The sequence below is a fragment of the Abrus precatorius genome, unplaced genomic scaffold (assembly GCF_003935025.1).
Source record: "Abrus precatorius isolate BTA unplaced genomic scaffold, Abrus_2018 Scaffold9, whole genome shotgun sequence".
In the NCBI taxonomy this organism is placed as follows: domain Eukaryota; kingdom Viridiplantae; phylum Streptophyta; class Magnoliopsida; order Fabales; family Fabaceae; genus Abrus; species Abrus precatorius.
Window position 1 is genome coordinate 14873156 of NW_020874439.1, and position 108430 is coordinate 14981585.

Sequence of the window (108430 nt, forward strand, 5' to 3'; positions counted from 1 at the left end):
CTTTCAAATTTATTTTTTCAAAGTTTGTTCTCATCATTTGTTCATGTAGTCCATAGGTCCAAATATGTCCATAAGTCTAGGAGTCTTCATCATGGTCACTTTCCATTCTTAATCCATCTCCTTTTACAAGTTTCTTTCATAAATATTTAAAAATACTTTAGAAATTTATTTTGATTTCCAAAATAATTTCAATCCAAAAGAAGATCATGAATCCAACTCAAATATCATAAAAATAAGTCAAAAAATGAAACATGCAAGATTTTCATACAACTAATCACATAACAAGCAAAGTCATCATCAAATACAATACACTTTGTGGTTCTTACTGATTTTCATGCATTTACTTATTTCAATCAAAATTTTAATCATTGATTCATCAACACACACAATTTCAATTTCAATCACAACCAAAAGGGTTAAGGCTCCCCTTGACTCAAAATCATTTAAACAAGGTATTCCCCTTGATTATGAAAAGTACCCTCCCCCTTACTTGGTGTTTTTAGGTTGATCTTGCCTTGATCTTTGGGTGATCCTTCACCTCTTCTTTTTTTGTTTTATTTCATCTCTTGAAAGTAAGTATCTCCTTCCTTGGCCTCCTACTTCCTCAAGTGCCAAATTGTATATAAAAAAGAAAGTTGGAGGCTTGGTGGATTATGTGGAGTATCTTGGTGTTTTTGGTGGGGTTAAAGGTTTGATTCAAGATCTTTATGGTGGAGAATTGGATGATCTAACTTGTGAGGTTCAAGTAAAGTGTTTGAGATAAACTTGGATATGTATAGAGAGAATTGAGATGAAGAAGAAGTAAAGAGCTTCTAGGTTGCATGAGAATTAGTATGAAAGGTCTTTTTCTCTTTCATGCATGGCTTTATATAGAAAATCTCTTGATGTTGGCCCAACCCCATGCATCTCACGGTTCCACCCTCTCTCTCACAATTCTTGGTTTTCAATTGTGGTTCCTTTTTGGCTTTTTCTACAAGCCTACCCATGTGCACATTTGTAAATGTCCAAAATTGCCCTTTCATGATAGTTTTGTAATTCTAGTTACATTTTAACCTTCCTAGTTCCATTTCAACCATTCCAATTTCTTTTTGAAATCTATTTAGTTCGAATCCAATGGCCATATTTATGGTCCAATTAGATCCATTGGATAGGGATTAGTGCACAAATCATTCATCATTAGCCTTATCTTCTAAGAATGTTCACCTTGTTGTTTTCGCTTGATTTCATTGGTTCTTATGGAATATACTCATCCAACTAGGGTTAAACCATAAATAACCTCATCCCTTAATCATGTTAGTCTCACATGGCTCTAATGGGTCACATGGCTCCTTACTACTATTCCTAGCCCACTTTCTTTCATATACACTTGGTTTTTGGGCCTCTTCTTGGGTAATTTCTATACTTGCTATTTTGGCTCCATACTTGCACATCTATAATGTCTACATATGGGCCATCTATCATAAAAATTTCATAATTTATCTCCTTCATTTGCTTGTCCAAAATAGGCCTCCATTCTAGGTGTTTCTAGGGGTATTTTGGTCATTTTAGTTATATTTTTTACAATTTTATTTATTTTCTATTTTTGGATCTTTTTAAATTTCTTATAATGCATAAAAAAATATTTTAGATATTCTAAAATATTAAATAAATTTTTTTAAGTTTTTATTTCTTTTTTATATTACTCGATTATTTACTGATTGGATTTGTTTCGGTAAATTTTATTAAGAAAAATTCTAGTTCTCAAGTCTCTTTGTACTACTTACTTTTAATTAAATGAGGTTAACGTAATGCAAAATCATTCATGAAATGAGAAAAATTTGGGGTGTTACATAATTGGAATGAACTGCCACATTAATTTTGCGGCATGCATAGGCTAGGTGGAGATGGAAGGTTCTTATCATAATTTGCAGTCCTACACGTACAATTAAGGTAAGGGATTAATTCAAAAAATTTTAAGTTTAACTAGAAAACCTGTGGGAGAAGAATGGACGTGGAGTTACTGACCATGATTGTGAAAAAGAGTGTAATGGAGTGGCCATCACATGGTTAAGATTGGAACTCTATGTGGCAGATTGCAAGTACAAAGGGAGGATATGCGTTTCACGATGTTATGGAGGGAGTTTTGGGCAGGAATCATGTTCATTTCCTAATGTGTTTTAACACTAATATAGGTTTCGATAATTTAACTAAACCAAGGAGAACAGATAATGGAGTATATGTGTGGTGTGAGGAAATGATCATTTAAAATCATGTCATGCGAAAGCAAAATAAGAACTTGAGATTCTATTGTTATGCCACATGCTCAGGTACAATTAAAAAAAGTATCTTGTGATAATTTGTTAAATAACTCAAGGATGATTTTATTTTTTTTTCATTCATAACCTCTCAAACGAGAAATTGAGGGTTGTCCTCTAGGACTGCACTACATTCTCTTTTTCCTTCTTATGTCATAGTTGTTCATCCAAATCATAATATAATGTGGGAAGAACAAGGACTAATTGCATATTAACCCAAATGTAAATACACATAGTCATCATCAAAATTTCAAAGCAACTATTTCATGTAATATCAACATGGTGAATTTTCATAAGAAAAGGGCTCCAATCACAGCAAGGTTTTGACAACTACTAAGGAGCATGAAAACAAATAAGAAAAGAAGGTCTCTAAATATAGATGCATGCACACGTGAAAGGAGCAAAATTTTGAGGCGTTACAACATATTTGGCTTTGTTCGAGTGCTTGCTCTAGAATTAAGTCTTTGTACCACACTAATACTTTCGCTCTTTTGTGGAGCAGACCAACAGATACTTGCAGAGTGTCCCATTTTCCCACAAATGTCAAATGTTGGTGAAAGTTGAGGACAATTTCTTTTAATATGAGGTCCACCACACTTGAAACATTTTAATGGCCTTCTGAAAGAACCAAAACCACCACTACTATCTTCTTGAGATACAGTCCCCTTCACATTACATTATTAAATCACCAATTAATGGCATTTCACAATACACAATTACCCACAACAGGTTCAACCATCTCATCACACAACAATTTCCATCAACACATATTTCCTACCCTCTATCTCAACCACATTACAATATTTAGCAAAATAAACGATAAATCATACACAATGAGATAGGGTAGAATCCTTCCTTATCTTGGATTGAAGACCCACACACGAAATCAGCCCAAGAAAGTGATTCCCACTCAAATTTTGTCTTAAACACACAGAAGAATATCATGAGAATAGGGAGGGATGAAAAATCGAAACCCTGACCATTGAAACTCACCTCCAAGCGTTCCTAGCACGAATCCAGCCTTCGATCTAGCTCACGGATGACTTTGAAGACAATTTAATCAGTAAAATAGGGTTTTGGGCCTAGGGAATCGAAGAGATTTTGAAGATAGGAATAGGAAATAAATTTTTCCAACCCTAACCCCTTCAAATACCACTCTGGTCGCGACACTCTCACTACAGCGACACTCTCACTGTAGCGAGGCATCTCTCGCTACAGCGACGCCCCTTGTCACTAAAGCGAAAACATCAAAGAAAACTGAATTCTAGTTTCTGCAGAATCTTACTACAGCGAGACTCTCTCGTTGCAGCGAGACCATACCTAGAAATGCACCCCAAACTGTCGCTTTGTCGCTACAGCGAGAAGGCGACAATTTCACGCATTCCTCCCAAGGCGCTCTCGCTACAGCGAGAACATCTGAGTATTACACACTTAACCCATTTCTCAGCCCAATCAATCCAGTCCAATCATATACAAACACATTTATACATATTAACGTCATCATCATGCACTTAAGTGCAAATTCCAACATCTATTCACATTTATACACACACATACACATACACACAGATATATATATATATATATATATATATATATATATCAAATACACAAACACATGAAAATCTACATAAACACTTATATTAATAATTAAACAATATTACAAAATTTAGAGTGTTATACTTACCTTAAGATAAGGATTTTTCAAAGATTTTAACCAAAGTTTTAATCTAAAATCAAAGTTTATCCTAAAAACCATAAGATACCTATAAGAAATTTGAGATGAAGAGAAATGAATGGTAAATCTAGATTCAAACTTAAATAAACTTACTTTGAATCGCTTAGAATGAACGTATGATCTCAGATCTGAAGAGAAATTTAAGTTTAGGAGGTTTATAATGAGAGAAAATGGTAGTATATGGCTTTGGGTCTCTCTATAACCTTTGAAAAGTGTGAAGAATGAAGATTTCATGTAAGGCTTCCTATTTATAGGAAAAATCTCAAAAAAAAAAATTTGGGTACTGTTTATACCGCCTTACTATTCACACTGGATTCATTATTCATCGTCAAAAATACTGTTCATGACCAACTTACTGTTTACTTTTTTTTTTTTAATAAATTTTAAACTCCATCTAAATCTATTCTAATCACACTTACTCTCACATAATTTTTTAAGTAATACTTAAAAATACTAGGTGTTACAAATAACGTATCAAACTTTTCAAGATAATCGACCAAGGTACCCTCTTGTTTGAGTTTGGAAAGTTTTACAACTGGATCATCAAAAGTGTTATCATCAAATTTGTACCCTACGTCTTGAAGAATCTGTTGCCACGTCTTGTCTTTGAAATTGGGGTTTTGCATATAGTAACATTGCCATGCAAAGGATTTATTGTCCATAGACAACAGCGACAGTCTTCCATGTTGGTCCTCCGGCATGTTCTCCAATTCGAAGAACTATTCTGATTTGGCGTGCCATTCACGAAAATTGCTACCGTTAAAAGAGGGAAATTGAATTTGTGCACAATTGATGACAGATTGTATCGAACCTGCCACTTCGCTTGCGGAATCTTCTTCTAAGGTGATCTTCTTGCCGAAATTCAATGCAGTAATAGATGAAATGAGACTTTCAATCTATTTCTGCAATGATGCCAATGTCTGTTTTGTTGATTCTTTGTGTATCAGCGAACTTGTTTTAAAAGAGTCCATACGGGTCTTTAATTCTTTATTTGTCACCATCGTCCCTAGACACAAGTGATACCAATTGTAAGATCTGAATATGAATTTGAGATCAAACCCTCACTCACTCTCAATGTAATACTGAAGAGGAAACTGAAAACTTTATTTCATTGTATGAAAAACTCAATTGAATACAGAAGGGTGTATATATAACCTTTGTTTCTAATGACTATAACCAATTCCCTGCCAATTTTCTAATTGCTTATGACTTAAGCAAATAACAAGCACCCCACAACTACATTAACCAACTATTAATTTTGCTAATAAAACTCCTTTTTCTACTTATTACAATAACCCTTTAGTTTGACTGTTCTAAAGAGCTGACTTTTGGTGATATTGACTTCTGGCATTGAGGCTAAAATGCATGCATGTTGGTAAGGTTTGTAATGCATTATTGATAATTGTACCATCTTGTAGTATAAAAAGTTACGGTCCTCAAGAATTTATTTTGTTAAGTATTAATTTACAAATTAACACTAATGTTTGAGCAAACACAAAGGTAGTTGAACGAATAAAAGTAAAAACTGGTAAATTAAATTACTTAAAGCAATAAAAATTCAATTATGAAATATGAAAATACAAGGAACACACAAATTCTACAAATTTTAGTTAGGGAGAAAATATATGTCATACTACAAGCTTTTATGTAAACAAGTCTTATTCAATTATTTAAAATTAATAAATAAATATAAAATTTTAACTATATATTGTAAATAATAATGGTCGGAGCATTATGCTCCCACTTTCTTTAAATCATTTTATATATTAATTTTTAAATAAATAATTTTATCATTATAATTATGTTTTCTTATTACTTGTTTCATTAAATTTATGTTATAATAAAATACATTTTTTTAATTTTTAAAAATATTTGTATTTCTAACAATTTTTTTATTTCATTATACTAGTAACACATAAAAGAATTAGATAAATTAATACAATTTTATTTTGGTTTTTTATTTTATAAATTTGGTCACTTTAAAAAAGTTAATTTTTTTTAAAAAAATGGATTATTTTATATTAACATTTCACGTGAGAAAGTTATGTAAAAATTATGTGTATCCATGAATACAAAATCTTAGCTTAATCTATTATGTCACCTTAGAAAGTATTTTCCCAATGTTTATACCTTAAATGCGGTATTAAAGGGGGACAATTACTAAATTAAATATCCAATCCAAAATTATTTGTGTTTTTAAGCGTATGTATCAGGCATCTAGACACATTACCTTATTGACAAAATTTAGGTACAAATTAATTTAAAGTATTTTTGTTGTCATTTTTAAATTAAAATTAAATTTTTATCACAAATTAAGATTTTCATTTAATATTTCTCAAATTATAAGAAAATTGTTTAATCTTAATTAAAAGATATTTGAAAACTATACTTAAAATTTGTTATTATCTACCAACAGAAATTAATCTGAGTGACAAACAATTCAGTATCGTTTAAACAAGATCTCAAGTTTAAGTTCTTGTGTATGCAAAAAAAATTTAGTGATAGACTTATCCACTAAATTCATGTGCATAACTTAGGTCATATCTGGATTAAACTAGATGAGAAATAAAAAAATAATTTATTATTATCTTATTTAGGTAAGTTGTTAATTTTATCAACTTTAAATTTATTACTCAAAGATTTTTTTTTCCTTTCTTTTCTTACATTTTTTTATTTTTTTTAGTATATATAAATTTTTAGAAATTTAATTTTAAAATTTATTGAACAACTCTTTAAAAATTAAACTTCACAATAGTATTTATACAAGAAAAAGAAAGTGATATGATTAAAAAAAGTAAATAAATAAAAATTCTCATCATTATTACGAATATTCTAGTTATTTTTGTTAAGAGATAAATATATATTCTTTTAAATACACTTTTAATTATTAACTAAAATTTATTAAAAATTATAAAAATTACATAACTTTTACTTTTTCTAACTCATAATTTTATATTTTAAAATTTTTTAATAAATTTTAATCAACAATTAATCATGTATTTCTTTCGCATTCCAGTTAAAGACAGAGAAAAACAAGACCCACGAATGGATAAAATCTTACAAACGCAGGAGCAACTAAGTTATTCTGAATCTCAAACGGAAACTAAAGAAATAGAAAAGTTGCAGTGACTCAACGACAGAAGCTTTTATGGGCCAAAAAAAGAAATAAAAAGATTTGAAACGTGCACTCCAACCAAATTGGACAAAAACTTGAGCTCTCAATTGCTCTATCTTATCAGCTAGTAATAGCTTCACCCACAGCCAGAATAAATAAATAAATTACTTTTATTCATTTCAATAAATAAAAGTTTTTAAACCTTTTAGCTATCACAGATGAAGTTTCTAGATATAGATATTTTTGTAACAGTGACGCAGAGGACTCTTAATTTGATTGGTTAGTTCATTTATTTAACAATTATGTGCTAAAAATATAGTATAAGAAAATAAAATATTTTTTAAGTTTTTTATTCAAAAATTATACTTTTAATTATTTTGAGATGCGGTTTTGAATAAATTTTAAGAAATTAAAATTATAACTAATTTTCAAAATAAAAGTACTTTTTATAAATATAAATAAACAAAATACAACGTTTGCTTTTCACGAATTATAAAGCTGTTTGGGTTCAATATCAAACATTTTGCAAATATATGTCTGCACGTTTTTGCTTCTAGACAATTTTAGAGTCTCCCGATAATTTTATTTTATTTTTTTTTCTAAAATGCCTATTATTTTTTAACTTCTAAAAAGTAGTAAAGCAATTTTTAAAATGTTTTTCGACTGAAAAATTTAATATTTTTCGACCAACTTTTAGTTAAAAACAAAACAAAACAAAACATTCTTTTTTCTGAAGTGACACAAGCCTATTTACCTCCATACGGAACTGTTTTGATTTCTCAATTTTGTAGAAATAAAATTAACAAATATGAGTGGCAGAGAGAGAAGGTTGAACTCAAACCTCAAATTAGCGCAGTTCCGAGAAGCCTCCACATTTTGTTTGTAAGGAAAGTCCTATAAAACCAAGGTCCATCTCACCAAAAGCCACGTATTAATAAATACTATAATACAACCAATACCATTTGTGTGGCTGTTGATAAATTCTTAAGCCAATCCACAGGTTTTTTCTCATTCTCCTTATTACTTTTGAGTCACTCAATTTCATCTACCCCATCACACTATAAAGTCTTCCTCTCACATCTCTCTTTCCCTCAAATCCAAACACTTAAAACTCAGTTTCACATTGTTTTCTACATTCCTCCAGAACTTATTTTGGTTTCCAATTACAATGGCAACTTCAGTGCCAACCGTTGGAGCAGTTAACATGCCACCGGTACTATGTTTTTCCCGCCCTTGTTATGTCATGTTAAACTGTTCAAACCTTGGTCTCATCGTTACATAGAACATGTGACATGTTTTGTTTCACTTATGATTATAATTCATGTTTTAAATGTTTCTCTTAAGTTCATTCTAGACGGGCAGGCCTACATAAACACAATGATACACTCGTATGTATCCATTTGTATGAGTAGAAGTAAATTGTAAACTTATTAGTTAGTACTATATATAATCATGGGGTACTTCTGAATTTTGGTTATTTTGTTTTTCCTATCTGGGTCTGTTCCAATTTGTCTAGAGCATAAATTTTGCAATGCAAGTTGGTACAAAGGGTCATTGGGGGCTAAAGAGGGACTATATTTGGTGCAGTTGAAATTAAATGGCTCTAGCAATGGAGTGATAAGCTCAGTATTCTTTGGAACCAGTTTGAAGAAAGGAAGTTCTGTGAGTTCCAAACAGAGGAGTTTGTGTGGGAATTTCAAGGTTGCTGCACAGATTGAATATGATGAGGAGAAGCAGACCTCAAAGGATAGATGGGGTGGACTTGCCTATGACACTTCAGATGATCAGCAAGATATCACCAGAGGGAAGGGAATGGTGGACACTCTCTTCCAAGCTTCCATGGATACTGGGACTCACTATGCTATCATGAATTCCTATGATTATATCAGTGCTGGTCTTCGCCAGTAAGTTGGTTTTTTTAACTTAATTTAGTTTGCATATAATTTGAATCTTAAGTTTTGGTGTTTTTGTTTAGCGAAGTAGTTGAATGCTAATGGGGGCTTATTTTCAGGTGCAACTTGGATAACACTATGGATGGCTTCTATATTGCTCCAGCATTTATGGACAAGATTGTTGTTCACATCACCAAGAACTTTTTGAACTTGCCAAATATTAAGGTTCCTCTTATTTTGGGCATTTGGGGAGGCAAAGGTCAGGGGAAATCGTTTCAATGTGAGCTTGTGTTTGCCAAAATGGGAATCAAGTAAGTTTAATTCCACTCCACTATATATTTTCAGCCCAGTAAGTTTAATTGAACAGGAAACAAAAATGCTGATGTTGGTTTAGAGTTAGGCGCATCCTAGATATTTGGTTTATGGTTTGCAATAAGATGATTTGGCCTAATGAAAAGGCAATTTTTTTCTAGTTCTGTTCATCCATAATTTTGCTAAACATGTTATGTGTGGATGAAAGTCAGTGTACATTCTCCATACTATGGTTTTGGTGTATTCAAATTACAATTAAAAAATGCACTAACTCTTTGGTTGCCTTCAAATTCAGCCCCATAATGATGAGTGCTGGAGAATTGGAAAGTGGAAATGCTGGTGAGCCTGCAAAGTTGATTAGGCAAAGGTACCGTGAGGCGGCAGACATCATCAGAAAAGGAAAGATGTGTTGTCTCTTCATAAATGATCTTGATGCAGGAGCTGGTAGGCTTGGTGGAACCACTCAATACACAGTCAATAACCAGATGGTGAATGCAACCCTTATGAACATTGCTGATAACCCAACCAATGTCCAACTTCCTGGTATGTACAATAAGGAGGAGAATCCTCGTGTCCCCATCATAGTCACTGGTAATGACTTCTCAACATTGTATGCTCCACTCATTCGTGATGGACGTATGGAAAAGTTCTATTGGGCACCAACTCGGGACGACAGGATTGGTGTCTGCCAAGGTATTTTCAGAACAGATGGTATTCCAAAGGAGGACATTGTCAAGCTTGTTGACACCTTCCCTGGACAATCTATTGGTAAGCCATACCTCAATTCAAGTTTCAAGCTTAAATTTATATAAGCTTAAATATGTTTTTGATCCACGAGAATGTGACGTTTTTGTTTTAGTTCTTATTCTAGTTTTATTAGATTTTAGTCCCTACATTTGACAAAACCTGTGTATTTTAAGTCTCTCACTAAGGACCGAAAACAAATGGTTTTTGGATCTGTTTCAAAACACAACTTAATTATACCCTTATTTAATAAACTTTTATCACACAACAGTTTATATCATATGTTTGACCATAAAACTTCTTGGAATAAGCTAAAAGAAGTTTATTTTGGTGTTATACAGAATAACTTATTGAAATAAGTTGATAGAGTTTATGAGAGCTCTAGGGTATATTTGTGAGCTCTCCCTAAGCTATTTCAAACAAAAGTTTAAATAGGGACTAATTTCGTAAAACGTCATACTTACCAAAAACATATTTTAGCCAAATTTCTATTGCTAATTCATTAACTTCATTAGCCTTTGAAGTTTGAGACATTGTTATCAGATTGTATGGTTGAATTGTGAATAATCAAATGTTTGATACATCTGTGTGTAGACTTCTTTGGTGCCTTGAGGGCCAGAGTGTATGATGATGAAGTAAGGAAGTGGATTGCTGGTGTGGGGGTGGAGAATGTTGGGAAAAAGCTTGTGAATTCAAAGGAAGGACCTCCAACTTTTGAGCAACCCAAGATGAGTCTGGATAAGCTCCTTCAGTATGGAAACATGCTTGTTCAAGAGCAAGAGAATGTTAAGAGGGTTCAATTGGCTGATAAATACCTGAACGAGGCAGCTCTTGGAGAGGCAAATGAAGATGCCATCAAGACTGGAAATTTCTATGGTTAAACCTTTGTTCTTAATGCTCTTGATGTGAAAATTGCCCATGGCTTTAGGACTATGGTGGAATGATAATTTAGGATACTAATAATTATTTCTTATTGATGCAGGACAAGGGGCTCAGCAAGTTCATATTCCTGTCCCTGAAGGTTGCACTGATCCTACTGCTGAAAACTATGATCCAACTGCCAGAAGTGACGATGGAAGCTGCACATACAACTTTTAGGTAATTTTGAGCAAATAAATAAAGGGATTTGAAACAGAAGTCCAGGAGAATGTTAGTCACTATGAATCTCAGCTTAGAATACACTTTTTTTTTCTTTATGTTAGGTGCATTAATTTGAACTTTGAAGATGTACATTTTGTGTTGTTGCTGGTGTAACCCTTAGTTGCGTTTTATGGGTGACATCTTATAGCTAGCAATATTGAAAATATCCTTCTCTTTCAGTTTGCATAATTATCTTGTCAAATTGGTGCTCTTCCCTAGAGCCAGCTGATTTACACGAAAAAATACTAGCTTATAAAACAACAAAAACAACAAAACTTTATCTCGCAAAGATTAGTTAATAGTTACACGGATCATACAATACTATTTAGCTACTATGAGTAAAAGAATTGAAAGAAAAATAATGCATGTATTGATTCTGAATGAATTACAAAGGAAAGCTATCTAGTAATATAGCTGAGAATTACAAAGAGAGAGAATTGAGAAGCTAACAGACTCAAGGTCAAAACAAAAAAGCGTAAGATGGATTCTGTTATTTACAACAGCCATCTTAAATGATGTGGGACCTTGCAAGTTGTCAAGGTGCACACTATTGTCACCTGATCTGATGTGGCACTTGGCAATTCTAACATTTCTAATAGTCTCCCTCAAGATGGAGGATGGAAGATGTCCAATACTCCAACTTGCAAAGTAATGCGTTGAAATTTTTGGGTAGTAAGGCTTTGGGGAAGAAGTCAGCCACCTGATTGTTGGAAGAAATGGGCAGAGTCTCATAAGCCCAAATTGCACTTTCTCACGGATAATATGACAATCAATCTTGAGGTATTTTGTTCTCTCATGAAACACTAGATTGTTTGCAATGTGGATTGTACTTTGATTGTCACAGAACAACACTGGAGTTTTTGAACATTTGATCTGAAGGTCCTGAAGAAGAAAATGCAACCATTGAAGTTCGCAAGTTGCAGAAGCTAGAGCCTTGTACTCTGCCTCTGCTGAGGATCTAGCAACTGTGAGTTGCTTCTTTGCATGCCAGGAAATGAGTGAATCCCCAAGAAAGAAACAGTGACCAGAAATAGATCTCTTGGAATCTATGCACCCTCCCCAGTCTGCATCAGAATATCCTTGCAACTGAAGACTGGACTTTCGTGGGAAGAACAACCCAAGACTAGGGTTCTTTTTGAGGTATCTTAGTATACGGAGAGCAGCCTTATGATGTGAGATAGTGGGTGAGCTCATAAATTAACTCACTTGTTGCGTAGCAAAACTGATATCAGGCCTTGTTGAAGTAAGATATAATAGCCTCCCAACCAACCTTCTATAAGAAGAAACATCATGAAAGCTTGGACCAAAGTCTTGATGGAGTTTGAGAGCAGGATCAATTGGAGTGGAGGCTGGTTTGCAATCTGCATGAAAACTATCTTCTAGCAAATCAATACAATACTTTCTCTAACAAAGGGAAATACCAAGTGAGGATTGTGCCACTTCCAAGCCCAGAAAATACTTGAGTACTCCCAAATCCTTGATTCCAAATGCACCATGTAGTCTTGCTTCGATAGAGGCAAATTCTGTGAGACTATCCCCAAATAAAAGCACATCATCCACATAAATGAGTAAACTACTAAAAGGGTACTAGTAAATCTCAAAAATAATGAGTGATCAGCAGAAGCTTGGTGATAACCAATATCAATGAGAAAATGTGACAACTTGTCATACCACTGCCTGCTAGTCTGTTTAAGGCCATACAAGGATTTAGAAAGCTTGCAAACCTTGGAATGAGAAGAGACAAACATGCCTTGGGGAATACACATATAAATGTCGTCCTTTAGATCACCATGCAAGAAGGTATTATTAATATCTAATTGATGTAAATTCCAATTATAATGAGCAGCTAAAGCAAGTATTGTTCTGATTGTGGTGATCTTAGCAATAGGAGAAAATGTATCAAGAAAGTTCAAACCTTCAATTTGGTTATAGCCTTTGGCTACCAACCGAGCTTTGTACCTTTCAATAGTACCGTCTGCCCTCCTTTTAATCTTGTAAACCCATTTGCTACCTATTGGAATGACACCAATAGGAAGGTCAACAAGGGACCAAGTTCCATTGAGTTCAAGAGCATTAATCTCTGCATCCATGGCCTTTCTCTAACATTCAAGTTGACTAGCTTCATTGTATGTAGTTGGTTTCTGTTCTTGGCTAAGGAGAAAGCTGTAGGAAGCATGTGAAGGAGATAGATTGGCAAATGAAACAAAAGAAGAAAGAGAAAAACAAATACTTGATTGGTTCTGCTGAGAAATAGATAAATTGCAATGGTAATCTTGCAAATAAATAGGTCTCTTTATGTCTGACAGATTTTCTTTACAAAGGGGGTGGGGAAGGTGATGGTGAGGTATGATGGAAAAGAGGTAAAGGAGAAGGAAGTGAAGAAGGAGGTGCAAGTGAAGTGGGATATGAAATACACATAGGTGTGGATAGCAGCACAATTGATTTGGTAAATGTAGACCAAGGAAAAATGTATTATTCAAAAACAACATTTCTGGAAAGTACCAATTGATTTGTATGCAAATCATAAACTAAATACCCCTTAGTGCCTGACTTAAAACCAACAAATATTGACTTGTGATTTTGCAGGTCAAACTTGGATCTATGATTGCCAAGAGTAGAAATATAGCATAAGTACCCAAAAACCTTTAAATGTGACAAGTTTGGTTGTACCTGATATAGTAAAGCATAAGGAGAATTGCCTTTGAGAAAAGGGGTATGAATTCTGTTAATTAAATGTACTGCATGAGTAGCTGCTAAGCCCCAAAATGTTTTAGGTAAATAAGATTGAAAAAGAAGTGCCCTAGCAACATTCAAAATATGTTGGTGTCTTCTTTCTACCCTACTATTTTGCTGAGGGGTTTCAACACATGACTTTTGATGTAAAATGTCCTTATCTTGGTAAAAAGAATGTAAAGAGAATTCTGGGCCTTTATTTGTCCTTATGGTTTTGATGGTTACACTAAAATGATTTTCTATCATTTTGACAAAATTTTTAATATGTGAGCCAACTTCATATTTTTGTTGGAGAAAAATAATCCACAGAAATCTACTGTAATCATCCAAAATAGTCAAGAAGTATCTATGTTTTCCAATGGTAGCAGTTTTATATGGCCCCAAATATTCATGTGAATTAATTCAAAAGGCTTTGAAGCATTATGAGTGCTGGTGGAAAATGGCAATTTCTTTTGTTTAGCATAGTAGCAAACATCACAAATGTGTTTCTTATTAAAAGGAAGTAACTGTAGATACAAACCAATAAGCAAATCCATTCTAGAGGAAGACAAATGTCCTAGCCTAAAATGCCAAATAGTTGTGTCAGGAAAAAAGTAAAGACTGGTTGTAAAATTGTGAGCTTGATGTTGTTTTGCTGGGAGGAAACAATCATTTGTATGCAAGTAGTACAATCCATCTATTAGCTTAGTTGAACCAATCGTCTTCAAGGTATTCAGTTCCTGGATGGCACAAGTGGTTTTTGAAAAAGTCAAAACACAATTGAGGGAAGCAAGTAGTTTAGAAACAGATACTAAGTTGATTGAAAAATTCAGCAAATATAAAACATTTGGAAGAGTTAGTGTGTTGTTTATCTGAACAATTCCTATATGAGTGGCAAAAGTGAGATTCCCATTTGGCAACTTAACAGTGATAGAATTTTTGCTGAGAGGTTGTAATGAAGAGAAGATGAACTTATCTGAACATATATCATCTATTGCTCCTGAGTCTAGAATCCATGAATTTTTTGTGGAGTGATTAATGGTTAAAGTGTAACAAATACCTGTGTAAATGGAACTTTCAAGATTGAGATGAGTTGTGCTAGTGGAAACTGCAGCAACTTGTCCAGGAGAATTGCTAGTCAAACCAGAAGGTTGGATCAATGACATGGCTTTGAAGTGCTCCGAAGTCAAAGAAACCTGGTGTGGAGCCTCACTTCCAGTAGTGACTGTGAGTTTATCATCTTCACAAGTTTCAAATTGCTCACCAATAGCATTGTTAGCTGAGATAGTATTCTTCCCACTTAAATCTAGATGGATACCCATGCTTTTTGTAGCAAATATCCACAATATGACCATTTCTACCACAATAACTGCAGACCTTGGGGTTGCCTCTTCCAAAGTTATTTGTGCCTCTACCAAAGGTGTTATGGTAGCCTCCTTTGCCTCTACCAAAGGATTTAAGACCTTCAGTTGCATTGACAAAAACCTGTGAATCTTCTATTACAGTGGAAGCATCAAGTGAGGAAGAGGAAGAAATAATTCTCCTTTCATGTTGAACAACCAGATTAAAAACTTTGTTAACATCAGGAAACGGATCCATCATCAAGATCTGTGTGGTAACTACTTCATAATCATCATTTAAGCCACTTAAAAACTTCATAATGAGATCTTCTGCTCTATAATCTTTTCCTAAATGTCTAGTCACACAAACACAGCTGATAGAGCAAGAATAATCTGGAAATGGCCTGAAATTTTCCAGTTCTTCCCACAGAGTTGTGAGTTCAGTAAAGAAATGAGTCATCAAATTTGTACCTTGTTTGAGATTAGAAATCTCTTGTTGTAAATCAAAGATTCTTACACGAACAACTTGTGAAAATCTGTCGTTCAAAAGTTTCCAAGCTACTGCAGCAACTTCTAAATAAACAATCCCTGGAGCAATTGTTGTTTCCACCGAACTAAAGATCCAAGACAGCACTAAATTATTGCATCGTTCCTAAGCATCAAAACTGGGATCAAAGGTTGATGGTATTGGGAGAGAACCATTCACAAACTTGAACTTATTCTTTGATATTAATGATCTTTTCATAGCTCGAGCCCAGCTATGGTAATTCTTAAGGTTGAGCAAAGGAAAAACTAGAGGAGTAACTGGACTTTCACCTGGGTGAATGTAGAAGACGCTGAGAGGATTGAGTGCTAGATCTAAGAGAAGAGGAGAAGGAGTATTATGAGAACCACCACCTCTTGCCATGGTTGCAATACTTCACGAAGCTCTTAAAATCGAAGAGCTCTTGATACCATATGAGTAAAAGAATTGAAAGAAAAATAACACATGTATTGATTCTGAATGAATTACAAAGGAAAGCTCTCTAGTTATATAGCTGAGAATTACAAAGAGGAGAGAATTGAGAAGCTAACAGACTCAAGGTCAAAACAAAAGAGCATAAAACGGATTCTGTTATTTACAGCAGCTTCAGTATCTTAATTGATGTGGGACCTTGCAAGTTGTCAAGGTGGACACTATTGTCACGTGATCTGATGTGGCACTTGACAATTCTAATATTTCTAATAGCTACTATCTTGATTGATCCGTGTCTGAGTTTTGACAAGTTTTATGCTAACATGATCCTCCTCTCTTACTTGGGTTTGGGACCAGCTACGAGATCATAGGCAGAGTTTAACTTACAATAAACACGTTGAAAGGTAAAACGGAAGGAAATATCACAACCTGTTTGGGGTTTAAAAAATTTCATTAACTAGCAAATGTGTAAAAATTACCAGCACGCAATAATGCACAATATGATAGTATTGAAACTATTAAGAAGTGTTGAACACAGATGACAGAATTGAACTGACTCAATAGTACTACTACCTATGTGTCGATAAGCAGTAATGTTGAAGTTAAGTCTCATTCTCACAAATGGGCCAATTCGAAAAGAAACTAGAGTCATCGAGTTTCGCTTCCACTTCACTTCTGTGCTTTGCATTTGCGTTGCGCCCCCTACGGTGCGCCCCCTACGGTGCGCCCCCTACGGTGCACATAATCTTTTTCAGCTAGGATACATTAGATTTGTCCCAGTTCAATTAATAATTTAGATCTTGATATTTTATTTATTTATTTAAAATGGTATATATCTTTAAAAATTATTCTATTAAAATTGAATAAGATTATTATGAGTAACAAAATTTTATATATTTTTTAATATTAAATATAGCTATGCTTTCAAGACTTAAATTTGAGAGTAATATTTACATTTGTCTTATAAAAATATTTTAATTTAAAAATAAATACTCAAATTGAGTATATAGATGTCATATATTATAATTTTATCACTATTGGTGTATAACATTGTAAGGGTAGTACCATATGAATTGATTATAATATATCTTTTATTTCTATGTTTTGTTTATGATTTTAAACTTCTAAATTTTTGTGATTTCGGTCCCTACTAACAGCAACATATCAAAATATGTATCCTGCAAAGTTCATAAATAAAATAAATTTATAACGACTAAAACTTAATTCTATAAAATTATATGCACCAAAAGCAAAATTTTAAAAGAATAAAGATCAAAATAGAAAAAAAAATACAGAAAAAAAATATGTTTACTCCATATAAATGTATGACTAAAATCTTTATTTATTAAAATAATAAATAACGTAATTAAGTCTATTACTTTCTTCCTCTTGCAATCCCTCATCTAACCAAATTATCAGCCTTGTTTTAGGTCCCTTTTTGTATTTTTTTTAATTAAAAATAATACAAGACAAAAATATCATAATAATTAAAGACAAATATATTAATATTTTAATTTATATATATATATAATAATTTTTACAGTATCTTATAAATTAAGAAGATATAGTACATAAAATAATTATTATTGTTAATTTTATTTTAAAATATGTATAATAAATAGCAGAAATTAATAACCAGTTTAAAAAATATATAAATATTTAATTTTTAAAGTATTAAAAGATCGAATTATAACTATTAATTTGTAAAATATATTTTCAAATTTATAAATATCAAAGTAATCACCTTTTTTAAATTAAAGCAGGAAAAGTAAGATTGTTATATTAAAAAAAATTCTTTTAATTATAAGCTTATCATTTTTTTTATTGTCATTAATTTTATAAAAAAAAAAGGTTAAAATGCTTTTTTTGTCCCTGTACTTATGAATTTGTAATTTAATCTCTATATATTAAAAAATTATAAATAATTTCCCGTACAAAACTTAAATCTTAATTTAGTTTCTGCCGTTACTTTCAATCTTAACGTCATTTGCAAAAATTGTTAACGTGTAGAGTAGATGCAACATGTAAACAACTAAATAGCCAACGTGTAGAATAGATGCAATTTATAAAGAACTAAATAGCCAAAATAATATGCTAATAGAGAAACTCTAAATTGAATTGTGCAACTCTCATTATTACTTCCTTCAATCCCACTGTAAAATTCTTCACTATTGTAAACAAAATCTATATCTTTAGCAACTTCAATCATTTGCACAAAATCTTTACTTGGTAAGTCTTCTCTTAAGTAGTGTAACCAGCACCCATCATCTTCAACATCTTCACTATCACTAAAAGTTTTTCCATGCATGCTCTCTCTATCAAAATCCTCTTCTTGTTGCTCTTTCCACGTAATTATCTTTTTCTCTTTAACATCAACATCACGTTCCCTTTCCCACACCATATCTTCCTTCTTTATAACATCATTATTGCTTTCTTCATATTCTTCTTCATCAAGAGTTAGTTGAACACCATGAACCTTGTCTCCTGAATGCACAACATAAACTTTCAACTCCTGAGCAATAATCACTATACCAGAAATTGGCTTTTGGAGTGCCAACTTAGAAAGCGGTTAGTAAAAATTGCTTTGTGTAAACCATTAAGAGAGCAGTTCTGCCCTAACCGCTCTCCAAATTTAACTTCTTAGAGCAGTTCATGTGCAATCGCTCTCTAATATATACTTCTAAGAGTGGTTTGTGTGGAACTGCTCTCAAAGATGTACTTCTGAGAGCGGTTAATTGTATTTTGCAGAGCAGTTGTTAAATAACCGCTCTGAAATATATGGAATAGAGTGTGGTTATTTCTTAACCGCTCTCAGATGTTGTATTTCTCAATTAAACCCTAAGCCCTAATCTGGTTATCCCTATCGCCCCGCCAAGTCTTTATACTTCAAATTTGTCTATGTTCAGTATTTTGTGAGAAATTTTTACAGAAGAACAAGCACAGTTGATATTGCATTCGCAAATTTTAGGTATATTCATAATCGTTTCTTGGTTTTCTGGCAATGTTTGGACATTTGCACTCTCTCATTCTCTCTGTTCATTGAAACACACTTGTATTATTGACATTGAACAGTTACAAAGGTCCGTCCTCTATACTTGCTTCAAATTAGTGGAACTTTGTTCATTCTAGCAGGTTAGTGCTGTTGTGTTTGTTTGAACATGAAATTAGTTTTTATTTTGTAAAAGTTGACCATTGCTGCATGAGAAAGAGCATGAAATTAGGACACTGGAATGATATAATGCAAGTTATAATTTGCAAATGTAGTAAAAACCAAATAGGAAAAAAAAACAACATTTATTTGATCACAGTATATTAAAATTTTTTCAGAAAATATAATTTGAAATAAAAACAATGGAGATTGATCCTTACAAATAGAAAGGATTGAACATGTTGTTATATATGTTGTTCTGGGAACTGAAATAAGTTAATGTATTGAACAAGATATTGTTGTTTGTTTTGCCCCCGTAATGTATATTTCCTCTGTGTATGAATGAAATTGATGTTGTCTTATAGAATATTATGAATGCATGATTATTGTTATTGATTAAACTTTGTAGGTATGATTTGAAATCTAAAATTGATTGAAACCATAGTTTCCCATTTGAGATTGAAAATAATGATTTATTAAATCATTATTTTCAATCTCAAATGGGAAACTATGGTTATCATTATTGTCAATCTCAAATTGTCGAAGTTGGACAGTTTGTGAACAAACTTATTCATTCATTGGTTAGCTTAATGTTGTATTTAATACTTAACTTCCTTTGGTTTATGCATGAATCCAGTCCAAAATTTATAATTTCCCACTGTAAAAATTTGAGAATATACAGAAAATCATGTCAATTAACAAGCATAGTGCAGAAAGAAAAGCTTTAGCAGCAGAATTATGCAGGAATGCAGTAATTATTACAGCTCAAACATAAGACTTTTATTGAATGCAAAAGAAACTAGAAATTCCTATGAATTTGTGAGTTGCCTCTCACACAGCACTTCTTTAACGTCACTAGCTTGACGTATGAAGTGAATTACTCAGGCCAAGGGCTGTAGTTGAGATTTGTGCATGGTGAGTGCAAGTCAATCTCTTAACTTCCTCCAAAGTGGCTGAATTTTGCAAGAATGGCTTCAAACAATGCCCATTTACCATAAAGTTTTTGCTTGTGGAGTCACTTTGGATTTCTACTACACCATGAAGGAATACCTTTGTGACTATGAAGGGTCCAATCCACCTTGATTTGAGCTTCCAGAGCATGAGTTTGAGGCAAGAATTGAACAAGAAGACTTTTAACCAACGTAGAATTCTTTTCTTGCGATCATCTTGTCATGGTACCTCTTGGTCTTTTCTCTATAAATTCTTGAGTTCTCATAAGCCTCAAGACGCAAATCCTCTAGCTCTTGCAATTGCAACTTCCTCTGCTCCCTAGCTAAGTCATAATGGACATTACAAGTCTTCACTGCCCAGTATGCTTTGTGTTCCACCTAAACTGGCAAATGGCAAGCTTTTCCATAGACCACCCTATATGGTGACAATCTCAAGGGCATCTTAAATGCAGTTTTGTGTGCCCACAAGGTATCATCAAGCCTTCGGCTCTAGTCCTTTCTATGGGGCTACACTACTCTTTCAAGTATTTTCTTGATTATATTTCTCTGTTAGAGAGTTCAACTTGCCCATTTGTCTGTGGGTGATAGGCAGTGGAAACATTATATACAACTCCATATTTCTTCAACAAGACTTCCATTGTCCTATTGCAGAAGTGACTCCCTTGGTCACTACTGATCGCTCTAGAGATTCCAAACCTGCAAAACAAGTTGCTACGGACAAAATTTGCAACAACCCTTGCATTATTAGTCCTGGTGACCTTAGCTTCCACCCATTTTGAGACATAATCAATAGCAAGAAGTATATACCATAAAGTCAATATCCCAGACATCAAAGAGGTCACAATATAGGATAGGTCGTTGGGGCATCTCTTCTCTCCAAGTAATTACTCCTCCCGCTCTTTGGCATCTCTCACAAATGGAATATTTTTGCCATGAGTCTTTGAAAATTGAGGGCCAATATAGTCCTGTATCTAACACTTTTCTTACTGTCCTTCAGGGTCCTTGATGACCTTCTACAGCTGAGGCATGACAGAACTGTAGTATGAATGGAATCTCTTCATCAGGTATGCAACTTCTAATGACTTAGTCATTACAGAATTTCCATAAATAAGGGTCATCCCAAACGTAATGTTTAGTATCACTCCTTATCTTTTCCTTTTTATCTCTTGGTGCATCTGCTAGAAAGGCCATTGCAACAAGAAAGTTAACAATGTTAGTATACTAGGGTGACTGTGAAGCGTACAACTCTAAGAGTTGTTCATCATGAAAATCATCCAAAAGTGAAATAAGGTCAAGAACTTCCTCTATTCTGCTTAGGTGGTCTGCTACTAGATTCTGAGTTTCACTTCTATCCTTGATCTCTAAATCAAACTCTTGAAGTAAAAGTATCCATCTTATCAACCTGGGCTTAGAATCTGTCTTTTTCAACAAATACTTCAAGGCAAAATGATCAGTAAAAATCATAACTTTTGACCCTAAAAGGTATGGCCTAAACTTATCTAATGCAAAGAGTATGACCAACAATTCTTTTTCAGTTATGGTGTAATTACATTGTGCTGGATCCAAGGTTCTAGAAGCATAATAAATGATGTGAGGAAACTTACCAACCCGTTGTGTCATGGCAACTCCTACTGCAAAATTGGATGCATCACACATCAATTCAAATGACTTGGTTCAATTTGGATGTTGGATGATGGGCGTGGTGGTCAGGGCTTCCTTAAGCATATTAAATGCTTCTTTGCACTTTTCATCAAAATTGAACTCAACTTCCTTTTGCAAAAGCTTGGAAAGGGGAATGGCAATTTTGGAGAAGTTTTTGATGAATCTCCTATAGAACCCTCCATGGCCAAGAAAAGCACTAACCTCTCTGACACAAGAGAGGTAAGGCAATTGTGCAATAACATCTAATTTTGCAGGATCTACCTCAATGCCTTTTTCAAATATGATATGACCAAACACTACACCTTACTCTACCATGAAATGGCATTTTTCAAAGTTTAGCAAAAGATTAGTGTCGATGCATCTTTTCAAAACTTTCTCTAAATTAAATAAGCATGCAGAAAAAGATAGGTCATACACAGTAAAATCATCCATAAAGACTTGTATACAATGCTCCACTAAGTCAGAAAAAATGTTTAACATACATCTTTGAAATGTTCCTTGAGCATTGCACAAGCCAAAAGGCATTCTTCTATAGGCAAAAGTGCCAAAAAGACATGTAAAAGTGGTTTTTTCCTAGTCTTCAGGTGCTATGCAAATTTGAAAATAACCGAAAAAACTATCAAGGAAACAGCAATGAGACTTGCTAGCAAACCTCTCTAGCATCTGGTCAATGAAGGGCAATGAAAAATTATCCTTTCGGATTGCTTGGTTTAGTCTCCGGTAATCGATACAGACTCTCCAACTATTCGAAACTCTGGTGGGTATTAATTCATCTTTCTCAATCCTCAGCACAGTGAGTCCAAATTTCTTTGGAACCACTTAGACTGAGTTGACCCAAGTGTTGTCTGAGATAGGGTAGATGATCCAAGCCTGCAATAACTTGGTAACTTCCTTCTTCACCATGTCTAAAATGATGGGATTTATCCTCCTTTGAGGCTGCCTCACTTGTAACATCCCAAAATTTGTTAACTAAGCTAGTGACTCTTAGATCTAGTTTGGTTACTATTTATGGTTTGCTAGTATCGAAATAATTAGCTAGATGCTAAAATTTTTATTTTAATTCTCTGAGGGGAATATTAACTTGACCTCTAGGTTTTGCATTTTAGAGTAACTACATGCAATACACTTGACTTCGATATCATCCAAAATTATCCTGATTATTTTTAGCTGTACTGCCTAAAAATACTCCTGAGAATCTTGTTCAAAAAGCCATACTTTGTCTTATTTAAATTATTGAAAAATCATAATAATATATCTCAAAAATGTAAGATTTTGTAATCATTGAACTAGATTCTTAATGATTACTTAGCCGTCATAATCATTATGCGAAATCTCACAAAATCTAGTAATCATTACTTTAGAGATTTTCAAATCTAGTATCGGCCACTAGATTTTCGTGCAAAATGATCTTGTCCCCTAAATTACAAACATTATAATTACCCGAATCTTCGGAAATCTAGTATCGGCCACTAGAATTACATGCAAGAAATTCTTATCTCCCGATTTGCAGACATCATCATTTTAGAACATTCTTTTCTTCTCTTCCAAAATGCCAACACCATGTTTACCTTAATTAATTGCACTTCTTAAAATTAGCACCATGTCAAATGTCTTGTCCACATGTCAACCTAGTCATATCACATTCCTTTCCGGCCAATTAAATTTCATGCAAATGCTGTCCAAAATCTTCTCTTTGGAATTTTGTGCAAATTTTGGGATTTGTATCACCCAAAACCGTGTGCATGCAATCCATAAACATTCCATGCATTTTTCTTGCTAAAAATGTGTATGTTTTGCTTGCAAGTTTCCCTAAAATCTACTATTCCAATATGAAAACCGTGACCACCTTTTCTTGTATAATTTTTACCCTTTCCACCATATTCCTCCATCTTTTCTTCAAATTTTCGCTTTGGAGGAGCTTGCCTTGGTGGAAGGATTCAAGATTTTTGGTGCTGTTTTCTCGGTCCAAAAAAGCCCTTTGAAGATCTATAAGTTCCACCCCTTTCTACCTCAGTTCACGCTTCAAACTCAAAGGCAAGGGGGAGTTTTTACTTACTTGTTCTTACTTTTCTTTCCCTTGGCTGCACTTATGATAAACTCTTGAAAAGATTATGTTTTTATCTTCAATGACTTTGAACAAGTTGAAATTATTCTTTGCATGTCAAATTTTCCTCTTGAACTTCATTCTCCTTACTTCCAAATTTTTGGTTTTGCTTTGGATGAAGTAACCTCTTTAAAAGCTTGAGTTTTTTAGGATTGCATGTTGATTTATCCTTGTGCATGTCACGGTTTGCAATTGACTTGTTGATTTTCTTGTTCAAATGATAATTTACCTTTGGAACCATGGAACCGTGAGCTTGCTTAATGAATCTCTCCACTTGCATGTTGATTTCATGCCTTGTATGTTTTAGTTTTTCATCTTTTAAACTTAATCTTCATTTCAAACCAAAAAATCCTGCACTTAGATGATAAGATAAGGTGTCGCATGTTAAGTTCTTACCTTGCATGTCTCAAATTTCCTAATCTCTAACCTTAATTCCTTCTTGAAACAAGTTTACCCTTTTTGGATCATGAAAGTCAAGTGTTTAAGTGCTAACAATATTTGTGAATGCCTCGGTCTTACCTTTCTAAGCATGAATCCTTCTAAGAAATAATGTCCTGCACTTGGATGATGAAACTATGTGCTTGCATGTTGTTTTCTTCTATTTTGCATGTCTCAATTTTTTTTAAAAAAAGAAAAGAAAAACTTTAGTGTTGGACAGATTTGGGTTTTGCAAAAATGGATAGTATTTCCACACTTTGATGCTTTGAAACACTTGGAAAAATTTATGGAAGTTATGAAAAGAAATTATATGAAGTAATGAGCAAATTTCACTTGACCTATCTCAGTTTTGACCATTTTGAAAGCATGTCCAAATCTGAATTTTACCTTGTATGCTTTGTTTTGTGTAAGGAAGCTAAAATGAAAGTGTAAGTGTTTTACCTTGGCTGGATTTGATTGAACTCGTGATGGGCTATGCTTGTGTGAATAGATATTTGTTGCTTGTAAACTTGGATGATTGACTTGGACAAGAATAAATGAGTGGCTCAATTTTACCTTGCCATGGTATTAGAAATTGATGAAAGTTACTTGTGTGAATGTGCTGGAAAAATGTGAATGATGTGAAATTGAACACTATTCATCCTTGGTAATTGCTCTTAAAAAACCATGAAGGAGCACGGTGTGATGCATGGCTGAAAATCTAAGTTACTTGCTATTTGCTATGAACTATGCTGTGAAACTACTATCTTGCTAGCATCACATGCATCATTCTCATTTCATTATGAAAGACTTGATGAATTATACTAATGTGCAGCTAAAATGATTCTATAATATTATGATCTTGATGATCTAGTGCCCTTGAGGGCTGTTTGATTGAAATGGACCATGAATATGATTGGACTTATTGGAAATTCTATGATCTATCTATGTTGTGAATAATTGAGTATGAGGAATGAAAAATCAGCAAGTGTTCTATGAGGAAAAGTGTGAAAAACTGAGAGAAAAGAACTTTGAGTGCTTGAAAAATTATTCGATTACTTGATAGTTTAAAAAGGAGACTAAGATTGCTTAAAATTCTCTAATGGAGAGTGAAAAACTAAGAGGAAAGAATCAAGTGAGTTGGAATTAAATTTAATTACTTGACGGTTTAGAAGGCGCTAGAGATTGATGAAAATGAATAGAATGACTATGATGAACTTGAATGGCGAGATTACTTGGATTTGAGAAATGAAATTGGACTATACTAAAAGAGCTAGACTTGAAATATGAAAGGAATAGAGTGAACCAAAAAAGATGATGTGAACTATGGAGGAATGAATCATTTGACTAAGCTACGGTCCAAACTACTAAATGTTGCACTAAAAACTATCCATGAGTATGAATCTATAAAACCATGAGACTATGAATCTATGATGAAAGATCTATTCTATGCTATGAGTTCTTGAAACTATATTGCTTGAAACTATTATGAAACTTATGGAAACTATTATAAAACCCTAAACTATCTTTCCATGCTACGACATGAGACTCTTGGGTTTTATCTTTCCATGCCACAGCATGAGGCCTATGGAAACTATCTATCTATGCTACTACATGTGACTCATGGAATCTATCTATCTATGATGCTAAGCCCATGATGGCTTCTATTCTCATTATGCAATAAGCCTCCAAGCAGCTAAATGAAATGAGAAAACTATTAAAAGAAAATTGAAAATGCTACTTCATGCATCATACTATCTTTTGAACAACTTGATGGCATTACGGAGGCACAGCTGTGGATATTAGAGGTTCGGTCCCGAGTAGACCTTCGGGGTGTGGTGAAAGGGGGAAAATCCGACCTAAGTGGAATAGTCAGCTGAGCTCCCTATAGCTAGGTCGTGACCCAACTTGTAAGACCTTAGCCAAACCCGACAAGAACTCCACATCCTAGGGTCGTTGAGGTCCATTCCTGAACGTGCCGAATGGCACTGCATATCGAACTGATGTGCTACTATTTCTATCTATAATCTTACTGTACAGAGTAGGGAATGAAGTCCTCTGATCACCATTCAACTTGAATTTATCTATCTCTATGCTAAAGCTGGGCAGGTCGCCAGTCATAGAGGAATGGGATCCCCATGCATCATTGCATGCTATTGAAACATGAGAGACTATATGGGTGAGATTGAAACTTGCATTCATGCATCATATGCATTATTACTAGGAATGATTGATTGATTATGAATTTGGCAATGAATATGATTATTGTTTATCACCCTACTATCCTATTGATTATTTGATGATGATGGATGCTAAATTATTGGACTGGTTTGTGTCTGTGACGCCGCCTTCCTTGGGGTATGGCAATTTGACTGATGTTTGTGTATGGAGAACTCACCCCTTTGATTTTGTTGTGGTGCTGTTCTTTCTTTTATTTATAGAGATAGATAGGAACAAGGTGAAGGTATGGATCCTTCCTTCTGAGAAGGACATGTGGGTGTTTGATTTCACAGCTCAACAGAGTATCTTTTGCGGAATTGCTCGAGTGATTCATGGATTGGAGAGTGGAGGCTCATGGATCATCCAATATGCTGCTAATACCCTCATTAAGATTGTCTTTTCTGTTCCTCCTGGTGATACTCAGTTACCTTACACTGCCTTGTCTGCTAGCCCATCTCTTATGTCAATTGATCTCCGTACTCCTATTTCTAGGCCAGTTCCCACACCTGTGCCTTTTCTTTCTCTGAACCCTGTTTCTCCCCTTGTGCCACCTGAGAGAGATGTCCATGTGGTAAAATCCTCTATTAGGTACACTACTTTGCCGTCCTATATGCATCCTGCTTACCCATCTACCTTGTTACCCACTGTTGATACCCGTTCACATCCTCACACTGCTGGACGGATGGAGGAGAACAGTGGAGACTCTGTTGCTGCTGCTTCTTCTAGTTCTGCTTCCCCTACTTCTTCTGAGGAGTTTGATCTCATTGAGGATTACTCTCCTTATGACTGATGTTTATATTTGCTTATGTTTAGGGGAACTGCTCTTAGGAAGTCTAGTCTTATTATGTTATGTTTTGTATTTGGATAATGCTAATCATCTTTAATTATGATTAAGTACTTGACTATTTCGCCAAACTGATGCTTAATATATCGAGGTATTATCATATTATGAGTTGTGTCTATTCTTACTCTATTATGCTGTTAGGATTGAAATGTGGAATGATAATTAGCTATGGAATGATGAGATATTGAATTCATATGCACATTAACTCTCTCTCCGAGAAAGGAAATTATACTTGTACTTGTTTGAAGAAAAAAAATTACCAGATTTTGATGTTTTCTAAACTATTATGTTACAAAAGTTGGTATCAGAGTTTTAGTAATTTAGGATGCTACATCACTAGCTTAGCACCCTCCTCCAACAGTATTCTGTGCATGCATAGAGAAGGGCTGATTCCAGGAATATTAGCGAGGATCCAGCCTATAACTTTCTTGTGCCTCTTTATCACTTCAAGGAGTTTCTCCTCTTGATCAATGTTGTTGGCAATCTACACTAGCAAGTGCACTAGGATTGCAGCAAGTAATGAGTAATTTTTAAGATCCAAGTATCGTCTCCACAGGGAATTTAGGTTTCAAGTACCACTTCACAGAATTATAACCATTTGAGCCATAGGAATTTTGGAATGAGATTTGTAACATATAACAGCACTAAACCAAAGCAATTAAAGGTAAAGAATTTGCAGAAAAACAGAGTATAAGATTTGTAATGAGATGAGATAGGAATGAAGAATAGTTAGCAATTTACTTTACAAGAATATCAATATTAATTCAATTATGCTTCTAAACATTCAAGAACTTGGTTAATTAACAATCAGTTTCGCATATCAATAGCCAAAGGTTAATTCCTTAACTCATTGACCCTAACAAGCAACTAAACTACCCTAATCCATTAGGTGAAGTTCAATTTCAAGTTGCATTACGACTTAGAACCTTAAGATTGCAGAATTAGGTCTCCTTATCCCTAAGAAATCCTCAAATTTTGATTGCTAACTCAGATCAGAGAAGCAAATCCAACTTACATTGGTAATTGTTCCTCTAAGATGAATCAAACGAATTTCCATTCGTAGATTGCAAGAAAAATAGAATTCACAATTCAATTAATCCAAGAACTCAAAATTCAGAAGCAAGAGTCAAATCAATACATCAATTCGAGTTCCATAAACTCCTAACTACAAAGAAAACTACTCAGACATGGGAGAAGAGAAAGAGAAAGAAGAAGAAGAAGAAGAAAAACTCCAAGAAGCCATGGCTAGAAGCTCCAATCCGTTTCCTCTTTGTGGAAGCTTTAAGACTTGACCCCAATCTTCTCTCTCAAGCTCTCTCAACGAGATCTAACAGAAAAACGGAAAAATAAAATTGAATCCCGAAAAATCTGCACATTTCTGTTATTTATAGCATTTCCTAGATTTATGCGTTATCACTTTTATGAGAAATAGTGGCCACGCAGAAAGTTTATGGTTGTGCGTTAACACTTTTATAAGAAAAAGTGACCACGCGCAGCTTTCCTGATATTGAAGGCTCTCTGGAACTATCACTATTGCTGATAAAAGTGACTACGCAGAGCTCAAGTGGTTGCGCGTGATCACTCTTATGAATAAGAGTGATTACGCGCAACTCGCCAGGTTAAAGGCTCTCTGGAACGTTCACTTTCACTGATAATAATGGTTACGCAGAGCTTTTCCTGATATTTGCCTCTCTAGAACGCTCACTTTTACTGATAAAAGTGATAACGCCCAGGCTTTCTTCTTCTTTGAACTCTAGAGTGATCACTTTTACTGACAATAGTGATCACGTCCAATCTGCACTTTCTTAGTCTTGTGTTTTTGGAGTCCAGACTTGCTTCTTTCTTCTTCATTGTCATCAAGCCTCCATTTCCATGATCCTTGCTCAATTTATTCCTTAAAAAACAAGGTTAAAAACTTAATTTCTAAGCAAAATTTCTACAATTGCTAAGATAACTACATATGTAAACAAACTTCAATTCCTTCTCTTTTTTCTGAGTTTTTCTGCTTTCTTCATATATTTTTCTTATTAATTATGTTAGAATTATGCTAAAATATTAGTAAAAATATGGATTTATCACTACCCCAAACTTGAATTTTTGCTTGTCCTCAAGCAAATCAAACTAAACCAAGGGTAATTCTTCCAATTTTTAAAAACCACTTCACAAACTGTTATATCAAAATTTTCCAATTTGTAATTCTATGTTTTCTGCATAATTTTCATTTAAAATGTTCTTCCAATTACTCAGCATGGCAATCACAATGCATTCCTCAAGTTTTAAGCATGAATTGCTATCTAAGTGAATAATGCATTCCTCAAGTTTTAAGCATGAATTGCTATCTAAGTGAATATATATCAGTCAAGTTCATGTGAGAAACATTAAAAATCATGATCACTTCTCACTGGACAGTGTTTCCCTCATTGCTCAACAGTATTTAGGTACTGTTTTCTCTCTATAATCATCAATTCAGCTACACTCTACCATATGCTTGCCCAATTTCTCCATCTCCTCTGCTTAATACAGTTAATCACACATCCAGAGGGCTTTTTATAGGTTATAGTATGGCTTAGGTTAAGGCAGATACTGAACAAAATAAGAAGCAATTTGCAATTTCAAAAAAAAAATTAGAGGCATTTTGAGTGAATGACTTAAAAACTAATCTGGTTTTGCCTCATTTCTCCTTAACTTCCTCAATATTGCAGCAAACACTTTGTTTTTGTGCAGCAGAATTGTCATGTTAATTTTTCTTTCCTTGCTTTTCTGAGTTCAAAAATTTTTCTGCAGCATTTTACTGTAATTCTTTTTCTCTTGAGCTAATTTTTTTTTTCACTTTTCAAAATTTCTTGCAGCCAGTTTTGCTGCATAATTTCTTTATTTTTCTGCAACACTGTATTTTTATTTTCTGACTTTAGATAGCTTGTTATTCCCCTACCCCAAACTTATAAATTTGCTTGTCCTCAAGCAACACAAATGGATGCTACCGCAAACTTAGTTTTAAAACTGATTCTTGATTAAACTCACAATGCCTCTAATTAATTGAATGGTAAAATTGGTTTTTCAGCAGGGCTTGTAATGAAGTTAATTCAAGAAAAAAGAATATTTAAGTTCAAAGGGGTGAACTAGGGCAATTAAGCATAAGGGAAGGCATTTTAGGCTAACTAAGTATATCAATCATAGCCTCTATCATGTGGGTGAAAACTGTAACATGCATATTCAATTAAGAACAAGGGCAAGTTCTAAAGAATGCAACCAAATATGATTAATCACACAAGAAAAAGAATTAGACAGCTCAAATCTCACTAGGTATTTATAAGTGATCATGTGGATTAATGAAAACACAATGCACTTTTTAGAAATATATGCACCTAGTGGCAATTGCCTCATTTTTGAAAATACAAGTGTGATCTCATTTTGAGAATGGGAAAAACAACTTAAAAAGAAATTCACACAAAATTCACAGCCAGCAGTTTATTATTCTAGTATTTTGGTGTTTTTCAAACACAATTCAGTGTAATGTGAAGCTAACACATGAATAAGGGGTAAAGAATGAAACCCCCCTTTCATGGTAGCTTGTGCAAGTGTCACCATCCAATGTGTGTGAGTGTTGTGTGTGTGACATTCTCTGCACAAAAACACCAGAATTCCATCAATTCACAGCAAGAGAAAAATGTAATTAGTTAGGAAGCTAATATAATTGCAGAACAGCTAAGTAAAAATTAAACCAAATTGTACCAAATAGTGATTACAACCCAAAAAGTTAAAAACTACCAGAAATTTACAAACTCCTAATAACAGAAATTAAATTCCTAAACTAGTCTTCTGCTGAATCTTCTTCCTCTGAGCTTTCCTCTTCAGAACCTTCTTCTTCTTCTTCTTCCACTACCTCTTCAAATGTTGGCTGAGGAAAGTGGGTTTTGTAGATTTGCATATTCTTGAAAACAGAAGAACGAAGGCATTGGGCATTCTCTGCCAAGTCTGGAGTATGATACATTTCATCTTTGGTCATTCCCAATTTCTGACCAATATTCAGCATAATACATTCCATTAACATAACTCCAGCTTTGAGGCTATTGTGCAGCTCAGTCTGCCTTTGAGCCAATTGATTCTGCCCTTCAGCTAGCTGTTTCAGAGTGTCCTTCATCATCATCAGCTTCTCTTTCTTGTATTGTGAAGGAATTGGAACTGCAGAGGTGCAGGAGACAGTTGCATAAATCTCTTTGATCAGAGCTGCAGAAATGGATGGTGCAGCTCTGATTTTCTGTTGATAATCGCAAAACTCTACTCCTGCGTCTTCACAAAGTAATGTAATTACTGAAAGGGAAGGCTAATAAATCCCTTTTTGTCTTCAGTATTCCCAAAATGCATTCACTTATTACTTCTCCCACATCTATGTAGATGTCGGAGACTATGGCAAAAAGCAAAGCAGCCCTCTTGACAGCTAGTGTGGAGCTATATTTGACATGCATGAAAGAATTTAAGATAAACATGCTCCATACTTTGGAAAAGGGCAGAAGATTCTTGGTCACAATGTGCTTTGGCTTCTTAGACTGGTTGAGCTCCCATGTGGTGCCTGGTTTCCCAATCCTTTCCAGAATCTGCACAAAATCAATATCTGGACTTTCCTTAAATGTTTTGAAGTCCAGTTGTGCAGCATGTTGTGCAGAATTAATTTCTAACACCCTGTTGATGTTTGCTGGAGAGAAGTCAATCCTCATGCCCTTGACCATTGAGCTGAACTTAGGGATTCAGTTTCCCTTAAACCTCATGGCATTGGCGTAAAATTCCTGAGTGATTTCCCTCTAACCTAGGCCAGTTGTTGCACAAAAGAATTGCCAGCCTCTTTTCTGGATTTCCTCTTTAAATTCTGGATAATTGTTCCCAGCTATTTGGAAAGCTCTATCGGGAACAATTTTTCTTCTTAGAATATTGGCTCTGAAAAAGTTTTCATGAGCCAAACTTCTGAATCTGGGATCATGTGTGGCAGGTGGTGAAGATCTTGAGGGTGCAGCTGTTCTTGGTGGAGGTGATGGTGAAGGAGATCTTGTTTGAAGTGGTGGAGATGGTGAAGGTTCAGGTGATCTTGGGTGAGGTGGGTCAGAGATTTGAATAGGTGAAGCACTTGAGGCACCATCAGTTCTGGCCTTCTTTGCTGCTGAAGTGTTCCTAGCTTGAAGATTTCTGCTAGATCTTCTTGTTGGAGTTGTGGAAGATGCAGCTCTCTTCTTCTTAGGAGTGGTAGAAGATGCAACTTGCTTCTACTTAGCAGTGCCTATAGGTGTGTTGAATGAAGTCTTGACCGTTTTTCAGTTTCTGCAAGAAAGAAAAGTTTGAAATTTAACACAGAAAGTTCAATAAGATAATTTGCAGAATTTCAAGTTTTCTAACACTATAACCATGCAGGTTGCTATTAAGATAATTCACCATACACATACTCATACACAACTGCACAAGTTTAAGCATTAACAGTCAAATCATGTTAACTTCCAATTTCTGAGTTCAGAGTGCACACTCTCAGACAGTATCATGTTAACGCAAAAGAAGTATTTCATATTATCAATCAATCTTTCAACAAACTCTGTAATTTCAGTAGGAAACTATGTTAACAATTGATGTCATATCAATCTGCAGATAGGAAAGCACAAATGCACAGATTTGAACAATCATATTCAAAAAATTCTAAACTGATCTCCCTAGTTTTGTAAGTTTGAGTGCACATGTTCTCAGAAAAATATGGTAATGCAGAGAGCTAAGTTTAGATTTAAACTAACTTTCCACCTATTTATGCAACTACTCATTATTAGCAAGGAGTTATTGTATCACATTCATCCAAAACTGGTTTCAGAATTACAATTAATTTCAGAAAAGCATATTCAGACCTTTTCAATGCAACACTTTCACAAAAGTCTGTTTATACATATTGGATTCTGCAGAAATTTGATTCAAATTTTATGCAATGTAGGTTCGACTTTCTTAAAAATATCACGACTGATAGTAACTACTTATTCAGCATTTTTTTTTTCATTGAATCAAAAATTATCAGAACAGTGGCTCATTACTCATCTGAGATTTTCTTCTAACTTTAAAATCAAAACATACAAATACATAATCTTGAGCAATCATATTCAGAGAAATTCTAATTTGGCAGTTCACAATGTATTTACTTTTGCAACGAAACAGGGTAGCAAAGAAATATATTTCCAATTTTCAACTAATTCCTCGACATGGTTCTTCAACTCAATCATTTTCAGCAAAAACAATTCAATCAAAGCAAAGCAGGTTCAAATGTTCTTGTAAAAAAATTTAAATGACAGAGAGACTCATTCAGTGTATTGTTCATGCTATTATTGAGTTAAATAACCTCAAAATAATTTTCTATTACTCCCTTTTTTCATTTTTCTTAGAGTATAAACACTGAAAACTCTAACCTGCAATTTCAGAGAGAAGAGGGTCGCGTACCTGATGAAGATGATAAGGGAATATGGGGGAAATGCTTGTTATGGCTAAGTCGAGACACAAGGGGCTTGCAATCGCACATAACTTTCAGAGAGAAGAAGAATTTTTTAGTGTAGAGGTAAGGGCGTGTTCACTTTGATTTATATTTATAATCACGCTTGGGCACGTGACAACTTTACTTAGAAAAAGTGAACGTTATACATTTAATACACTCAGCGTTATCACTATTTTTTAGCAGAGTGAGTGTTCCAGAGAGTGGATTTTTCAGAGTGAGGCACGCGTTATCACTATTGCTGAGCAAAGTGATAAAGCGCAGCAAAGTGATAACTTTTTTCAATAAAAGTACTAACGCGGAAATATTGGAGGTTTACTTACCTGTGCGTAGTCACTTTTACCAATAAAAGGGAACGATCCAGAGAGCTAGTTTTCCCATCTGTCTCTGTGTGATCACTTTTATCAGGAAAAGTGATTGTTCCAGCAGGGATTCTCCAAACTTAACTCTCTGCATAGCTCCTTTTCTGCAAAATAGTGACTCCTCTCATTAATCAAATACCTCTAAAACCTCAATTAATTCAGTTTTCATTCTTGACTCCATCAAATACACACTCTAAACATTGAATTTCAATTCAAGTATCCCAAATGTACCTCAGAAAATCTGATACAGTAGAATATTCACATACATTGTGCAGAAACTTCCAGAAATCTATCAAATCTAATTATGCAGAATTTCAAACTTTTAACTACACATTCACCTCATTAATTCCCAATTTAAACATCCAATTGTACCTTAGAAAGCCAGATTCAGCAGAGCTTGCAGAAAATTATAGAAAAAATGAATATGCAGAATCACAAATTGCAGAAACTACAGACTATGAAATGCAAACTCCTAAAACACTACAAAAAGCTTAAAATGAGTTAGAAATGTGAGTTGCCTCTCACAAAGCGCTTCTTTAATGTCACTAGCTCGACATTAGTTGTTCCTCACTCAAGAGGAACAAATTTTAAACATGATATGTTCCTTGCAAACTCCTCTCCATGATAGATTTTCAATCTTTGGGCATTGACCTTGAATTCTCTCCCTGTTTTCTAATCTTCTATAAGAATTGCCCCAAAGGGAGAAGTCTCCTTAATTAAAAATGGTCCAGACCATCTAGATTTCAGTTTTCCTAGAAACAATTTTAATCTTGAATTGAATAGCAGTACTTGCTAGCCAGGTCTGAAATCTTTTTGCAAAATGAACTTGTCATGGATTCTCTTGGTTTTTTCTTTGTACAACTTTGCATTCTCATTGTCTGAATTCCTCCAATTCATGCAGCTACAGAACTCTCTTCCTTCCAGCATTTGACAGATCAAAGTTAAGCCATTTTGTAGTCCAATATGCTCTATGTTCCAGCTCTAGAGGTTGGTGACAGGCCTTTCCAATTTCTAACTAATATGGAGACATACCAATTGGAGTTTTAAAAGCAGTTCTATATGCCCACAATGAATCATCCAGCCTCTTTGACCAATCCTTCCTTGAGCTGTTCACAACTTTCTCCAGAATTTGCTTGATTTCTCTATTTGAAACCTCTACTTGTCCACTTGTTTGTGGATGGTATGGAGTAGCAGCAACCTTGTGCTTCACACCATATTTCATTAATACAGCTTCAAGCTACTTGTTGCAGAAATGAGTACCTCCATCACTTATCAGCACTCTAGGCACACCAAATCTTGAAAAAATGTTCTTTCTTATAAAAGAAATCACTACCTTTGCATCATTTGATCTGGTGGGAATTGCTTCTACCAATTTAGACACATAATCCACAGCAACTAGAATGTATTCATGTGAGAATGATGGGGGAAATGGTCCCATGAAATCAATCCCCCATACATCAAATAGTTCCACTTCTAGGATGTTGGTTAATGGCAGCTCATGTCTTCTTGAGGTATTTCCAGTTCTTTGACATTTATCACAATTTTCCACATACTTCTTGGCATCTTTGAAGAGTGTAGGCCAAAAGAAACCTGCTTGCAAAACATTTACAGCAGTCCTTGAACTTGCATGGCGGCCTCCATATTCTAAATTGTGACAATGCCATAGTATCTCAGCTTGCTCACTTTGTGGAATGCACCTTCTAAGTAACCCATCTACTCCAATTTTGAATAGGTATGGGTCTTCCCACACATAGAATTTGCTGTCATGTAGGAACTTCTTCTTTTGCTGCCAAGTAAACCTCTTTGGAATGAATTGAGTGGCTTTAAAATTTGCAATGTCAACAAACCAAGGCATGTTTTCCACTGCAAACAGCTTTTCATCTGGAAATTCTTCATTTATTTCCAATGATTCAGTGGTTAAACTCTCTAAAGGTAATATGGATAGGTAGTCAGCAACACTATTTTCTTTCCCTTTCTTTCTTTAATTTCTAGCTCAAATTCTTGGAGAAGCAGAATCCATCTTAATAATCTGGGCTTTGTATCCTGTTTTGTCAAAAGATATTTAAGAGCAGCATGATCAGTGTATACAATCACTTTCGAACCCATTAAATATGATCTGAACTTATCAAAAGCATATACAACAGCTAAAAGTTCTTTTTCTGTTGTTGTGTAATTTACTTGTGCAGGATTTAACACTTTGCTTGAATAATAAATAACATGCAATTTCCTATCTTTTCTCTGTCCTAACACAGCACCCACTGCACTATCACTTGCATCACACATGAATTCAAAAGGTAATTTCCAAACTGGTTTTGCAAGGATAGGTGCAGAAATCAGTTTCTCTTTTAAAACAGAAAATGCATGCAAATAATTATCATCAAATATGAAATCTGCATCCTTTATAAGTAAATTACTCAAGGGTTTAGCAATCTTGGAAAAATCTTTTATGAATCTTCTATAAAAACCAGCATGTCCTAAAAAACTTCTAACTCCCTTAACATTGATAGGTGGGGGCAATTTACTAATGACTTCTATCTTAGCTTGGTCCACCTCCATTCCTTTCTCTGAAATTTTGTGACCAAGGACAATGCCTTCTTGTACCATAAAATGGCACTTCTCCCAATTCAACACAAGGTTAGTGTCTTGACATCTACAAACCAAATGGCATTCTCCTATATGCAAAGACTCCAAATGGACATGTAAATGCAGCTTTCTCTTGATCCAAAGGATCCACAGCTATTTGGTTGTAACCTTTCAAATTTGTAATACTCCATCCAATTGCAGATTTGTGTTCTCTCAAAATTCTTAGCAGTTTTCCCTCTTGTTCTTCCTTAAGTTCATTATTGATGATGACTGGATTTTCATGTTTCTCATCCAAAAATGCATATCGCAGGTGGGAAGGAAACTGTTTCAGCTCTAGCTTTTGCTTTTCCTTTTCTTTATCACCCTTCTTCAGCTCTTCCTTTACTGAATTTTCTGCAAATTTTTGAATTGGCAGAGCTTCCAATTGCTGCTGCACTTCCATGATATATTTTTCATGCAGAAGTTCAGATTTGTTATTCCCTGCAGATATTATTTCTTCTAACACAGTAAGTTCATCAATTTCATTAATATGGTGTTGTGTAATAAAAGCATCCAGTATATCTACCTTCATACATGTACTATCTTCAATTGGATATTTTAAAGCTTCAAACACATTAAACACTACCTTCTCATCTTGAACTTGAAGCATAAGTTCACCTTTCTGCACATCTATTAAAGCTCTCCTGGTTGCAAGAAATGGCCTCCCTAGGATCAAAGGAATGTTAGAATCCACCTCCATGTCTAGAATTACAAAATATGCAGGAAAAATAAACTTATCAACTTTAACTAATAAATCTTCAACAACTCCATATAGGTAAGTGTATGATCTATTAGCTAGCTGCAGTGTAATGTTGGTGGGCTTCACTTCCTTTATGCCAAGTTTCTGCAGAACACCCAATGGCATCAGATTTATGCTTGCTCCCAAGTCACACAATGCTCTTTCCACAGTGTAGTTTCCTATTTCACAAGGAATGCTAAATAATCCAGGATCTTTCAGCTTTTGAGGAAGTTTTCTCTTAAGAATGACATTGCACTCCTCTGTCAAAGGTACTGTTTTATCATGCTCTAGCTTCCTTTTTCTGGAAAGTAGTTCTTTCATAAACTTTGCATATGAAGGCATTTGCTCCAAAGTTTCTGCAAAAGGAATGTTAATTTGTAATTTCTTAAAGACATTCATAAACCTTTCAAATTGTTCCTCTTGTTTAGGATTTTGGACTCTTTGAGGATAGGGCAGTCTCTTGTATTTTTCTGGATCTATTGGCTTACAAGCTTCCTCAAAGAGTTGTTTTTTGGTTTTCCTCTCAGAATTCATAGAAACATCTACTTTTTCTTCTGAATGGTCTTTCTTCAATAGCTTAAAATTTCCTTGCTACAGATCTTGTTCAATTTTCCTCTCTGCTGCATCATTCACTTTCTTTTCTGCAGGTTTAGGACTTGCAACTACAGCTCCACTCCTTGTAGTTATGGCTTGACATTGCTCTTTAGGATTGATTACTGTATTGCTTGGAAATCTTCCCTCATCCCTGCTGGATAGTTGTTCAGCTAATTGTCTGATTTGTGTTTCCAATTTCTTCATAGAAGCTTCTTGGTTCTTGAAGCTTGTTTGAGTTACTTTCATGAATTGCAACATGGTTTCTTCCATCTCAGTCAACCTGTCATTCATAGGCTTGGAAAATTTCTGATTTCCTTGAGGTTGAGTGGATGAATTCCTCTGAAAATAAGGCTGTTGTGTTGCTGGACCTGCATTAGAAAAAGGCAAATTTGAGTTAGAATTCTTTGCAGTAGAATATTGATTATTCCAATTAGAATACTGCTGAGTTCTATTATTCGAAAATTGAAATCCAGGGGGATATGATTGTTGTTGTCTCTGAAAATTATTCATATAATTCACTTGTTCTTGTGGTTCACTTGTAGATGCCTCACATGCGCCATTTACATGGTTTCCTCCACAAAAATCACAACTTAGTTGACTGGTAGGTATACTTCCTATTTGCATATTGCTAATTTGTTGAGTTAAGGCAGCTAATTGTTCTGAAAACATTTGATTTTGTAGCTGATTCTGTGCAAGAAAAGTTTCCAGAACCTTAGCTTCATGACCTGAGTTTCTTCCTTGATTTCTTGAGTTTGAATTCTGATACATTGAAGATGCCATCATCTCAATAATTCTCTGAGCTTCTTCCAAGGACTTTGTATTTAATGAACCTCCAACAGCAGCATCATCCATTGTTCTTGTTGCTGCATTCATCCCATTATAAAAAGTTTCTAATTGCATCCAATCTGGGATACAATGATGTGGACACCTTCTAAGCAATTCTTTGTATCTTTCCCAAGCTTCATACAATGATTCTCCTTCTTGCTGCACAAAGGATGTAATTTCTCCTCTCAGCTTAGCAGCTTTGGATGGAGGGAAGTACTTAGTTAGAAACTTATTCACAAGTTCTGTCCAGGTTGTGATGCTTCCTTATGGTTGAGCTTGTAACCAGCATTTTGCTATATCTCTCAAGGAAAAAGGAAGTAATCTCAATCTGATAGCTTCTTCACTAACTCCATTCATTCTTATGGTGTCACATAGCTGCAGAAAATTTGAAATATGTAGGTTAGGATCATCAGAATTTCCACCAGAAAACTGATCCTGTTGGACTAAGTGTAATAAGGTAGGTTTAATCTCAAAATGGTTGTCTTGAATAGTTGGCCTAATTATAGAAGAGTTAAAACCTTGCATGTTAGGAATAGCATAGTCCCCTAATGTTCTAATTCTATTTTGTTCAGCCATCTCTCTTGCTGGATTTGGTTGTCTCAAAGGTGTAGGTGTTCTTTTCACTCTAGGATTACTCTGAAATTCTGGAGAATGGACAGCTTCTAATTCACTATCACTTCCTATGACTTTTTCTGCTCTAGACACTTTTCTCAATCTTCTCAAAGTTATGTCTATGTCAGGATCAAAGACTAGAATTGATTTATTCTTGTTTTTACCACGCATATACAAATTACAATGAAACAAAAATAGACTACAACCAGTATTCAGAAATAGACAACAGAAATCATGCAAAATCTATCAGTAAAAGCATATAGAAACTTAAATCTAGCAGTTGCAGAATTGTAAAATCATGTAAAAATATGCAGAATGGAAATTACAAATATGAAGACAATGAAAATCGAAATTATGCAGATAAAAAGGATGTAAAAACTCTGAAGCAAACAGTAATATTATGCAGAATGCTACACAAGGTGCAGAAAAATTATGCAGAAAGAAATTTGAAAGTAAAACAACAAAATAAATGCTCAATCTAGCTACTTTTCTACTACTAATGATATTGAAATGCAAATTCCCCAGCAACGGTTGTCACGACCCCTTTTATAAGGAACCGAGAACATTGTTTCTACATCACAAACTTATTTAAAATAAATAAAGTATAGAGAATATAAATATGAAATTCTCTTCTCATTCAAAATAAAACAGAGTTTCTTACAACGAATATCTAATAAAACAACACAATATTACATTAGTTCATAATATTCAAAATACCCAAAATTATACTACGTAGCTCCCTCTACATGAGGTCTCAAAATATAAGGGAAAAAGAACTTTGATGCAGTATTACTTGACCCCAGCTTCTAACACTTCTTCACTAGCCCCTCAGCCTGTGAAGTAGATGCAACACCTGCTACATCTGCTCACGTACCACCGTACGATCATCGCAGTACACACGCACACAACGACATAGAAAGAAATGCAAGGGTGAGCTTACCAAACTTAAAATAAAATCATATATATAGAGCAAAATATTTCTCACAGCAATAATCCCATGCATTTCCAGCCCATCTAATGCACAGCATGAAAACGGTTTCCAACTGGTTTCACAGCCTAAGTAATCCAGAAGGAACCGAGCCGGTCCGGGAGCGACCCATTCCGGTATCTGGATCCAGACAGCACATCACAGCAGCTCAGCATGAACTTACCGTTACACGTCTACCCACCTAAACATGTAACTTGTCTCTATAATGATGCAAAACATATATCTCAACATGATGCACACCGCCAAAATTATTTTAACAGCTCAGCTAAGGCAAGTTTAAGATAGATCAGCCAAAATCTCAGCATTTTAAATCAATTAACAGCAGTTACAGCTTAGAAAATAGCTTTTATTCAATAGATCTAACAAAATCATATCAAAACATCTTAAAATAGCATATTAAACCGTTCAAAACGTAGTTCATAGGTTAAAGTAAACTCCCCTTACCTCAGAAAGATGATTCACACTAGATCTACCGAATATTACTTGTTTTAATGCAAGATTCACCGAAGATTCGACTTTAAAACGAAGTTTCTCCTAAGAACACTATGAACTTCTATGAGAAAGAGAAGGAGAAGAGAAACGAACGATAAATCTAACTTCAAACTTAAAGAAACTTACTTCAAATCCTTCAGAATAAACGTAGGATCTTAGATCTGGCGAGAAATCTAAGTTTAGGAAGGTTTAGTATGAGAGAAATGGTAGTTTTTGGCCTTAGAACCTTTGAGAACCTTGGATAGGGGTGAAGAAATGAAAATTTCGTGTGAAGCCCCCTTTTTATAGAAAATTTTTGAAATTTACTGTTCACCGCCGAATTTACTGTTCATTGCCGGAAACACTGTTCACCGACTTACTGTTCACGCCGAAAACACTGTTCAGGGCACTATTCACGCTGGAAAATATTGTGCACGCGTACTATACACGCACTGTACGCTTATGTGACGTCAGCAGTCACTGTACATACACGGTTTTCACTGTTCATACGCAGTTTGCACTGTTCATAGGCGGTTTTACTGTTCATTCGTCACTGTTCATACGGTACTGTTCACTTCTTTTTCTTTTTTTTTTTAAATAATTTCAAACTCCATCTAAATCTATTCCAATACCAAATAATCCTTCAATTAACATTGAACAAGTATAAAATATTATAGATTACTCAATAATAAATCTCTAGCCTGACAACGGTGCCAAAAACTTGTTGTTGGCAATCTACACTAGCAAGTGCACTAGGATTGCAGCAAGTAATGAGTAATTTTTAAGATCCAAGTATCGTCTCCACAGGGAATTTAGGTTTCAAGTGCCACTTCACAGAATTATAACCATTTGAGCCATACGAATTTTGGAATGAGATTTGTAACATATAACAGCACTAAACCAAAGCAATTAAAGGTAAAGAACTTGCAGAAAAATAGAGTATAAGATTTGTAATGAGATGAGATAGGAATGAAGAATAGTTAGGAATTTACTTTACAAGAATATCAATATTAATTCAATTATGCTTCTGAACATTCAAGAACTTGGTTAATTGACAATCAGTTTCGCATATCAATAGCCAAAGGGTAATTCCTTAACTCATTGACCCTAACAAGTAACTAAACCACCCTAATCCCTTAGGTGAAGTTCAATTTCAAGTTGCATTATGACTTAGAACCTTAAGATTGCAAAATTAGGTCTCCTTATCCCTAAGAAATCCCCAAATTCTGATTGCTAACTCAGATCAGATAAGCAAATCCAACTTCCATTGGTAATTGTTCCTCTAAGATGAATCAAATGAATTTCCATTCATAGATTGCAAGAAAAACAGAATTCACAATTCAATTAATCCAAGAACTCAAAATTCAGAAGCAAGAGTCAAATCAATACATCAATTTGAGTTCCATAAACTCCTAACTACAAAAAAAACTACTCAGACATGGGAGAAAAGAAAGAGAAAGAAGAAGAAGAAGAAGAAAAACTCCAAGAAGCCATGGCTAGAAGCTCCAATCCGATTCCTCTTTGTGGAAGCTTCAAGACTTGACCCCAATCTTCTCTCTCAAGCTCTCTCAACGAGATCTAATAGAAAAATGGAAAAATAAAACTGAATCGCAGAAAATCTGCACGTTTCTGTTATTTATAGAATTTTCTAGATTTGCGCATTATCACTTTTATGAGAAATAGTAGCCACGCAGAAGGTTTATTTATGGTTGCGCGTTAACACTTTTATGAGAAAAAGTGACCACGCGCAACTTTCCTGATATTGAAGGCTCTCTGGAACTATCACTCTTGCTGATAAAAGTGACTACGCAGAGCTCAAGTGGTTGCGCGTGATCACTCTTAAGAATAAAAGTGATTAAGCGCAACTCGCCAAGTTGAAGGCTCTCTGGAACGTTCACTTTCGCTGATAATAGTGGTTACGCAAAGCTTTTCCTGATATTTGCCTCTCTGGAACACTCACTTTTACTGATAAAAGTAATAACGCCCAGGCTTTCTTCTTTTTTGAACTCTACAGTGATCACTTTTACTGACAATAGTGATCACGTCCAGTTTGCACTTTCTTGGTCTTGTGTTTTTGGAGTCCAGACTTGCTTCTTTCTTCTTCCTTGTCATCAAGCCTCCATTTCCATGATCCTTGCTCAATTTATTCCTTCAAAAACAAGATTAAAAACTTAATTTCTAAGCAAAATTTCTACAATTGCTAAGATAACTACATATGTAAACAAACTTCAATTCCTTCTCTTTTTTCTAAGTTTTTCTGCTTTCTTCATATATTTTTTTTATTAATTATGTTGGAATTATGCTAAAATATCAGTAAAAATATGGATTCATCAATCAATATTCAGCTTGGTGGAGATTATCACTAGAAGTTTTTCATTTGCCTCTAGATAGGCATATTTCAGATGTTTTGGCAAAGGATTGAGCTCCAGTATGGGAGGTTGCTCCACAGAGGGAACTAATTTGACACTCTCATTAGAAGAAATCTCTGCAACATTCAAATCAAAGGAGTTAAATTCAATTGTTCTTGCTGAACTCAATAAATCACATTCTACCCTTACTAGTTTTTCAATCTCTCCAATATCATAAGTTACAGAATTCACATTCAAAAGTCAGAAATACAAGTGTCACACATAGAGGAATTATTACAATATTCACAAATGGAAGTGTCTATAAGTTTAGAAAAAGTAAGAGAAAAATCTTCTTCTAAAAGTTCAAAAAATTGTTCATCTATCAAATCATCAAACAAATCAATCTGGAAGACAGAATGTTCTTCAAATGGGTGTTTCATGGCGTCCAAAATGTTGAAGCTCACAATGCTATCTCCAAACTCCATAGTAAGTGTCCTGGCGTGCACATCAATTTTTGTTCTTGTGGTCTTCAAGAACTGTCTTCCTAGGATAATAGGTGCAGCACTCTTCATTGACTCTCCCTCTTGCATATCCAGGATGTAGAATTCAGCTAGGAAGATAAGATCATTTACTCTAACTAGCACATCTTCAACAACCCCAGCTGGATTTGTTATGCTCCTATTAGCTAAGTGGATAACCACACTTATAGGCTGCAGAGGGTCAAGAGATAGTACAGTAAAAATGGAAAATGGCATGACATTTATGGATGCTCTTAAATCTAACATGGCATTCTCAATCCTATTATTACCAATGATGCATGGGATGGTGAATGTTCCTGGGTCCTTACATTTTTCAGGCATTGTGGATCGTTGTTTCTCAAAAAGTGCAGAAACATTCCTACCCATGTTTACTTTTTCATTAACCTTAAGACGCCTCCTGTGAGTACATAAATCCTTCAAGAACTTGGCATACTTAGGTATTTGCTTGATTACATCTAGTAAAGGTATGTTCACCTCTACCTTCCTGAAGGTCTCTATAATCACTTTCTCAGCCTCTTCAATTTTCTTACTTGGCTGGATGACTATATGAGGAAATGGTAGAGGAATTGCTCTTTCAACATTTTCTACTCCCTTGGGTTGGGCAGGTATGGATTCTGGCTGTTCTTGAGTGTTTTCCTCTCTATTTTGACCAACTATAACTTGAGTGCAACTTGAGTCTTCTTTCTCCTTGAGCATTGTGGGCTCTTGCATCACTTTTCCAGATCTCAGGGTGATTGCACTTACATTTTTAGGATTTACCACAGTTTGTGCAGGGAGGTTCCCTGAGCCTTAAGATTACATTTGATTCAAAAAGGAGGCTAGTTGTCCCACTTGATTCTCCAAAGTTTTGATACTAACGTCAGTTCTCTACTAAAAAGTGATGTTGTTCATGGTCAATTGCTTCATGAGCTCTTCCAATGATGGCTCATTTTTCTGGGATGCACTTGGTTGTGAGGAAGATGGTTGGTTATGATGTTGGGCTTGTTGTGGTTGATGTTGGGATTGATGGAACCTATTTCATGAAGAAGATGAAGGTTCTTCAAAATGTTTAGAATTATGCTTATGTGTTCTAATGTTTCTATGAAATGTCCAGAGATTCCACAAGTCTCCAGGATTTGATCTTGTCATTCACTAGAAACTATGAGTAGTGAAAAGAAGTAAACTAAATGAAATAACAAAAAATGCATAAAAATGCAGATAACAATTATGCAGAAAACTAATATCTAGTTGCACTAAAATAAAGCAATAACACTGAGCAACAAAAAAAATAGAAAAAACTGCAAATTATTCCACAAACGTAGCACACAGTCACAAATTATGCAGTAGAAACGAAACAAATGTAACACCTTAATATATATATATATATATATATATATATATATATTCATTTTTTCCTCCTTCCTTATATATACATATACAAACGTGTTTTGATTTCAAAAATTGATTTGCCTTGATAGCTTCTTTTGTTACCTACTTATGTTTCAGTGTAATTATAAGCCAATTCGTGCAAAAAGTCTTACTAAATAACATTAAGTGAAAAACCTTCACAATAACTTCTCTTTCACAAAAAAAAAAAGAAGGAGAACCCCATATTTCTTCAGGACATCCACCACGTTAGAAGTTTTAGACTATTGTCGGAATAACCCCATTCATACATAAAATCCTCAAACATATAATAAAGGACATTCAGTCCCATCTTATTCATGCATGGCGTGATTAAGGTGTTCTTATTTTCAATCCACACGTGTATCCTACTCAACTATTTCCTCGATTTGGTAGATGTTACTCCAGCCATGATGTTCATACACATTAGGAAAGTGAGGCAGAATTTAAAAACCCAAAATCTTGACAACATTACATAGATCCTCCATTAAATTTAAACCTTCCCTGCATGTGAAACATGTCCTTCACTTGTTAAGCTAAGAGCCACCTAAACCCCTCAAATCCAGCTTGAAAAGACCATGGTTCTGCATTCTTCCTCCGAAATGAAGCCCATTAATGATTAAGTGAGTGGCATGGGGAGATCAAAACACAACCACTCGTAGTCTCATCAGATTGATGTTACTGCACTACACGCTTAGAGGATTTTGCCATTGAGAAGAAGGGACAAAAATAAAGAAGAAGAACCGAACTTAACAAATCTGTTGCATGCATTAGAAGACGAAGGGAGAATGTGTCAAGGGTATCCTTCTATTAATTAATTTAAAGACATTTGATTCTTGAGTGTTTTGATTTTTTCCTCTCCTCTCGCAATTCGTCATCTCTCTTTATTTCATTCTTTTGCCCTGCCTCTCCAAGAACTTTGATCAAGGTTTCCACCGAGCTGAACCAAGATCTTTCACATCCATTATCTCTTTACCTTGAGACCTTTGTTGACAAGTAAGGGGGAGTCCATAATGTGTGAAAATCTTGCTGCATGTATTACCAAATTTTTTTGCTGCATTTTAGTTAAACTTTATTGTTTATTTAGCTGAATCTTTGTCGTACATTCAACCAGATTTTATTACATGCGACTTAATAAATAAAATCAAATCCTTTCATTGGATAAGGAAGAGAACGAAGAATAATAAAGAATTGAAATAGAATGTAGGCAATGGAAGTTAAGAATAAATATATTATAATAATTATAATAATAATAATAATAATAATAATAAATATAATAATAATAAAATGAAAATAACAATGATCATTAGTGCCAATTTCGTGTATGACTAACAAATGCTCTTTGAATGAATACAACAAATTCCATGGTTTAAAAAGGGACCTTAGAGTCAAAATGAGTGGTAGGAATAATGAAATAAAAGTTAGCCCATATGGTTTTATGTGAAGATCTAGTTCACTGTGTCAATGGTATTGATCAAGAAATATTTATATAGACAAATGAAAAAAACTAAACAAGGACTTTGAAAATAATCATGCATCACAACCCCTTTTATAAGGAACCGAGAACATTGTTTCTACACCACATACTTATTTAAGATAAATAAATAATAGAGAATATAAGTATAAAATTCACTTTTCATTCAAAGTAAAATAAAGTTCCGTACAACAAATATCCAACAGAACAACATAATATTACATTTATTTTATAATATTCAAAATACCCAAAATTATACTACGTAGCTCCCTCTACATGAGGTCTCAAAATATAAAGAAAAAGAGACTTTAATGCAAGATTACTCAACTTCAGCTTCTAACATTTCCCCACTAGCCCCTCAGCCTGTGAAGTAGATGCAACACCTGCTACATCTGCTCATGTACCACCGTACGATCATCGCAGTACACACACACAACGACATAGAAAGAAATGCAAGGGTGAGCTTACCAAGCATAAAATAAAATCATATATATAGAGCAAAATATTTCTCACAGCAATAACTCCATGCATTTCCAGCCCATCTAATGCACAGCATGAAAATGGTTTCCAACTGGTTTCACAGCCTAAGTAATCCAGAAGGAATCGAGCTGGTCCAGGAGCGACCCATTCCGGTATCTGAATCCAGACAGCACAGCACAACAGCTCAGCATGAACTTATTGTTACACGTCTACCCACCTAAACATGTAACTCGGCTCTATAATGATGCAAACATATATCTCAGCATGATGCACACTGCCAAAATTATTTTAACAGCTCAACTAAGGCAAGTTTATAATAGATCAGCCAAAATCTCGGCATTTTAAATCAATTAACAATAGTTACAGCTTAGAAAATAGCTTTTATTCAATAGATCTAACAAAATCATATCAAAACATCTTGAAATAGCATATTAAACCGTTCAAAACGTAGTTCATAGGTTAAAGTAAACTCTCCTTACCTCAGAACAATGATTTACACTAGATTTACCGAATATTACTTGTTTTATAGCAAGATTCACCGAAGATTTGGCTTTAAAACAAAGTTTCTCCTAAGAACACCATGAACTTCTATGAGAAAGAGAAGGAGAAGAGAAACGAACGGTAAATATAACTTCAAACTTATAGAAACTTACTTCAAATCCTTCAGAATAGACGTAGAATCTCAGATCCGACGAGAAATCTAAGTTTTGGAGGGTTTAATATGAGATAAAATGGCAGTATATGGCCTTAGAACCTTTGAGAACCTTGGATATGAGTAAAGAAATGAAAATTTTGTGTGAAACCCCCTTTTTATACAAAATTTTTTAAATTTACTGTTCACCGTCGAAAATTATTGTTCATCGCCTTACTGTTCACGCCGGAAACACTGTGCACACGTACTATACGCGTATGTGATGTCAGCCATGACGTCAGGATGATGTCACTAATGATGTCAGCGGTCACTGTACATACGCGGTTTGTACGCGGTTTGCACTGTTCATAGGCAGTTTTACTGTTCATCTGACATTGTTCATACGGTACTGTTCACTTTTTCTTTTTTTTAAATAATTTCAAACTCCATCTAAATCTATTCCAATACCAAATAATCCTTCAATTAACATTGAACAAGTATAAAATATTATAGATTACTCAATAATAAATCACTAGCCTGACAGTGTGTGTTTGCTTGTTTGGTACATTGTATGTATCGCATGTAGATGGGATCCGAGATGGTCAAGATGATGGTCCTCCCGACAGCGGACGACCTATGGATATATGATGATGCCACCTAGCAGACCATTTATCAGGGTTTTGCCCGTATGTCTTTTGGATCATTTACTGAGGGGGGTTGGGAGACTCACTACATTACGGACTTACCTATTAAGATTGTTTTTCCCTTACCTCTTTATGCTACCTCCATATCTTTTCCTCTCATTACTCCTAGGACTGTGTAACACCTTATATTTCCTTCCTCAATATATGATAAATTTTCATAAAATTTAAATAGTAAAGTAAATTTTCTTTCAAAAACTCTCAAATAAGAAAGAGATATTGAAATGATATAAAGTTCATAGAGTAAAATTTCATTAATTCATAAGTACTTTTAGAAAAACAAAGATCCTAAAATTTTCATCAGCAACAAAAAAGAAATAGTAGTTTTACAACTATTTCAAAAGAATGTTATAGAACTAAAAATATTCATTACATAACTCAAACTAACTAAGTCCTATAGCAGTTCTCATCCATCCATGCACTGTGAGCCTGGTACTATTCATCCTGGTTTCCTGAAAATGTTGTGTAAGGGTGAGTCTCTACCTTACCACTCATACATAACACATATTCACCATAAAACACATCTTATCACGATTAAAGAAAACATCATGGCATTACATATCATAGTATCATATAAAGCATGTTCTCATCTCAACACATATTATATTCCACACATTCAAAATTTCTTTTTCTTTCTTTTATCCGCGCTTACCGCGCCCTGTGGCCATAGTTATCCGATGCCTCTATCTTGAGGTCTTTTACATCCATGTAAATAGTCGCCGGATGGCCCAATGCAATACAGATACAACGCATGCAATAGACAGTCCCTTAGCAAAGGTAATGATCAGGAGTCAAGTCGAGAAATGAGTGTGTGGCCATGTGGTGCATTCGAACATAATATTCCATGCACAATCCCGAATGTCACTCACCACCCTACATTTCCCCAAGATATCCCATATCGTCTCCATCTTCCACTCCCTAGTGTATCTCTGTAACTATTTACATCATATCATTTTTCCATATCATACTTTTTCAAGTATATTCACATGTTCACATATGTCATTTCTCATGTTCACACATATTTTTCATCATATTTCCACATACTTTTCATCATATACATCAAACCATGGTATATTCACAATACACATCATTTTTACATGAAACACAATATATTCAAACATGAAACATCCATCTCTTTGTATATTTCGTATCACAAAATCATAAAATCATATCAACCATCCTCAATATACCTTATCATGCACTATTTGAACATAATATCACATTTTCACCATGTACTCATCATAAAATCACATAACAATCAATTATTCTCACTTTTCACCAATTATTTCTCATAAAACAAGGATTATTCCACATATAATCACATACATGACAAGATGTATGAGAATACAAGTAATAAACATAACAAAATGATAAAGTAGAGCCCCCTTTACCTCAAAACAGAGCTTTTACAAAGATTTAACTGAAGATTTTAACTCTAGAACGGAGTTTTTCCTAAGAACATCATAAACATGTATAAGAAGAAGAAGAAGAAGAAGAAGAGAAACAAACGATAAATATAACTTCAAACTAAGAGAAACTTACTTGAAATCCTTTAGAACGGACGTAGAATCACAGATCTGAAGAGAAATCTAAGTTTAGGAGGGTTTAGTATGAGAGAAAATAGTGGGATATAACCTTAGAACCTTTGAGAACCTTGGATAGGAGTGAAGAAATGAAAATTTTGTGTGAAACCCCTTTTTTATAGAAAATTTTTGAAATTTACTATTCACTGTCAGAATTACTATTCATCGCCAGAAACATTGTTCACCGCCTTACTGTTCACGCCAGAAACGTTCGCGATCACTGTTCACGCTGGAAACACTGTGCACGCATACTGTACATGGACTGTACGCGGATGTGAGTCAACCATGACGTCATGCATTTGTCACTAATGATGTCATCGGTCACTGTACATAAGCAGTTTCACTGTTCATACGTGGTTTGTACTGTTCATAGGCAGTTTACTATTCATCGACAGTGTTCAAAGGCAGTTTTACTGTTCACATTTTGTTTTTATAATTTTTTTTATATATAAATTCTATCCAAATCTATTCCAATTATACTTTAATAAACCTCATTTTATTTAAATCAAAGTGCAAGATATTACAGACTGGGCCTGCCCCTATGGGCCTTGATGTCCCTGCTCTCCTACATGTTCCTGATGTGGCCCCTGATGCCCATATACCTCAACCATCCTCTCCTCCTCTTGTGGAGCTGATGAATCCACATATTATTAGATTTTTACTTGTCTTTTTAGTGTGCCTTGATAGAAAAATAGACTTAAGAAGTGTAAATAACATAAAAACATCATTTTGGTCAAATATCATAGGTTTCTTAATTTTTAGTTAATTTATATTGATTTACATAGATATAATTTGCAATTTTGATCATTTGAATAATTGTATAGGAATTTCTAGGCTTATTCCATAGATTTCTAGCCTTTGAGAAAATTTTAGTTGAAAGTGACTACTTTAGATTCCATAGTGGACATTACAGCAAGCTAGAACCAGAGGGTAGAACAAAGTGATCACTTTCGGAGCCATAGTAGATACTACAGAGACCCTAGTTTGAAGAGGCGTTGTGCATAGCCACTTTGGTTTCATAGTGGACACTCCAAAGAGGGCTGACAGGATGGGATGTTATGCGTAGCTACTATGACTTTCATAGTAACTACTATAGGCGACGACCACTTCACTATAAATGGATTTTGGAAATTAGGGTTGAGAAGCTTTTTACACTTTTAGATTTTTTCCATATTGGGAACACTTGGAGAGCCTAGGTCGGCCTTGGGTGACAACTAAGGGTCCAACCTAGGGTTTGATTTGTATTTTCTTCTTATTTCTCTTTGATTTTTCATCTTGATGTTATTGATTTCTCTTTACTTTTACTTTGTAATAAACCCATCCTCATGGAGGGCTAAACCTTTTGTAATCCTTATTGAGTTCATATGGATTATTGAATTCCTTGGCTTTTGAATGTTAATATAATTCCTTTTCTTTCATGAATTTCCTTTTCCTAATCTTTTGGATTGAATTAATGGTTGAAAGAGGAGGACATTGCTTAATTAACCCTACTTCGTTTTAATGAGATTCTAAACTTGAATTGCTTAATTCTTAGTTTATTTCTAAGGTTGCATAATCTTGGGATGAGAGATTGGAGTCCATTGAATTACTTAATTCGTATGGAAACATAAGGTTAATTTTTGCTTGTTAAATTAACCTAATTTTGGGAGGAGAGGTAGAGTATTAAATCTTGAGAGGAATAAGGATATAGTCTATATGAATGAACTAGGGGTTACTATATTCTATTAATTGAACTTTGCAATTTAATTTTCTGCTTAAGTAGATTGAACTTGAAATCACAAAATCCCCCTTTTTACTTGCTTTCTGAATACACTGCACACCATATGTTTGATATTTGGTCACTCATCCAATGATTCATAGGAGACGATCCAGGTTAACACCCTAGTATTACATTATTTTGTTTATATTTTGATGAGAATTCGTGACAAATCTTTCATATCATCAGGAGCCCGAGTGCATAGACATCCATGTCATTGAGTCCACCGTTCGACCCTGTCTACCTACTCCATCCCACAGACTTCCCCCATCAACGAGGCTGGCCCCTCACACCGTAGTCCCTCACCCCCTATGCCCTCTCCACTATCCCGTGTACCTCTACCTACGCCTGGTTGGTTGGAAGACGTAGATGAAGACCTGCCTAGTCTGCCTTCTAACCCGGATGCTACACTATCCTGCTCATCAGACTCTGATCCTTCAGAGAAATACATTCCTCTATACTGATGTAGTGTTATATATATATTTATGTGTGTGTGTGTGTGTGTGTGTGTGTGTGTGAATGTCCTTTCTTTTTACAAGATGGGGATGTTAAGGGGAATGACATGGGAATTGGTAGTTACTTTTTGAATATTTTGAATGACGTATAATTATGTTCTCCCTGGGATGTGGCATGTGTTTTGGCCTCTTTTATTTTTCCCCAGTCTCCAAATGAACTATGTTGTGACTATGTATTATGAATTAGTTAATTTCAAATGTCGTTCAACCAGTCGGCTTAGTCTTTAAATTATACTTAGATTAATTACTTGAAAGATTAAATGAATATTGCTGATGATGCACACTTGAAATTCTTACATGAGCAACTAAGCAATATTTGGTTATGCACGTTAACTATCCTATATAAATATATTCAGATGTGTGTGTGACATTACAATCAAGTACCGTGTTCTTAGATATACGTTCACTGTACTTGAGTTTATGATGTTAGAATGTCACAACAAAATGCAGAAAAATTAAAAATAGAATACTAAAACAGAGTAATTAACAAGTTTAATACAAAATTAACACTAAAGTCCCCGCTTTACCATCCTCAAGGTTCATCGTTGATCTAACACAAGCGTCCCATAGCTATGCCAACTATAACCTTAAGCCGTTTTCTCTTTTATGAATATGATACATGATAATAGCGTGGTCTCTAATTAATTCCATCCCTTTGTTCTCATAAGCTTTGATTTCTGAAATTTATTTATTTGTTTATTTATTTGCACACCAAAATAGGTTTTCATACAAGGTGACTTAAGTCAAGTCCTATTTTATTATTTCACATCTTATTGATCCTTCAACTTTAAGTATTTTTGGGTTACATGATTTAGGAATTCCTTGGGAAGAGTCTAGTAGTTGAAAACTTCACATGATTGAATTATTCATTTACTATCCAGCCATTTATTTGTTAATTTAGGTTGAATTTCACCAAGAATTATTTGCTTAGGGACTAGTTCTTCTACGGTTCTTGAACTTAAATTCTTTTCACTCATTTCTCTACTGGACCACTATGGAATTGGATTAAGCAATGTACAAAATAGAATTTCTTGTGATTAGGTTGTTTATTAAATTCTTATTCTCTTCCTCCCCTTTTTATTGCCAATGCTTATATATATATATATATATATATATATATATATATCACCGTCACCTAACTCCCAGAGGTTTATTTGATTTAAGCGCTGCATCATTCTTACTCCATTCTAATCTATTCTTTTTATTTATTCATTACTTCATGAGCCACTCTAACTTTTCCTAATGTCATTATTCATTGTTTTCGGGGTACATCTATCAGTATAGATTTATTTTGTTTCATTATAAATGTTTCTACCTATGACTCTCACTTACGGTCTTTAGAGAATTTAATATATACCATGCCTAATCACTATCTTTTCCTTTCTTTTTATCAATTTTTTATTGTTGGATCATAACTCTCGAATTGTAGTCCTTTAATTCATTGTCGTCATGCGTGCACACCATGTACTAATTATTAAATTGTGTCCTCTGCACTATTTTTTTTGTATGAGTAAATTATCGGTAATTGTCAAATTATCCTCACGGCCACTCTTATAAAATGCTAAGGGTTGAATCCTATCACTATACAATTAAAAACTCAGCCCTCCAGCATATTAATCTCAATCAAATACAATAATAAAATATCAGTTCATTCTTCATACGAACAATCGCAACAAAAAGACAAGTATCCTGTTCACTTAGTCTATCTCTATATACAATATGTGCACAACTTACAAAATAAGTCCTATTCGTATGACTACTAATGAAGATAAGGAAAATTCAAGGTTATTACTTTTGTTACAGAACATCCTTACTTATGCTGTCATGAGATTAATTAATAGGTCCATCTGTTTTCCTCATTCGGTTTCTTGCTCTCTCCCTATATTCTTAAGGAATACATCACACAATACCCTTTTTACATGCAAGAGTTATATGGGGTTCACTCAAGTTCTGGTTTGTTCTAATCCTCATATCCACACTGTAACTCCTATTATTTAGTCTCCTTCCATACCATAATGGGGACAATTTCCATGAGATTGCATGAAATAAAATCTTAACTAATCCTAAGGCAAGAGTCCATCTAAGCACACAGCAAGGCCTCAACTAACATGCAACAAGAAACTCAATTAACATGTAGCGAGGTTTGGCAAAATTTCACACATTTTGAACTCCCCCTTGTTAATAAGAATCACATGATTGGAAAAGGATATGGAGTGTGGAGGGTCGCGGTTCAGCTTGGTGTAGTCCTTGATGAAGTCTCTCAAGAAGCCAAATGAAGAAAGCAAAATATGGAAGGATGGGAAAGTGAAAAGAAAAAAATAAAAGAGAAGATTAAAATATAAGTATTAGATTGTTTGTTTATGATGGATTTCAGGATAAGTCATGGCAAGAAGGTATAGTCTAGCAACGACAATTGTCCTTAACAGATTGGCTGATGGTCTAGAATGTCGTGGTGGCACTCAAGATGAAAATGAGCACGAAGGATTGGATAGGTTTCTAAAGAGAAATCCTTCTCAACTCAAGGGAGGTTATGACCTAGCTGGAGCACAAGCTTGGATTCGAGAGCTTGAAAGGATTTTTGACACTTTGTTATGCACTAAGACACAAAAGGTAACATATGTTGTGTACTTGATGGTTGATGAAGCTGAAAACTAGTGGAAGCATGTTAGGATGACATTTGAGAATGAAGACAGAGATATTGTCTGGAATGCCTTCAAGGAAACATTACTTAACAAATATTTTTCAACTAATGTAAGGAATAGAAAGGAATTAGAATTCTTAGAAATTGAAATAAAGAAGTATGACTATTGGCGAGTTCACCGCCAAGTTTGAAGAGTTGGCATTGTACTACCCTCCGTATCAGATGGCGGACAGTGAAGCGTCAAAGTGTATGAAGTTTGAGAATGGTCTGAGAGCAAAAATCAAGGAGGCAATAGGGCACCAAGAGATCCGTGAATTCTTATGCTAATCAACAAGTGTAGAATCTTTGAAGGGAATCATAAGAGGATAACTCAATCAAAAGCAACCCAATTACACTGCTTGAAGGATTTGATTACACTAAAACAATCAGTCCTATTGTCAAACCTATTACCATTCGAATTATTCTTTCACTTGCTTTATCTAGCAATGGCCAATTCATCAGCTAGATGTAAATAATATTTTCTTGAATTGAGAGCTGCAAGAAGTGGTGTTCATGAGTCAACCACTGAGTTTCAAAGTTAGGAATCAAAAGCTAGTATGCAAACTGACAAAAGTATGGTCTCAAACAAGTACTAAGGGCTTGGTTTGAGAAACTCAATAATACTCATGTTCACTTAGGATTCCATGCTACCAAATATGACAATTCACTCTTCATCAGATTATCTCACACATCATCCTTATATATACTTGTCTATGTTGATGATATATTGATAATAGAAAGTTCTTCATCAGAAATACAAGCAATCACTGAAACTCTTCATTCTAAATTTGTTGTAAAGGATCTTGGTCAACTTTAGTATTTTCTGGGCATTCAGACATTTAGAAGTCTAGAAGGCACTCTTCATCTCTCTCAAACAAAATATATTATTAGTCTCTTAAAGAGAGCTAATATGAAATCATGTAAACTAATGCCTACATATGATTTCTAGTCTCAAACTCTCTGCTCATCAAAGAATTTGCTTTCATGATCCTTAGACCAATAGTAGGAGAACTACAATATATTACTATAACATGACTAGACATCACCTTCTCTATCAATAAGGTCTATAAATTCATGCACAATCCTTTAGACACTTATTAGAAGGCAGTCAAATGTATACTTAAATACCTTTATGGAACTCAACAATTTAGTTTACAATTTAAAATATGCTCAAACTTTCACTTCTTTGCTTATTGTGATTCTGATTGGGAGACTGATCTAGATGTCAACCTCTAGATTATGCATGTATTGATTCCAAAATTAACTGAAAATTACATTTTATCTCAATTTTTTTTAACATGGACTGATACTTAATATTCAAAATATGTTGTGAACAAATTATGTATGTATTTAAAATAAAATTTTGCTTACATATGTTTATAAAAATGTAATTAGAAAGATTTATACATAAAATGCGTTGTTTAGTGTTGATATAAAATAGAACGAAACATATTTTATGTTTAAATTTAAGATGAAGTTATTATGAAAAATTTAAATAATGAAATTTAATCTTCAATTATTTTTTTAATAAGAAAAATATAATATGTTTGGGAGTATTATAATTATAAATTTTAATAAAATAAAGTTGCTTTGGGTTCAAACATTTATTAAGCATCGACGTTTGAAATAAATACTTACATAAGAACATATATAGTATAAAGAAAAAATCAATGTTTAAAACCGTATCACAATACTAATATAAATAAAAAGGGGGAATACCATGTAATCATGCATGTTGGAGTCTTAAACAATCATACCAGAAACTCGATCAGTTGTCCCCATTAGACTAAACAAATTAAATAAAATCATTGAAAGACAACCCACTAATCCTCAATTTCTATCCGTTGCACCCAACCTTAATTATTATTTTGTTGCTGTTATTATTGTTGTTATTTTAGCAGATCTTAACATTCTATTTTTATCCCGTTACAATCGTTGAATATAATTGCTACCTTTCTAATCTAATGTTTTAGATTAGTATTTTTTTAACAAAGGATTGTAGAGTTTGAATGTTACATGTACCACAATTGGTTTATTAATTTATCTTCTTAGATCAAATTAAAGTTGGATAGTTTCATCAATATTTTATATTTTTTTGGCAGTTTTATTAACCCCTGTGGCATTTTTATATTAGCAATCTAAGATTGGATAAAGGAGTAGCGCATGTCTGTTTGAAAACAATGGATGACGTTAATAAAATAATAGTTAAAATAAATGAATAATTAACGAAGAAAACTAGTCCATTGAACCTTTAGCAGATCGACCATATATTTGGAATCTTTCTACAGAAGAATATGACAGAAGGATTAAAGAAACAAATATAAAAGCCAATAAATTCGCCTTTTTCCTATATTATATCGTTAATCAAGAAACTTTACACGTAAAATTAGGAACAATTTTTTAAACATACATTAAAAAATCATCAGATATAGTATATGAATAAATGTTAAATACTTTAATTTTTAATAAAAATTATTTATGCATTAATTTTTTATTATATATTTATAAAAACTTAAAACGTTGAGATTTGCATGTACGAAGAAGTTAATCAGGTAAAAGTCTGTTTAAAATAATAATTTTAAAATTTAAACCTTTGCTGTTGTAAACATAAATTTTTAAAATAACTTAATTTTAAAATTTTTTATTCACGTCATCAATATCTCACGTTAGATTTCATCTGATTTAAAATAAAATGAATTTAACTCAAATATGATGTTTTATGTTTGACAAATTAAATTTTTTTATTATTATTTTTAGACATCGTGTATCATTTGCTTAAAATAACCTTATTCGTTAAGATTTTTATAAACAGTAAAATTTTCTTCTAAATAGTTAATATAATTGTATTCATTCGAAGTTGGATTCAACTTAATGTCACTGACTACGTTAATTTATCTTTATTTATAATTAAATTTCCCTTTCTCTTTTTTTTTTTTTTTTCTCAAAACAAAACTACTAACATCTTTATTCAGGTCTAGAGTAAAGTTCAAGCAATCAACTTAAAAATATGTTTAGTTTTCAAAAATATATTTAATAACAAAACACATTACACATTGACGAGTAGAAGATAATTATCAATATTTTTAGAATTACTTTTGGACTCTTCACAAACAAGTCATGATTCTTATAATCTAAAATTTAATTTAATTGAAAAAAGTATAGATATCCTCTCATTTAAAACATTAAAAAATTACATTCGTTAATCTAAAGAAAATATATAATATTTTCTCAAATTTATAAGTACAAGAAACACCTTATTATAAACTCATCTTTACTTTATCATTCTCAGTTAGAAACTAAATTTTTTACGTTTTCTAGATCATTTTACCATCATCATTTCTACCAAAATAAACGTAAAAGGTATTGAAAACGATCAAATTCAAAATTGTAGAGGTGACAAGTAGAATCCTTTCAGTTTCAGAAAGATAATAATAACAGAGATATGTCTGCTCCACTTTGATGCATCATATTCATATGCTTTTATACTATTCAAATTAAATGTTGGACTTTTGACATCCTCCACTTAGTTATGTAGCAGCCAAACCCACAGCTTTTTCACTTTACCACTGACCCACGTAGACAACAACTAGTTCCTGTCTTTGCTTCATTCCTACATAGCCACCCCATCAATGTCAGCAACATATTCTTCACCAACCTCCTTCAAATTTCAGCAAACTTAAACCCTTAAATACAAAATTTATTGGACAGTTTAGGGCTACCACGTATTCATGATTTTAATCGATTACCATGCGAGATATGATAATATTTTTTAGTTAATAAAAAATTTAATAAAACTCCAACATATGTCATAAAATAACTAGGTGAAACTAAAGATATGAGTAGGCCTCATATCACCAAATAATTTCTTCTTTATAGTGGTTTCTCTTTCCTCCCAACACATCCATTTATACCGATTAATATTTTCAAGCTTTAAGGCCCTTGTGAGTATCTTTCAAAGTCCTTGATTTTCTACATCTTTTCTCATGGGCAACCTGCTCCTCCAACTCTTCTATGTGTTGGTGTTCCTTCTGATCCCAGTTTCATCTCAACCTAACCAGCTTTTCTATGCTGGATTCGAGGGTGTGGGCAGCAACAACATAACCTTGAATGGTGCAGCAGAAATAGAACAAAATGGAATATTGAAGCTCACAAATGAAACCAGTAGATTAATGGGTCATGCTTTTTATCCAACTCCTTTTCAGTTCAAGAACTCTAGTGATGATAAAGCTTTCTCCTTTTCTTCCTCATTTGCTTTGGTTATTGTTCCTGAGTATCCAAAGCTAGGAGGGCATGGCCTTGCTTTTACAATTGCAACTTCTAAGGATCTCAAGGCTCTTCCAAGCCAATATCTTGGTCTTCTTAACTCAAGTGACATTGGAAACTTCTCTAACCACCTCTTTGCTGTTGAGTTTGACACTGTTCAAGACTTTGAGTTTGGGGACATCAATGACAACCACGTTGGAATTGACATCAACAACTTGGCCTCCAATGCTTCTTCTACTGCAGGTTACTACACTGAGGACAATGGTTCAACCAAACAAAATCTCAATCTCAAAAGTGGGAAACCCATTCTAGCTTGGGTTGATTATGATTCTGCTCAGAATGTTATCAATGTCACACTTTCTGCTTCTTCTACCAAACCCAAGAGGCCAATCTTGTCCTATGCTGTGGATCTCTCACCAATCCTTAAGGATTCCATGTATGTCGGGTTCTCTGCATCAACAGGGTTGCTTGCTAGCTCCCATTACATTTTGGGTTGGAGCTTCAAAATCAATGGAGAAGCTCCACCTCTTGATCTCTCTTCTCTTCCACAGCTTCCATTTGCGGGGCCAAAAAAGAGTCACACATCTTTGATAACAGGAGTTTCAGTCTCTGGTTTTGTTCTTGTATTGTCTGCAATTTTACTTGGCATCTACATGTACAGAAGAAACAAGAATGCTGATGTTATAGAAGATTGGGAGCTTGAGATTGGGCCACACAGGTACTCCTACCAAGAGCTCAAGAAAGCAACAAAAGGTTTCAAAGACAAAGAGCTACTTGGGCAAGGTGGATTTGGTAGAGTTTATAAGGGAACACTGCCAAATTCCAATACACAAGTTGCGGTTAAGAGAATTTCACACGAGTCAAAACAAGGCCTGAGAGAATTTGTATCAGAAATAGCCAGCATAGGCAGGCTTCGCCACCGGAATTTGGTTCAGTTGTTGGGGTGGTGTCGCCGCCGCGGCGACCTCCTCCTTGTGTATGATTTCATGGCTAATGGGAGCTTAGACAAGTACTTATTTGATGAGCCAGAAACAATCCTAAGTTGGGAGCAAAGGTTTAAGGTCATAAAGGATGTTGCTTCAGCACTTTTGTATCTTCATGAGGGCTATGAGCAAGTGGTGATACACAGAGATGTGAAGGCTAGCAATGTGCTGTTAGATGGTGAACTCAATGGAAGACTAGGGGATTTTGGATTAGCAAGGTTGTATGAACATGGGGCTAATCCGTGTACCACAAGAGTGGTGGGTACCTTAGGCTATTTGGCACCTGAGTTGCCTAGGACAGGAAAGGCCACTCCTAGCACTGATGTTTTTGCATTTGGTGCACTTTTACTAGAGGTGGCATGTGGGCTCAGACCAGTTGAGCTAAAGGCATTACCAGAAGATTTGGTTTTGGTGGATTGGGTGTGGAGCAGGTACAGACAAGGGAGAATTCTTGATGTGGTGGACCCAAAACTGAATGGTGTTTTTCATGAAAGAGAGGTGCTCTTGGTGTTGAAATTGGGGCTTATGTGTTCAAATGGTGCCCCCACTGCTAGGCCTAGCATGAGGCAAGTGGTGAGGCTTTTGGATGGAGAAGTTGATTTACCAGATGAGTTGACAAAGTCAGGCGAGATAACTTACCAGGAGGGTTTTGATGAATTCTTGCACTCCCTTGAACCTTATTCCTTCGATAAGATGAGCGCAAGTTCCTATAGTAGAAATAGAGACACGGATGCTAGTTTTCCTTCTACTAATACATCTCTTTTTCTCCAAGGTAGAGGAGAAACAAGGTGATTACCTACATTAATTGTAATTAGAGTTACACTTTCTATACTCATCATATTTGTTTATTTTACAATTTTATCATCCCATGATGTCTCGTAATCATGTGCAGAAAGTTATGGTCATGATAAATTATATATAATCAAAACATGAGGCTTCTATTTTAATTCCGTTACCCAGTGGAATCCATTTTATGGATCATAGTATCCCAATTCATGTCATGACATAGTTTGATGTACACTTTTGCTTACTTATGTATTTGGTGGTGCCTAAGATTTGATGAAACAGTAAACTTTCAAAACTCTGCCTAAGGATCAAAGTATTTTCATTCATGCTGAAACAATTTCTCCTTATTAAAAAAGGCAAATTTTGGCTCTCAGATTTGTTGTTAATGTCATCCATTATTGAATTCTATAAACTTTTTAACCTTTCTTTTAGCAAGGTTGGTCTTGAATTGAGTGGTATCAACCTCTTCACAAAAAATAAAGAATAAAAAATGATTACCTACTACACTTGCTCATGTCTAAGGAGGAAATGTTCCCCACTTAAACTTGTTCCCCACAGGTAACACATCAATGGGAACTGACAACTCTTCTAGGCTATATAGTATTACAGCTGCAAATGATGGTAACTTAATTACATCTCAGAAGTCAGAACAAATTTAAATGATGCAGAAAGTCCTGTTTCGTCAAATTTAGTAGGTAAACAGTAACTTCAACTATTTATTCCTTCTGCCTACTCCCCAACAATGAGTATCTTAACTCAAATTCGTTATGTAAGGCTTGTGCCCTATCTTTTCTTTTAGTACATTTTATCATATAGGCCAATTTAAAATTTTAACAACACTTATTTAATTAGTATTTGACTCAACATTTTACAATTGAACCTCTTCCAATTAATTAATATATACATAATTTTATTTTAAAGAACTTTATAAAAATTATATTTGATCTAATTTCTCTTTTTAAAAATATGAGAAATATCACTGAACATGTGGATCAATTGCCAAAAAATCATTTTAGCTTCACATTTAGTCTTGAGTCTGAATTCTACTAAATATGAACAAAATATATATATATATATATATATATATAGTACAAAAAAAATTAATTTAAATGTTACCATAATTAAGTAGACTAATTGAACGTTTTGTTTTGATTCACTGTGTTATTAATAATATATATTTATTTTTTGCACAGTATATGTTTATTACCTCATCATTCAACAAATTTAACAACTTTGAAATTTTATATTAGATGTCAAATAATTTTAACAATATTAAGATTTTGCATTAAATGTCAAACTAATTGAATGATAAAGCAAATTAAAGTTTGTTCAGTGTAAAAGAATTTACAATGTCGAATAATCAAAATACATAATTTTTAAACTATTTGTTACAAAAAACAATAATTTTTACTAATACATAATTAGATAACAATGTAAAAATATTATAAGAATTAACTTTTGCAAAAATAAGCCTGGTTATTTAATCAAAATTTAAGGGGCCGTTTAATTTTAGAAAATGTTTTAGTTTTTAGTTTAATTCTAAAGATAAAAGTGCTACCTTATTTTTGTTTTATTTTTTATTTTCAAATATTTATGTAGATCTCATTAGGCTTTAGTTGCACTTTTAGTCTATGTCATTAGGTTTGTGTATAATTTTAGTCTCTCTACTTTTAATTATTTACATTCAGTTTCAATAATTTTTTAATTGTTGAAATTAAGTTTCTCAGTCTAAAATTGGTGACAGTAATTTGTTTAGATTTTCAAGCAAAAATTATATAAAATAATTAAATGGAAATAAAATGGATTTTATTACAATTTTTATACGTATTATTTGATATTTTTTAAAAGCTAATATATTTTTTTGTTATTAAAATATAGAAATCAATAATATGTAACACTTCTATTATATTTTTGTTAGTTATTTGATTAAATTTTGATGTGAGAGACATAATTTAAACTATTAAAAAATTAAGAATATTAAATGTGAGGATTTAAAATTAGAGGTCAAGATTAAACATAGAATGTATGTTAGACAAAAAATGTAATTAGGTCATTTTTTATTCTTTTTATTATTTTCTAAAAAATAATTAAAAATAAAAATAAAATAAGAAAGTAACATTTTTATAATTAAAAATGTAAACATAAAATATTTCCTAAAATAAAAAAAGAAGCTTATCTTCTTCCATAGAAAAAATTAAAAAATCCGGCCTCCCCCGACCGGAAAACATGTTGCATTTATATATTTTTCTGTTTTATAAAATGAATATATTGTCTATTTATTTATAATATATGAAGTCTGAAACCCAAATTTTATGATTGATTCGTCAACAACATATAAACATTCTTCATTTGCAATGTCTTCATATTGTACTGAACTGTTAGCTTGTCCTTAAATTACTTATTTTTCTTTATTTTTTTTCTGTAAATATGAGTTACATTGCTTTTAAGCCATATTAATTGTTTGAGTTAATTTTTAACATCACTTACCTTCTTTTTAGGTAATCTTAATTATTTCAGTTCCTATTTTAATTGATTTAAATTCCAACCTGACTCCTTAGTTAGCTAAAAATGTTACAGCTATTATCAAAAGAGAAGATCCAAATAAATGGGTGTTTTTAGCCAGTCTGTGTCTATCATCACAGTTAACGTTGCAAGCCTTAACAATAATTTATTAAAAACAAATAAAATTTATATGGATCTCACTCTTAATTTAATAATTTACATTTCTAATTTAATAGTTATTTTTCACTCTTTTATAATTTTTAATAATTTTCCGTAAATAATTAACAGTATGTTAAAGAATGTATTTATATCGTTCCTCTTTACAATATAACCTTTTAGACTAACCTATTTAATATGTAGAAGTTAATCGTATTTTATATTATAAAAATTTTACCAAATCATTTATATTAAAAATGTACACAATTATTTTTAAAAAATAGTATACACAAAATTAGTCATTTTATATAAACTATGCACATAATTCATTTAAAAAATATATATTCAACCCAGTGCACGAGTCAATATCTATAATTTGGTAGGTGGTTTATTTTATATATTTTAGAATATCATATCTAGAAGTCACATTAAATATAAATATAAACCAATATATTCAATCTAGGTCGGATGAACTCATTTAGTAAGACTCTTTCGTGGGAATTCTATTATTTAATAAAAAAAATTTATCTTGAAAAAGAAATTAAATGAAGAAAAAATAATAATAAAGAATTTATATATTTTGCATAAATTAGGAGTACAAGTTATTTTTCAAATCATAGACATCCCAAAATAATGAATGGTTGATTTATTGTTCATACAATCATAATTTCTCGTGGGTCAACTTTGACCTTTGTTAAAGAATCTTTTAAGTCAAACATGTAAGATTTAGAAGTCAAATGTATTAAAATACTCAAAGTTTACTTATGATTCATATTTTATATTCATTTATATAGTCTCATTGCATCTTTCAAAATACCTTTTCTCTTTTTATTTATTTCATTTAGCATGTTTTTTATTTTTTGCATTAAATTAGAATTTTCATGAATACTTATTATTTTTACTTTATATTTTATAATTTTTTTATTCTAACCTTTATCCACTATTTCATCCATAACTTTTTCTGTAAATCTTCTCCTTTTTGGCTGATTCTTTTTGCAATGGATTCCTGACTTCTTGGGCTTTAATTTGGACATGGATCGTGTTGTTTGGAATTCAGAGCTATTTTCTATTAATTTTTAAAGTTCAAACTTAAAACATACCTATTATATTTAGGGTTTTTATTTAAGGCTTTTATTATAATTGCTTGCAGCAACCTTGACCCATTTATTTCTATTTTCATTTAATACCAGTATATGTAGCGGTCAAAAGGAAACCAATGTAAGACTTTTTCATAATTTTGAATTTTGTAAGACTTTTTCTCGCTTTTGAAAGAAAACCTTTTTCGTTCCATTCACTTGCCTCTTTTCAGATTTTGCTACGATTCTTAATTATTCTTTTCTCGCAAATCATCTCGTCTCAAACGTAGATTGCAAGATCGATTGATCGCTCCAAATTTATCTTTTTACTTTCTCGCAAGATTAGTATATGCATAATTCGATTAAATTTGATTTTTATTCTTGAGTATAATAGTGATTAATTGATTTCTTTTGCATTTGAGATTTAGACAAATTCAATATAGTAATCCTAATCTATGTCTGTGATTCGTGATTTTAATTATGTTAGTTCATTTTAATCTACATTTATTTTACTCTCAAATTGTTTTCATTTTCCTATTCATTTTCAATTCATTTATTTGGGTTTTTGCTTCCAATTTATTTTCTGTTTCTTTTTCCATTTGTTTCTTTTTCAATTGCTTTCGTTTCTTTTTTATTTTACATTTTTGGGTTCATTTTTATTTTCGTTTTTGCTTTCATTCTTCCTTCAATTTGTTTTCTAAATTTTATGTTTAAAATTAGAAATAGAATAAATTTATGTTCTTGTAAGATGACCTAGAATTACTCTCTATATTTCAAAATTAATTAAATAATCTAATTTTGTTTGAAAAGTGTTGTCATTTACTTCCATTTTCTAAGGAAAGTTTACGTTAAGTTTTAGGGAGCCAATATTCATGGCGGCTATAACAATTTATGGGTATTATTGTTAATTCTAAATCATAAGCCGTGAAGAAGGGGATATATAGATAGAAGCACATTTGTAAACAAGTTAACAACTCGGAATTAGAGCCTTCGTAAAGCAACCGTTCCCATGTCTCTTCAATGCAATCAGTACACAGTAATGTGAAAGATTATGCAAAATTAATGGACGATAGCCCTTGGTTTGTGTGATCCTTTGCTTACATCTTCAAAGCAGCTCTTGCCATGGCTAAGGCACCGTCGAAGCATTGGTTTCCGCCAATAAATCCACTCATATGCACAAAAACACAGCCAGGAATGGCAGCCTCCTTGGACAGTTCATCATCCCTTAAACCTCTCCACTGTGATGGTAGAGGCTTTCTGCTCTCAAACCTGTCAGGAGATACTGCAACTGCTTGCACCCTCCATTGTTTGCTTCTCTCATCCTGTAAATGAAATTAAGAAAGGTAATGTGGCGAAATCAGTTGATTGTTAAAAGAAGCTAGATGACATATATTCATCAGACAACCTTAAAGAGGTAGTTAAAAGCTTCAGGTGATGGTGCTATGGGGACTTTATTATTTTAAGTGAACAAGACTATGAGGTAGAATAAAAAAATGGAGCACTAGAGCAAGAAAAAATATAGTAACTGAAACAAAAGGAAAAATGGGAGAGTAGGACTAAAAACAATACACTAGAGCCAAAAAAAGTAGTAAAAAAAAAACAGATATAAAGGGTAGAACAAGTTGAAACAAAAAGAAATCAGAAATGGAGATGTGTAGCTGGAGAAGGTAGCCAAAAGATGGAGATCACTGCAAGTGATGGAAGAGGAAAGAAAGACTTGTGAAAATAGGAGTGACCTAGATGGCTGACGAGGTGTCTTTTTGTGCTTTACGGTTTCACACAAACACATGGGTCATGCCAACATGGGTTATACCATTAAAAGTGTGTTGGACCCTTTCTAGCTTTTTGGAGCTTCTTTCCACAATTTCTTGTATGAGCCGCCAAGGCCACCAATATGAATACCACCATGAGCCGTCAAATGTCCATGATGCTATTCTGGCATGCTCCCAACTTTTAACACAGCAAGCATGGCACAATAGCAGCATTGTCCCAACAATTATTTTTGTCATTTTAAATTCATATCTACCTTTCTTAAATGATTTGATAGCTTGCAGTCATACTCTCTACAAAATGTGGGCTTTAAATTTGAAAACCAAGTCTCTTTTTATTTTTCATTCAGGTCTCATCCCCCACTTATTGAAGAATTGGACCATAATTTTGGCCCACTTAAACATTAAAATGGGCCCCCAAAATCCAGCAAGGGATTTGGACTTTGGACATACTAAACAGCCCAATTTCTAGATATTTTGGACCTTTTAATTGAAATTCAGCTGCTAACAGAGTACGTTAATGACAAGTGACAGATTATGATTTCTGAGCTCCAATGAACCAAAACAAAGCCAATAAAGGCATAGCTTACAAGTCACTCATTGTAAAAGTTTTTCCATCACCTGACCTTTTTTGGAGACTCTTTCAGGACTAGAAGTATAAAATACTTGAAAGAAAAGTACATACCTGATACAGAACATACTTAATTGGAGGGTCGATTTTCATCTCTCCCTCTAGCTCAAATAAGTGAAGCTTCCACTGCAAAAATACATTATGCAGTTTAAGCTTAATAGTATTATTGTGCATTTAATACCCAAGGAGAAAGAAAAATGTAGAAATTTAGTGTATAAGGAGAAAAAAATTTCATAAGACATTTCCTATATAATTGAACATTGCCCCAGACACTGATCATTCTAGATTGTAAGCAATAGCAGTAATCTGTTGATGATCTTTATACCACCTATAAAGTTAATTTTAATGGGGGAAGAAAATATTCGGATCAACACACGAACACATCAGTTACATGACAACTAAGACCATACTATATCCAGGAAGTTGTTTTGCTATCCAATTGCCAGTTGTAAGGATAAAAATCAGTGAAATCGCACAAATTAAACTGCAGAACTCAAGAACAACCTACAGGCACTAGTTTAAATAAACTGATTACAAAATCATCTTTCCATTAATTATACCTAGTTTAAATGTTCGCATGAAAACTTGTATAATAATAATATAAGAAATATGTGAGTTCTTTTTATCAAGAAATGACCAAGATGTCAGTCTAGATCCAAGTTCAAGTAATGATTTCAAGGATTAAACAAAATCTTGTTTCTGCATTTTGCAACTTAGTAATGTTTCCATGAAAATTTGTATGAGAAATGCTCTAAATATTTTTCAACACAAACTTTCAAGATGTTAGTTGACATGCAAGTTCAGGCTTTATATCATCATTTCTGAAAATATTACAGTTAAATAGGAATAATTCAAATCAATCAACTTCAAATGTGAACAAAATGATAGAAGAGGGAGGCAAGAATTTTCAACTCACAGGACAAAATTTATTCAATACTATTATTTCTCCACTAGGATCAACAGTCTGTCTAGCCACAAGAGTCTCCATTACAATTGACCTTGCTGGTAACCATGAATTTACATGAAATCGAACACTCTGCAAGGGGGCAGGGTAGTTTAAACAGCAAAGCAAAAGATAAAACAAGCATGAGCATATCTTAAACCCTCAAATTCATGTCAGAGTTCAGAAAGAAAGGGCATGAGGAGTGAAGACTCACATCCATAAACTCATTTCCAGCAAGAGCCATAGCACGTCGAAAAGCCTCATTTTCTTTCTCCAGTGACTGATCAGGATCTGTCCAATCCAAATTTAGCCTTCCTACTCTTGAGGATAAATGAGTATTATTCACATATTTTGGAGGCTGGTCTGTATCATACTGATTGATTCCATTGTCTATAGCATCAATTGCCTGATATAATTAAACAAGAACAATATTTATCATGTCCCCTTATACCATTAGAAACATGTTTTGTTTAACTGATCAGGCTACTTTAGAATGACAAAGAAAACCTAAATGCACCACTAGTCCCATAAGCCCTTCAGCAGGAATTTATCAAATTAAACCCAAAAACTATTGGTTCTTAGTTGTGTGCCCAAAACATAAGTCAACCAAAGTTCTCTTTCAACAAAACCATTCAGCAATAGTTATCAAATAATACACCACTAAGTCATACATAGTCCAACAAAGAAACAAAATCTAGGATCCCAAGAAGCTCACAAAAACATTAAGTATGTCTGCACTCAGACTTAAAACTTTATCACCATTCACCAACGACAATGATGATCATGAAGAAAAAAAAAAGGCTCTATGCCAAACATTGAGTTGTGAAAAGAGACCAGACTCTCAAATGCCTCGGTCTTATGTTGTAAGCAACCTTTACCTTTCTGCACCTTGGATTTCCCTAATCCAGAGAAGGTATCTGTTCAATTAAGAAAGAAAATCTCTTGTGTTAATTCCTATTCGAACCAGTATCTATTAGATGTTTGAGTCCTCTCAGCATACACTATCCTGGTGAAACACCACTAAGTCTCCTCAAATCCAGATTTTACTCAATAAGAATAACATAATAATTGAAAGGGTCTTGCTAACCAGAATCCTAAGAACAATGACTAAGGTATCAAAACGGAAAGTTTTCATTGGAAATCACTTTGTGATGCATTGAAAATCACGGGAGCAAATACATTAATAACAGTTTTTTTAGTAAAAGCTTTTCATTTTTAATTCTTTTGGACACTGATTAGCATTTGTTTAATTAAAATGAATCAATACAAGTGCAAGAATTAAACCAAGCAAGGTTTTACAAAGTATATGTAATTGGAGGCAGAAAGACAATAATGGAATTCAAAATTTATTACCTCCATGAAGCTCTTGTAAACAGCCAAATATATGTAATGAACATCTTGGTGCTCTTCATCTACCTTGAGTTCTTTGGCTATAATCTCCTTTCCAAAATGCTACAGACAGAAAACATAAGTTAAATATAATTATTAAGGTATATTCACATTTAGAAAAACAAAAATATTAAAAAACAATTGGCAATTGTACCAAAGCAAAGGAATTTACCACCATTTAAATGAAGAAAACATGACAAGTGGTAAAACCAAAATAGGTTGTTTAAATGAGAAAAATTACCTTATAAACAAGACCAGCACTACTCAATTTAGTGGAGAAACCATGTCCAAAAACTTCGTCAAATCCCTTTTGATGATGATCATACCGATCTTGGGCAGGGTCATACACTCCCCCAACATCAAGAACAGTATCAAGACCCTCCAACACCTACAGACCAACAATATAATTTACAAAAAAATTTCAAACAGATATTAAGTCACAAACTTCCACTCCATTCATTTGCTTAAGTCTAACCTAGACACATTGGGCGACAACAAAAAACTAACACCTGGAACAAGATAAAAACTTAATGCATCTCTCATAAATTTCCACTGCCCCTCCCACAGTCTCACCTTTCCGTCGACGACTACAATTTAATATTAGACAAACCAATTCGTTGACAACTCGAAAAATCTCACTCTTGTCCAAATTTTCTAGGCAGCCAAACACGGACACACAATCATAAAAAGGTCTACTGACTACAGTCTTTATTTCTTTATTTTGGATCATTGACTACAATTTATCAACAAAAAATATTTCCCAAACAAATCAATACCTCGCTGAAGCGCTCATAAGTCATTAAACTTCCAGAAATTAAAGAAACACATTTGCTTTGCAACCAACAAAGTAAAAGGAAACACTTTCTCAGCAACCAAACAAAAAAAATGCTGATTAACTAAATCCCCAAAATATCAAAATTTATCATTAACAAAATAAAAAACAAGCACGACATTTTCTCAGCAACCAAACAAGAACAAAGGAAAAAGGAAGGAAGATGGAGTGAGAGGGAGACAGGAAGCTGACATGGGGGTCGCGGGTGCGAACGATTTCAGCGTTGTTGAATCTGTCAGTGAGGCGAATCATGAAGCAGCCAAGTGCCTCGTCGCAGTGGAAGCTTCCGTTGTGCGTGCCCACGCGCTTAAGAGGCACGTGAACGGGAGAACCAGGAAACGAGGAAAACAAAGCAGAAAGCCTAGGACTTGTTGCTTGGTTTGCCATTAGAAGAAGTGGAAGTGTTAGATGGCACTGCGTGTTTCTGTGGATTTTGAATTTGATGAATAATCCCTTTGTTGTTGCTGCCCGCATGCCTTTCCTCCTAACCCCTCACTTTCTAACGTTTTAGTATCCTCCCTGCCCCCCCAACAAACCCTCCCCATATTTCCGAACCTTAATTTTCTAGGTTTTAACTATTGCCGTTACACTTCTTTTCTTTTTCTTTGAATCCCCACTTGTTTCTATATGTTAAATCTAAGTTATCTTAATAATTTATACTTAAAAATTTATTAAAATAAATTTACAAGAGTAATAAATTATTTATAAACTCTCTTGAACGAACTCTCTGCCTTAATTCTATACTTAATTTTTTAAAAATATAAAATTTATATGCAAAATTTTAAGTATAATTAATATTAATTTTTAATTTTTTTAATATAAATAATTTTAGAATGAGAGAATAATATCACATTCTGAGAAAGTTAATATATTTAAAAAAAAGTTTATGAAATATTTACATTTACATCATCTTAAGAAAATAAGTAAGAATTTTTACTTGTAACATATGAAATACGATAATATATCTTACTTCACTCAATTTACTCTTTAGAGTTATGTTATATTTAACTTTTGATGTTTTTAAAATTACTTAAATGTATTTTAGTTATTATTATTTTGACTATACTGCTTGTATAATTAAAAAATTGTTAATAATGATTTTATGTTCGTGATACTTAAAAAAGGAGAAGACATCTTTTAAAATTATTACTTTTAAAGTAAATTATAGGTGCAGTTGCTTAGGTGTTGTTGATATTAAAATTATTTAAAGTATTGGTTAAAATTGAAGTGAATTGTGAACTAAACTGAATTGTAATGAATAACATTTTATTAATATTTTATTTATCTTTTTTTTTATAGATTTTTAATAGAAAAATAAAGTTAAAAAATATAAATACCATAAAAATTTTAATTATGTTATTTATTTCAACTTTCCTATTTTTTTTTGTTCAATTTACATTAATTTTATAATTATCTTTTGTAATTTTACTCATTATAATAATTGTGCAAGAATTTTTGGACAAAATCTATGAGATTTAAACTCTTGAGAGAAAATTTAGTGAAAGTACTTAATTTCAATATCTAAAGTAATTACTTTACTAGCTTTTTCAAGATTCAAGTGAAAGTAATTACTCTCAACACTGAAAGTAATCACTTCAGAAACAATTCAGAGAAACGAAAATTGTGCGTATTTACTTTTACTACCCATAGTAGTTACGCACGTTGTGCATAATCACTTTCACTATTGAAAGTGAACACTACAGAGAAAAAAAAAGTGCATAGAGCTGCGCGTAAACACTTTCAGTAGTCAAAGTAATCACTCCAGGAAGTGTTACCCTTACTATAAAAATTGATTTTCACTTTTAGGATAGGAACCTTTCTGTCATTTCTTGTAATTTTTTATTTTTCCACTTTTATAGGATTAAGGTAGGAGTTCTGGGCGGCTGCCTAAGAACTCCGTTTTAGAGTTTCCATTTCTTTGCTTCTTTTACTCTCTTTTTCTTGTTTTCTAAATATTAATTATTTGTAATGTTGGATTCCATCTTTATAGGAGGCTAAGTTTTGAGGATTAATTCCTAATATGGTTCATAATGGTTCTTGAAGTTTGGGTTTGATTGTTAATACGAATTTCCTCTTGCACAAATTTATTTTCCCTAATCTCTTGAAATCTAAGTTAGGATTTGAACAAGAGTTGTTTGCTTAATTCAGTCAATGTTCTTTTCTTAATAAGGGATTTATAATTCAGTTTGCTTAATTTTGTATTAGGTTTTAGGTTTGCTTAATTCCATGGACCAGAGATTGGAGTTCAAGTAATTTGTTTAATCTTGCATGAAAATCTAAGAATTAATTGACACTTGTTCCAATTAATTCAAGTATGTGAAAGAATTAGTATTTAATTCTTGGATAACTAATGATTGAACCGACTGTGGATAAACTAGGAATTAATCTAATTTATTGATTGATTTTCTTAAGTTCGTATTTCTATTTTGAATGATTAAAGACTTTAAACCACTACCAAACACCTATTGTTTTTTTAATACAATGCACACTACATGTTTGATATTTAGTTACTCATCTAATGATTCATAGGAGAAGATCTAAGTTAGTTTAGCCTAGTACTACATTAATTCTGTGTATATTCTGATGGAGATAAACAACCTTTTCATCAAACTGCTAAGTAAAAAACTAAATCTATGTGAGAAAACTAAACTAGAACTTTACCTGAAGTCTAGTTTAAGAACTGAACTATTTTTTAAAGTTTGGTTTACTTCAACGGTATCTTCTATCAGTTCTTATTTTTTTCATTGTCTTTTTCCCTCTTTCTTTGGGTTTGCTAATCTCTCTAACTACTCCTAATTGAACCACAATCTCTCTAGTCCGCAGTAAATTATTTGAACAAACACGTATATTGAATGCCTATTTTGCCTATCGTGTACAAGATTATCTTAAGAATATTTATTTTCCCCTACACTTGCTTTGCAATCTTTGATTTCATAATTGAAATTTCTAGTTTCGCTTATTAGTGTGTTGTGAACACTAGTAGTTTAGTTAAAAAATTGAAATGATGAGGAATGTTGCTCATCCTCGATTGAAAAATATGCTAAATTTAGGTTTTAGATTGAATCGATTTTGTTAGTAAGTATAGTTGAGTCAATATCACATATTCCATGTTGTTGGTACAGAGACAAATTGTTCATTAAGACTTAGAATATTTTGATATTTTAATTATGTAGATGAAGTCTTAATATATTTTGGGTTATGATTTTTACATATCAAATTTCTATAATAGACTGATATTCAATATATGTATATTTTTACTGTTCATAGGTAAATTTGTTTAACAAGTTATAAAGTAGTAGTAAATATCTACTTATACTTAATCATAATCATTTTGAATGACTATACACTTTCATAAATTGAATGGCAAAAATGAATGTTTTTAATTTTTTGTCAAATTTTTACATTAGAACATAAAAAAAGTTACTTATTTTATGTTTTTGCTATGAATTTTTTTATAAATGATTAATGAATTAAGAGCGTCACACATTGCATAACAAGAGATTTTAGAGCAATTCTAAACGTTTTTTAAGTTAAAGTGAAACTACTCACACCTCTCTTTTCTAACATAGTGAGTCCACTTATATAAATAATGAGTAAATGTCTAATACAAATCCCACAATAAATAAGAATATAAAGAGAGTTAAGTTTTGTCAATTTTAACCTTTAAGGCTGATTTTAAATATATATATATATATATATATATATATATATATAAATAAAATGTTTTGATGAAAAAAATATATTTATTATATTAAAATTATTAAGGTATATAATTAATGCTTCTTATTAGGGATAGAAACAGCCCAGGCCGCCTGACAAAAGCCTGCAGCCTGACTTGATTTAAATCTGGCCTTTTTAATAAATAAACAAGGCTTAGGCTTTTTTTAAGACCTATATATATATATATATATATATATATATATATATATATAATTTAAAAATAGATCTGTCAAAATATGTTTAAATATATTTTTAATTTTATTATATTAAATTAATATATTATGTTATAATTCTTTTTATTTATAATTATAATAATAGAAATTATATTATATTAAAAATTAAAAATATTTATACACGATTACACTTTTTAAATAATAAATTATCATATTTTTTTACATTTAAATAAGTTAAAGAATGGTTAAATCGTTGAACAAGAACAAGACACAATCAAAACGGAATGAAATAAAATTAAAAAATGAAATAATAATATTATATTAATATATTTTTTATATTCTTAATTTTATTATTATTACTATTTAATTATTATATTAATATATTATGTTTAATTATTTTTCTTTATAATAAATAAAAATTCTTTAAATATGAATTATATTTTATTCGAAACTAAAATTTTATGAAAGAATGATAGAAAAATAAAATAAAAAATTTCATATACAATATATATATATATATATATATATATATATATAATAGGACCATATAATAAATAATATAAATAGTATAATTTTAAAAAAATTATATATAACAATATATACTTTTTGTAACTTAATATGTATTTTATTTTTATTAGTATAAATTTTTTGAGTAAAGTACCTATAAAAAAATTTTACATACCAGACACACAACACATAACAACACACGTAAATATAAATATGTCAAATTTTAAATAATTATTTTTCACAAATTTGACATAAATGTTATAAATTTTTTCTTAAAAATATAATTATTAATATATATTCAAAATTTAATAATTAATAAATATTACAAAAAAAAGTATAAATAAAAAATTAAATTATTAATTAATTTATCAATTTATAATATATATATATATATATATGTTTTAATGTATTATATTAGTAATATTTTCTATATGATATTACTGTTATAGTATAGTTAATTTTACTTATATTTATTAATTTAAAATAAAAATTAATAAAATAAATAAAATTAAATATTTTATAATTATTTTTTAATTTAATAATTATTAATATTTTCATTATATATATATATATATATATTAAGTTTTTATTATATATTTTTTTATTAAGATAAAAGTTTAGAAATATAAATTATTTTAATTTAAATATAAATTTTATCAATTCTTACTATGCTCATATATTATTTTTTTGTGTTCTTGAACTTTATTATATAAATATTTTTTATTTATAATTTTTACAATGACTATTTATTTACTTTTTTAAATATAATAATTTTTTTAGCTGGTTCAACAAATTTTGTAAGTGTTATTTTTTGTTATAAATTTTATGTATTTACTTTGATTTTATTTATTAGATATAAGATTTTTTTATTATCTTTATATAAACAAAATATAATTATCATAAAAAATAATTAAAATCTTTAATACTTTAATTATAGTTATTAATATACATTTGAAATTCAATAATTTGAAAATATTTATATAAATAAAAAAATTAAATTATTAAATAATTTATCAATTTATATTTTATATATAAGTATATATTTTAATTTATTATATCAGTGATATTTTTCTATATTATATTAATGTTATAGTGTTATTCATTTTATGTGTATTTATTAATTTAAAATAACAAATTAATAAAATAAATAAAATAAAATATTTTTTAAATATTTTATTTTTTTAATTTAATAGTTATTATTATTGTCATTATATATATATATATATATATATATATTACATTTAAATTTAAATTTATTTAATTTTTAAAATATAATAATTTTCTTTCAGCTGGTTCAACAAATTATATGAATGTTATTTTTTGTGATCAATTTTATGTGTTTATTATAACTTTATTTATTAAATATAAGATGCCTTTAAACAAATAAAATATGATCCTAAAGAAACTAAAATCTTTAACACTTTAATAATTTTTAAAAAAATAAGAAAAATAAAAATAAAAATTTATTTAATATGAAACATTTATAATTAATGTTCAAATAATATTTTAAAAATTATTTATAAAATTATATAAAAAAATATTATGATTATTTAATAATTATCAATAACACAAATGAAAAGTAGAAAAATATGTAAACTAATGTGATAATAAAATATTTATATTTTTATTAATATAAAAATATTTTTTTTGTAGCAGACCTTGTTAACAGGTTTCAGGCCAGATCAGACTGAAAATAAAACCTTTAACATGTAATAGGTCAGGCTCAGGTCTAATAATTATGTTACCGACCTGACTTGTTTAAAGTAAAGTTTGGCCTGACCTGTCATATTTCTATCCCTATTTCTCATTTCAATAAAATCTTACTTTTTATTAGTTATTTATAGTTGACCGTTAGGACTGAGAGTTAACCTTTGCAAAAGAATTTAATAATTAATGCATTTAAAATATAGTCTTTATTTTGTATATTTTAAAAAAATAGTGATATTTATTTTCTATAAATAAGACTAAAAATATTATTTTAAATAAAATATTTTTTTAATTTGATTCATATTTTACATTATAATAATTTATAGAAAATATTCTTTTATTGAAAATTATAGAATTTAATAGTATCAATACATTGAATTACATTAAATTATATATTTTTAATAAAAATATATTATATATTAGTTATCATCATATACAATCTTGCACATATTTAAAAAGTTGTTAAATAAATACTTACTCAAAAGTAATAAAAGGCACACACATTCTTTAAATATGAAAGGATTAATTGTAATTTTGATCCCTATAATTTACTATATGTGCAATTTTTGTCCCTGCTAGTTTTAATTCCATATTAAATTTTTTAAATTTTTTAAATGCTTAAATTTAAGTTTTCTATCATAAAATTAAGAATTTTATTATATTTTATTTTATTTTTAAAAATATTTTATATATTTTATTTTTATACAAATTAATAAAATATCATATTTCTATTATTTTTTATTAATTATTGGATGAAATTTTAGCTTCAATAACTTAAATTAAGCATTTAAAAAATTAAAGAGACTAAATGTGAACAATTAATTGATGTGATTAATTGAAATACTGTGAAATATCAATTTTTTGTTGAACTATAGATGATGGGATTATAACCTTTTTTATGCTAAATTGCGCAGTATATATATATATATATATATATATATATGAATTAGTGTAAAATTTAAATAAAATAAAAGTTAAATAATTTTGCTCCCATTAATATTCTTTGTTTTTTATCTTATTTATTAAGTAATATATATTTTAAAACTACAAGGTTCATGTATCTTGCTTTACGACCCATATGTAAGCAAGACCGTTTTACTTAACTTATATATTTGTATTTTTTCTAATTTTTTATTTATAAATTATAGTAACATTAATTATTTTGTTTAATAATGTCATGATTTATTAATATCTCAATTCAATACTTAATTCATGATTAAAAATTTTATGATACCTTTAAATTTAGAAAAAAAATTCTTGGGTAATAAATTTAGAAATGTTTTAATACCTTTTTCACGTGGATTAAGCATAATATTTTATAGTTAGCCATCTGTGATTATTTTCACATAATTATTAAGCTATGTTTGAATGTCACGTGTTACTTCCAAAATTTCACCACTTCTAAATTAATTATGAATTATATCAATCTAAATAAATTAGAATCAGATAATAAATGAAAAGTTAGAAATAAAAATTTATTTAGAAAAATTTACCTGAAAAATAGCATCTAAATTAGGGATTATAAAGATTATATGGATTTGAGAAGAAGCAAAAACAGAAAATAATAAAATTACAAAATTTGGCTAAAATGACCAAAATACCTTTAGAAAGACCTAGAATGTTAGTCTTTTTTTACTAAGGAAATAATCATGAAATATTCTAAAATTTTTATGGTAAATTATTGGACCAAATAGGGTTATATTCATTTAAGAATCAAGCCAAAAATCCAAGTAGATAATTCAAACCAAATTCCTCAAAAATAGTCCATATATGATGTGGAAAATGGCCTATTTGTGCCAAAAACTAGCAAAAAAAATTTTGTAACATATCCAACCCAATTCAATTTACCTGTTTTCTTAGCTTGAAAGAGAATCCAATTGATCATTAATTGAGGTGTAGAAGGAGTTGGAATGAAGTAGCCAATAAGAAAGAGGGTAAGTCAAGTAAGTCAATGTTTCATAATTAAGAGTTTGAATAAGGTGCAAGATTCAATTCCCATCCAATTTTGAGATTAGAAACCGTGACTACCCCAGCAAAATACGACTAGAAGTTACACTCTAAATCAAACATCGATCTAACATATGAATATTCATACACTTTAAGCATACACAATACAATTCAAACAAAATAATATATATGTAAAATACGTCGATCTAATAAAAATAGCCAAAAATATGAAATTAAAGCATTTATGTATAACAAGCTCAATTTATTTCAATTACTAGGAAATGGTAAAAATTCTAAAAATAAAGTATATGTTATAATACAAATATAATAATTCCATATTCATTGCTCTTACGATTCCTTGAGGTCTTCTATAGGTATAGATAGTCGTTGGTTAACCCATACACACAGATACAACATATACAATATAGGCCTCTTAGCAAAAGTATAATCAAGAGTGTTAGTTAGGAAATGATTGTGACCCCATGTGATACATTTTCTCTCAATAGATTGTGCACAAACAAGCGAATGGATTTTAACAATCCTACATTTGCTCTCAAATACTCACCCCATATCCTTTCATCACTTTTCACTAATAATACATTTGCCTCCATCTTTTTCTCATCATTCAGTTAAATAAAATGTGCTTAAGGTCACACATATCCAAACTTAGTCTAAGTCATATATACATAATAAAATTACATTTCACCATTCAAGAACAGTCAAACACTCTTTGTCAATCTTACAAAAACAACCAGAATTCTCATTTAATTATATATATATATATATATATATATATGTATATATAAAAGGCAAAAAACACACCATTATACAAATCAATATAATGCGTCGAAGGTCAGACACCTTCAAACTCAAACCAATCGTACAATTTAAAATACGCTGAAACTAAACCATAGATATATTGCCAAAGATCACACTCTCTCAGTCTTAAAAAAATCATCTATCATAAAGTTTAGCCTTTTTGTAGTGCACATATTGTTCAAAATAATAATTTTTAACATTAATCATACATATATAATAATCAATAGCAAAATCATGGAACTTAAAAGAGAAAAGGTTTATTCATAACTTTTACTATGAAATCTTATTTAAGTAGTTTCAAAAACGAATCATAGGTTTTTCATGCTTAAAAAACCATTTTTAACACTGTAATTTTTAAAAAATATTAGGGTTCTACTATCCAAAACAAGAAAAATTTTAGCATATAAATAGGAGTTAGGGTATGGGATCAACTCCTTTTACTTGGAAATAGGTCTCTCACAACAAAGAGATCATAGACAATGTCTCTAAGGCCAAGTTCTCCTTGAGATCCAAAAGAAAGGTTCAACATTTTTTATGGAAGATATTGTCCAAAGATTAATATCTCCCTAAGAATTATGAAGTGGAGTAACTTTTAGAAGAAAGAAAATGATGAAATGAGAGTGAAATTAGAAGATTAAGCTCCAAATACTTACTTGGAATCAAGAGGAAAAAATATCCAAACTCGGATTTGATAAAAGTTTAGAGAGTAATGAGGTTTTCTAGTTGGAGAAGGAAGTGAGAGAATAGAGAGAAAGATGAGAATGATTACTTGCTTTAAAATCTATGCTTTTAGAATGTCAAAATTACTTAAATACCCCTTTTTCTCAAAGATTTTTTGCTTGAGCAGGGGTATTCTTGCTTGAGCGAGAAAATCAAACAAAATTTGCTACTCTTTTACTGATATTTTTTCTTGAGCAACAAAATTTTTGCTTGAGCGAAAATACAAATGAGAAATTCTTATCCATTTTTGCTTGAGTAGGAAATTTTTGCTTGAGCTAAAAGGAACCTTTTTTTTTTCATGAAACTCTTCCATTTTGAAAATAAGAAAATGCAATTAAAAATTAAGGTGTTACATTTTTCAAAATATGGTTACTTCCAGCTATTCACACTCATACCAATCATGGGATGCTCAAAGGATAGTCTAGTAGGGATACTTTAACCAATCACTTTTTGCTTCATGCCTATGTCTTACCGTATTCAATCACTTTTATTGTAAAATCAATCCACAATCATAATATTAATCATAAATAAGTCATAGCCACCATTTAGTCCATCTAGTACATTTAAAACACATCCCCTCATTCAAGAATAATTAGTTACCATGGACATGGATTTTTCAAATTTTTCATATTTCATGAATCACTTGTAAAATTCATAACTTGTTCAATGCAAGTCCCAAAATCATGAAATCACTAAATTTTTCTTTCTTTAAGTGTCTATGTATACATAAAAATGCAAACATAATTAAAACAATTACAAAGAGTAATAAATCACATAATTTTTCTTTGCTATTCACAAAATTTCATTCTCAAAACACAGTTTATTTGAAAATTCAAAATTAATCCATTATGACTCAAAAAATTAATAAACCAAAGGGGTTGTACTCTCTAAGTGTCTATTATCATGTAAAAATACTAACACAAAACACACTTACAAATTTAATTAGAGTTATACTTTCTGTCTTGCATGTCATAGAGTTTCATCTTTCAGTATTAGTTTCATTTTAATTCTAAATGTTATGAAATTAGTGAGATTGTTCTCCTATGTATATATCTATTTTCAAGTAAAATACATGTTGAGGCCTGAGACTCACATATTACTTTGTAGAGATTAAACTTTCTCTGCAAGTTACAGGAAACCACTTTTCACATAACAATTGTAAGAAGATGCATATCTAACTCATTTCAAATTCAAAAATTATGCAACTAGTGAGAATTATTCACTCTGTGTGTCTATTTTTTTTTTTACAAAAATAAAAGTATAATTTAAATACTTATAGAATTTCACACGAGGCACAAATTGTAACACCCTACTGTATTTAATTTACGCTTAAGTCATAATTACTAAATGCAGTAGTTGCATTACATTAATAAAAATTTTGTTTATTCCATTCCTTCATTTCATATTGATTTAGTAGTAAATTATAGGATGTATAAAGGAGAGAGACGTTATAAAAATAAAAATAAAAGAAAATCAAATATGGAATAACCTGAATAAACATAGTAATTAATTTAACTCATACATTTTACAGAAAGCTAACTAGATATATGTATATAGGACATCGTGTTATTTACATATAGTTAGGAATACATATAAAGACCACTACATACAAAAAGATAAGTGGCCCGTGTCATAAAAGTGTAGTCCTAACGAGACTTCATAGGATAATTTAGAACTAAGATTAGTGTCCTACAACTACTTTTATATCTCAGTAAACTATCCTACCAAAAGAGGGCCATATTGTACAAAGTTAGTTACTCCACCAACTACTCAAACAGAAAGCCATTGGCCATAGCAGGCCCAACAAGAGTATAGTCGTCAGGCCTAGGGGAGGATGATGATGAGTCTATAGCTCCTGATGGGTCACTCTCAGATTCAAGCGGATATCTGGGGATCACCCGCAAAGGCGAAACAGATATAGGTTCTGTATAATCTGCAGGTGTAGAATGTGTCATGGATAGTGAAAATGCAAAATATGGAGTAGCAGGGTCGAATACAGGGTGAAAAAAAGGTACAGAAAAGTCCCTATTACTAAAGAAATAAACCCTAAAATGATACGATCCAACTATATAAAGAGAGTCAAAGGTAGGATCATAGTATAGCTGCATATCTGAGAACTCAATGTAGATCACTGTTGTTGCATATATCATGTAGATTTGAGAATGAAATGGAAACTAAGTAGGATGAGAATTTTGTGTATTTCTATGTGACATCATTTTCATTCTCAATTGCTTCGGTTTTTATTTAAATAAAGGGTTGCTAATCCAATAAGAAAATCTTTCAATTGTAATTATTGAAAATATGGTCCGAAGCAAAGTAAATTTTGTGTCTAACATTTATAATACACAAGATCATAATGATTATAATACACATAAACAAGAAATGAAATAAATAATCAAAAGACTCAACATGAATCATACATGTGACATAATAATACTTAAAGTTATAATTGAAAGCAACATAGAAATGAATTAGTATTAATTAAAATAATTTTAATCACATAATAATATGCTTAATTCTCATATTTGTTCCTATCCTTGGTCCTCTGAGAGTTCTTGGCCATAAGACTCCTAGGTAATATTCTGCTTATCAGGATCCTCGTTCCTATACAGGATTTGTCATGTTTACTTTCTCCAACGCTCCTACCGACTTATTTCCCTTAACTTTTTATCCGAGGCTGGCCCAAGTGATATAGGACTTTCTTATAACTTTCAATCATCTTAAACTTTCATAACTTTCATATTGTATCTCACATATCTCTTTGAAATTTTACAATTTATCCATAATTCTTACAAAATTTGTGCAACATAACAGATCATATTTACTTTCCCATAAATAGTGCCAACTAACAAATAGACATTCACAAATATCATAGCAAATAATTAATTAATTAAATAAATGAAACCTTAAAATTTATGATCCTTTTCTTAAAAGGATAAATTTTGCCTTGTTTTATTTTTACTACGTTTATTGCTATATGACTTTAATAGACCTAAATTTTTTATATGTTGAAGCCCTATTTGTCTATTTTCTAACCTAATTGGTCCCATTCAGTTTTGACAACTACAACTCAAGATTTTTTCTTTCTATGATGACTTGTCCTTTGATTAGTCAGAACAACACTCAAAAATATTAAAATCCACCAAAATTTGAATTCTAAGTGTATGACTACTAAATTCATGTCATTTTAAAGTTAGGGAATCAAACTGTATTATCCAAAAAGTTTCATTTCATTTGGTTAAATAGAACTCAAGTTATAAGGTTCTAAAGTTAGTTGTTATAGGTGATAAATGCTTTCTATACTTGATCCTACAATGTAATTCATGAATGATAATTGAGAGTTTTAAGCTATTCATTGATAAAATTTACTATTATTAATTTAATTTTATTTATATTTCAGGAAAAAGGATCAAAAAGTGAAAGCTTTAAAAGATATTGAGACTTGAAACACATAATGAAGCCAGAGATATACACGAGCAAGTACATGCCTGTATATATGAGTGTGTATCTCACTGGTCGCGTCAATTGAAGTGTATTATCAAAACCAGAGATGTACATGGCCAGATACATGGCCGTGTACATGAGCGTGTACTTTTATGGAAAGCTTTGAAGGGCGTCTATTAGAAAACAGAGATGTACACGGCCAAGTACATGGCCGTGTACTTGGGCGTGTACTTTTACGCGCGTCAGAAATTTAACTTTTGCGAGAAAATTAACCCTAGGATAATTCCTATAAAAGGAGAACTGAACTCAAACCTGGGGAGACAGTTTTTGGAGACGAAAGATTCAGAGACGGCAAGAGGATGGGATTAAGCATTTTATTTCATCTCTTTTGTAATTTTAATTTGAAGATGTTTAGGTTCTAATTTTCCTTTGAGTATCTAGACGTAATGAATCCTAATTGATTAATTTTCTGGAATTCTTCTAATGCTATTTCATGTTCCTTTCTCTTGGGTTTAATTGAGTAGTATCAATTTTCTTCTATCTTATTTTCTTGTTTGAATTTGAGTAAAATTCTTGCATGAATTTAACATTGCTCAATTAAAAAGACTTGAATGTATTTCTAGAGATAGAAAGACGTGAGTTTTCTGTATTAGGATTAACCCTAATTATGGAATTCATAATGAACTTAATGCAACCTAGGGGTATTAATTAAGGAAGAGATTCCGATTAATCAACTGAGGGTTAGGAATCATTATCCTTGAGAAAGGTATTGATTTAAATTAGAATTTCCTGCAGTGATAAGGGTTTGGAACTAAGTAGTTGAAGAAGAATTTCAGTTATTTGGACACTTATGGGGATTTACAGTCTAGATACTTGCCTTTTTACATTGAATACCTTTAGTCATAATTTTCTATAATTTATTTTCACTAGAATATCTGTTCCTTTTAATTTATTATTCTTTTACTTTTAGCAATTTCATCAACAAGGTTTATTTTTCATATTTATTAACAATTACGCAATTAAGGAAAAGTTTCTTAATAACAGTCCCTGTGGATACGACACTTGGTACTTTAATTTTAATTTTAATAATATTACTTCGACAACGAGTACACTTGCCCAGTGATCAGTTTTTACACACCAAGTTTTTGGCACCGTTGCCGGGGACTGTTTAATTAGGATTCCCTTTATTACTTATTTACTAATTTTATTTATTTCTTTAGTCTTGAATTAACTTAACTATTTTGCTTTCATTCTTTTTAGGAGCTGATTTTTCTAGTGTATGATCAAAACCCGTTTTACTGCACTGTCTGAAGAACTATTTGAATTTGACCCAGAGATCGAAAGAACTTTGCGAAAAATTTGGAAAGAGAGACAACTGCTAGTACAGAGGGAAAACGCACAAACACACATGGAAGGAATGGCAAACAACGAAGATCAACCAAGGACCATGTTCGATTATGCTCGTCCATCATTAACTGGGACAGAATCTAGCATTGTTCGTCCGGATGTGCAGGGAAATTTTGAAATAAAGCCCAATGTTATTCAGATGGTTCAGCAGTTTGTTCAATTTGAAGGGTTACAAGATGAAGACCCAAACGCTCACATTGCTAATTTTCTGGAGATCTGTAATACTTTCAAGATTAATGGAGCTATTGATGATGCAATCCGTTTGAGGCTATTCCCATTTTCTCTCAGGAGCAGAGCAAAGCAATGGTTGACCTCTCTCCCGCGAGGATTTATCACTTCATGGGAGGCTATGGCAGAAAAATTCTTGGCGAAATGTTTTCCTCCCGCTAAAACTGCCAAGATGAGGAATGATATCTCTTCCTTCTACCAGTTAGAGACAGAGACGTTATACGATATGTGGGAGAGGTTCAAGGAATTGTTGCGGAAATGCCCACATCATGAGATTCCGGACTGGCTTCAAGTGCAAACCTTCTACAATGGATTGAACCCAGCCACAAGACAAATGATAGATGCTGCAGCTGGGGGCACTTTGAATAGCAAGACACCAAGGGCTGCACAAGAACTGTTTGAAGAAATGGCAATGAACAGCTATCAGTGGAGCTCCACTTGATCCAAACCTGCAAAATCGGCAGGGATCTATAGTCTTGATGCAGTGACATCCTTGGCAATGCAAGTTGAAGCCTTAGGAAAGAAGATTGATGGTTTATCTGTTAACCATCCAGTTGCTCCAGTGATGAGATGTGATATTTATGGAGGAGGCCACCCTAATCATGAGTGTCGAGCTACTCAGGAAGAACATGCCAATGTGATAGGAAACAGACCTCTGTACCAAAATTATAATGGCATGAATAATCCGGGCTGGAGGAACTATACAAACCCACCGTGGAACAACAATTAACAACCAATGCGGAACAACACACCCTCAGGGTTTCAACAAACTCCACATCAACCACCACCCCCAGCCGAAAAGAAGTCAAACCTTGAGGAGCTAATGACCAAATTCATTCAAACCTCAGAATCTCGGTTCCAATCCACTGAGACAGCACTAAGAAATCAACAAGCCTCTATCCATAATCTAGAAATTCAGTTGGGTCAAATTTCTAGACTCCTCTCAGAAAGACCCCAAGGAAGCTTGCCTGGCAATACTGAGACTAATCCTAGGGAGCAGGTCAATGCAGTAACATTAAGGAGTGACAGAATATTACAAGAGAAGGGGAAGCAAGAAACAGAAAAAGATGTAGTTGAAGGGGAGGATAAGTGTCAAGAGGAGCCTGTGAAAAAGCCCCCTGTAGTGAAAGAATTCATACCTCCACTTCCCTACCCAGCAAGATTGAAGAAAGACAAGGATGATGAACAATTTGGTAAATTTCTGTCCTTATTTCGTCAACTTTATATTAATTTACCGTTTGTTGATGCCTTGGCACAGATGCCTAAGTACGCCAAATTTCTGAAGGATCTATTGTCCAACAAGAAGAAATTGGAGGAGTTGGCCACAGTAACACTTAATGAAGAATGTTCAGCAATCCTACAGAACAAGATGCCTGAGAAATTAAAGGATCCAGGGAGTTTTACTCTTCCTTGTCTCATTGGTAGATTGATAGTTGATAGGGCTTTAGCTGATTTAGGTGCTAGCATTAATTTGATGCCATATTCAATTTTTAAGAAATTAGGTTTAGGGGAACCTAAGCCAACTAGGATGAGTATTCAATTAGCTGATAGGTCAATTAAATATCCTAGGGGTATCATTGAGGATGTGCTTGTAAAAGTGGACAAATTTATTTTTCCTGTTGATTTTGTGATTCTTGATATGGACGAGGACACTGATGTCCCCTTGATCTTAGGTCGTCCATTTTTAGCTACTGCAGGGGCTATAATTGATGTGAGGGATGGAGAGTTAATTTTGAGGGTTGGAGATGAAAAAGTCACTTTCAAAATTCCTGATGTAATAAAAAAGTCTTTGAAACAAGATGATTCATGCTACCTTATTAATGTAATTGATGATTATGTTTCTAATTGTGCACAGGAATTCTTGATTTCAAACCCATTGGAAAGAAGCTTAGTTCATGATAGAGGAAAAGATGATATGAGCTTGGTAACTCAAGAACAGTGGTGTCATTTAGAAGCCACTAAGCCATTATGGAGAAAGAGAGACTTCAAAGTTTTGGAGTGGAAATCAGAGAAGCAACCCAACCCATCCATTAATGAACCACCAGATAAAAAATTGAAGGTCTACCATCATAAAAAAATCAAGGGAGGTAAACTATTTCAAAAAGGTGATTTAGTAGTACTGTTGTACAACTCTCGCCTCAAATTATTCCCAGGTAAACTCAAATCCCGTCGGTCTGGACCGTTTACTGTGCATAAGGTATTTCCTTGTGGTATAATTGAATTAACTCATCCAGAAAAAGGAAATTTTAAGGTGAATGAACATAGGCTGAAACTGTACCAAGGGGGTCAAATGCAAACCTTTTGCAAATGAGGAGTTTAAACTCCTCCATGTTAAATTTTGAATGTTGAATTACATTGAATAGTTTAGGTTAGGTAGGTTTAGTTTATTTTAATTTAGTTATTTATTTGCTCATTTATTTATATTTTGAATAAGCATCCTCGCCCCAGCATGAACCCCATCTCCTTCTGACCACTTTCTTAGTATAGATGATGAAGACTTAGATGGTGTGCAGTTTAGTCTGCAATTAGGAGTCTTAGTTGTTGAATTTTTTACTTATGTTATTTTTTAGGATTTAAATTGCTTTTGTCTGTTTATTACTTCTGTTTCTTTATCGCATTATTTTGATCGTTCCACTCCTCTTGTCATTATGAACTGAGTTAAATCTCCTTATAAAAAAATTTTAATCAGGTTTCCTCTCCAATTAAATCCCAGATTAGCTTTACTTCCCACGACTCTTTGCTTACTTATTTACTTTTCAGGGAAGTTTCAGTTGCACTTTAATTCTTATATTTGATTGAGGACAATGCAAATCTTACAATGTGGGGTGGATAATTATAGATGTTTGAACTGAATTGTTGTTTTATTCTTAAGCAATACTGAGTCAATTTTACTGTTGCATAGAAGATGATATTCCTGAAAATAAAAAAATAAAAAAAGATTCATATGCAGTTATTCTAGATATTGGATTTGTGTTTTTGATTGTTTCTCGATTGAAGTATCGGTAGATTTTTCTGATTTGAGGACCTTGAATCTATGCCCTTGAATCTATGCAATTTTTTTTTAAGAATCGTTAATATCTTAAAAATTGGGGCTCTGCTCAGAAATAAAAGAGCATGCCATAGAAGCATATCTAGTTGAATGTGGATTGCAGGCAATGTCCGGATATCACATCCTAGAACCCCGAAATTGTTTGAGGTACCGATGTGAAAAGCAAGGGGTGAAATTTTCCATTAATACCTTGTGCTAATTGGGATGGAGCATAAAATGCACCCTATTAGCCGATCATGGCTCAAAGTAAAGAAAATTAAATAACACCTTGTGGAAGAATTCAAAGTTTTGAATTAAAATTTTAAGAGCTAATGGTAGAGAGGTCCTTATTTCAATTCTGTCTGAAGTTACAGAGGTCGAGAGCAAAAAAAAGCACAATTTGATATTTAAGAATTACTTTCCCTCTAAAAAAAAAATAAAAAAAATAACAATAATAAAAATTTCAGGAATTTGATTCTTTGTTGTTAAGGGTAAAATTGATCCATTCCTTTGCTTGGGGACAAGCAAAAGTTCAAGTTCGGGAGAATTTGATAAATGTTTTCTATACTTGATCCTACATTGTAATTCATGAATGATAATTGAGAGTTTTAAGCTATTCATTGATAAAATTTACTATTATTAATTTCATTTTATTTATATTTCAGGAAAAAGGATCAAGAAGTGAAAGCTTTAAAAGATATTGAGACTTGAAACACATAATGAAGCCAGAGATATACACGAGCAAGTACATGCCTGTGTATATGAGCGTGTATCTCACTAGTCGCGTCAATTGAAGTGTATTATCAAAACCAGAGATGTACACGGCCAGATACATGGCCGTGTACATGAGCGTGTACTTTTATGGAAAGCTTTGAAGGGCGTCTATTAGAAAACAGAGATGTACACGGCCAAGTACATGGCCGTGTACTTGGGCGTGTACTTTTACGCGCGTCAGAAATTTAACTTTTGAGAGAAAATTAACCCTAGGATAATTCCTATAAAAGGAGAACTGAACTCAAACCTGGGGAGGCGGTTTTTGGAGACGAAAGACTCAGAGACGGCAAGAGGATGGGATTAAGCATTTTATTTCAACTCTTTTGTAATTTTAATTTGAAGATGTTTAGGTTCTAATATTCCTTTGAGTATCTAGACGTAATGAATCCTAATTGACTAATTTTCTGGAATTCTTCTAATGCTATTTCATGTTCCTTTCTCTTGGGTTTAATTGAATAGTATCAATTTTCTTCTATCTTATTTTCTTGTTTGAATTTGAGTAAAATTCTTGCATGAATTTAACATTGCTCAATTAAAAAGACTTGAATGTATTTCTAGAGATAGAAAGACGTGAGTTTTATGTATTAGGATTAACCCTAATTATGAAATTCATAATGAACTTAATGCAACCTATGGGTATTAATTAAGGAAGAGATTCTGATTAATCAACTGAGGGTTAGGAATCATTATCCTTGAGAAAGGTATTGATTTAAATTAGAATTTCCTGCAGCGATAAGGGTTTGGAACTAAGTAGTTGAAGAAGAATTTCAGTTATTTGGACACTTATGGGGATTTACAGTCTAGATACTTGCCTTTTTACATTGAATACCTTTAGTCATAATTTTCTATAATTTATTTTCACTAGAATATCTGTTCCTTTTAATTTATTATTCTTTTACTTTTAGCAATTTCATCAACAAGGTTTATTTTTCATATTTATTAACAATTACGCAATTAAGGAAAAGTTTCTTAATAACAGTCCCTGTGGATACGACACTTGGTACTTTAATTTTAATTTTAATAATATTACTTCGACAACGGGTACACTTGCCCAGTAATCAGTTTTTACACACCAATAGGTTGCTCTATTTTTGACTCAACAGCACTAGGGAATACTTCAGAAAAACTTCTAGGAATTGCTCAAAATGAATTGGACTTTGACATTTTTATGGTATAAACTAATATATCTTATCTTTTTAACAAGTTTTGTTTCACCTCAATCCAAGTTATGTGGAATGAGTTATGTCTTACGCAAGCTTACCTGATCAAAATCAAAGTCTGAAACTTAAACCAAACTTCAAAAATTCATAACTAATTTTATGCTAATCTAATTGCTTAATAATTTATATGTATAGACAGATGTGGAGTCTAGTTAAATTTAAAAATATTTTTATAATATTTAAATGGTAAATAATTAATCGACACAGCATATTTGTACGGAAACCCTAGAAAAATCTATTTTCAGACTTGCTGTTTTCTTTCTCTTCTTTGTTTTTCTACTTGATCTACCTTCAAACTAGTATTAAAAGATTTAAAACATAAAATAGATAGGCACACACATCCATATAAGCATATCAACATAGATAGAACCCTACCTCCTTTGACCACCAATTTGATTCCAAAGATGCTTCTAATTTGCAATTATCGGTGAGCTTGAGAGAAAAGTTTATGGAGGTAAGAAAAGGAGAAAGATGGAGAAGAGAATGAGGGAGAGAAGTGATGAATTTATAAAAAGATAAGGGAAAGCAAAATATCCAAGTGGCCATGATGAATGGAGTTGCTTGGTAAATTTTGATTGGTTCATAAATCTTGTGGTCTCAATTGAGTCACGAGGTTGATTCTGAGCCATTGGATCAAGGTGAGGTGGATGGCTTCCTACCGTTGGATCTAAGGCAACTAATATTATTTTATTCTGGTAATTTAAATTACTGAAACTATACTAGTTTCTCTCCTAAGAGAAAATTATACTATAAATTCTTAATTCTATTCTACCTAATCAACATAGATTTGAATTCTAATAAATATTCAATTAATCTATTACTAACCTTATTCATATAAATTAATCAGGAAAATCAATTAATAGCATAAAATAGACACTTAAAAATTTTGGACGTTACACAAATTGCTTCTAAATGTCACAAAGTTTCCTTTTCTAATAACATTTTATTAAAAAAATCATGATTAATTTATTTTAAATCCAAATATAGTAAAATTAATAGAAAATTACTCCTAATATAGTCCTTTATCTAAATAAAATACCTATATAATTTATTTTAAAATAGTCTCTGATATTTTTAAAAAATTATTGTTTAGCCTGTGAATTTTTTTTATTTGCAAAAGGTCATTTTTCTAAAATTTGATAAATTTTTGTTTGTATAGCACATTTCCTCCATATTCCTAAGTCACTTTCAAGTCTCAACATAGTCAATATAGTTTCTTTGGTCCAACTACTTTTTTAAACAAAACTTTTAAAGTTTTAAAGTCAAATTTATGGTTAAAATATAGTATTTTCTTATATAAAGGTTCAATTTTTCAACATTAATTTAAAACTTTAGAATCTCATGTCTCTTTCTCTTGTTAAGGTGGTTCAAAGCTATTCAAAGTTTCAAAAATTCCTTTCATTGTAATTTTCAATTTTTGGTCCATTTTATCTTAAATTCTCTTTTCAAAATCTCCCAAAATTCATTTAAAATATCAGTTAAATTTAAAATAATTTAATCAACTTTAGAATAATTCTAATAAAAATAGTTATATATATATATATATATATATATATATATATATATATAGGGAAGGATCTTCTTACATCAGTCTAAGTTTAAAAACTTACATCTAATCTGAGTTTTTCATTTAACTGAAATCTAATAGCCAGTAAAGCAATAAATTATAACCCGTTAGATTTAAGTTAAATGAAAAGTTCAAATTGGGTATAACAGTTTTTAGACTTATATTGGTGTTAGAAGATCCTGTCCTTATATATATATAATGTAAACTTTCTTTAAATTTTTGTAAAAAATCCTTTTTTTTACCTAACCAAAGTTGAAATTATAAAATTTATGTTATTGTTATTATAATTATGCCATACAAATATCTAATTAAGATTAAAAACTCAGTTCATGTATAAAAGAAAATATTTACTGAGACAACACTTATTTCAAAATAGAAAACACCAAAATTTATAGAAAATTTAAATAATTTCAAAGCATGAAACACCATATATTCATCGTAATATCAAGAATATATCATATAGCAAGTAAGGTCATCAATAAAAAATTTTCATAATATCCATTTATAATTTATTATGTTGTTTTTATAGAAATTTTTGTTTTCGCTATTTTTAGTGGTTTTTTTTATTTTTCTTTTTCTAGTCAATTTTATTTTTATGCAATCACCAAGGCCACAAAATTTTCATAAATAAAAGGGATTAAGGGTTTTCCTTAACCCAAAAATTCATTAGCATAACATTTCTTTTGATTCATGAAAGATACTATCCTCTCTTACTTGATTTTGTCTCTTTTTGGTTGAAATGTGCTTTGAGGGATTGATTCTCTTTTCTCTTTACAATATTTAATAGATTTTGACTTCCTCTTTGCTCCTTTAAGTTAGATTCTCATGTGCTAATTGAGCTCTCAAAGCGTTATAGTTTGTTACTTTATTATTTTGGTGGGGTAGTCTTGTGTAGGTTTTTCTTGAATTTTTCATGAATTTGGTCAAGGAATATTACATAGTTGATGGTGTGGGGTTTGGTTATTGAGTGTTGGTTACTATCAAATGATTTAGAAAAGTTCTAAGTTGCTGAATTTGGAAATTTGTCAAGTGTTTCTCTTTTGCTTCTACAAGGTTTATGTGAAATGGCCTTGGCTTTTGCATGGAGTTTTCAAAAAAAAATTCTTGCTTTATTTGGTGCAAGGATCTTACAACTAAATAAATGGGTGTTAAACCAACGATTCTCATGTTGAAGCCAACTTCACAAGGTCTTGTTCTATGTGAAAAGTTTTCACAAAAGTCTTGCACATTTTTGAATTTTTTGCCCTTATAATGTCACTTTGTTATCCCATTTGTACTTGCTTGGTTAATTATGGAGGGGTTTTTAGTTGTGATTTAGTTAGGCTAATCGGCTAAAGTTAGTCATTAACTCAAGTCTTCCTTCCTGGTGTTTTGATATACTCATCCTTTTTTTCATTAGTTTCTTTTTGTTTAGCTCATTCTACACTATAATTGGATAAATTTGACTTCTATTTGAAACTCTAGCAATATGCCAATTGTTCTAATTTAAAAAGATTAGAATATTGAAAAGTTTTGTCTAAATGTTGCACCATGTCCATGTCATATGCAAGCCAACTTTTAGGAAATTTTGCAAATTTTTATACTTAACTTTTAGTCTTACTTTTTGAATGTCCATAACATTATTTGATATAATAAATTACCATAAAAGTTTCAGATTTTTCTCATGTCATGATCTTACTCAAAATAGGCCAACATCATAGGCCTATCCTAGGGCTCTTTTGGTCATTTTTTTGGTCAATTTTGCAACTGGTATTTGATTTCATATTTTTGTTTCCTCTTATATAAATAAAATTCTCATATACCTTAATTTAGATAGTTAAGAATCATTTAATGTAATTTTAAAAAATAATTTCTAATTTGATTAGTTGCTTTTCAAGCAATCATTAAAGGTGTATAATAGGTCTATTTGGATGTTAGTTGAGCTTAATTCCATTATTTAAATGATGTTTTACGATGTTGGGTCTTTAATAAATTTATATGAATTTCTTACTTAATTCTCAAATTTTTCTACATCTTGACCTTTCTCCCTTGTGTAGGCAATATCTGGAGTTGTAGATATTTGATTTGAGTGATCTTGGTAGCTTTAGAAGGCTAAGATAGAGATCTACAATTTCTTTAGAAATTCATGTTGACTAATTTGATCAAATTTAAGGTCAAAATTGGGTCCAAAGTTGAACACAAGTTGTTGCCAAATAGTAAGACTCTCCCTCACTTAAGTGGATACATCTCATTCAATTTAGTTTCAAATCAAGCAAATTGTATGTCATTGGAAAACTTATTCAAAAGGATTTTAATTGGACTAAGGGTAGCTTAGGAATTTGACTTATATCAGATAATTATTTTAAGTTTTAGAGGAAATTGGAAAAACACTTGGTTTCATAATTTTTGAATATAATTTTCTTTGTTTTTTTTTTTTTTTCTGAAGAGGTCTCTTTTCTCTGTAAACTCTTGACATTTTCTTAGTTTTGAGCATCCATAGAGATAACCAAAAGAGGCTAATTTCACAATCAACCTAGAGGATTCCTCATTGCAATGGTTGGGTTATGAGGTTTTGTGTTTATACTTTGAATTCAAATTATGATTTTTCCTTCTTTCTTTCGATTCTGAATTTACTTCAAATTAAACTTGACTGAGTTTAATTAATATGATTTGATTAAACAAAATCTTAATGATTCAAAAATTGGATAATTAATTTCAAATTAATCAATTTAGATTTGATTAGGTTCAATCAGAGGCCTAATCACAAATTTGAGATTAAGGTTAATCGAATAGAATATAGATCAATTAACATAGCATTAATTGTGTGGTTGCTGATTGGTGCATGTATATTGTTAAATGCTTGAAGGTGAATATAGATAATTCGAGATTAATAGAATGGAACGGAATCGTATCTATTCTGACAATCTGTGATGAATTGAACCATTACATAATAGTTTCTTAGGTTAAACTTTGTTAATTATTTTTTTGAAACAATTTTCATGTTGCCTTTGATTAATTGAATATTGTGGCATGATAAAATCCTCCAAACATGTCTTTCCTAATTGTATTCAATAGTGGAAGTATTCTATGGAGTTTAACCTAGGTTTCATCATATACTACATTTGTTAAATACCTACTTTATTTGATTGCAACTTTGCAGATCACTACTTTTGATCATACAATACTTGCATCTCCTAATTCTTCCTTATTTTTAGCCTATTTCTAGGTCAATTTTGTAACATCTTGATTTTTGCTCCCTCCATCTTAATATGTGTCAACACAATTTTATCTCTTTCAAAAGCAATTAAATGTATTTTACAAAATTTTATAATTTTGGTTAAAGAAGTTTTGAGATAAAAGTATTTATTTTGTTTCGTTCAAATAATTTGTCGATATGTGTTTGATTTTTATCAGATGGATCTCAATGCTTTGGATTATTTAGAAATCCCATAATTATATTTAAGTTGTAAATGCTATATGCACTAGCAAAGGTGGTGCAATAGTAGTATGGTTAGTCCTTAGTATAGAGTTAGAAGTCTTTGGGTTCAAACCTTAGCAAGGTAGATTTTGCTTCAACAAGGTTTTTCAGGATTTTAATTCATAGAATGAATCACGAAATAACCTGACTACCCTCATGATTTCATGCATGCATGAGATAGGTAACAAAATCATGAGATAGGTGACGATAAGTGGCAAAACCATAAGATAGGTGGCGAAAAGTGGCAAGACCAGCCCTTACATGCGTGACACATGTGCAACCACGTGTTGAAAGGTGGCAAGCCCTAACATGCATAATGCTATGTGTTGCCATTTGTTGAAAGGTGGCAAAGAAAGAAGAAATGTGGCATGCATGTGTAGAGCCAAGTGTTGAAGAAGGAAAGAGTGCCATGTGTAATGCCATGTGTGCCCTTGCATGCGTTGAAGAAGGAAAGCATGCTATGTGGCATTTAGTGAAACACTATTCTCCCTCACTGTGAAAAGTTCTTTTTCACACACTCTCGGTTTCTCTCTTCTCCCTAGCATTCTCTTCAATTTTTTAGTGAGTTCTGGCCTAAAACTCGCTACTCCTCATCACCAAAAGGTGAACCCCTTCCCCCTCCACACAAGGAAGAACCAAACCTGCACTTTCTTTCTTCTTGGAAACCCCATCCGTGACTTTGCTGTACCAAGGGAAATCATTTTTGCCCTTGCATGTTTAAAAGGAGTGTGTTGATTGTTCTCTGAACATTCAAGCAAGGTAAAAATACTCTTTCATCTTTCTTTCTCAATGTTTTCACCGATCAAAGTAAGAAGATAAAGATTTTGCACCTCCTTCATGAAAAAGCTTGGAGCTTTCTATGTCCAACCACTGTGTGAGTAAATTTTGACCATCTGAATGTATTTTGTTTATCCTAACCTCTGTATATTTGGATTGTGCAGTGAAAAATCTTTCTAACCCAACTTGTTTTACCAAAAATAGACATCAGATCATTGAGTTACAAGGAAAACAATAAAATACAGCGACAAGGGAGACTGATTTTTATTTTTTTGGCCTTTGAACCTTGCATGCAATCATTCCGTTTTGATCCTCACAAAATTAGCTTTCAAACACAAGTGGTTTCACTCAAAACGGACATCAAAATCATAAGTTATAGCGAAAATAGTGAGATCTCTCCTTGTTTTGTGTTTTCAGTGTTTCAACAGCAAAATAGACTATTTTTTGTCATTTTTGTGATCTCCAATCCTAACACGCAAAGTCCCTATATATTTCTTGCAAAATTATCTTTCCAACGATGTATCTTGAGCTCAAATTTAACATCATTTGTCCCCTCAATTGCGTAGAATATGTGAGCATTTTCATTTTTACATTTCCTACAGAAACAGTATAAAGAAATAAATTTTACGCCATCTTTACAGAGTTTCTTCAACCCAAAAAATTTATTTTTATAAACTACATGAAAATAGCTTTCCAACGCACCTTACAAATGAATTACAAAAATGGTGCAAAGCTAAAAAACCTATGTGAACAGCAGTGAAGTTTGATTTTTCTACAATTTCTTGTGTATTAAAACTTAATTTTTAAAAGCTGATTTGATCCTTAGGATCTTAGCTTTCTTACAAAATTTGCAGATCGTGATTTTGACTTCGTTTGAATCTGTTAGCCTTAATTTTATAAACGTTGCACAAATATTAATTTTTCCAAATTTTTGCAATAAGTGCATGGCTATTTTTGAATTTTAAAAAAACTAGCTCTTGGCCATTTTGGCTCAAAGGATTTTGATAAACTCTTCTCTGAACTGGGAATGCAATAAACAAAGAAACTGCAAATTTTGACACTCAGAAGTCCAAGAAAAAGAGCCTGCAGACTACCTCACTCACCAAGGTAAGGGGGTAGAGGTATTTCAAGTAAACAGTAAGAAAGGAAATAAATCAAAGAGGGTTGTCCCTTAACCCTGAGGTCTAGAACACATGTATTAGGAGACATATGGTGTTTGAATTACATGTTGACATATTAGAATTTTTACTCGAGACTTTCATGTTTTAAAATGTATTTATGAGCTATTTACTCAAAAGTTTGTTGAAAACCAAAAGTTGATTTAATGAAATGCTTTATTGAAATGCCCAAGATGAGTATGTATGACTTTAATGTGTGCTTTTTGAAAATATATGGTTTGGTGCATGTGTTGATTGTGTAAAGCACTAAAAGTATGCATATAGGTATATGCAGGCTGAGTGAACACCATTTGTGAATGCATGATGATACGCTAAGAAGAAATTGGTATGTAAGTATATGCGTTCTAAGGAGTTCAGCCATGGTTTCAACTCCGACCTTGAGTTCAATAATTGAATTTAATGACTAAAAGTAAACCTTTGTGAAAACTTTATATTCTTTCTATTCAAAAGTAAGTGAGTAGTGTAACGCTAGCTGGGTAATGATTGGAAGTCAAGGAAAGAGATTAACCTAGTGAGCTTGGAACACTTAGAGAAAGTGCATTGAGGCATGGGTATAAGTACTTGCCAATTCTCTATTCAGAAGTGAAACTCTAAAAGTGTGCATGACTATTCAGAAGGCAAATGTGTGCGATATCCTACTCCCTTGTGAAGGAAGTCATGAGATTATTTTATAATTGTTGTTGGTGAAAGATAGGGAGGACTCGATGTATAAGGGATTTAATGGAGTTGGGTGACTTACTAATAGCCCACTGAGTGTCCTAGGCCCCAGAACTTTCGTTGGGAGTCACCACATGATACTCCTTTATCCTGACCGTCTCCTGAGGCTTATTTTGTTAGTCGAGCTAGATTGGTTGGTGGAGGTTCGAGTCCCTACCATACATGTGAAATGTAGGCTGGCTAGTGAAACTCCCAACAATTTCTGAACAATAGGATTGTTATGGATCTAGAGTCGCATAAGCATAAAAATGAGAATTTGCCAAATGAAGAGTTATCATTTGCACTAATCATGCATCATGTAATTACAATTGCAAAACTTACAATTGTATTAATGTGATGTATGCTCGTACTTACTTTGTTTTGTTTCTTTTTTGAAGGATATTTACTTGAAAATATATCTCACTCCTTCTTTGCTTTGTTGAAATATGTTGTGGTGTTGGACATTTTCTTTTAATATTCATAGATCTTGAGTGTAACACCCCTATTTTTATTATTTATTGGTTTTGTATTTCGTATGAGTTGTTAATGCATGTTGCTTGAAATTACGAGAGTTTTAAATGTTTAAGTTGCAAGATTTTTTGCCGTAGCGAGATGTGTCTCGCTGTAGCGAGAAATCAGCCTCTAGAACCAGGCATTCTAATTCTCTCTCGTTGTAGCCAGAATCTTCTCGTTGTAGCTAGAATGACAGAAAATAAAGTGTAATTTTGTTTGATTTTTTCCGTTGTAGCGAGAATCGCTCGCTGTAGAGAGAATGTCGCTAGTTGAGGGGTATTTAAGGGTTTCCAAATTAGGAAACTTGGATTATAATCCAAGTTACGATCCTGATACGTTCTCTCTGACTTCTCTCCTCATTTTCTCAGCAAATCCCTAAAAAACCTCAACTTTTCTTTGATAAAAGATTGGAAGATCACTTGCCTTGTTCTTTGGTAAGTTTTTAGAGATTGGTTCTCCATTTCCTTGGTTCTTTTCTTCTTCTTCCTCCTCTAAATAGAAACTCTTGTGATATTTAGGAAGAACTTAGCCTTTTGAGCAAGATCTCTCAAAAACCCTTTACTAAACCTTCATTTCAAGGTAAGGAGAGCTCTATTTTGTTATTAAGGAAGTGGTATGCTTGTATTCATGAAGATGTTGTGATGAAATGTATGATTTTAAGTATATGTTGGATAAAAACATGTTTTTGTTATGTTTGAAGCCTGTTTTGTGATGTTTGATGATGTGTATGATTTTTATTTTGACTGTATATGCATGTACATGGTAGACTGAGTTTGAGGAAACTAACTCTCGGCAATGATTGATTTTTGTGTGATATAATAATGAACTAGAGTAAAAGAAAGAGATAAAAGCATGAATAATATGTTAATAAATAGATAGTGAGAAATATAAAGATGATATGGGACATATGGAAAGAGAAATGAAATGAGAATGGAATATGATAAGGATGAGTATGGATAGTTCATAGGTACACTGGGAGTGTGGAAGATAAAGACAACTGAGAAGTCTTGGGGAAATGAGGGTGGTGGATGCTTCTCTTAAATTGCACAAAACAAATGAGAGTAGGAGCACCATAGGCCTCACACTCGTTTTCTGACTAATACTTCTGACTATACTTTTACTAAAAGGGGCCAAGTCGGCATATATTGTATCCATATAGCTGCGGCTATCCAGCGACTATCTATGCTAAGGAAGACCTTGAGGGATTCCAAGGGCAGTGAAATGAGAAAAGGAAAATGTTAGTAGTAATGAACTTAAGTAGAATAAATTAAGGTATTAATAATCTTCTTGTATAATGCTTATATGATTGCTTTATCTGTATTATTGAATTATTATGATTGTATGCTTAGTAATGAAAATAGAGACTCATTCTTACATAACCATTTCAGGAAATCAGGATGACAGCACCCTTCGAGAGGATTATATTAGTAGATAGTTCTATAAATAAAGGTTAAATTATGTATTTAATGAGTATTAATGACTTTGTTTCTTTAGGATTGTTGTATATGAAAGTGATATACCTAGTGACATTATTATGATGGAAATGAAATTAGCATATAGTATCCTTTTTTATTTTCCTATAAGTAGAATCCATCATACCCTATGTGTTCACGTATCATGACTATGATTATCTTAGAAGACCATCTCATTGGACGTTTGAGCGGATTACTAGTACCCAGATTACTACGGACTCTGGTGACGTATATCTCGGATCAGATGACGACCTCGATTCCAAAGATATTGCAATGATAGAGGGATGGCACGGAAATGACTAGTGTCTCTTTGGTCACGTGATGGATAGGCTGCTCATTAGGACTCGTTATGTTTTGTATTTTGTAAATGTTGGAAATGAAGTCCTAATGTATTTTATTGTATTTTAATGAATATTTTGTAAACGTTAACATTATGTATATTATGAGAACAATGTATGTTCATGTATTTTAATGCTTCTTCTTCAGGTTCTATTTAATCATTACTGATTCGTAATTCAAAGTTTTGTACAATTGAGCAAAATGAACGGAATATATGATAATTTTACTATTATATTTGATCGGTAACTAAAAAAGTTATCTAATTTTCCATTTAATTTTGAAATTCTACTATTATTGTTTTAAATAAAATAAGGATGTTACAATTGGTATCAGAGCAGTTCTTACAAACCGGACTGGGGCATGAAACTAGTTGTCTATGCTATGTGTTCTTATATTCTTGCTTAACAAGAATATGAGTTGATTGACTGTTAGAATAGCCTGTTTGATTTTCCAAATAGGAATGTGTGTGATTTGTTTGCCTTGATTGTTTATGCGCACTGGCGAAAATAATGGTTGCTAATAAGTTGATTAACCTCTTTCAATATAGAATCATAGTTGGTAGAGGTAGACCCGCGAGAGTTATGAATGAAATCCTAAACCGCATGACTCAAGTACTAGAAGCTCTAATACAGAATCAGGATGCTGAGCCGACAAAGTACCGGGGACTATCGTCCTTTACAAAACACAACCCTCCAAGGTTCGAGGGAAAATTTGACCTAAAAGGAGCTCAAAGATGGATTGCAGACATCGAAAAGATTTTTAATACCATGGGCTGTCGTAAAGAGCATAAGGTGGGTTATGCCACCTACATGCTGACTGGAGAAGGTGAAGACTGGTGGAGGCTCACCAACCAAACATTGCCTCAGGAAAATGGCCACATCGCCTAGGAAGTATTCAAGGCATGATTTTTGGGAAAGTACTTCCCCAGAGACCTGTAGAAACAGAAGGCGAGAGAATTCCTAGAGCTTAAATAAGGGGACATGTCAGTGGGGGAGTATGCAGCCAAATTTTATGAGCTAATGAAATATTGGTCCCACTTTTAGCATGATGAAGGTGAGGAGGATTTGTGCGCCCAATTTAAGAATGGGCTGAGAGCTGATATCCGCACTACAGTGAGCCTATTCCAAGTGACAGACCTCCTTACCTTGGTGAGCAAATGCTGAGTCTATGAAGCCAACGCGAAAGGGAAGTCGATGGATATTCGAGTCAGAAGATCGGCGAGGCAAGAAAAGAGGCCATCAAGATACTAAAGAGGACCTTACTCTTGCCCAGCTTAATCTCGAGCGAGTGGAATTGCACCTCGTCGAGGTGGTGGCTATGGCTCCAACATTTCTCAAGAGCCATTGAAGTGTTTCCGGTGCGAAGGACTCCATATGATGAGAAACTGTCCATAGCTAACTGCTGCGTCTGGTCACTACAGGAAGATAAGGCATCAGACCAATGCTTGTTGGTTTGCACCTCAAGGGAGCAGAAGTGTTAGTGGAAGCAATAATTGTCACAAAATTAGAATACTAACTAGCAAGTGTACTAGCTAGTTGTAGCAAGTAATAAAATTTGAAAATCAATATGAATCCCAAGTATCGTCCTCAGGGTCCACGAAGCCTTCATGATAGGTGGTTCATTGTATCTAGGCAAAAGAGATTGAGAATATGGGCAAGCATATAATAGGGTGAGGCAAAATGCATGAATTGAGGGAAACACTTAGCTTGAAACGTTAATGAGTGAAGAGTAAAACACTACCTTGTGAGCTAGATAATTTCTTTGCATTGTGTGGATTGCATGAAACCATGCTGACTTTTTGTTTCAGTTTAGTGCGACACTGCATAAAATATTTGATATTAGTGTGATTCCTCTATTCAATGAATCCATGACTTTGGAAATATTGGGAGTGACAATTAAAGTCTAATATTGGAATGAAAAATTTTGAGAAATTTTTTTTGGATAAATTCAACCATTTTACACGCAACTTTCTTGAGTTTGATTTGCTTGAGGATAAGCAAAAGTTTAAGTTTGGGGTTGTGATCAATCCATATTTTATTGAATTTTTACTGGTCTTTTTACTGTTCTTTAATAGAAAAAGCAAACTTAGAAAGTGTAAATAAGATGAAAATTCCATTTAGGTCAAATATCATAGGTTTCTTAATTTTTAGTTAATTTACTTTGATTTACATAGATATAATTTGTAATTTTGATCATTTGAATAATTGTGTCTAGACTTATTCCATAGATTTTTAGCTTTTGAGAAAATTTGAGTTGAAAGTGGTCACTTTCAGAAGTGATAGTGGACACTACAGAGACCCCAGATTACAATAGGCCTATGCGTAGCTACTTTTAGACCCTATAATGACAACTACAGCAAGGGCCAAACTGATACAGCACTATGCATACCCACTTTCAAATCCATAGTAGCGCGCACTGTGCATAGCCACTATCACCTACCATAGTGACAACTCCAAAGAAGAATGACAGGACTGGGGGGCTACGCATAGCTACTATCATTTTCATAGTAGCTACTATGGACGACGACCACTTCACTATAAATGAATTTTTGGAAATTAGGGTTAGAGATCTTTTTCACACTTTAGATTTTTTCCATTTTAGGAATACTTGGAGAGCCTAGGGTGGCCTTGGGTGATAGCCAAGGGTCCAACCTAGGGTTTGATTTTCATTTTCTTCTTACTTCTCTTTGATTTTTACATTGATGTTGTTGATTTCTCTTCACTTTTACTTTGTAATTGTGAGACCAATCCTTATGGAGGGTTAAATCTCTTGTAATCCCTAGTGAGTTCACTTAGATTCTTGAATTCTTGGGTTTTGAATGTTAATACAAATCCTTTTCTTCATGAATTTCTTCTTCCTAATCTCTTAGATTGAATTAATGATTGAATAAGGTGGACATTGCTTAATTAACCCTAATTCATTTTAATGAGATTCTAAACTTGAATTGCTTAATTCTGGGTTTATTTCTAATGTTGCGTAATCTCTGGATGAGGGATTGGAGTCCATTGAATTGCTTAATTTGTATAGAAACATAAGGTTAATTTTTTCTTGTTAAATTAACCTATTTTTGGAGGAGCGGAAGAGTATTAAATCTTGAGAGAAATAGAGATAAAGTTTACATGAATGAACTAGGTATTACTATATTTTATTGATTGAACTTTGCAATTTAATTTTCTGCTTAAGTAGATTGAACTTGAAATCACAAAACCCCTCTTTGTACTTGTTTTCTGAATACATTGCATACTACGTGTTTGATATTTGGTTACTAATCCAATGATTCATGGGAAATGACCTAGGTTAGCACTCTAGTATTACATTAATTTCTATTTATATTTTGATGAGGATTTGTGACAAATCTTTTGTTCATCAATGTCCAGCAAATACATTATAACATCTCTATTTCAAGAGAACAATGAATCACATAGATATGGCCAACAATAAAAAATTTCCAGATTTCATGAACTAACTTGTAAAATTCATAACTAATTCGATACAAGTCCAAACACCATGAAATTACCAAGTTTTTCTTCTTAAAAGTCTATTGTAATATAAAATTACAATCAAAATACAAAAGCTTCCAAAGAATCAATCAAGTCTCAGTTTACCTCTGGTGTTCTCAGATCATTTCACTAAATAGCCAGCATATTAAAAAATTCATAATAAATTCAATTCTCATTTAAAACACACGAGACTGGTGAGATTATTCTTCTCATTATGTCTATTTTTAAATAAAAATACTTTAAAATTAAAATGTTTACCGACATCAATAGGTGCTTTAATTTCTTGGTACATGTCACAGTTTAGCATCATTCAGCAACAACATATTGGAAAAATCATAAGTCATTCAATTCTCCATAAAAATTCATGAAACCAAAGGCATTCTTTCACTTTTGTTATATAGTTTCACAAAATAATACAAATAAAAATTCATCACTTTCATATTTCAGAATCAGTCCTAACCATTTTTTGTTACTCATAGCAACTTACTTCTTAGAATAAGTTAAATAGAAAAATCATAACTATTTTATTTGAAGTCCACAATTAATCAAATCAGTGAAGATATTTTCCCTATAGTATCTATTTTCATGAAAAATACTAATAAAATAACTCCATGTATATCCTTAAAAAAAAAGATTAAGCTTTTCAGTAACATGCACAAAACATTACTTTCGTACAACAACAACTTGAGAAACATATAAATATTTCATTTTACTCCAATTTGAGCAAACTCAATGAACATAGTTTCCTTATGAAGTCTACTTTTGTATAAAAATATAAATAAAATAACATCATGCATGAATTTTAAGACGAAAGGAATTCAAAGTGATCTGTTCTCAGGAAATTCACATAATAATATTCAGAAATTCATATCTATTTTTTTTTTCAAATCCAAATCAAGTGAAACCAATAAAAAAAGTCTCATTAGGAAGTCTATTTTCATAAAATATATATATATATATATATATATAAAATAACGCCATAAACAGATATTAAAACTAAATTGAATCAAGACATATCGCTCCTAAAATACTATTTTCATGTAGCAGAAACTTAAAAAAATCATAACTAATTCAATTTGGGAAAAGTTTCAAAATTTAACTATCCACATGAATAAAATACTAACAAAATTTTTGGCAAAGGTTTTCTGATATGTAACATTATTTGCAATTTAGTCCTTTTACTATATGTTAATTGCAAAAAGGTCATTTTCTTAATTTTTGGTAATTCTTAGATAGTCAGAACGTTTCTAATGAGTTTATGGGTATTAATTTTGGGTAATCCTTTTACTACCCATGTGGTCAAGTGTCTTGCACTTTTAAGGTATAATTTGGATACAAAATCGTAGTCCATCATCATGTCAAGGTTCACTCTTTCAAATTTATTCTTAGATCTTTGTTTTCATCATATTTCTCATATAGTCCATCATCATGTCAAGGTTCACTCTCAATAGGTCCTCTTCATAGTCATTTTCAATTTTTAGTCCATTTTGTAACACCATTAATTTTGTGGCCCTTGTATGGAAAAAAATATAAAAATTTTAGTGCAGGGTATCCCGCTGTAGCGAGATATCTTTTGCTGTAGCGAGAAAGAGCATCTAAAATTAGGCTTTCTGATGTTCTCTCGCTGTAGCTAAAAGTAGATAAGGATGACCCAACAGCATTCTCACTGTAGCCAAATTTATGTCGTTGCAGTGAGGGGCTCTTATTGTAGCTAGAATAACAGACAGCAAAAGAAAATTTGTCTGGTTTTTTGGCTACAACAAGAGAAGGACTCGTTGTATCGAGAAATAGCTCGTTGTAGTGAGAATATCGTGAGTTAAGGGATATTTAATGGTCTTCAACCTAGAAAATTTGGATTACAATCCAAAATTTCAACCTCTCCTCTGTTCTCCCTGATCTCTCTCTCTCTTTTCTAAAAAATTACCCCTCTAAACTTCAATCTTCCTTCGAATCCGGGCTTAGAAGTTCAACCATTCAGATCTAAGGAACCTTAACCCTCAAGTCAATATCCTCTCCCGAAACGTTGTGCCTCTTCCTTTGATCTCTAAGAAAACTCGATCTGAGAGACAAGTAAAGGGAGTTGATCCTAGAATACTAAGGTTTTCTTAAAAATCTAATGTGTAGGAATAGAGAGTTTGACATGAAAACTCCATGCTTATTTTTAGAACTAACTAAATACAATTTGTAATAAAAGCTCTAAACAAAACTATTTCAAGAAATATTATGATTTTACTAGTAAACCTTGTAATTTAAGCTCTAAACAATAGACTGTGAATATTGGATGTTACCAAACTTTAGGATAGATGAGTATATTAATACTGAGAAAGCGTGTGAATTGAAATTGTACAATTAGACTGAGTCTAGTGTCCGACCTTTGACACATTGTATTGTTCTATGTGGTGTGAAATTATTTGAGGACCTTCTGTGTTAGATGGATATGATACTATAAATATGAATTTTTTTTATGACTGATGTATGTTGAAATGGGTGAAATTATATTGTTGATGAAAAGTGTTATATTGTTCTCAAATGAAGAAAGAGTTTTATGTATAAAAGTAAATAATAGGACATGATGAAGGAATTATGAGAGATGTGATTATAATACGTGAGTTAGATAGATTAATGGATGTTATTATGATACAGGTATTGTGGTAGATCGAAAGTTGTACTCATAATACTTGCATTGTGATACATTAAGTTATATGATCAATACTCATGTAATATGACACATTGATCTATGAGAAGGATATGGAAAAGAATGAGAATGATATGAGAAATATTGAGAATAAGTATAGATAGGCACAGAGATACACTAGAAGTATAGAAGACAGGGCGATTATAAAGATCTGGAAAAAATAAGGGTGGTGGATGCTTTTCCATGATTGTGCAAAATTAACGAAAATAGAGAGAAAAGACACCACAGGCCTCACACTCATTTCCTGACCTAAATCCTTGACCATACCTTTGCTAAAAGGAGCTGGGTCGGCACATGTGTGTATTCGTGTTGCTGCGGCTAACTAGCAATTATCTATGCTATAAAGTCCTCAAGGGATCTAGGGTCAATGAAAATGAAAGTGTGATGAATATGAAGTAGTATAGAAATTGTACGATTATAATAAATGCATTATAACATATTGATTGATATTGTTATGATATATGTGTTGTAATACATCAACAAGCGCGATTAGGACATATGTATATAATACATGTATTATGATATACAAATTATTGTGAAAATGTATGCCATAAATAATTGAAAAGTTGATTGATTTGTTGGGTATGTGCTACGCTGTGACAATGATTTATATGCTCGGAATGTTATTGTTAATCCAATACATATATATTAGATAATATTTTTAGTATTTTGTTTATATATATATATATACTTTTCTTCTGTCAAATAAGAGATTTAGTGAGGCAGGAGATACTCACCGTTACTAATATTTTTCAGGTGATAAAAGTAAAGAGATAAAGGTGGTTGGTCCGTCTTAGGTCGATAATCTAGTGACCTTGTGAAAGAAGACTGCTCTGTAGAGTTTAGAATAATTTAAAGAATTGTAATATTTTATTAGATTTACATTTTAAGTTGACAAAGTACTGTAAATACTTTAAATGTGAATTTTAGAATTTTAAAATACTTTGATAAATTTTGTTGTAATTAATAATTTTTAAAGTGTCATTGATTATGTCTCAGAATTATATGCATGCATTTTGAACCAAAATAATTTGCTAGACTTAAATTTAAGTTTTAGCTATCACTTTAAAGTCTCAAAAATTATTCCTTTGAAAGTTTTAAATACTTTGAAATCTTATAAAATTTTCATAAGAAAAATGTCAGTTTTACTTTTATTCAATTATTAAATCTATAAAATAGAACAAAATTCTTCTATTTTCCCTTTTGCTATAAAAACTTATTTATTTTTAACTAAGAAATTGAGGATGTTACACTTTTCTTATTAAAGTTTCATATGAAAATCTTGAATAATATCCTAAAAATACTTTTTAACTCCAATATAATCCAAACCAAGGAGAAAATCATAGATCTCACTTAATTATACTCAAATCAAGTCACACAACATGGATTAAAGAGAAAATTTTCATAATACACACTTACAAACAATTTTTACAAAAAATTCATTTATTCCATGATAGAAAATATGCAAATTCGTAGAAAATTCCAAAAGTCCATCTAATCAATTTCTAAAGCATAAATCCACATGAATATATCATGGATTCATGAAAATTACACATAGCAAATAAAGTCATTAACAAAATTCCATTAAAATACCATTTTACAGTTAATTTCAATTTTCTTGCAAAACTTCTTGCTTTTGCTATTCTAGTGATTTTCTTGTGTATTCTTTTTCCAATCAATTCTTCTTTCATATGTACACTAAGGCCACGAAATTTTTATCATATAAAAAGGGTTAAAGGCTCCCCTTTGACTCAAAAATTCATTTAGCAAAATATTTCCTTAATTTATGAAATAATACTCTCCCCTTACTTGATTTT

General features: G+C 32.3%; 5 protein-coding genes and 2 non-coding genes across 13 annotated transcripts; 4 read left to right on the plus strand and 3 right to left on the minus strand.

Annotated features, from left to right (window-relative positions):
• Positions 1-8073: 8073 nt before the first annotated feature.
• On the plus strand, positions 8074-52940 carry LOC113850545 (ribulose bisphosphate carboxylase/oxygenase activase 2, chloroplastic-like). Of its 6 annotated transcripts, none has more exons than XR_003502206.1 (8): positions 8148-8360; positions 8791-9051; positions 9159-9350; positions 9647-10119; positions 10690-10971; positions 11078-11193; positions 19315-19374; positions 52390-52924. XR_003502206.1 is itself a non-coding variant. In XM_027481112.1 (7 exons), the coding sequence occupies exons 1-6, from the start codon at positions 8316-8318 to the stop codon at positions 11191-11193; spliced, it is 1425 nt and encodes a 474-aa protein (XP_027336913.1). In that variant the 5' UTR covers positions 8074-8315; the 3' UTR covers positions 52390-52924. The 6 variants fall into 6 exon arrangements, 4 of the variants coding, with proteins under 4 accessions (XP_027336913.1, XP_027336916.1, XP_027336915.1 ...); XR_003502205.1 differs by having other exon boundaries at positions 8160-8360; positions 8735-9051; positions 52390-52940; XM_027481112.1 differs by lacking the exon at positions 19315-19374 and having other exon boundaries at positions 8074-8360; positions 8735-9051.
• Positions 39320-39426, plus strand: LOC113851761. The gene has a single exon (XR_003502326.1). It is a non-coding gene; the product is annotated as a small nucleolar RNA R71 (small nucleolar RNA).
• Positions 43908-44888, minus strand: LOC113850874. Its single transcript, XM_027481398.1, has one exon. The coding sequence runs from the start codon at positions 44886-44888 to the stop codon at positions 43908-43910; it is 981 nt and encodes a 326-aa protein (XP_027337199.1).
• A 5404-nt stretch (positions 52941-58344) lies between the features above and the next one.
• On the plus strand, positions 58345-61971 carry LOC113851364 (L-type lectin-domain containing receptor kinase S.4-like). The gene has a single exon (XM_027481828.1). It carries the CDS (start codon positions 59379-59381, stop codon positions 61431-61433), a length of 2055 nt encoding a protein of 684 aa, XP_027337629.1. The 5' UTR covers positions 58345-59378; the 3' UTR covers positions 61434-61971.
• A 4113-nt stretch (positions 61972-66084) lies between these two features.
• LOC113850060 (UPF0160 protein) lies at positions 66085-71268 on the minus strand. Of its 2 annotated transcripts, none has more exons than XM_027480387.1 (7): positions 70918-71268; positions 70135-70281; positions 69858-69956; positions 68719-68910; positions 68478-68597; positions 67616-67687; positions 66085-66483 (listed from the first exon to the last, which is right to left on the minus strand). In XM_027480387.1, the coding sequence occupies exons 1-7, from the start codon at positions 71197-71199 to the stop codon at positions 66259-66261; spliced, it is 1137 nt and encodes a 378-aa protein (XP_027336188.1). In that variant the 5' UTR covers positions 71200-71268; the 3' UTR covers positions 66085-66258. The 2 variants fall into 2 exon arrangements, with proteins under 2 accessions (XP_027336188.1, XP_027336189.1); XM_027480388.1 differs by having other exon boundaries at positions 66110-66483; positions 67632-67687.
• Positions 71269-85566: 14298 nt separating this feature from the next.
• LOC113851698 lies at positions 85567-85673 on the minus strand. Its single transcript, XR_003502269.1, has one exon. It is a non-coding gene; the product is annotated as a small nucleolar RNA R71 (small nucleolar RNA).
• Positions 85674-86133: 460 nt separating this feature from the next.
• On the plus strand, positions 86134-95942 carry LOC113850875. Its single transcript, XM_027481399.1, has 3 exons — positions 86134-87171; positions 87253-87456; positions 95787-95942. The coding sequence occupies exons 1-3, from the start codon at positions 86134-86136 to the stop codon at positions 95940-95942; spliced, it is 1398 nt and encodes a 465-aa protein (XP_027337200.1).
• Positions 95943-108430: the final 12488 nt, after the last annotated feature.

Excerpts from the sequence above, each read along its gene's own strand:
- LOC113850545 (XM_027481112.1), top strand. The coding sequence starts at position 8,316 with ATGGCAACTTCAGTGCCAACCGTTGGAGCAGTTAACATGCCACCG. Across the intron at positions 9,351-9,646 it reads TTTGCCAAAATGGGAATCAA|CCCCATAATGATGAGTGCTG; the intron begins GTAAGTTTAATT and ends CTTCAAATTCAG. Across the intron at positions 10,120-10,689 it reads CTTCCCTGGACAATCTATTG|ACTTCTTTGGTGCCTTGAGG; the intron begins GTAAGCCATACC and ends ATCTGTGTGTAG.
- LOC113850874 (XM_027481398.1), bottom strand. The coding sequence starts at position 44,888 with ATGCTCAAGGAGAAAGAAGACTCAAGTTGCACTCAAGTTATAGTTGGT.
- LOC113851364 (XM_027481828.1), top strand. The coding sequence starts at position 59,379 with ATGGGCAACCTGCTCCTCCAACTCTTCTATGTGTTGGTGTTCCTTCTG.
- LOC113850060 (XM_027480387.1), bottom strand. The coding sequence starts at position 71,199 with ATGCGGGCAGCAACAACAAAGGGATTATTCATCAAATTCAAAATCCAC. Across the intron at positions 70,282-70,917 it reads TTCGCACCCGCGACCCCCAT|GTGTTGGAGGGTCTTGATAC; the intron begins GTCAGCTTCCTG and ends GTTGGTCTGTAG. Across the intron at positions 66,484-67,615 it reads TTAAGTATGTTCTGTATCAG|GATGAGAGAAGCAAACAATG; the intron begins GTATGTACTTTT and ends TTTCATTTACAG.
- LOC113850875 (XM_027481399.1), top strand. The coding sequence starts at position 86,134 with ATGCGGAACAACACACCCTCAGGGTTTCAACAAACTCCACATCAACCA. Across the intron at positions 87,172-87,252 it reads TCACTTTCAAAATTCCTGAT|GAATTCTTGATTTCAAACCC; the intron begins GTAATAAAAAAG and ends AATTGTGCACAG. Across the intron at positions 87,457-95,786 it reads CACCAGATAAAAAATTGAAG|GTGGCAAAGAAAGAAGAAAT; the intron begins GTCTACCATCAT and ends ATTTGTTGAAAG.